Raw genomic sequence first — 144,179 nt, 5'->3', positions numbered from 1 at the left:
ACATAGATTTTTACATGTGAGCTCCTTGAGAAAAGTGACTGTCTTTGTCTTTCTTTGTATTCCCAGAGTTTAGCAGAGTACCTGGAACATCGAACGTACTTAATAAATGCTTATTGAAAGCTGGGGTATATAATTGTAATGGAATATTATTGTGCTATAAGAAATGACAAGCAGGATGATTTCTAGAAAGACTTACATGAACTGATGCAAAGTGAATTGAACAGAACTAGGAGAATGTTATACACAGTAACGGCAATATTGTTTGATGAAGAACTGCGAATGACTTACACAATGATCCAAGACAGTCATTCTCAAGGACTAACAATGAAGCAGACTATCCACCTCCAGAGAAAGAACTGATATTGACTGAATACAGACTGCAACATACTATTTTTCACTTTCATTTATTTCCCTTTTGAGTCTTCTTAAACAAAATGACTAACATGGAAATGTTTTACATAATTGCACATGTATAACTGATATCTGATTGCTTACTGCCTCAAGGAGGGGAGAGGAGAAGAAGGGAGAGAGGGATAGAATTTGGAACTCAAAATTAAAAAAAAATGTTTAATAATAAGTTTCAGTGATAACACAAAGCATAAAAAAATGCTTGTTGACTGACTGACTGACTGAACTCCTTCACTAGATTGAGTGGAAAGCCAGATGACTTTACCAAGGTTGCTGTAGAGAGAGTTACTGTTCAGGTCCCAGTGGCCCTCAGTAACCTCTGAGTTCCAACTCTGAGCTTTGTGTTTCTGGGATTTTGATCATAAGACAAAAGAAGCTGTTCTAGGCAGCACACAGTGGAACCTAATGGAGTCAAAATTGCGTTGAGTTAAATGTCCACAGGTAGTACAGGAAGCAGAGAGGAAAAATAAGGTGGCACTTGAGTTTATAAGCCTCACAATTTGGGGGATTTCCATAAGTGGCCTGGGGAGGGGGGGCTTTAGATTTGGAAACCTATGCATTTTTTTAGGTTTTGTTTTTCTGTTGATAGAATCTCCCCCTTTAATGTACTAGTCATTTCTCCAAGAGTGCATAGGAGAAGTAACTGGGGTTAGCAAAAATTACCTTTTCTGTTATGATGAATGGAAGGAGAGACACCAGCTGGGTCTGTTTTTCAGCTTGCAGTCAGGCTTTGGAATTTTCAGCTAAGGATATGGGAGGGGGGGGATGGAAATTAACCCACCTCCACTCGCTGATGTCCCATGGAAATGCCAGCCTCCCTGGTTTTGAAAGCTTCATTCAAACTGGCATAAAATTCATTTTAGCTCCTCACACTGCTTGCACCTGGGAATTGACAACACAATAAAAGCTCATTATTTCTATGGCACTTTAAAGTTTAAAGTACACATCAATACAACCCTCAAGAGTAGGCAGTGGGAATGTAATAGGGACACAGTAGGTTGAGCTGAAAGGAAAACTCCTGCCTTCCTTAGGTGCAGTCCAAAGAGAACCACATATGGAGTTTGAGGGCCCGGGTTTAAATCCCAACCCTTCTGCTTTATTTCCTGTGTGACCTTAGGCAAGTGACTTAACCTTGCTGGGCCTCCTTTTCTTCTTCTATTTAAATAGAAGGCATCTCAGGGTTGCCTCGATATTTTCACTTTCTTTGCAACTCCCTATTTCTATTTTATTTCCTTGTTTGCATCTATTCCATATAACCCCGAGCTAGGCACAAGACCACACAGGGGATCCTGCCATCCTAGAGGATCCCCAGGGAGCAGAAGCTCTCTGGCCTGTGATCAGAGACTCTGAGCTGTGTGGGGACCAATTTTTAATTGGGGAGTGCTAGCTAAGCCGCTTGCCGCAATATTGGGGCAAGGAAGGAAACCGGCAGCCTCCCTCAAAACAGAACAAGATTTATTTTAACAAGAACGAACTTAAAAAAAAAAAAACACAAACAGGATCAGTAGGATCAAGGGAAAGGAAATAAAATGGGAAAAGGGAAATTATAATACCTGAAAAAATACCACCACCCAGGAATCAGCTGAAAATACGCAGAAGAACGCCTGTCGCTTTCCAGCTTCCACCTAGAATGTCCAATTCTCCTCCCCCAAACCTAGAAACACCCCACATAGCCCCAGCCAATGGGATGGCCACTCTGACAGTCAAATGACTGCCCTCACTAGGTTTCCAATCATTATAATTTTGCCAGGCCCATGTAGGCGTAGGTGAGTGGTGATGACGTAGGGTGCCAGAGCCCTGGCAATGGCTACAACCAGTGGGTGGAGCACTGTGCGGTTTGCGGAGCCCCAGGCCAGTGCACACTGAGGCATAAAAACCTCAAATAACAATTAATTCTTTACAGCTGGAAGGGACCTCAGAGATCATTTAGTCCCAATTGCTTTGGGTAGAGAGCTGAAGTAGGGTAGTTTGTCTTGGGAGGCAATATAATGAATGAGCCTGAGATGCCGGTGCTACTGCCTGCCCCTACCATTTTTGGGTTCCAGAGACTTTGGAGGACAAGAACCCAGAGCCAGTGCCAAGACGCTGAAGTAGATCTCCCTGCTGGTCACTGAGTGTGCTAAGAGGACACAGAGGAATAACTGGCAGTTTCATCACCTTGCAGGAATGATAGTTTCTTATTCCCAAGTAAATTTTTTTTCCTGAAAATGTTTTACCCATGGGAGGTAGAAGACTGTGTGCCCATTTGTGTATAGTGGCAAAGAATGATTCTCTCTTGTTATTTGTATTGTTTTTAATGTTTTCATTAAAAGCCTTAATATTAGATTTGTTGCCCTTTCATGGTCTGTGAATAGAGTGTTGCACCAATGGGGGCCTAGCCATGATTCTCATAATTGACTACCCAAAACAGGTCATAAATAAACCTGGAAAAAGTATAAAAGTATTCCAGAGTCAGAGTATGGGGCTAGCTCATTGTTGTAGAATTACTATTCTCATCCCCATTTTTCTAAGACCCTTAGAAGTTAAGTGACTTGGGGGGCAGCTAGATGGCGAAGTGGTTAAAGCACCGGCCCTGGATTCAGGAGTACCTGAGTTCAAATCTGGCCTCAGACACTTGACACTTACTAGCTGTGTGACCCTGAGCAAGTCACTTAACCTTCATGGCCATGCCAAAAAAAAAAAAAAAGATTCAAACCCAAGTCTCCTGACTGAAGTTGAGTAGCACTCCTAGTATAAAGCATGCTGCCTACTGCTGCTCTGCTGAAGAAGAGGTGTAAGAGATTTTTTTTTTAATCTCAGTGACTCAGCAATATTAAGAAATACTTAAAATTTGAGGCAGTGTGATATACTGGAAAGAACACTCATCTTGGAGTCTCAGCTCCTAAGTTCCCTTATTGGATCTATTGCTTAGCCATGTGACCCTGTATCTTTTAACTTCTCAGACCCTCAGTTTCTCTTTCTGTAACATGGGAATGATAATACTTGCACTATGTACTTGAACAGAAGCTGCAAGGAAAAGATTTCATAAACTTCAAAGTCCTATATGAATGTAAGTTCCTTTTATTATGAAACATAAATACAAGAAAGCTGTGGTTTTACCAACCTAGGGGAACTCCCAGCATGAGAATTCCCTCCTCTAACAAATTGCAAACCTGCCTACAACTGTGTAGTCTTTAGGATTTATATGTTCACAGACTTTAGAGGGATATTACTCGATTAGGGTTGTTCCTGTAGCTAGTTAACATCAGAGGCAAAAAATAATGTCTTCCTAACCACATTATATTGTTTCTGTGTTAATATACTTTTCTATCAGTATTCACAGAAAGAATGAGAGTGACATCCTTTACAAACACCTCTGATTTATCTATACTTCAGTCAACCAGTCAGTAATTGATACTGAAAGAAAGAAAAGAAAGAAAGGAAGGAAAGAAGGAAGGAAGGAAGGAAGAAGGAAAGAAAGAAGGAAAGAAAGAAGGAAAGAAAGAAAGAAAGAAAGAAAGAAAGAAAGAAAGAAAGAAAGAAAGAAAGAAGGAAGGAAGGAAAGAAAGAAAGGAAGGAAGGAAAGAAAGAAAGGAAAGAAAGAAAGAAAAGGAAAGAAAGAAAGAAAGAAAGAAAGAAAGAAAGGAAGGAAGGAAGGAAGGAAGGAAGGAAGGAAGGAAGGAAGGAAGGAAGGAAGGAAGGAAGGAAGGAAGGAAGGAAGGAAGGAAGGAAGGAAGGAAGGAAGGAAGGAAGGAAGGAAGGAAGGAAGGAAGAAAGAAAGAAGCTACCCCTTACCATTGAAGAGTTTATTGTACTGGGGTTGAGCTCACAATAGTGCACTTGTTTGCCAGCAGGAACCAGACCTGGGAGTTCTGTTAGAGAAGAGAAAGGGCTGGTTAGTGAAGTGAGTCAGAGGTCAAGTTCAGAAAGGTTAGTTAAGGACCACAAATGAAGATAGGAAAGGGCTTGAGTTTAGGAAATTGAGTTAAGAAAACCAAGACCTTGTAAACACTGAATATGTTCTGGGAACCTACCTAAGAAGTGATCTGTCACCTCTTTAGGAAGGAATTCCTTTCAGTATCTGGGAGGCCTCAACATGGGGTTCAGAAAGACCCCAAACAGGAATTCCTCCTAATTCACAGAGGATCTCAGTTGGAAGGACCTTGGGGGCCATCTATGACAGGGGCAGCTGGGTGGCACAGTGGATAGAGCACCAGCCCTGGAGTCAGGAGGACCTGAGTTCAAATCCGGCCTCAGACACTTAACACTTACTAGCTGTGTGACCCTGGGCAAGTCACTTAACCCCAATTGCCTCACTAAAAAAACAACAACAACAACAACTCTATGACAGAGAAACCTTTCTCTGCCGGAAAGGTCATCTAGCCTATGTTTAAAGATTTCTGGTAGGAGGATAGTTTCTAATGTGAGAATAGGCTCTGGACTTCTCTCAAAAAGGAAAAGGTTTAAGTTTAGAGACGAGCTTGGGTAAAGTTTAACTTCCCCAAGATAATGTCAGGATGGGTAGCATAAAACAATCCCAGTGGAGGAGGATTTAGATGAAAGGAGGATATGCAAAACCAATGGATTAAGAAATACTCTAAATTGATTGGATGTTAAGACATTGAATAATTATGTAACTAGGGTTTCTAAATGCGCCCTTTGTTTAGCCCTTTGATTTCAGGGTCAGATTGGAACTCTCTAGTAACTAGCCAATGGCTAACGAACAAGGGATTTAAAGTGCATTAGGGAAATAGGACAGAAGCTCCTACTCTTTGCACTCACTTGCTGCGGCACTGAATCACTGCTCGTGCTGGGTGCCCTTTCTCAAGAGAAAGAAATAAAAGAGCCTTTGACACTTTGCTGCTGAGTTCTGGAAAATTATTGAGCAGGGATTGTTTTCCTCTTATCTAATCATCATCACTGGCATTAAGGTTTGCAAAGTGATTTACATATATTAACTCATTTGACCCTTATGACAACCCTGTTTGGTTTTTACAGATGGGCAAACAAAGCATAGAGAGGCTAATCAACTTGCCCAGAGTCACACAGCTAAGTGTCTGAGGCAGGATTCAAAGGCAACACTTTGTTGATTCTTTATCCTCTGTATCTCTTCCGTGGCTAGCTCTACCTCCCTGAATGGCCCATCCCATTTTGGGGTTGTAGGGTTGATTTTTCTTTACACTGATACTAAACTTCTTTTTGTGAAACTCTTACCACCCATTGCTCCTAGTTCTATTCTCCAGGACCACCCAAAACAAATCTAATCTTTCTACCACAAAACATCCCTTCAGCTATTTAAAGACAGCTATGGCATGCTCTAACCACACCCCCCCCCAACCCCCTGCCAGTCTTCTAGAAGCTAATGATCCCAATTTCCTTTAATCAGTCTTCACATTCGTGGTTTAACGTCTCTTCAATGTGCCGTTGTTTTTCTGAATGTTCCTTCCCAAAATGTGGCAGCCAGAACTGAGCAAAATATCCAGAGATGGTCTGCCTACGGCAGGGTACATACAACAGCCTATTTCAGAACACAAAGCTTCTCTGAATGCTACCCAAGATCATATTACTGTTTTATGAGAAAAGAGCACTGAATTCTGGGAAGTCAAGAAACCTGACCAGGAAACCAACTTCAGACACTTCCTGCCTACTATGGGATGATGAGCAAGTGATTTAACCTCTCAAGAGCCTTGTTTTCTTCATCTGTAAAATGGGGGTAATATTAATAAGTTATATTACACATTTCACAGGGTTATTGTGAAGAAAACACCATAAAACTTAAAGTACCATATAATTGTGAGTTTGGGGATACCCCCACCTTGCCGTTTGTCATGGTATACTACTAACTCATACTTTACTCACTAAAAACCCTAGATATTTTTCAAACAAAATGCTTTTCAGCACTACCTCTCCCATTTTGCAGGAAGTCCTGAGTTCAAATCTGGCCTCAGACACATATTGAGTTGTAAGTTGGGAAAGTCACTTAACCGCTGTCTCAGTTCCCTCATCTCTAAATTGAGGATAACACCTACCTCACAGAGCTTTTTTATCAAATGAGATAATGTTTGTAAAATGTATAGTGCCTGGTGCATAGTAGGTACTCTCTCTCTCTCTCTCTCTCTCTCTCTCTCTCTCTCTCTCTCTCTCTCTCTCTCTCTCTCTCTCTCTCTCTCTCTCTCTATATATATATATATATATATATATATATATATGCTTCTTCCCTTCCCTTATCTTAATTCCTCAATATATTTCTTCTCCCTTCCTGATTCAGAGAGTCATCCCTTGGAATAATACAGAATAAAAAGGGAGGAGAAAATCAAATTCAAGTCTATTGGAAATAATTACTATAGACACTAGTTTTTGATAAGCTTATATAAATTTATCAATATTATACCAATAAGCAATTGATCACCTGTGGTAGAGGAGGCAGAGAGAGAACTTCAGCATGCCAGTTAGCATGAGCAGGAGAAAAGCCCCCCCACCCCCCAAAGCACATGTGGTTCCCCAGAGAGACAGCCATGTAGTCCCAAGGAGACCCGAGAAAGATCATAAGAGAGACCACATGGCTACCTTTCCAGGTTTTTTATCCCTTTTGATAAGAGGTGGGTCATTATATATCAATAAAATCTAATTGGTTAACAGGACTTGAAGGTGGGCTATGTTATAATGAAGTCTAAGGATGACATCAAAGAAAGGAATGCAAGACCCCCTCCCCCTCAAGTTGGTCAGGGCAAAATCCCTTCATCTAGGTGTGGTTTAAGTTCATAAGTAAGTTCTCGGACTATCTAGACAAAAGAATCTACCTCCACCCAAAGCTCCTTTTGTTCCCTTGGGTTTGTCCCAGATGAGATTTGGTGGCAAACTCTCAAGGACATGGACTTTCAGGAGTGGGGGTGAAGAGAAAGGATTGATCCCTGGGTCCCCCAAGAAATTTATTTTTGATAATTATTTTCTCACAATGTTCAGAGTTGCACATCCATACTCTCTTCTCTCTCTCCCTCTCCCCAACAAAAACAAAGGGAGATGTATCTTTATAACTCTTCTTTAGGATTAGACAGCTAGGTGGCATAGTGGCTAGTGCTATGAACTAGGGACTCAGGAAGACCTGAGTTCAAATCTGGATTCAGTCAATTACTAGCCATGTGATTTTGGGCAAGTCATTTAACCTCTATCTGCCTCAGTTTCCTCATTTGTCAAATGGGAATAATAATAGTATCTAATAAGATATTTGTAAAGTGCTTTGCAAACCTAAAAGAACCATATAAATGTCAATAATTATTTAGTTTTGTCTTTATAATCACAGTGTCTAGTTTTGATATAAGTTGGTGTTGCTATTATTTTCTTGGATTCTTTTGCTTTGCATTCATTCATCTGAATCTTCCTATTTCTCCCTGTATTCTTTATAATCTTTGTTTCTTGCTAATATTCCTTAACATCCATGTATCACAACTTGTTGAGCCAATCTCCCCTCCAATTTTTTTTGCAACCACAAAAAGTGTTACTATAAATATTTTTGCTGTATAGAATATATTTCTTTTTATTATTGACCCCCCCACCCTCCACTTTGGGCATCTGCCAAGCATTTCTTCCTGATCTTTTTCCAAACTTGCTTAACAACACCTCAACAATCTTCTGCCACTTCCTTTGGTCCTCCAGAATGTTAGTTCATCTGGGCCCTGTGACAACTCCTGAAGAGCAGGTAGACATGCCCTTGCCCTGGGTAGAAACTTTCTATGAGCTTTTTTTGTTCTCTTTCTATCCCAGTCCTCCAAAATTATTCTCTTTGGCATAGAAAACAGGAGCAAAATACGAGTTGAACATTTGTCTTCCTCCTGCCTTCTGTTACCACGGTCCCATTTCTCTCTCAGTAGGAGTCCTAGAAAAGTCAAGGGGCTCTCCTATTGGTTTTCCTTAGCTATCCTCACTAATTCCAATTCATTCTTAGAGGTAGAAACTATTTGTATTGAAAAGTTTACACTCTCATCCTGGATATACAGCCCTGAATGCATCTAGCTATTTACATGCGTCTTCCCCATTAGAACACAAGGTGTTTGAAAGAGGGGACTTTTTTTTTTTGGCCTCCTTTTGCATCCCTAGTGCTTAGCACAGACTGAGTTTATCCTTTCCTTTCTTCTTCCCCATAAGCCATCCTTTATAACTAAGAATTTTTTAAGGGGCAGCTAGGTGGCATAGTGGATAAAGCACCAGCCCTGGATTCAGGAGGATCTGAGTTCAAATCCAGTCTCAGACACTTGACACTTAACTAGCTGTGTGACCCTGGCCAAGTCACTTAACCCTCATTGCCCTGTCCCCCCCCAATTAAGAAGTGTAATGAGAAAAAAAAATCAGCAGAACTAATGTATACAATTAATAAATCTGATGTCCTATGCACTATATCCACACCCATAGTTCTCTGCCTCTGCAAAGGAGGGAGGGAAGATGTCTATTGTCACACCACATCTGCTCTTTTAAGATGTTTATTCCTTTTGAAAAAGATCTAATGGTCCAGAGACACATTCTAGTTATGGCCTGCATCTTTTGAAATGTCATTAATAACTATGAGGTCAAACTTCTCAATTTGCAATCATTTTGGTATCCTTTGTTTTTCATTTTCATTTATTTATTTGTTTGCTTTATTCATACATTGAACATTTGTGGATATCTGAGGGCATGGGCTTATTGTGACTGACCCTATCTTGGATTTTGTCTCTTGTGAATTCTGGGGTATCACTACTACTTTTCTTCTTTCTACATTTTAGATACCCTTTGGTATATATTTGGCAAATTCTTTCATTCCCCTCCCTTCTGATTTCAATTTGTTAAGGATCCAGACAAATGTATTTTTACCAGCTCTCATAAGGTTTACTCTCTCTCTGCCCAGGAATACATAATTCCTATACTTTATGCTTAAATTAAAACATAGATTAAAATGCCATTTTCCCTTTAACCATCTTTTAAACCAGCTGCTTTCTTCCCAAATCTTTCTTCTGAAGCCCTTAGATCATCAGCAGCAATGTAAGCACCACCTGTGTCAGGAAGGTCTTCAGTTTCTTGCCCAGGATTTCTTCTCCTTTGGCAATCCTTTTAAAGGTCTTCTTGTCATTTGTTTCCACATGAATCACCAGAAAAGGGTGATAATCATGTAGTTTGACAGTTATTGGGGAGGTTGTCCATCATCTCTTGGACACATGCACAATAGAGAATAATCTTCTCTGTTGTTAATGTCAGATAGACAAATACAGTTATGGGCAAATTAAATCATTAAACAAAGTGAAATCATTAAACTTTTTGGATATACAATAAAATTGCAACTGTTTACATCTAAAAACACTCTTAATTTGCAATATATTTATGATTAATATGGTAATGTTTTAAATAATTGCACATATATAACCTATAACTGATTGCTTACCTCCTCAGGGAGGAGGGAAAGGAGGGAGGCATAGAATTTGGATCTCAAAACTTTAAATGAAAATATTTATCATTTTTAAAAAATGCAATTTATTTTTTAACGGCAATCATTTGTTCTATATGATCAGACATTGATTCACAAGATTTTGATACTTATGTATATATTAATTCATTAAGAAACCACACTTAGAAGATTAGATGCTGAACATACATTTAATAAATACTCCATCTCAATTTGATTAGGCCCTCATAGCTTTTCATTTGTTTTTTTGTGGGGCAATGAGGATTAAGTGACTTGCCCAGGGCCCCAAATTAGTAAGTGTCAAGTGTCTGAGGCTGGATTTGAACTCAGGTCCTCTTGAATCCAGGACCAGTGCTTTAACCACTATACCATCTAGCTGCCCCCCCCCTCCCCGCCCCAAAGCTTTTCAATGGAGTTTTACATCAGGAAACTGTACAGGCCATTTAAGCATATTTATCTTCATCTTTTGGATAAATCTTTTAACTTTTTGTGGTGTATAGTATAATGCAAGGTTGTTTTGCAGTATTCTATCTCCATTTTGAGAGCAGAATAACTGCTTCTCAGCATATCAGTGAATTTTTAAGAGTTCATCAATACCTCAATGAGATAAGCCTACAGGCCCACTGGAAATGAAAAATCTCCAAAGCATTTATGGGATGGGGTGGATGTTTTACAGTATAATGAAGATGTCCAGATGGTTATAGCTCATTTAGATTTCTTCTGATAATGGTTTTGGTAGAGCTTTGAATAAAAAAAGTAAGTTTGTTTTTTAGGTTTCACAGCAATAATTTGTCATTTTTTGGGGGGTGGTGTTTTTTTGAAATTTTTTATTTCACTTTCCTTTGTGCTTCTGTGAAACTGATCCTATTTCATTACGTGCTTTAATGATCTATGAGAAATGACTTCTTTCTATCAACAACCACTGCAATATCTCTAATGGTCATTGAATTATGCTCAGTAATCAGTTAGCTTATCAGTTCAATTTCGTTTCATTTAATCATGGCTAGATGTCCTGAGTCAATCTAGTGTTAGTAAGAGCACACATATGCACACAACCCCCCCCCCCCCTCCACACGGCTATTACTGTCACAAAATAAAATAATATGGGGGCAGCTAGGTGGCACAGTGGATAAAGCAGTGGCCCTGGATTCAGGAGGACCTGAGTTCAAATCTGGCCTCAGACACTTGACACTTACTAGCTGTGTGACCCTGGGCAAAACACTTAACCCTCATTGCCCCTAAAAAACCCAAAACAAAACAAAACAAACCCCCCCCCAAAACAAACCAATATCAAAACTATTATTTGTTTCAAGTACTTCACACACAGCTAGAGCTACATTGATATCCTTTGGTTGGGAGTCGGCAATTGATACTAATTGCCTATTCTTCATCTAATCCTTCCTGGTAATTTGTCCTCTGATGGAACCTGTTATCATTAATTGGAGTATAAGCAACTGCTTCCTCCCAGGAGAGTCAGCTTCTTTCCTCTATTGGAATAGCATCATACCTATTATTAACTTTCAGATGCTCAATCCTCCTTAATCTTAGTTCCTTCATTCTGAGTTTATCCTGACTTTATCCTGTTTATCTTGTTTGTACATAGTAGTTTTTCATGTTATATCTTCCATTAGATTGTGAGCTCCTTGAAAGCAGAGACTTTTTTGGGGGGTGGGGTGGGGCAATGAAGGTTAAGTGACTTACCCAGGGTCACACAGCTAGTAAGTGTCAAGTGTCTGAGGTCGGATTTGAACTCAGATCCTCCTGAATCTAGGGCCAGTGCTTTATCCACTGTGCCACCTAGCTGCCCTTTTGCTTTTCTTTATATCATCGAGACTTAGCATAGTGTATGGCAAAAATGAGATGCTTAATAAATGTGAATGCGATCCTTCTTCCCTTTCTTCTCTGAGTCATGTTCTTCCCCCTTCTAACATACTGATAAGTCAACATTCCCTTTTATCTTTCTGTCAAGGGAAGTTAGGGAATGTTTGGTGTTTACTATTTCTTTTGTGTGTAGGTAATAAGTACCTGTCCCATGCTTTATTTATGTTATCTATTTAGTACCTTTCCATCCCCCTTTTTGAGGAAACTCTACATCTTAACCCAAACCTAATTCTTACCCAGTTTTTCCCAGTGGTAAGAAAAGGAGTCTGATCATTCTTTACATGGTCAGACTCCCTCAGGACCAAATCCTATCCAGATTATGTACTAGAAAAGAAGGGACCCTTATAGCAGAAGGGAGAGGGGGAGGTGGCCCAGGCCCCTGGCTCCAGTTGTAGATCTTAATATTAGACAGATAACAGGCGCAGTCTAACAGTGCATTTGTCAACCACTTTACATATGTTTCTTCTCTGTTCTCTAGTGATGATTAGTTTGTGGAAGTTTTTAGACGCTTCCTCCTGTCCTCCAAACACTCTGCTTCTCCTCAATTTATTTCCCAATCTCCTTCTCTCCCTCTGTTTTTTTTTTTTAAGTTCCATAGCAAAGGCCTTGGATTTAGTCCCATCTCTGACCATTACCAGCTTTGTGATCAGAGCAAGTCACTTAATTTGAGTCCCAGTTTCCTCACCTGTAATATGAGAACACTAACATCTACTATACCCACCTCACAGGTTGTTGTGAGGATCTAATGAGTTTCAATATGTAAAGTATCAGATGATGGATTGCTGTTATCCATTTGTTTTGAAAGTGAAGAAGAATGTAGATGAAGGTGAAAAACCTAAGCATATTCCCTATGTGTGGGGGTCAGAGGACATTATAAACAATGGGATTCATGTGGCAAGTTACATTTGCATAGCTGAGAAATAGCATTCCACAGACCCTTCAGAATCCTAATAGGCCCATCTGTCATGTGCAGTTGAGAATAACCTTTTTATTTGATAGATTGAATTTAGCTGAGAATACAAATGAAAAACTTGGATTTCACCTGGAGCAAAGGGTAACTTAGGTGTTGCCACTTATTCTGTTATCTGGGGTTTTCCTGGCAAAGTGGGAAGACTAGGTAGGAAGAAGGTTTTCATGACCATGGGCAACATACTTAGTTTCTCTGAGCCTGTTTTCTCATCCATAAGATAGGGATCATAATAAGACCTGTACAACATACCAGGGGGAGGAGCTGGTATGGATCCAAAGATAGAATGCATGTTGAAGTTGATGTGTAAATGTTAGCTATTTATTTTCTACTTCTCTTGTAGGGTTATTGTGAAGAATGGCTTTATAAACCTCAAAGGACTTTAAAAAACATGACTTATTCATTCCGCTTAGTCATTCCCTAAAATTCTGCCAGAATAGATTGTCTTGGTTAAAAAGCCAACTCCTTTAAAATATAAATAGAGCAGGGGGGTTGACTACATGACCTATAAGGTCCTTTTTCAAAGTCAGATTCTATGAATCAGGCATTGTATTCCCCTGATAATATCTTTGGCTGTCAATCTGTACTGATGACTGAATATTTTAATTCGATCACCTTTTTCTAACACTTACTTGAGAGGTGTCTCACTAATTCATTCATTCATTCAATAAGAATTTATTTTTTTATTGTGGGTAGAGGGGGTGGGTGAAGTTGATTGGGAGAATAGGTTTTAATGAATTGCTGAACTGTAGGGTTTAGGAGATCATGAAGGCATTCAGGGATTAGTTGAAAAGATAGCAATAAAAAATGGGAGAGGGTAAAGGAAAGGGGGTGGGAGGACGCCAAAGAAAAACATGTGCTAAAGACAAATGCTGCCTTCTTCACAATTTTATTGAAGGTCACTAGCTGCTCAGTTAAAACTTCTACATTCATATGTTATTTGGATAGTAAGTAATATGCAGTCTTCCTGAAAACCTTTGAATAGTCCACCTCTCTGTAATAGATACATTTGATTCTTAGCGGAGGGTTAAGAATCTAGCCCACAATACTATTCTGCACATTTACAAACTTCTGTGCAAACTGGTATAAGTGTAACTGAGGTAATTATCAAGTCTTTTCTATTGCTTGGAGTGTGAAACAGATAACTATGGTCTTGATCCATATAAATTAATTCTAAAATTTATTGCATCCTCAGACATCTCAATCTGCTGACTACCCAGGTTAGCTAGGTGCGGAGTCAGAAGTTCCTGAATTTAAATTAGGCCTCAGACACTTACTTAACTGTGTGATCCTTGGCAAGTCATTTAACCTCTGTTTGCCTCAGTTTCCTCATCCCTAAAATGGGTATAATAATAGCACCTGTCTCCCAGGGTTGTTGCAAGGATCAATCGAGATAATAATTGTAAAGTGCTTAGCACAGTGCCAGGCATATTTGTCCAGTTTTATCAGATGTGTCTGACTCTTCATGACCCCTTTTGGGGTTTTCTTTGCAAAGATACTGGAGTGATTTGCCATTTCCTCTCCAGCTCAATTTACAAAATGAATTTATAAAAAAAAAATCAATGTACGAAATGGCAAACTACTCTTTGCCAAGAAAACCCCAAATGGGGTCATGAAGAGTAAGACATGACAGAACAACAACAAACTTTCTGCCTCACTTTTTTCACCTGTAAAAATGGAAATATTAATACCAGTTCTCCTCATCTCATTGTGGGGGTGGCAGAGGGAGAGGGGGCACTTGTGTATTTGTAAGGTTGAAATAAGAGAGCAGATGAGGCAAAAACAAAGCTAGGATGCTCAAACACCCGACTTGCCACTGATGTTCTGGCCTTTCCAGTCCCTTACATAACAGATGACATTACATCTGCTCCTGCAGGGGCTCTGATGTAACTGTTCTTAATCCAGCCATTCTTTTTTTTCCCCATTTGGTCTGTACCATGTTGTCCATCAGCCTCTGAAGCCCCACTCCCTTCCATGTGCCTGAAAGCCCAGCAGTCTGCGACTCCCTGACCCCTGCCACCCAGGAGAGAGCACCTGTCCTCCTTCCTTCTAGTGTATGGTGACTCAATGAATATCTTTTTTTTTTTTTGCTTTTTTATATATAAAAAGAAAAGGTTGAAATGTGTCAAATCTCAAACTCTGCTTCAGCATATCTATTTAGAGAGGCATGAAAGCAAGCTCTTAGCAACTTCCAAAAAAGTGAAACTATGGAATCTTTGGAGACTTGAGCCTAATGTCACTCATGAACACTCCTGCAGCCTCAAATAACTCACCTTTCTTCTTAGAGGGACTTATCAAATCCTGAAATACACCCACATATACCACACAAATGCCCCCTCATGACCACCTCCCCCTTTCATCTCAGGAAGTGCCAGATCCAATTTCCTCCTGGGGTTAAATTCCTTTAGAAAGTACAGTTTCCAGCTAATCAGTGAGCAATATCTAGGTATATGATTAAGCTTCCCTGGGGCAGCTAGGTGGCACAGTGGATAGAGCACCGACCCTGGAGTCAGGAGTACCTGAGTTCAAATCCGGCCTCAGACATTGAACACTTACTAGCTGTGTGACCCTGGGCAAGTCACTTAACCCCAATTGCCTCACTTAAAAAAAAAAAAGATTAAGGTTCCCTGATTCACAGGGAATGTGGCTATGTAAGAAATTAGAAAGACTGGGAGAATACAAAGACGAGACAAACTGTGTACACCGCCTGATTATGTCATCTTCAATTCCTCTTCCTTTGCATTACAGACTACTGTTTACTCTGTATCTCCTAAACTCATGTCCATTATTCTATTTCAATACTTTAAAAAACCCAAACTATCAGTCAAGAGCATTTGTAAGCACCTGTTATATGCTAGACACTGTGTTGGGGTACTGGGGATACAAAGCATCCATGGCATGTTCATCCATGCCAAAGAAGTCCTAACCCTCTACATTCTAACATTTATTGGGTGAGTTTTCATTAAAATAGCAATGTGAAAAGCACAACTCTCCCAGCATAAACTCTAGCAGAGAAGTGAAAAGGGCCCCAGAAAGACCAATGATAACAAAATCTGAAAAGGGGCAGAAATCGAATAAAGAATTGCACAGAAAGATGACCAGAAATCTTTAGAGATAGAAGTAACTCAACAGGGAAACCACTACAACAGCAGTTAAAATGGCAGCCAGGAAGCTGAGGAGAGATATTAATCTAGAGAACCCAGCCAACTCCCATAAATGGATTTGCTCTGAGCAAGGGCATTCTCAACAAGGTTTGCTCCACCAATCTGTACATGAAGTCAGATCCTGGCTCAGGCCTGAGAGAATGAAAGGGAGGGTGGCATAAGCAGCCTCTATAAATTACTGCATGGGGAAGCAGTGCCTTTCTATGCTCTCAAAAAAACAAAAAAAAAAACCCCAAACCAATGGGAAACACATTAAGAAATCTTAGCACTTTAATTAATTTGCTTAATTAAGCTTAGCACTTTTTCATCAGTGCCTGGATGGTTGTGTAGAAAGCCTGTCAAGGATGTGATCTCTGTCATCCTACTAGAGGCTGTTGGGGTCACAGCAGAGAACAGAAATTACTCCCAAATGAAGATAGTGCATAGAGAAGGCAAAAGACCAAAACCCACCATAGACTAACCACCAAGAGACTAAGACAGAAGACCCCATCCAGATTAGCAGTAGAAGTTTATCAGAACTAAGGAGAACACAAGCCAACCCAACCCATTCAAGATTGTTGGAGGGGTGTAGCCTACCCAAGCACAAAATCCCAAACTAAGAACTGAGTCTAAAAATATCACTAGACAGAATAAAATGCTGAAAAAATACTGTAGATTAAGAGAAGTCCAAGAAACGAACCCAGAAAATAAAAGTAACCTCACAGCAATCACAAATAGAACCTTAGTAGGGGGGAAGGTGGCTTGGTCACAAGTACCCCAAGGATGGCTGGGAGAAACAAATCTAGAAATTTAAAAAAGGAAATGAAATTTTGGGAAGAAAAAATTGAAAGGAGAATAAATAACTTAGGACAGAAGACAGAAAACCTTACCCAAGTAGTATGTCCCCTTAAAGAGAATGAAGCAATCAGAATTCAATAGTTATATGAGATAACAAAACATATTAGAAAAAAGTCAAAAGAATGAAAAAGTTAAAAGAAAATATAAGGCATCTACTATCAGAAACAACTGAATTCAAAAAACGAATCAAGGAATTATTATTTAAGAATCATTTGACTTCCTGAAAGCCAGTCTCTCCCTATCTAGTTGTTCCTTCTCTGCTGCCTACAAATGTGCCTCTCTTCCGTCCAAAAAAACAACTCCTACCATCCCTGTTAACTATCATCCTATGTCACTCCACCCTTTCTTAGACAAATTCATTAAAATTCATTGAAAAAGCTATCTTTACTCGGTGCTCCACTTCCTCTCATGTCATTCTTCCGAAACCCTCTTCAATCTGGCTTCCAACTTCTCAACTGAAACATCTCTCTCCACAGTTACCAGTAATCTCTAATGATCTCTTTCCAATCTTCATCCTTTTTGAATCACTTTCTGAAGCATTTGACACTGTTGATCACCCTCTTCTGGTTATTCTCTCTTCTCTTGGTTTTATGACATTGCTCGTCCAACCTTTCCTTCTTAGTGACTTTTGCTGAATACATACCCCCTCATTGTAGATATGTGCCAAATCTCTGTCCTGGAGCCTATTCTCTTTTCTTTCTACACTCTCCCTTGGTGACCTCACCATGTCACATAGGTTCAATGATCACCTTTATGTAAATTATATATATATATATATATATGTCCAACCCTAGTTTCTCTCTTAAGATCCAGTCCTGTATCATCAACTGCCAACTGGACATTTCAAAATGAATGTCCCGTAGGAATCTTAAACTCAACAAATCCAAAACAGAATTCATTGTATTTCTCCTCAAATCACTCCTCTTTCAAACTTCCCTTACTATAAGGGCACTGCCATCTTTCCAATGCCCAGGTTTGTAACCTCAGTGTCATTCCTGATTCTTCACTCTTCCTTATCCCATAGATCCAATAGGTCACTTTATTTTTATTCTTGTTGTTGTTCAGTCATTTCAGTTGTGTCTGACTCTTCATGACCTTATTTTGTGGTTTTCTTGGCAAAGATACTGGAGTAGTTTGCTATTTCCTTCTCCAGTTCTCTTTACAGATAAGGAAACTGAGGCAAACAGGATTAAATGACTTGCCCAGGGATACACAGCTAGTAGGTGTCTGAGCCCAGATTTGAATTCAGGAAGACAAGTCTTCCTGACTCCAGACCTGGCACTCTATCCACTGTGCCACCTTCATCATTTCTTCCTACACAACACCTCTTGTATATGTTTTCTTCTTTCTACTTGCACTGCCACCCTATATAATTCAGGACTTCATCAGCTCTTGCCTGGGTTATTGTTGCATTAGCTTCCTAATCTTTCTGCTTCAGATCTCTTCTCACTCGGATCCATCCTTTTCGTAGTCACCAAAGTAATTTTCTTCAAGTGCAGGTTTGACCATATCAACCTACTGCTCAGTAAACTCCAGTGACTTTCTATTTCCTCTAGAATCAAATACAAATTCCTCTATTTGGCATTTACATCTCTTCCCAACCTGACCCTTCCTACCTTTCTGGGTTTCTCACATATTACTTCCTTCCACACATCTACACTCTTGTCATACTGATTATCCTCCATGTCTGGCATTCTCCCCTTCCTCATCTCTTAATGCCTCATTTTTTGTTCTTGTATTCCCAAGACCCAGAAGAGTGTTTGGCACATAGTAGATGCTTAATAAGAGCCTGCTGATTGATTGACACAGGGTAAGACGAGTGCCCAATAAATGTGGTGGAGATTTAGATGAATTGACTGTGACACATGTATCTTTTCCAAAGTGTGTAGGATGCCAATAGCCCAGCTTGACAGTGTGACTCAGTGTGCATAGAAAGTAGTGCCAACTGGCAATACTGTTTCCCCCCTCCCCTCTTTTCTTTTGAATTTTATTCAATTGTATGTATGGTTTAATTTCATTACATTTTATTTTGGTGAAGGACTGTTGTTTAGAGCTTTGGGACAAGATGATGGCATTTAAGCATCTAAGCATCCAGTATCCCTGAAGGTTACTGGTCTCCAAGAATCCATTTTGGTCAATGAAATTAAAATCAAGCATATTAAGATTGGATATTTCAGGATGTATTCATTGGATATATTCAGTCAAGATATAGTCAGGATTCATTCATTCAACAAACACTTATTTAGTACCCACTGTGTGCAGATCACTGTGAGAGGCACTGGGGGAAATAGAGAATTTAGATGGATCATATTTATGACTGTCAAGAAGCAGCTTACCATACACAAGAACAATTCTCTAAGACTATACATTACATTTCAGATGAAGATCTGTCTGTATTGGTAAATGGGAGTTACTCAAAGGGAGTTTCTTAAACCAGTGGAATCACAGACCTGGCCCCATATCAAAAAAACCCCCAACAAATCAGAACTGAACAGGGAGAACATAGCAGGGATAGGGAACACACTGTGAGCAATGACACAGAGAAGGGAGAACGAAGACCAAGAATGGGGTCAAAGATATCAGTTTGTCTGGAGGGTGGGATCATAGAATTTAGAGCTATAAATAACCTGAGAGATCACCTAGTCCAACCTTCTTATTTTATAGTTGAGGAAACCAGGGCCTAGAGAGGTTTTTGTGACTTGCCCAAGGTCACACAGGTAGGAGAATATGTGGAGGAAATATGTGAAAAAAAGAGTTAGAAAGGTAAAGTGGGGACATATTTTTTGGGGAAAATGTAAGAGAAAGAGACACAGAAAGAGACAGAAAGGAAGGAAGGAAGAGAGAGACAGAGAAAGGGAGGGAAGGAGAGACAGAGAGACAAAGAAAAATGATAAAGGAGAGAAAAGGGAGATATAGAGGAGAGAGAGAGAGAGAGAGAGAGAGAGAGAGAGAGAGAGAGAGAGAGAGAGAGAGAGAGAGAAAGAGAGAGAGAGGAGAGAGGAGAGAGGAGAGAGGAGAGAGGAGAGAGGAGAGAGGAGAGAGGAGAGAGGAGAGAGGAGAGAGGAGAGAGAGATCCCTGGTGACAGCTGTAAGACAGTATTCACCGTGTCAGAAATGAGACCCATTCCATGAATCAGTTCCAATTTATTCTTTTTAAATTCCCCAGCTGGCTGCAGACTTGGAAGGAAAGATATGCCTGTCATTTGTGTCTTTTCTCGGAAGTGCTGTCACTCAGGGTCCAGAATAAGTTTAATAGTGGTGAAATGATAGTCTCAGCTGATACAGCATGAACAGTCAGAGAGTCAGATGGTCTGTCCTCAGCTTCCCTTTCCACATTTCTTGATAGCTTCTTCTTTTTTTTTTTTTTGGTGAGGCAATTGGGGTTAAGTGACTTGCCCAGGGTCACACAGCTAGTAAGTGTCAATGTTCTAAGGTGGGATTTGAACTCAGGTACTCCTGACTCCAGGGCTGGTGTTCTATCCACTGCGCCACCTAGCTGCCCCTCTTGATAGCTTCTTAATATTCAAGGATGCTTTAAGATGAAAGGTACCCAGCTTGATCATTACTGACCAATAAAGACCTTTGGACAACCCTCTGTGGGGTCTCATTAGCACGACAGCCTCATAAGACACTGTTGAACTTTTCTCTCTTGAGGTCAGTGGTGGGTGCTGGGTTTAGTTTCACACACCTACATCTGTTCATCACACTGCACTCCCCCTGTACATACAGGATTGAGTAAGCTTTAAGGACATTGGTTCTTATCCCAGGTTATCACATAGGGCACCGAGGCACTGTCATGAAGGATTTCTTCCTGGATACAGGCATAGTATCTTCTCTGGGCCACTTCTTTAGAGGATAAATTGTACTTCAAGATTCAAGGGTACCTCCTGAGTGGCTACCCACTAAGCCCCCAAAAGTATGCTTCCTGCTGACAGTCAGGCAGTAGACAAAGTTCATAGTAAAAAGCATTTACTAGTAAGAACAGTAGCTACAAAAATATCCTTCCTCTCCCCCCTCCAAAAAAACCCCACAAAACACTTGATTCACATTCTTTCTCTAATACAGTCAGTGCTCATGGGAAGAGTGACCATAACTTTAGAGTATAATAGTAGTAATGCACTTGTATTGGGAATACATGTGGCCAGGGCTCCTCACTCCTGTAGCACCTCAAAGTTCTTTCTTTCTTTCTTTCTTTTTTGGTGAGGCAGTTGGGGTTAAGTGACTTGCCCAGGTCACACAGCTAGTAAGTGCCAAGTGTCTGAGGCTGGATTTGAACTCAGGTCCTCTTGAATCCAGGGCCAGTGCTCTATCCACTGCATCACCTAGCAGCCCCAAAGTTCTTTCTTTCTTTGTAGAATTCTCTCTTCAGCTCACTTTCATTTGTTAGGGTTAGTTCTCTCTTGAATTCATAGCTGGCTCTGCTTGAAGTTTCTTTTAGCCTCAGTGGCTGCCTCTCTGAATCTATGTCTAGTGCATGTCTCTGTACCATCATCTGTGTCTTGAACTTTTGAACTGACTCTCCAATAGCTCTTCCTGGGTGAATAGCTCAACTGCTAGGCAACATGGATGATGGTGTAAAGAGAGAGAAATCTCTTCCTCTCCCTTCTCCCAATGGTCTTCTTCACAAGGAACCCCAGGTTCCTTAGCATTTCCTTAGTAGAATTACGAAACAAATATTCCTTTCAGACTCATGCTGCTGGGCTAAAGCACTTAAAGGTAAACTTTGAACAGGATGCTCAGATCGTCCTAGAAGTTGGGATATTTTCCCCTAGGTGTACAACAACTTGGTGACATGCACGAGGTCTCAGGAATACTGAGAGACAATTCTTTCCATTCAAGGCAAGATGTACCCTATTTTGATGACCAGGGATGAAGGATAGAATTTTGTCACACAAAACAATGGCAAAATCATCTACTTTTCCTGTCCTGAAACATTTAAAAATAACTTGAGCAAGCAAGTCTGTGGAGCAGGGGCTTGCTGGGAATCAGTTACAGGCACATACGGTAAATGCTCTGAGAACAGATGGTGGGGACTTCAAAGCAAAGAGTCACCTTCAAAGAAAGTGCAGCAGGGGGTGGAGGATGTGGGGGGCGTGATTTTTATATGCTTATGACAATAAGGAAGCAGGAGAGACAAAAGAAATTATCCAGGTTGGCAGGCAAGATAATAGAACTGAGAGACAGCTTTGCTGTAGCTTACATTAGAAGAGGCCAAGCTTGTTTTCCTGTCTAGCATAAAATAGCAGCAATCAATAGCCTGAGATGACATGCAGACCCTTTTCTAAGGCTCCTGCTCCTCTTGTCTATCTTTTTTATTTAGTGGAATGAACGCCATTCATTAGAAAAAAATGGCTTGGTAATGAACAACTTCTTTTATGTGTGGTGGCTGTAGAGAAAGCATTTCAGATAATTCTCAATTTCTTCCTCTAGCTGCCACTCTTTGGGGACATATGTAAAAGAGTAGATTTGCTGTCAGAATTCAAGGTTTTATTACATGGGGAAATGGATGGTGCCAATTGAGTAAATTGCTGCTAGGAGATGGACGCAGTAACACCTCAGGTCCACCAAGGTTTAAAAGAATGTGTCCAAGGGAAATTTGTGGTTTTCAAATTTCAGTGGGTAATGCCTGTACCTTTGGCCATCTGTCAGTGAGTCTGTCTGACCTTATGCCCTTTATGTAAACACAATTCCCAGATATTAGTCCCTGGCTTGAATTTCCTTTCCTGTTTTCTGTCCTTTTATGGAATGTTGAATGCACAAACACTCCGAATCTGTCACTGGGAAGACAGAAGTTCTGATGTGAGTGCTCCAATTAATTAAGCATATCAATTAATTAATATATTAAGCACCTACTATGTGCCAGGCATTGTGTTGGATGCTGGGGATAGAAAGACAAAAAAAAAGTCTCTTCCCTCAAGGAGTTTTCATTCTGGTGGGGGAAGACAACTTATACCTGTATAAATTTATTCAGAATAAATACAAAATGCATGTGAAGTAGCTAGGAGGGTAGGAATCAGGAAAGCCCTCCAGGTACAAGCTAGCACTTGAACTGTGTTTTGAAGGAGATGAAGGATTCTATGAGGTTGTTGTTTGTCCTTCATTCTCAAAGAGGACCATGACTTGATGTCATGTCTTGCACTGAATTGGATTTAAGTGAGAGAGGGCTGTGCAAAGTCACCAGCCTCACTCTCTCCTCCAGAGTCATATGGGTCCAGTGGCAAGTATATATCAGGACAACTGGAGATGGCCCTGGATATTTGAGGTAATTGGGGTTGTGATTTGCTCAGGGTCACACAGTTGAGGGGAGATTTGAACTTAGATCCTCCCAACTACAGGGCCTGTGCTCTATCCTCTTTGCCACCTAGCTATCTCTCTATGGGGTGGAAGTGAGGAGGAAGGGCATTTGGGGCATAGGGACAGTCAAGACAAAGGCAGAGAGAGAGAAAGGAGATGGAACTTTGGGCATGAGAAGCAGAATGCAGACTAGTCTCTGCATGAATTGTAAATTGCAGGAAGGGGATTCATGAGCACCCTGCTTTGCAGGGTGTCCTGGAGCCCAGGCTGAGAAGGATCTCAAATGCCAAAGAACTGACTCTGCAATTCATTTTAGAGGCACCAAGTGATATTTCTCTTGCCTTGCTCTTCTTCCTTCCATATATTCAAGTGATTCTGTAGATCTGAATGTTCTCTGACAGGGAAACTTTTAAGGCGGGGGCACAAAGGCAAATTGTAGGGATATCCAGTCGAGCCTTGAGGATGAACTACAGAGCCATCCTTGAGTCTCTTCCTATGTCAGGGACAGCAGCTTATGTCAGATTTAGAACCAGTTAGAGTTTATCTCCAGTGCTTATTGGTGTGTGACTATGGACAAGGACAAATAACTTGCTTAATTCTTTCAAGCCTCAGTTTCCTCATCTGTAAAATGAAGATTATAATATTTTATGGTACATTTATAATAAAAAAAAAACCAAACAACCTTTTTGTACATTTTAAAGTGCTACCCAAATGTGAGTACTTAGTATTTAAGTTTTTTTTTTTCTTTCTGTTCTAGGTCTCTGTGTTCTCCCTTATACTTCAGATAATCTGTGCTGGGTCCTGGTGGGGCAAATCTGTGGCACAAGGGTCATCAGTGCTTCTTCACAGTTTCATTATGTATTTGATTTAATTCAACAAGTACTTATTAAGTATTTACTATGTGTCAGAGACTGTGCTAGGTGCTAGGATTCAGAGACAAAAAAGAAAGTCCCTTACATTCTATGGAAGTGGGTTGGGGAGGAAACAATGTATACTCAGCTAGGTAAATAGGTCAAAAATATATGACCCTAAAAAGAAGCATGAAGACAAAATGAACAGTATTCTGCTATTAGGAATTGTACTAATGCTGTGAAGAAAAAACATTCCTTCATTGGAAAAATATTATGATGTAGGTAAAATAATAAATAAATATTTTCAGATTTTAGCATAACTAGGTATTAGATTTTTTTTGGGGGGGGATATTATTGCTGCTCTTTGTTTAGGCATCTTAGTATCCATCAAGGCATGCTAATATGTAACATGAGAGACAAAATGAGGGGCAGCTAGGTGGCACAGTAGATAAAGCACTGGCCCTGCATTCAGGAGTACCTGAGTTCAAATTCGACCTCAGACACTTGACACTGTCTAGCTGTGTGACCCTGGGCAAGTCACTTAACCCCCATTGCCCCCCCGCCGAGAGAGAGAGAGAGAATATGATGTATGAGTGTATGAACAATAGCCAGAGTGACCTTGGTTAAAACTCCCCACCCTTGATACGTACTGACTGGAACCTGTGATTTATTTGGGATAGGGAAATCCTGGATAAAGAAACTCCCTACTCCAGTAGAGATCAACATCTTCTTTGCAATTTGTAATCTTAGAAAGTTACCTAGAACACAGAGATTAAACAATCTGTTCTGGGTCAAAAATTAAGTACTTTTTAAAAGGCAGTACATGAATATAGGTCTGTCTTCTTGGCTTTAACCTTGACTTTCTATCCAATATTCCACAATGTATTTTTGTTTTGTTTTGTTTTGTTTTTTGTTTTTTTTTGCAGGGCAATGGGGGTTAAGTGACTTGCCCAGGGTCACACAGCTAGTTAAGTGTCAAGTGTCTGAGGCCGGATTTGAACTCAGGTACTCCTGAATCCAGGGCCTGTGCTTTATCCACTGTGCCACCTAGCTGCCCCCCACAATGTATTTTTTATGTTGAGAAAATATCATAAAGGAGGGAAAGCCAAAAGACTGTGCTACCTACAGTCCAGTCCATTTAGTAACCTGTCATCTTTCCTAAACAACTGAGCTCTCGGTCAAGCAGTAGTTTTTGGCATTTGAGAGAAAATGAGGGAATCAAACACAAGGAATGGTTATTCAATCCAGGAAAGGAAACAAGAGGGAAAACATTGTTTATATTGCTGCTCTTTGGCAATAATATTGGTCATTTCCAGTTCCTAACCCTGATCAGTTTGATGACTGAAACTTTTAGGGTAGGTACTCTCTATATAATCAAATGGATGAATAATTAATATTTGCACTAGACTCCCCTTCAGATGTGTAGACTCTAACTCACTCTTTTTGGGAGGCAGTTGGGGTTGTGACATGCCCAGAGTCACATGGCTAATAAGTATTGGACGCTAGATTTGAACTCATATCTTCCTGACTCCAGGGCTCGTGCCCTATCCACGTTGCCATCTAGCTGCCCTCCAACTCATTTTGATGGGCCATTGCATTGGGGGAAAGACAAAAGTGCAGTAACAGTTTCAGTATTAGTGTGTTATTAGAGTTTACTATAGTAGCAAATTTTATCAGCCTGGATAGTTTTCTCCTTATTTGTGTAGCTAGAGATCTTAAATCTCGTTTCATGGTAATACAGAGTAGGTATGCAAAGTTGGCTTATTTATTTTTTTTGCTGGGCAATGAGGGTTAAGTGACTTGCTCAGGGTCACACAGATAGTAAGTGCCAAGTGTCTGAGGCTGAATTTGAACTCAGGTCCTCCTGAAACCAGGGCCAGTGCTTTATGCACTGTACCACCTAGCTGCCCCAAATTGGCTTATTTTTGCTGAATGATTTCAAAGGGAGATATTAATTCACATGAAATATGTCAGATACACAGTGTGCACTTGCACATAAGTGTGTGTTTGCATGTGCAGACTCTGAAAATCAAACCTATCCACTGAGTGCTTCAATGCCCAGAAGACTGAGAATTCCTGCCTTAGGCTGTGCTCTCAATAGAATGTAAGATCCTTGTAGCCAGAGGCAGTTTCATTTTTTGTTTCCCCACTATAGTCCTTGGCACAGAGAAGGTGCTTAATAAATGTTTATCAGTAGAACTGTTAACAATCAGTGAATGGCTTAAGTATGGGCAGAAGACAAGAGGAGGGGAGATGGACTTGCATAGTTTGCAAATTATCATCATCAATTTGGTCAAAAGGAATGAGGAACAAAGTCACAAAGAAGAAAGGTCTTTTGACTTAAGAAACACAAAGGACCAACAACGGCTCCTTGGAGATATTACTGCAAAATAGAACACTCTTATTTGACACTAAACCCTTATGTTTTAATCCCAATTAGTCCCAAACTGACCTTTCTTCTCTTCTGAAGTGGTAACCAAAGGAGAATGAAGTCCACCTATAAGCCTTTAAAATCATTCCAGCCCAGAGAACTCTAGTCACCCCTAAGTGCTCAAAGGGGCCCTGGTGGTCTTCTCTGTTTCATCCCAATGAAGATTCAGTGAACTACCCCCCCCAAAATGGGCTGTTCTGGCTGTGCCTGTGCCTATATTCTCACCCACAGATACACATTTTCCTTTGCTCCATGTGGGTCTGTCAAAGGCTCTAAAAAAAGAAAGCAAGGCTGGAAGCTTGCTTCCACACTTTGAAGCCAGCAGCTGGATGCCTGTGGAAACGCAGTACTATTTCAGGATTTCATTTTAAAGACCTTTTGAAAAACTGAATCAAACACTTAGATTGAATTTCTTATTAGGGCTGATCTCCCTAGTGTGCGCTTTAAGGGGCAGCACAAAATGAGAGGAGCGTCAGCTTCCTTCCACATCATCTCTGGGCAGGAGATTGTTTTAAATTAGAACCAGGCTTGTTCCTGAGAATTGTATCTCTTCTTTTGTATTCTGAAGTTGAGATGAGGACTTGCCTCACAGCGGCTGTGTATGGAGAATGTTCCAGCAAGGCAACCAACAAATGAATTAAATTATCTTTATCCCTATAAGCTGTCTCCAAAATGGAAATGTTTGGGGAACAGAGACGGTTGGACTCGATTTGGATCAGCAGATTAATGTTGAAACTTCTGGAATTTCTACTCGAGAACAAGGCCAACACATCAGTCAATCTTGCACAGATGACATATTTGCCCCCTTCCCCTAACTAGCTTCCACACCATTCAGTCTGATTAGCTGATTTGCAACTGATTTGTGCTAGGTGCTTTAGACATGGACCGTCCTTGACCTCAGAAAGCTTACGTTCTTTCTCAAATCCAGTGCTTTCTTTGCACCTGTAACTAACTCCCTCAACTCCAAGGACAGGGGTAGAGTTGGTGGTTGGGATAAGGGTAGAAAAGCAGCTCAGTTGGCTGCTGATCAGTAGACAAAGGGATATATCTGGTTCCTGGGGAGGCAGAAGGAAAGGAGAAATTCAAAGACAAAAAACCGGCAGTAATGGTACAGAGTCTTGATCCGAGTTGGGTCTGCCTGTACCTATATCCCATCGCTCCCCTGTTGAGAAATGAGGCAGAGGAATGGCTGGTCATTCCAAGTGATGGACATCAAATAGGAAGCAGCTGGCAGGGGAAGGTGGGAGATCTGGCAGAAGTATGAATGAAAAAACATGACACTGATGCCTCCCCATCCTGATCTTGTCACCGATCCCTGGGAGGCTATGAGTTGAATGGCATTTTGGAACCGTGTTGCATTCTATATTCTTTGGCCCAAGAATGATTGCTGCCATGGTGGGGCAGTGGCCTAATTGCATCTTTACTGGTTTTATGTGCCTATATATTTGTTGGGGTCTGGGTTTAAGACAAGCTGTGGACATGCAGTTCATTTCACTGAAGTCTATGCAATGAAGCTACAGCATTCCATGGCAAGCACACCCATCTCCTCATGAGGTGGCCTGACTCTGTCACATACGATTGTGTCACTAGGATTCAGTGAAACCCAAAAGACGTTCAGGGAGGATGCAAGGTTTCCAGTAGGTAGGAAATGAAAAAAACCCATAGCTCTAAGAACTGAAAGGGGCCTCAGAAATCTGCTTAGTTCAACTCCCTTATTTTATAATAGATGAGGAAAGTGAGACCCAGTCTAGTTAAGTGATTTGCCTAAAGTTGCACAGAGAGGATCTGAACCCTGGCCCTTTGACTTCATAGCCAGTGATCTTTTCCCTTACACTGTTCTAAATCCATATTAACTATATCCCTTAGATTAACAGGATGACTTTAGGATAGTCACCCAGGAAAATGTGCATTTATTCTCCTCCTCCTGGTGGGGTTTTTATCCTTCCATGCATTATGGACTCAAAAGACAGTCTGGAGAAGCCTATAGATGGCACTGTGTGGTGGCAAATGTTTAAACAGCCCCCTGGAAAAAAATGTATGTACAACACACTTATGAGTTCAATCTGCATTAACATTTTCGCCATCAATTTCTTAGGTCTAGACAATCAACAAAACAATAAATCAAGACCTTATTTGCAGGACTTGTCTTTTCCCAAGCAGTAAATGCTTATCTTGGAAATTTAACAATCAGATCATTAAAGTGGGTTTAAGTTAGCTCCAGCACGTTCTTTCCTATGGCAGCCCTTCCTAGAATAATAGTTTTGTTTTTGTTTGAATTTATAAAACACATAGGATTACAAAGGAAATCAATCTTAATGAAATGTAATCATCAATATACTTAAAAGTTTCATGGATGCCAGGCTGAGAACCCATTTTAGAGTTTGGATGACTGCTTAAGTTAGTAGAAAATCTCTCAGGATATGGTCTTCATGACCAGAATCAGGCTAGTGGCTGATAACACTGCCACTAGCACTTGTTGACAATCTCTCCTGTAGACTAGGTAGGTGGATAGACAGTAGACATGTGACAGGTGACAGGTGACAGATGACAGATGATAGATGATAGGTGGATAAAGATGCAATCATTCCACTTACTATGTGCCAAGCTGGATACATATACATATATATATGTAATATACATGTATATATCTATATAATACATACACACAAATGATCAAGACAGTCCCCATCCTTAAGCTTACATTCAAATGGAGGAAGACAACCAACACATGAAGGGGAGAGGAAGGATGGGGGAACAGCTCAATGTGGAGAAATTCAGGAAGTGGTTCTGGGCAAGATAAAGGGCAACCCAAAGGTTCCATCGAAGCCTGTGGTGGGAGCACAGGCCACAAGGTGAGATACTCAGTTTCATGTGATAGTTCTTTAGGCATTTACACTCTTTGCCAGAAGGTCCTGGATGATGGGTGCTATTTCCTTTGCCCCAAGGCCTGGTGCAGTGCACAGCACACAGCAAGCTCCGAATCACTCCACCATGGGACCTTGGAACAAACAGTCCCTCCACTATGCCACTCCTTTGTGTGTAGGGAGAAATCTATGCAGTTTCCAGTTGAAGTATGCATTTGCCAGCCTGGGAAGCCAAGGAAAGATGGGCAAAATGCTAGTTATGTCCAAGCATTATCTGATCATGATGAAATAAGGAGTGCTGAACCTGGAGGAAGACCTGAATTAAAATCTGGCTTCAGATAGTTCCTAGTTGCATAATCTTGGGCAAGCCACTTCACTGGTTTTCTCAGTTTCCTCATCTGTAAAATGATCTGAACCTCAGCACTGAAACTTGAAGCTTCAATAAAAAATACCATGGTTCTAAAAGAATGAAAAAGGCATTGAGAAAGATTTGCTTGTGCCAATGGTGTCCATGTGCCATTAACTAAAAATAAGTGTGTAAATAATATTGTATGGATTTTTCTCTTTTGGTAAACTAAAAAGGCAGTGGGTAATTAGATACTAAGGACCCTTTAAATAGGAAGGTTAAAGTAAACTATCATTAATTAACACACTGGATCGTAGATTCTTCATTTACTGTTTTGTAGAGTTACTTCTTCCTTATGTTCACTAGGGAGTTATTGATAAAATTAGAGAGTCTTAGAACACGGAGGATCTTGGAAACCAGCCTGTATCTTCTCCTTACTTTATAAAAGAAAAAAAAAAGAGGTCCTGCCAAAAGATCCTAGAACTGACTGCTTGATGACAGAACTGGGCCTCAAACCCAGCTCTTCGATTCTGACCGAGCTCCTTTGAGCACTATTTTTGGGTCTTCCGAGGAGTGGGGACTCCCTGTATGGCAACTCCCTTTACCAAATGCTCTTGGAGAATTGTCCAGGGAACGCTGAGAGGAGAGGTTAAGGGCCTGGAACTATTTATTACAGCTCCCTTTCCTTCCCTCTCTCCCCAACACTGTCTTTCACTAGTTGAATGAGACTTAGAGAATATTAGCCTTAAGGTACTTAGCAATTGTGTGGTTATTCTACAATCACTTTATTGCTTAGTCCCTGACAATGACTTTGAAGGTTCCTATTACAAATTGCCTCTGTTCCTCTAAATCATTATCTATAACAAGATTTATCTAATAACATTAGGATGAAAGAAAATCTCAGAGAAGTTTTCAAGTCCCATGCCTGGTACTATTTATAAGGCAAGGTATTGTTTTCCCTTGGGAACACACCACTAATTTTCATCTGCATCTGATGAGTCATACCCATTACGCCCCAGGCTCCCTCAAAAGAGCAAGGAAAAGATATCCACTGCCTTGCTGGGATGTGCTAACACGGTTCCAAAGAGAAGGCCAGGACATTCCACTTTCATCTCTGGGCAGACAAGATGTCAGAAAGCATCTTCAGGGAGATAGTAGCTGCCTATGTGTTCTATAGGGTATGCGGTCCTGTACATTTTTAAATGAATTAAACTATACATATGCCCATCTCTTCTCCAAAGACTTGATCTTCACCTTCCCTGTTTTCTCCAGGGGTAAGAAAATGAAGCATTTTTGAGAAAATAAGAGAAAACCTCTTGGTTGAAAGAATGCCAAGATGAGAATTACACCACCCTCCCAATCACAAACACAAACACAAACTTCTTAATTTTGGCAACAGACAAATTTCACTGAATTCTGAAAATAAGATAACTGGATCACATGGAGTCCCTACAATAAAATGGCCAGAGGTCAAGGAAGAAAAGTCAAGCCATACAAAAGTCAAGTTTCATAAAAAGATGTACTTGTTATATTTTGGGGAAAAAATAAAGTTCAGTGCACAGATACACTGAGCTTGAATGTTAAATCTATTTTTTTTCTACTTAGCCAAGGGGCACATAGATGCTGCTCTTTTCCATCTTGCGGATGCATTTATACCTCGCAGAATCTATTTCTGTGCCTCTTCTAGAGAAGCAGCTTAGACTAGATTCTCATTTACTTTGTACTCAAAAGAAAGACATTTCCAATTCTCCCTCACTACCAGTGAGACCAGATATCCCAAGATCTACAACCCTAGAAAAGTGACCTTTGAAAATGACACTAGAGAGTGACTCGGGAAAGCAGAGTTCTCATCATTTTTTATGGGACTTGTACACACACGGGGTATGTATGTGACAAGGTCAGATTCCAGTGTCTTTTGGGCTAATGTTTTCTGATGGACTATCATTTGGAAGCAGCAGCACAGAGAGATCCAGGGATCCAGGAAAAGCAGTGTGTCTTCAGGGTGAGGCCCGGGGCAGATCAGAAGCATGACAGCTTGGTGTGTGGGGGGGAAGCCTCACTGCATCAGGCACCCTGTGTTGGGGAGTGACTCCTGCAAGTACGTGGCGACTGCTTTGGTCAGGTAAGTCATCGTGCCATAGGCTCCACTTGGGGCACTGTCATAGAAAAGGTGGCACATTCCTGTGGCTGGGTCTTGTTCCAGGGTGTCCGTGACCCCCAGGGATGTCTGTGGGAGAGAGCAAAGAAGGCAGTGGGGAGATGAGTGATAAAGGCGTGAGAGATAAACATCTAATTTCCTACTTAATTCCCTACATTAGAAAAGGCCAGCAAGTGAAAGAGAGTAGGGGAAATCATACCAATACTGACACCCAAAATACCCAAACTGCCTTGAGTTTAGGAGTATTTAGAAAACCTCAATGAATTTTCACATACTTATCTTTAGGACTTTAAAAAAAAATTAATTTCAGGGCAGCTAGATGGTGCAGTGGATAAAGCACCAGCCCTGGAGTCAGGAGTACCTGAGTTCAAATCTGGCCTCAGACACTTGACACGTACTACCAGTGTGACCCTGGGCAAGTCACTTAACCCTCATTACCCCACCAAAAAAAAAATTAATTTCTTTCTCCATAAATAAATATATATTTTTTCTTTCTACTATGCTATCTTTTGTCCTAATATTAAGTTTTTATTATTTATATGTTATGTATATTTTTCTTATATACTTATACAATTTATTCCATAAATCACAGAAATATAATTTTCTAAGTCATATGACCAACTTCCTATCTTAGGAGAAGGCAATCACTTCTATTATTTGAGCATGCTCTCTCTTACCAGGGGCAGGGTCTATAACTAACTTTCAAATCCTATATCCCATCTCTGGTTACATCAACTCCTTTTAGGGCATCGCTCCACAAACCTGTTCCTTTAGGAAGAATTCATTGGCCATCTTCACTATCTGGTCTATGTGGATGATACCTCCGATGCTATTCAACTCTGTGTCTGAGAGGAGCGTAAGGACAAGGATGGCTTCTACCAGCAGCTGTCTGTATTCTGGCTGAGGTACACGGTTCAACACAGATTCCACGTGGACAGCAAACTTGATTTCCTGAGGGGTCATCTGCCAGAGATGAGGGAGGGCAGGATAAGAGGGAAACATAAAACATATCCTGTCATGTTCATGTGAACAAACCATCATGTTCTAAGATGCACACTCTCAAAAGGAAACAACTTGAACTATATTATTTAGGAAATAACATGTTGGTTTGCTGTCATGGTTCACTGCACAGGTGGGTGACCTGTTTAGAACAATGAGAAAAGACACACTAACATTCAGTGGAATCTCACACAGAGATAAGCCATCTGTCCTAGATGGTTAAACATTCACCAGCCTAAGGACAGTGGGAAAACCACAGGATTTAAACCCTTTCCAGAACTTTTCTGATTCTATAATAAACGTCAAAACCAGAAAGAGAATTGAGTGGATTTTCCCCTCATGTATATTTGGAGCCATGATACCTAACTTTTAAGATCTGTTCTCCAAGCAGTGAAATGACTTGTACTTTCCCAATTCTGTTAGGCTTACTTTTATCTCCCCTCTTCCACAGCATGTCCTAGCTCTTAACTGGACTCAAGTAGTTGGAGGGCATTAAAGGAAAGTGATAGCGACTTAAGTCTCTGCTAATGTGCAGATTGGAAGGAGGAATAAGATGTTCATAGTGAGGTGTTTATATTTTTTGTTACATGTTTTACATTAGTGTTTATAGTTTATGTAAACCAACCCAGGGAACAATAGTGTATGTTTGAAAACTGGGAGTACGCATTCAGAAAGAGCAAGTCTGGCTGCAATAATGCAAAACCAATATAGATGACAGTAGTCAGCTGAGAAGGGTCAGGAGAGGCTTTACTTATGGTTCTGCCTAGTGAACAAGAGAAATAAGAGAAAGACTAAGGATACAATTCTGCCTTTCCTCCAACATTAGTTTTCATGGGAATATGTGCTGATGGAGTAAAATCCTCTGTATTATTGTTAGAGATGTTTGTGCATTGATGGGTTGGGGAGAATAAAGAAAGCTGCGAATGGTTAAAGGAAGGGGAGGATCATAAATATGAAAGGAGGACTACACAAAATTAGTGGGTCAATATTCTGTTTTCAAGGCTGCTTGAAAAAAACAAAGTTGACTTTTAAAAGGTGAAAGGAGGTACTAACCACATAAAAACAAAGCACTTCTAAAATAATGGAGGAATACTAGCAATACTAACAATACTTTACCTCTCTTGTGGTTGAAGATGGGAGAACATAGCCATCAATAGACAGACCATGGCACTAGGAAAAAAAACAAACAAAAATAATTTTGGTATAAAGTATAGAGGGTGTCAAATACACACACATACCCACACAGAGCTATATACTCACCTTTGTACTACCTATAAAACCTGCAAGACATGTGAAGTATTTTTAAGGGAGGAATGTTCTCACTACCCACAGCAATCATCTTGATGGAACAGTTCTCAGTGGACCAACAGGCATCTTTCATTTCTCACAAGAACAAATGGTCCCCAGGGAGCAGGTGATTGTTCCTTTATGGAAGCTCCCAATCTAACTCAGCAACAGATGACTGACAGGGCTGAGTGGCTCCCCTTGGTGCCGTACAAAGGGAGATTTTCATCAGTCTGGTCTGTGAGGTGACGGTTCTGTGCATTTGTAATCATCTATTTCTGAGACTTCTAAAATGAGCACCAATCTCACAAAGAACTAGTGTATGCACAGATGCTGTGTATATAAATATCAAGCCCTGAATGAACAAAAAGCTGCTTCTTAAGGATAGAAAGAACCTTTTATCAAGCCAGTGAAAATCCAAATGGAAATGCACATTATTGAAGGAAGCACAACCAGGTTTCTCTAAGGGTGCAGTGGTCCTCCTCTTTCTTAGGCCTCTGGCCTTCCTGCTCTGTAGGGGCCTGGGACTACAGGAACCCTTTGCTGATCAGACATCCACCACTCTGAAGTCTAACAGAACACACAAAAGAGAGGAAGAGGAATCTTCTGCATGGGTTCTCTCCTACATGGCTGTTTCAGGGAGTGGACAGAGATCTTAGACTTCCCAGGAAATAATCTTCCCTATGTGCTGTGGAAATCCTGGTATTCTACTGCTGGTACTGTTTTTCTTTTACTTCTATTGTGAAATGGAAAAAAATTAGGGGAAAAAATCTGTCAGACAGTTAATTCCTGGTAGGTTACAGAGATTTTACATGAGGAAAGCTAAAGAGAACATATCTGCTTCTTTTAAGCAAAAACAAAAATAAGCTTTTATGTCAATCTGAAGAAGAGTGAGAAGGTCCATGAAGTGAGATCTTTCTATTCCCCTCCTTTTTTGTGTTCTCTAGACAAACGTGAGAAATTATTCTCCTCCAAACCCACAGCAGAGTTAGGGCAGTGCTGTAAGAGCTTGGGCCCTCGGATTTAAAGGGGAAGAAACAACATCAGAAACTGGCTCAAAATGATAAAGAACTGCCTAACAGTTAGCTATCCCTCTCATCTCCCACACCATTTAGAAGGCAGAGATCCTCTCTGTCCTTCTCATATGCCTTCTTTATCATCCAGAACGAAGTATTAAAAGTCATTTAATAAAACTTGTAGCTAAAGGCTGGACAGTAAACTAGCAAGCTTATAACTGTACTAAGGTTTTGGGGACACCCAGGTTAAGGTATCTTCATCATAATATTTATATTTATAAAGTGCTTAAAGTTTAACATAGTACTTTCCATACAATATGTCATTTGGTCCCAAACCTTGTGAAAGAGGTATTCCAGATATTATCATCTTCCAATTTTAAAAACAAGACTGAGGCCTAGACAGATTGAAATTCTGAGGAAATAAACAAAAACAGTTCCAAAGATGAAAAAGAGGAAAGCTGTCAAAAGAGACTATTAAGTCAGATTATAAAAAAAACACGTATAAAAGACAGAAGTAAAGAGCAGACAATATAAAATGTCAGGAAAAGACTAGAAGGTGAGAGAAAGCTCGGAATCAGCCAAGGCTGGCAACATATGCTAAAGACAATGAGAGGTTGAAGCTATACAGAGAGAAAAAGGAGCAGGGAAAGGAGAAGATGAATTCTCAGGGTTTTCATAATAATAGCTAACATTTAAATGGTGCTTTAAGATTCACAAAGGGCTGATCTCATTTGAGGGGAGATAGAATCATAATGGATAATGGCGAAAGAACAAAACTACTTAACTTATTTTGCTTATGTTTACTCTACCAGGGACAAAACAAAAATTGTTCAGAGGAAGTGAAAACACAAAAGTTAAGGAGATACTAAAAGATTCCCTGCCTTGCCTTAATGTGTTCAAGACATCTGGCCCAGATCAACATCAAAGAGCACCCAAAGAACTGGCAGATGTGCTTGCTGAGCTCCCAGTGATCTGTCATAAAGGTAACATAGTCCTGGAGGAGGACAAATGTTAATTTGATTTAAAAAAGAAGAAGAAAGGGCAGAGATTCTACAAGCCAGTGAATGTCTACAAACAAAGCCAAAGAAAGTTACATTTCATCAAGGGAGATACGTGCATATAAAGCACATATATATACATATATACACACATACATATTATCTATGTATTGTACAAATATAAAGTTAATAATATGTTTATACATGTTTTCACCTCTGATAGAATGTAAGCTCCTTTAGGGTAGGCATTATTTCATTTTTTATATTTGTAGCTCCAGCAACTAGCACAGCGTCTGGCTCATAGTAAGCACTTAAATGTTTGTTGATTCATTGACTAATATATGGCATCCTTATCAAATCTGCAGAGGATACAAAGCTGGGAACAGTTATAACGGATGATAGAATGTAAAAAAGATCTCAGCCAACTAGAATGTGGGCTATGTCTATAGGAGAATTTAATATAAAGTAGGAAATCTTCAAGTTGGGTTCAAAAAGATCAAATGAGCAAATACAAGAAGGGGAAGGCACAGTTCAAGCATGTGCTGATGGCTAGTGACAGGAGAGGGTTAGTGATGTGCAACATCTCTTGGGTAGGCCCCTTCTTTCCTCCATCATGGCAGTCGCCTGCGGGTGGCTCTGCCAGCCTCAAGTCTCTCACCACTCCGATCCAGCCCACCACCTGATAATCTTCACTGGCCCCCTATGGCCTCCAGGAGCAAATTCAAAATGCTGTCTGGCATTCAAATCCCTTCACAGCCCTTCCCCTCCACCTTTACAGTCTTCTTACACCTCATTCCCCTTCCATATACTCTCTAGCCCGGTGACACTGGCCTCTGGGCCGTCCATGTCTCAGCTTCCGGCGTTACTCTGACTTCCCCTCCTTGGCTGGAATGCCCTCCCTCCTTACCTTCAACTGCTGGCTTCCTTTCAAGTCCTACTGCATTCTACCTTCCCTCTTTTAATTATTTATAAGTAGCTTGTTTATACCTATTTCTTTGCTTATCGCATCCCTCATTAGATTGTGAGCTCCCTGAAGGCAGGGCCTGTCCTTTGCCTTTTTGTATCCCTGGAACTCAGCATAGTGCCTGGGTGCTATTTAATAAATGTTTACTGACAGAGCACCAAATCACCGAGTCCACATGCAACAGGCACTTGAAAAGCAGCCTCAGCAGTGCGTGAGATCTTTGAGCACTTGGAGGTGGTATAGATAGACTACTGAGCCAAGGACAGGTAGAGCTTGGTGGCCTTTAAGATCCCTTCTCACTCTTTTTTCCGTCACGATTCTCTCTTGATTCCAAGGTCAGCACTGTGCTTCCTCTGAGAAGTGAAGTACCCAGGAAGTGACTGAGGGCTGAGTCCCGGGAGCTTCTTGCTCATGATTACCTCACCCCACAATCTAAATGGAGCCTGACCTTTCTTCCCTTACTCCCTGCTCACCTTCTGAAGAATCTTCCACACTTTCTGGTAGAAGCCCACCGGAACTCTGTTAATGGCACCATCCAGCCTTCTCCTGCGCAGCCACTGGCCCTGGCGCTCTCCCCAGCCGAGATGATGACCCCCAGAGTCGGAAGATGACACCGTGCCCGTGGGAGAAGAAGGAGTACTGCACCTCTGAAGTAAAGAAGATAAGCAGCCTTCAGACCTTCCAGGAATGCTGGCACATTGACAAGTTAAGCCAATTCCTGTACCAAAAACTGCAGCATTTAGCAATTATTACACCACCATCTCACTTTAGTGTGCTTGCTAGGATGAGTATCTGATGAAGGTCTGGATTTTTTTTTTTCCATCTTAAAGACTGTTTTTGTTAATAATTGAAAGACAGCAGGATGCAGATTTTCCCCAGAACCTAAAGGATTTCTAATACTTTTCTGACCATGCTATTTCTATTCAAAAAACCTTCAGGAGCTCTCTGATGGTCTCCAAATAATTTCCTTTTCACTTTCATTCAAGGCCTTCCAGAATCTGGCTCCAACTCACCTTTTGAATTGTAACTACTCTCCTTCATATGACCTCTGTATTTTACAAAAATGAAATACTCCTTTTTCTCCATTCTTGTCTAGCCTTTTCTTGTCTTTATGTCTTTGTTGAAGCCATGCTCCCATTCGTAGAATGGGCTTCCCTTCCACCCTTCTCCAGTCCCTTTCCATGTTCAAGGCCCAACTCATATTCTACCTCCCCACTAAGCATTCCCTGATCTCTTCCCTTCAAAAAGGAAAGTGATTTCTTCTTCTAATTCCTCACATCACTATTCTTGGATCTCTCTCTTGTGTAACAGTTATTTGTGCACATGCCTGTTTCCTCATTAGCTACTGGAGAGGAGGCTCTCTATCCCTAATACCTACAACAGTGTCTTGTCCTCAGCAGGCACTTAATAAATATTTCTTGAATTCCCCAATTATACTTGAGGTATATTTGGAAGCTGCATTTAATGCTATTAATTCAGGTGTTGTTTAATTAGCTACTCTTACAGGTGTTAATATGAATTATGGATCACTTGGATTTGAAGGAGGCACTTTATAATCCAAGGGGAGTTTTATGAAACCCTGGATTAATAGGAACAAAATGTCCTTCGACTGAACTCCAAACTGAACCCAGATAGCTAGCAGATAAAAGGCCCTACCTGGTGACTTCTTTCCTCAGGATAGTGAGCTGCTATCTTATAGGGAAATCTGGGTGTCTTCATCCTTGCCAAACCCTTTTTTGGAATCCTGTAATCTTATGATGCTTCTGTATTTCTTTCACACTTGTTGTAACTGAAATTGTTAAACTGATTTTGCTTCTGGGTTGATTCACATTATTGAAACTGATAACACTTTGTAACCAATGGACAAAAAACCACCTCATATACCCTCAGAAAGAAGGAGTCTTACTTGACACTTACTAGCTGTGTGCCCCTGGGCAAGTCACTTAACCCCAATTGCCTCACCAAAAAAAAGAAAAAAAAGAAAAAAAAGAAAAAAAAGAAAGAGGGAGTCTTTGAGCTCCCTTTGGAAGGATCGCCACATGATCATGGTTCTTTCTTCTTGAGACAAAATAAATTGGTATGTTTTCCTGTCTATCTCTGATCTGGTTCATTTTGTAGGAGACACGTTCCCTGATCTGGTTTTTAGTAGACAAGTTCTCTGATCTGTTTTTTTTTTTTTTGGGTAAGAGGACAGGTATGGAAACAAATTGTAGGAGATATACAAGATTAATTTCTCTCATCTGTTTATTATTTTTTTGTAGGAGACAGGCAAATTAAACATATATATATATATATAAATTTTCTACATAGGTAACAATACCTGACATTTACATAGCACACTACTGCATCTGAACCACATGACAATCCTTAAATGGGTGAGTGACTAGCTTGGAGTCACCATAGTTAATAAGACTTAGAGGTAGGATCTTAACCAACATCTTCCTAACTCCAAGTTTAACAGTTTAGCTATTATGCCATGTAACCTTCTACTGATACAAATGAATTGCTGTAATTTCCAAATGGCTCCAAACTTAGATGGAATAAATTACTTCATATCAAGACTACTTCTAAAAGAATTATGCTTTCACAGTTTTCAGACATCATGAATAATCTGCGGATTGAAATGTAGATCATATGATTGCCCAAAAGGTCTCCTTTTATGTAATTTTAAGCCTATACAACCTTTTATTTTCAGGGTTCTGGAATAAATGCATTAACCAGGGAGCTGAAAATAACATTGGATATTTATTTACTAGAATTAAAAATACTAAAATTTGCCAGTTCTACAAATTACCAAATTGAAAGGTCAATCATTTACTCCCTAAAGGCTGCTCCCACAAAGAGTTCAATGGGTAATAAAAGGGAAAATGATAAATCTAAGATTGAAAGCTGGAAGATTGGAATCCATATTAGTATCACTGACCATACACGGTCTCTTTTAGAGAACACATGGAACCTTCACCCCTTTTAAATCTTTCTTTCTCACCTCAGTCATCCCAACCCACTCTTTTTTTTTGGGGGGGGCAGGGCAATGAGGGTTAAGTGACTTGCCCAAGGTCACACAGCTAGTGAGTGTCAAGTGTCTGAGGCCGGATTTGAACTCAGGTCCTCCTGAATCCAGGGTCAGTGCTTTATCCACTGTGCCACCTAGCTCCCTCCTCAACACACTCCTTCCTTTCTCTGTCCTCTTCACCAGAAGGTGTTTATCCTCATTCTTTCTCTTTATTACATTTAATTCCTCCCTCTTCACCAGGAACACATGTTCCTGTAATGAAGAGGGAGAGAAGAGCTGCTTTTACCTCTTTCCTTCTCCTAAAAGGATGCTTATTTCTTTCAGAGAGAATAACTGTCCCATGATGAGTGGTTCGGCTACTATAGCTTCCTGTCCCCATATTAACAGCACTGCTTTAAAACTAACATAGAAAAGTCTCTTAGTGAGTCTTCAAGGGAAGCATCCCAATGTATCTTCCAGTCAATTAAACTCCTTGAGGCAGGGACTATTTTCATTTTTGTCTTTATACCTCCAGCATTTAGCACTAAAGCCTGGCACTGAGGAGGTATTTAACTAATGCTTGCTGAATTGACTTGACCTCTGAGGGCTACTCAATTTAGGGAACTAGGAAACAAACTGGGCATTGGTCACACCTCCAAACTTGTGTGGGGAGTTTGGGGAGGGAGAAAAGAGAATAAGATCTCTTCTCTAGAAGAAGCTCATGGAAGTTTCCTCTTCAGAGGAAAAAACATATAAATCTCTGACCTCCAAACTGAAGGAGGAGACTTATTCATACTTAGAATTTTCACAGCTATTCTGATTCTGGTATCCTCTTATACTTTTAGTTCTAAAACACATCTCCTTTTATAATTTTCTAATATACTTTAACTCTTAGATGTACTACCAGAAGTTAAGGCAGAAATCTCCTCACAAGTCTGTTTTTACTTCATGGGGTCTTATTTTAAAATAGTAGTTAGTCTAGGTTGTTTGGTTTGTCTCATTAAGACCCTTTAAATGAGGCGACAATTAGGCATGAATAAAAGCAATTACTGCTATGCTCATCAATGCCTCAGCTGATGTTCTATATCTAATTTAGATTCAGAAAAGCAAAGCAGCTATTTCTTCTTCCTTTTCCTGATCCCAGACCAAAGTAAAAGATCCCAGATCAAAGTAAAAGAATGAGAACAAATTTGTAATCACAGACTGGGAGAAATAATCTATGACTATCCCATAAAAAAATACTCTGAAATTAATTCCATTTCAATTAAACCAAAACTTAATTGGACAAAGGGATGGCCTCAGGGTTAACCTGTGTCAGACCACAGGAAAGTCAATTAAACTCAGTGCCTCAGATAGAAGAGTTGCTAACTTGCTTTGGTGGAAGAAATTTCTAATGCTGGGAATTCTATAAACTCATGGAATCACAGGTCTGGAGTAAGTGTCTACTATGTGCTAATCATTAGGGATACAAAGACAAAACAGAAACAGGCCTTCAAGAAGATTATAGTCTATTCAGGCACGGAGATAATAATACCATGAAGTTACTGGTAAATTTGTTAGGGATATGGTGGGGAGAGAGGGAGATGTCCAATGAGGTAATAGCCTTATACATCAGGAAATGCTATAAGTTAAAGGTTTTTTTTTTTTTTTTAACTCAAAACAAGTTTCCATTCTAGAACTTTTCAAGATTTCATGTCTGCCTCCGCAAAGTCACAGGCTGTATGTGGGATTCTGTCAGCTACCACACTAGTTACCTGTCACAGTACTTCTCCAAAGCCCCTAAAAGTCTTTCTCAAGTATCAGAAAGTTTTGGATAAGGTGGGAGGTAGGAGTAGAGGAAAGGTTACAAGAGGTTTCCAAGACTACAAATTAGAAGATGACAAAAACCATTAATGCAATATAGTCATAATGGATGGTTTACCATGGACTTGGAAGAATGAATGCTGCTGGACATGGAATGGCCCACAGAAAATAACTACAAAACAAAAAACAAATACCTCAATGACATACAATAACTTAATAAGAAAATTCAGAAAGGAGTTAAATGGGACAAAAAAATAGCAGAAGACATGGAATTATAAAAGTCTACCTTCATTAAAATAGAAAAAAAATTCATTTCCCCATAGACCCACCCTTTCCAAATCTAAAGGCTGTGTAATATTGATTTTAAGATTTATTTTAAGCACCAATTCATCCCTATCAATCATGGAGATGACCAAGTTAATAAGCAATTTGTTTCCTGGGTGGTGTCCAGGCCAACATCTATAATGTATGTTAGAATTTTGAAAGGTATACTTGGATTAGAAAAAAACCCCATCACTGTATTAGTTAAATTATCTTCAGTCAAATAAATGTGTCTAAATTGCTTGAGAAAACAGGAGCACGATTTATTTACATTATCTTTCCTAGTTAAAAAAGGAATGGTCTTAATAATCTGGGTAGAAATTAGGGCTGGAACTATTACTTAAAAAGAAAGTTTGAGCTGGTTAGTTTCTAAGATTGGTTACATGTCTCTTGTGAAATGTCTGTCTTTGTTTGAATGACCAAATAGAGAATTTTTCAATTGGTCAGGAAAAGTTAATTTAATCCCACTACCAATCAAGCAAACAAGGCATCTGAGGGTAGACAGAGACGTCTGAACATGGAGGACACGGACTTGGTGCCATCAAGTGGTTAGTCAAGGGAAAGCTAAAGAAAAATCTTTTTTTCTAAGTTATTTCTATTTGAACAACATCAGTGTGAACTGGAAGTTGGGGACAGACAACTACGTTTTGCTCTAGGGCTCACAAGTCAAGTTTGTGTTTATATAACCACAAGGTCAAATAACTATACCTGTAAAGAAATATAAATATTAAAATACTAAGAGACTGACTAGCTGGCCTACTTCCTGGTAGGCTACTGGGCACAAAGGGTCTCCTTTTTTTACTTTGTGTTGGGCATTTCTGGTAATGCTGGCAGTGCAGGAGAGATCCAAATGCTCTCTCTTCCGACAACATAAACTTGAATTTATACGGCACATTTTTCAAAGTACTTCATATTATTTGATCCTTACAACAAACCTCAGAGATAAGACAAGGCACAGATGAGTCCAGTTATATAGAGGAAGAAACAAAGTACTGTTACATCCTGAACCCAACATCTCCTGCCCCCCTTCTTGTGGTCTTTCTACTTCTCCATGATTCTGTGTTCTCAGTGTCAGAAAAAAGGATGGGAGGTCACGCACTACCTCCCACTTTACACTGACTTTCTCCCAACAACTTAATTTAGTTTTGTATCTATATGGTATCAGTCTTTAAGAACTATCTTTTTTCTCAAGTATAGAACATGATACTATTCCATATCCAGCCCAATAGGGAAGATTGAGAAATGGTGACCAACTGGACATGGCTGATCCAAAGGCAAAGACTGTCTCACTTTCTTTTGAATCTCCCTCCAGAGAGAGCTACTACATATCCCTAACCCCTATGCCGTATGAACTCCTCTAAGGGAAGGGAATGTATCTCTTTTTGCTTATATTTGTATCTCCTATGCTTAGCACAGTGCCCAGCAGAGTAAACACTTCAAAATAAATGTTTCTTTCCTTCCTTCTGAGAGAGAATTTGATAGGCAGAAATGTTCTAGGTACATTAAGATTTGTTAGTATAGATAGCTTCTCTTTTTTTTTTTTTTTTAAGATTTGAGCCAGAAAGGAAGAAAACCATGCATGAAAGATCCAAAGCCAGTCATGTTTCTTTCACCTGCTCATCAGCACTAAACCTCCTAGTCATCTGTAATTAAGAATAAATTAGGCAATAAACAAACTGGTTTTCAAATGAAATACTGTTAAGTACCCACTCCTACAGCAATGGTCTTCTAAACAGAACGAGAGTCACAACCCAGCCCAACCAACGAATTAAAAAAAGATTATACATTTGTAGGGAGGTTTTAGATAATAAAAGAATTAAGTATGAGTCATCAGCCTGTTTACTAATGAAAAGAAGAAAAGTTATATAGTACCTTTCTTGATATTTTTGGTCAAAATGAAAAAAAAGGGTTCATTGGTGTTATATAGAGTGAGATAAAGAATTAAAGAGAAACACAAGCAAGAAATAAACACCTCTTTAAGTGTGTGGGGAAAAAAATACAGATTATTTTTGAATTATTATGTTATTTTCTTCCCCTAACACTCCACTTGAAGGTCACAATAGAGTTAACTACAAACCTGCTTGTTCCAGACAAGTAAAACATATTTTATTGTTAGCTCAGTTTTAAGATTGCCATAGTCTAAGTGAAATATTTCCTAAAAATGTAGGAAATCAATGATAAGTGTTTACTAACAATTTCAAAAAGCAACAAAAATCAAAGCTTTTTATAGGGAAACCATGCTGCATCTGAAATCTACCTCATACACCCAATAAGGAAAGGGATCTAAAGCCATGAAAACTAAAGAACATTGAATTTCAATCATTTTGAGGGAAAAGAAAAAAAAAAAGATGGATTCTCCCTCTACATGAATCCCTGCAGAAGATTCCCTTACCTGTTTCATCTCACTTCTTAATCTATTAATACCACTCCTTTCTGTTTTGGTGACTCCAGTATGGCCCACCTCATGAATAGAGATAGCTGGGCTAGATGTAGAGGAGTGAATAGGCCGCACTAAAGGGGGAAAAAAAACAACATATTAAAGCCCTAGGTGAGGACAGTCTTCATTTCTCTCTTCTAAACCAGAACCTTACTTATAGGTCATAGGAAACAAAGCAATCCCCTTATGTTTTCTATTCCCCAAAACATTCTAATTGTAATTGAAGTAATTAAAATCTTGTTTTTTTAATAACAGAGCTAAATTACTTATGGACCATTTGTAAATTTCCACAATCAAGTCAAAGAAATAAGCTTTAGGTTGTTTTTGGCTTTGACTTGTTATAATGAATACGTTGAAATATATTAAAATAAACAATATTAAAACATGCATGACCACGGGCCAATCCTGGAATGTGCTTAGAAAGTTTGGGCCACATGCCCTGATCTTATCACTTCTGGACTTCTAGTACCAGAGATGCCATTTGCAAATTTGGTGACTTAGGCCTTCTGGCAAATAATTTTAGAAAACTCAAACGACTGTACTTTATTTTTATTCAGTTATTATTATTTATTATTATTAATAATTATTATTATTGGCATTTGGAACTCAGACAGCTGAGTCATTGGAATCCAAGGTATAATAAGATTAAAAAAGCAAAACAAAATCCTTCTATGTGTCTAAACATTCTCCCCTACAATATTTTGCGGGAGGAAGGGCCAGAATCAGTGAATACTTTTATACATACAGTATTTTCTCTACCGTGTCTTTTAATTTTTTTTTTTTAAGGCAATGGGGGTTAAGTGACTTGCCCAGGGTCACACAGCTAGTAAGTGTCAAGTGTCTGAGGCCGGATTTGAACTCAGGTACTCCTGAATCCAGGGCCGGTGCTTTAACCACTGCGCCATCTAGCTGCCCCCCGTGTCTTTTAATTAAGAAAACTCATGGTATTTTTTAGATGACATTCACAGTGACACAAGCACTTATATTTTATACTTAACAAGAGTTTAAACATTACTTGTCTTTTGTTTTTGTTTTTGCAATGAAAATGTATTTTATTTTTGTTTTTGTTTTTGAAATTAATAAAGTATTTTATTTTTTTCCGTTACATGTAAAGATAGTTCTCAACTTTTGTTTATACAAGCTTTACAATTTCAGATTTTTCTCCCTCCCCCCTCCCCTAGACAGCAGGTAATCTGATATAGGTTATATACACATAATAACATTAATCCTATTTCTGCATTAGTCATGTTATAAGAGAAAAAACCAGAGCAAAACATTACTTGTCTATATATAAAATCTTGTGCACTATTATGTTGAGAAACATAAATGTTTAACTTATATATGTATGCTTTAAGGACTGTCAATCTGAAATGTTCAAAATTCATTTTGGGGAAAGGCTTCTGAACACCCAATTCAGGAGTGGAAGAAAACAAAGCCCACCTGATTATCTGTTGTACAGTTTTTGTTTGCTATCTGGGTACACATTTGAGAAGAAAGAAAACACAAAGTACCTGAAGTACTCCTTATTATAACAAATCAAAGCCATGAACAACTCACAGCTTATTTCTTTACTTGATTACAGAAATTCATAAATGGTCCACAAATAATATGGCTCTATTATTAAAACAAATAAGAATAGCTTCAATTATAATTAGACTGTCTTTGGGAAAAGAAGACATAAATATCTGGAGGTTGCCATGTTTCCTAGGACCTGTGAGCAGGAATTCTGGTACTGTTCTAACCCTTGTCTAGATTAGTTTGCAATCTGTCTGTTCAACACTACAATTGATAGAAAAAGGATTTTGGGTTTCCAAGTTTTGTTACATAACAAAGATGCACAAAATCTTGATCACCACGTCGGGACACTCTACGGTGTTGACATTTGTGTGCATGTGTTACAACATTTTATGCTACTTTATTCCCCTTTGACAATTTTTGACCAACAGACTGAAGTAGCAGTAACTGTGATGGAAGATAAAATGCCCCAAATGAATTTTGGACATTTCAGACTGACAGTCCTTAAAGCATAAAAATCTAAGTTAAACATTTGTATTTCCCAACATAATAGTATACAAGGTTTGATATAGACAATTTAAAAATTCTTGTTGGGTATAAAATATAGGTGTTTGTGTAACTGTGAACATCACCTAAAAATACCATGAGTTTTCTTTGTCTGGTACAAAGAAGAATGGCCTGATGAGGGAGAATGAATTCTTAGTTGTTAAAAAGACTCCAAGTGAAGGTTGTATGACTCCTTGGAATTGTTGTGGAGGAGGTTCCCATTCAGTTATGAGATGGATTAGATAGGGGCTTCTTAACTTTTCCCACTCCTGACTCCTTTTCCCCTGAGAAATTTTTACTTGACCCCGAGTATAACTGTTGCCATTTTTTAAACCCCCACAATAAGTTACATGACCCCATATGGGTTGAGACCCCACAGTTTAAGAAGCTTTGGACTAGATGACCGGTGATTTTCCTTCTAGCTCTGAGAGATCACTCCTTCTCACTTCCCCTTCTCTCCTGGGTCCTGTCCATGCAGATCATTCAAAGAACTATATATCTAATCCTAATGTTTCTCCTGAGCTCAGTCCCACATCACTGTCTATTGTAGATCTCAAAATGGATGTCCCACAGGCATTTAAGACTTGGCATATTCAAACCAGAATTTACATTTCCCCCTAAACTCTCCCATCTTTTAATTTTTCTGTGGAGAGCACCATTATCCTTCTATCACTTACATTAGCGGCTTTGGAATCTTCCTCTGCTCCTCCTTCTCCCTCAATCCTTCAATCCAACCAAATGTTTATTCTATCTCTAGAACATATCTCATTCACACCCTTTCACCTTCTCTCCATTCCCATGGCCACCATCCTAGTTCTGAGCTTCATTAAGGTGGGTTTTTTTTTTGTTTTTTTTTTTTTTTTGCGTGGGGCAATGGGGGTTAAGTGACTTGCCCAGGGTCACACAGCTAGTAAGTGTCAAGTGTCTGAGTCTGGATTTGAACTCAGATACTCCTGAATCCAGGGCCGGTGCTTTATCCACTGCACCACCTAGCTGCCCCCTTCATTAAGTTTAATATTTACAGCTGGAATAGTTTCTAACTGGCTTTCCAGCCTCTAATCTCTTCCTTTTCAAACCCACCCTCCACAGTTGTCCCGCACTTGTATTTTTAAAGTACAAGTCTGACCATGCTGCTCTCCAGTTCAAGCAGCTCCAGCAACTCTTTCTTCCCTTTTTTGTATCATTGAGCCTTTTGGTAGTCTAGTGAAGCCTATGGACTCTCTCTCTGAATAATGTTTTTAAATGCATAAAACAAAAAAATGGGATTACAAAGGAAACCAATTATATTAAGGACATCACACACAGAGCTAATTTAGTTTTCAAAACATTTTTTAAAACAAGTCATAGACCCCAGATTAAGAATCCCTGCTCTAGTATAAAATACAAACCCCTCTAGCATTTCCAGTCCTTCACTACCCTGCCAGCTTTTAGTCTTCTTCACACAATTTCTTGCCAAACTGACCTACTTTCTTGCTGTTTGTCATATAGGACACTCTCTTTTCCACCTCTGTGCCTTAATTAGGCCTATGCCTAGAATGCACACTCTCTCTCCACCTCTTATTTGAAGAATCCCAGGCTTTCTGCAAGACTCACTTCACCTCCTATAGGAGGCTTAGCCTGATCATACCAATGGCTAGTACCATACACCAGAACTTTGTGTTTATTTTGTATATCCCTTGTATTGACTGAGCTGTGTGCAAGTTATTTCCTCTCAATACATTTTAAGCTCCCTTAGGGAAGGGACTGTTCTGTTTTTGTCTTTTTATCTCTAATGCTTAGCTCAGTTTTAAGCAAGTAGTAGGTTTTAATAAATGCTTATTCAATAAATAACTGAATGTGAGATGTGATTTCATCCCTCCATCTGACCTCCCAAAGAATTTAGTACCTCTTCCACACTTTCATACACTGAATACATTATCTTTTTATATATCATATTCCCCCTTAATGGTTAGAAGGTTCTTAGAATTTAGATTTTACTCAACTCTGAGGCCCCCTCAGCACCTGGTAAGTATTTACTCACAGAAATTGCTCCTTAAATTGAAATGAAAATAATGTGGTGGAGAGTACAGATGGATAAGAAGTTGAAAATGCTCTGCTAATGTGTCCTGGAAAACTCATAAGGGCATAATAACTGAAAAAAGCCACAAGAATTAGTTAAACTTGTTAAGAGAGAGTTTAATGCCACTACTTACATTATATTTGTATTCTTTAGAAGTTTAACTTGCATCAAATATGATGGTCAGGGACTCTATTCCTCATATATAATTGTACATATATTGTATTATATATTGAATATATATTACATATGTTTTCAAATTACTGTTTACTTACTGCTTCTTTCAACACCAAACTCTTTCCCACTTAGAATATGGTGTAATAGATTTTTCATATCAAAAGGACTAAGATTCATCAAACTTTCAGAGGCTTCTTCTCCTACAAAGAAACACATAAAGACATAGGACTGACCTCATATGTAGGAAGAACAGAGAGTTATATTGGTATAGATTTGAGGATCCCCAAAAGATGGCTCCTTGTGGCCAAATTTTTTCTATTGGCATTGTCTTTGTGCCTGAAATCTCCACATTAACAACTTCTTTGGGTTAAAGTGGTGAAAGCTGTACTGAAAATGAAAATGACTCAGTATTTATTCAGTAGTGTGTGTGTGACAGTGGGTAGTAAGCTAGCCTTGGGGTTAAGGCCTACTAGAGACTTCGAGTTGAGTCCCATTTCTGACACACTTTGGTTAAATGACCTTAGACTTAACCTCTCCGCTCCCAGAGACAACTGTTTAAGGCTATAGACCAGTTATAGACCAGTTGCGGGGTGGGGCTTTCCTTCAGCCAGAATTCCTTATACTGAGGCAGTCACAGCTCAAGACCCTTACCTTGATCCCAAAACAAATAAGGAATTACATGACTACAATATTAACAAGACTCTTTCAAAATGACACAGAAGTTTATGAATTGCAGCCATTCATACACTTGTTACAATTCAGAGAAACCTTGGGGAGTTACATTACAAACTAGATATTGCAATATGATACTTTGTGGGAACAGTAGAAGTAGATTTATTGTACCGTTTTTGTACAAAATAAAACTGAGCACCCAAAGCACTCTGATCAACATGCATGACCTAGAGGCTGGTCTCTTTTCTTGCTTATCCCAATGACATTCAAGAGAAGGAGTCCTTACCTGAGCAATTCAAACTCCGGGCCAGCTCAGTTGCCATCACCTGGATGATGAGACCAATCCGGAGCCTGAGCATCTCCACAAAGAGGCTGGGCTGGGACCTGACATACATTGCCAAGTAAACCACAATTTCCTGATGTGAACAAGGGCAAAAGGAGTATAGATATAATTGATGGTTTCAGCACAGGCCCTACCACCCACTTAAAAGAAGTATACAGCAAGTATGACTCCTCTTCAGGATCTTAACCTGTGTGAGGACTGCAATGCTGATATCCTGCCCACTGGCTTCATAGATAAGTCTGGTCAATTCTTCAGGGGGAAGAGGGCTAGGGAAGAGAATCAGATAGTAAAATGACACAATCAGTTTCAACATTCATTTCCGTGTATCTTTCTAGAATTCATATTTCAGCTGTAGACAGCAGCTGCTTTATAAGCCCCAAACTGACATTTAAATTGTGTAGTAAGGCGGGGCAGCTAGGTGGCACAGTGGATAAAGCACCGGCCCTGGATTCAGGAGTACCTGAGTTCAAATCCGGCCTCAGACACTTGACACTTACTAGCTGTGTGACCCGGGGCAAGTCACTTAACCCCCATTGCCCCACCAAAAAAAAAAAAAATTGTGTAGTAAGGTTTGGAAAACACATTCTTATTTTAGCCTCACTGCAGGTATTATTATTCCCATTTTACCATTGAGGAAACTGAAGTTCAGAAAGGTTAAGCGAATAACCCATGGCTAATAAATGCAGCTAATAAATAAGCAGACTTAGACCCCGGTTTTCCTGACTCCAAGGCCACTACTCTATCCTGTACTGCTCCCTTGAAACATGGAGACCATTAAGTCCTAGGTGATGAGCAGGTAGCTATTTCTGTTTCATCTAATTACTGGCAGGCCAGTTTAAGTGTATAGGCCCAAGGCTTAAGAACTTTGAGAGAGAACTTCGGCAGAGAGAGGACTTACGCAGAGATGGTCTTTTCCCGCGGTTCTGGGGGAAGGCCTACTGTGAGCTGCTTCTGGTGTGACAGCAGGTCTGTACATGCCTACATACATACCGAAAAGGAGGGGGAAGTTAAGAGAGCAATGCAAAAAGGAGTACTGCTTCATGACTTCATTATGTCAACATAGCAAAAATGCCAAATTTCTGACTCTTTGGAGGGTTTTTTTACACTGACGTTCTGGTGATGTCTTAGTTACCAGCTACTGAGAGGGAGGGCAAGAGAGTGGGAATGTAATGGCCTGGTTTGTCTGAGATCCTAGTTCTGGGACAATTGCCATAAACACCACAGGGAGGAAGGACAAAGAATGCGTGTGTTCTAAGCAAGGTCTGAAAAATACCATTATCTTCTCCTGGAGCCTGTGGAGCTTCAATATAACCTAAGTGACCAGATGTCACACTGTAAATACCTCCATGCTCCTCGAGAGTGGGGACAGTTTCACTGTTTTGTGTCCCTAGCACTGTTTCTGGCAGTGTGTAACTTTATGCCAAGGAGAGCATGTAGGAAAAGATAATATTAAAAAGAGTTTCTTGTGGTACCTCCACATCTGTCTCTCCCATACCTAGCCCTAACTCTGACATCACCTAAAGATCTGCTGATTTTCAAAACAATGAAACACTACTAACAATGTTGGCTGTAACATAATCCCTGTTAAGAGTGCTTCAGAAAACAGTACAGAAACCTTGGGGTTTAAATTATGATTATGGCGTGTGAAAGGCCCAGTTAATAAAGATGTCTCATTAGCAGAATGACAGGTAACTGAGAGTTGACTCTAAAACACTTTAATCTCATTCCTTCTTTAGCAGATCTGGCCCCAGAGCTGCTAAAACGGAACAAAATGAACTAACTTGAGCTTTCTTCCATCTCTTTAGCTCACTTTCTAATGGAAGCAAGGAGAAGAAAAGGGCCCTAATAATCTACAAATTAGACAACTGGCTGTTTCTACCAGGTTGATAACATGATGAGTTCTCCCAAAAGCAAGAATAGAAGAAACACAGAAGTGCTAAACTACCTCCATATGTCTTTGATGAGGTCATTTTTTCAGTTTTAGAAAACAGATTTCAAAACATGAAGGTTCTATGGTTTCACTGATTATGAACACTCCCTCCACAAAAGCAGAACACAACCCCTTCGTGGTTTGGTTGTGCCTGAAAAATTCATTAGTTTGTGGCCAGCCTAGAGATGTATCTCCCCAAACCCAGCAAAACTGGTCCTCAGACAAAAGACATATAACTCATTGCAAGGCTCATACAGTTTGGTGGGAACTGTCAGAGATTATGTGGTGTAGCCTGTGGCTACCTAGGATAACCTCTATTCCATAATGTGATACTGGGGGAAAATTTAAGTGTGTCTAATAACTCCAAGTATACATTACACACAATACATATACGGAGTGGAAGGAACAGAGAGACAGAGAGACAGACAGACAGAATATAATAATGAATCTATTTCTATTGAATCCCGGGTAAGCATAAATTCTCACTCCTGTTTCCTCCCTTCAAGGCTTAATCTTAGTTTGAAGAACAGTTTTGTCACATGAAAGCCAGGATAATAAAAATAAACAACCATGCTCCTCTCACACCTCTGCAAGGACTTCTACTTTTTTCTTCAGCAGACCTGAGATGTAACGAATCAGACCCCATTCTTTGTTCAAGCCTGCTTTTTGGTAGAGCTCACTAAGAAGACTGTGGACTGTGATACCATGCTGTCCAGAGAGATTTGTATCCCAGTCAGGGCCCCTGAAAGGGAAGAAGTAGAAACACTCATGTTAATGATTTGTCCAGAAATGAAGAAGTTCAGGGTTTAGAATCTACATTCCTTGTAACATAGCACAAACAGTCATGGAAAGCTAATCATTGTATGTCTTATTTAGCAAAGAGGAACATACTATAGAATAAAAAAAATTACAGAATGTCCCTCATGCTACATTGCCTTACAGACCTAAACTCATAAAACTGTGAAAAACTAGATTTCACTGTTCCTTTACAAGGTGCAGTAGTGCACCAATCTAGGAATGGCATTGCCTTTGTATGAATGAGGAGTTTTGTGTGTGAAAGATCTCGTGATGTGGTCTGGTTGGGAGTAATACTAAAGCTAAAGAAAATCTCTTGTCCCCTTGACCTTGCAGAGTTTTCATTCAGTTAACCATCATAACTGGGCAACTGCTACTATACATGAATGTTCTTCACTTCTACTCCCCAAATGCCAAATACTTGAAGATTAAATTTAAAACCTCGCTGCTGGATCTATAACTTGCCTTGTTAGCCTTCCTAGAGACCTCAGTATTACACAGTTATCCTTTCATTTACCTTTTATTAATGTTTTTGCACACTCCCAACAGGAGCCTCTTTTCAAGGCTCCAACTTCATCCTAACTTGTCTCTCTTAACAGATGATCTTGTTGATGACTTTACTGAGGACACTAAAACCACCAATGAATGATTGGCTTCTTTAACTCTTCTCCTCTTTTAAAACTCTCAGTTATTCTATCAGCCTCCCCTCCTGGATCACAGAAAGAGGATACCCCTTTTGCTTTCTAAAGTTGAGACTTCCAGTTAAAAACAAACAAAAAATAATGTATGCTCTATGGCCACTGTCTGTGCCAATGAAGAAAAACCTGGAAAATTTAATAAAAAGCAGATAATGGATCTCAAAATGTATAGTCTGAGGCCAAGCAGTATAATATTAACTATCCTAATATGTGTCAATAGCTGCGGGGGGGGTGGCAGCTAGGTGGCACAGTAGATAAAGCACTGCCCCTAGATTCAGGAGGACTTGAGTTCATATCCAGCCTCAGACACTTGACACTTACTAGCTGTGTGACCCTGGGCAAGTCACTTAACCCTCACTGCCCCCCCCCCAAGTTGCTCAGGACACTATTATGTCAGAGCACCATCATTTTAATCATAGTTACAGCTCTAAGTCAACAAAGGTTTACTAGTTTTATTTTAAGGTAGGAAAAGTACCATACATCTTAGAAAGTTTTCCATCCAAAATGGCTAAAATATAAAAAAGGTTTTGAATTTAAAGGGTAAGTTCAGGTGTCTGGACATCTCATTGATTACTTCTAAAGTCATCTTTTAAAGATATTCAACTTGCACATTCTGGTATTGAGCAGCCTTAATTCTTAATTATACAAACAATCTGGGATAATGGTAAATAATTAATAACAGTGTCTTGAGAGTATTTTTGGCTTTACATAGAATCATCATCACGATAAATGGCATTTATATAGAATCATAGATTCAGAGCTAAAAAGGCAGTTAAGAATTTATCCCATCTAACACCCACATTTTACAGATGATGAAACTGAGTTCCACTTAGATAAGGGTAAGTTAAATGACTCACCCAAGGTCATATATGTGGTAGACAACAGAGGTGAGTGGGCATGAACTCAGGTTTTCTGACTCCAGAGCCAATATTCTTTCCACTGTATCCTACTGCCTCAATGTAACACTTTAAGATTTGCAAAGCACTTGAAATACATAAACTCAATTGAAAATAAATGTGTCTGATAATGCTGGAAATTCAAAATACTTCCATTTCTTGCTCTCAGTGCTGTACCATTAGAGTCATCTTTGATTTTTCTCTCTTTCTCACCCCAAACATATAATCAATTACCATTCCTGAAATTACCACTTCCATAATATCTTTTGCATCTATCTCTAGCATGGTATGGTAGAAAGAGCCCTGGCTCTAGAATCAGAGGACCTGGGATCAAATGTTGCCTCTGACACCACCTCTGTGATGTTAGCTTTGGCTCTCAGTTTCCTCATCTATAAAATAAGGTCACTTATTTTATACGAGATGATCTCTGAGGTCTCTGCTACTTCTAGATTCCCACTGCAACCATTCTAGTTTACGCCTTCATCTAACTCTTTCTACTTTAGACTGTCGTCACACCCTCCTGCTTTTTGTTTGTTTGGTTTTTTGCTTCCACATTGTTCTTTCTCTAATACATTCATTATGCTATTAATTATCCTAATGCACTATGCAGATGATCACTCACCCCGACCCTCACTGTTCCCCACTGGCTACTAAAGAGAGTATTAAACCCTGAAACCTAGTCTAGAGGGACATGCAAGGCCCTCTACAAGTGGGTTCCAAACTACCTGCCTAGCTATATCGCATACTCTGTCTCTTTAGACATACCAGCCAAACCACTCTCTAGCCTGTGTGTCCATTTTCCTCTTTCCTGTTTCTATACCTTTGTTCACACTATTCTCTGGACTTAGAATAGATTTCTCCCTTTTCCCTGGAGAAATGCCTTTCTTTCTTAGAGGCCCAACTCACATCAAGTCACTTCTCTACAAAGCCTCCTTTACTCCATTATTACCCCTGGGCAAAGTGACTATTCCCTCCTCAGATTTCTCCTAGCACTTTTCCTGGAGATCTTCGTTGTATGGGAGCTGTGTACTTATTCCTCTCTCCATCAGATTTTAAGGTCCTTGAGAGCAGGGTGTAGGTATTATTTTTGTGTCCCTAATACCTAGTAAAGTATAGGCTTAAAAATGTTAAACTGAAGGTACACCACTAAAGGCCAATCTAGTGAATATCGGCCACTTACTTTATAACATAAAGAATGTATAATATATCTGCCTGGTCCTGCAGATTAGAGCACTCCTTCAGCTGCTCCACCAGCTTCTCACAGTCAGGGTCACCATGGGCATCTTTGGGCCAACGGACATCAGTTTCTGAAGACTGTTAAACCAAAGTAATGAAAGCTGAAAACACTGAGGTTAAACAAAACAAATCCCACCAGCGTGATAACTGGACTGCCGTTCTGTGTACCAGTTTCTGTAGAGCTGGTATAGAGTGCTTAGAGGCCTGGGCTGAGACCCATTTCTCACAGTTACTTGCAAAGTTCAAACAACACCCTAGGACTTATCTCCAAAGTTTTCCCCAAAGACATGTGGGGGTAAGCCCTAGAAAACTCTTGAGCCCCACAAAATGTTCTTGTGATCTAGAGGGAAGTAAAAGAGAATACAACTAGTCACCAGGATACAATGGCACCAAATTCTTGTTTCCTCCCCTCTCCTGAGTGCCAGAGTTCACTTACCAGTTCTTTGGTTCAAAGGACAAAATAGTTGGTACTTGGAAATTACTGGCAAAGCTCTCAATTTATTCTTCTCCCTGGAGTTCTCATATATGTTCTATTACTTAAAAAATAAGACAGCTAGGTGGCGCAGTGGATAGAGCACTGGCCCTGGATTCAGTAGTACTTGAGTTCAAACCCAGCCTCAGACACTTGACACTTACTAGCTGTGTGACCCTGGGCAAGTCACTTAACCCCAATTGTCTCACCCCCCCCCAAAAAAAGACAGGAGCACTAACATTTAACTTATATTGCTTTACTAGCTAGCTGACATTGAAAAAATAATAGAGGCTGTTTCTTATGCTAGTTTGGCTTCCTCAGCAGTATTAGTAGATTGTTTCTAAAAAGTAAATGTGGTGTCAAGAGCTTCCTATCTAATGTTCAGTATTTTATTTTAAATAAATGAACATGCTGAAGCAAATGATATACTTCCCATACAGAGAAAAGGGGAATAGTTAATGGAGACCAAAATCTTAGGGATTAAAAAAAAGAACATTTCTTTTTGCATTAGCCCTTTTTTGACTAACAAGAGAAAAGAAAAAAAAGGAAAAAAGAACTCTCAGAAATGTAACAGGGATATGTGTATTATTATTTTAGTCTAATGTTCCAAACATGTTACCTTGACTAGGAGAGGCTGTGGAGAATCAACAAGGTTCAATGATTTCCGATGGGCACTTAGAACCTTAGTTGGCAAGGACATAGAAACATCTGGAAAGCAACAACATTAAAATAAGTCTTCTTGAGGAAAGGTAATAATAATATTTTCCCTATAATCCTCTAGCAATCAGGTAATAAAAACTACCGTGTTCAGGATAAACTGAGTCCAGAAATGTCTATGACCTCATATCCTTGATCTAATTTGCACCTCCCACTAAGTGTAGCTTCCTTTGCTTTGTGGTCTATCTGTTGTAGTTGGATTTTAAGTTTGGTGCCACTCAAGGGGAATAAAGGAACTTTATTTTCTAAAGCAAGTGAGAAATCAGGGCAAGAGTTGCTCCATTTATGTTTCCCCACTTCAGAGATTCCACCTAGGGGGAAAGTGCTCCCTCTATAACTTAGGAGACAGTTTAACAAGTTGCGAAAAAGCCAAAAAGTACTTTGTCACTAGGTGGGGATGACTGAACCTTTGATGTCCTTTGATGACTGCCAGGTGGTCCTTTACCAGGGTCCCATATAAAGCTCTTTCAGGAGAACCAACACAGCTGCTCTGCTGCTCTAGCCCTGGGAAGCTCAAAGCCAATTCCACATTGTTATAAAACTTGAGAGTAGAACTTTTCTGGAAGACCAGCCATTATATAAAATGAAAATAGAGTGAAAACTATGACATTTATCTATGACACCAGAAGAGCCAGAACAACCACAACAAAAGATATTTGATCATTCAGGCCATCAGAAGGCCTGTAAAGGACCCTGCCCTGTGTGCTGGCTTTGCTGAACTGCACTAGCCTCTCATGGCACAAAGAAGGGGCTCCTGACTGAAGCCCTGTGGCTGCCCCCTTGACTAATATCTAGACATCAGAATGTCTAACCCCTGATTTTGGAGACTGAGGCTCTGGCGCCTCCTCATCCTCGGGTTCAGAGAGGTGCCGTGCTGTATTCTTCATGAATCTGTCATCTGTTTTCCTTCTGCCGTTGTATCCTGGTGCCTGGTTTTAGCCTTTGGTTCTCTTTTCCCTCTCTATGTCTATATCTCTCTTCCCTTTATATCACACAAGCGTTTTGTAGGGATCAGAGTTTTCTGGGGTTCATTCACAAGGAGGTAAAAAGAATAATGTGAAGAAAAAAGTATGAAGCACAAAGCATCTCTGAATAGATTCTGAGCCAGAGCTCTGGGAAAGAAAGGCTGACAACTATCATTTTCTAGGCAACTATACAAGTGTATATCACCAGTTTCCTGAATGATACACTACTGTGAATAAAGCAACAGTGGCTTGATAAGATTTTATTTTATATATGTGTGTATACGAATGTGTGTGTATGTGTATATATATATAAATACACACACAAATATATAAAAATGATTACCCCTTTTCTCAGCCTCTCTGTCAAATATCTTCTACTACCTCTGCCAGGCTAATTGTTAATAGCAAGAAAGGAGTAGCACTTATATGACCATTTCTGGGAGCCATATTTTTTAAATCTCTTCTTTGACTGGTTTCCTTTTGGACACAATGAAAACGAGAAGCTCTAGGTTCTGGATTTCAGTGACTTTAATCTAGATATGGTAAAATAATTATTTTTCTTCTATAAAACTTTCTTCTTAACTTTTACATTGAAAAAGCACTATAAAATCTTGGTGTCTGTTTGTGAATGGTACTATTCCAACAAATGATAAGTGCTTTTAAGTGGGGTAGGTTAATAATCCCTGTTTTATGGGGAAATTTGCCTTACAAGGGCAAGAAAAAATTTCAAAAACAAAAACTTAAATGATTCCACTCAGAGGGAGCATAGTGGAAAGAGGTTGTTACATGGTGTTGTGCAATGAGTACTAAATGTGTAGCCGGAAGTGAGTTTGAACCCCCCCCACCCCCCCGCCCCCCGCTTATATGTTCTTGGGAAAAGTCACTTAACATCTCTAGGGGTTAGTTTCCTCCACTGTAAAAGCAAAAATAAAAATGAAGGTTGTGTTGGATTAGATGATCTCTCAGGTCCTTTTAAAGTCTAAACTATAATTTTATGAGGAAAAAATGAGGAACTAAGAGATTAATTACAAAGAACTCACCAACCAACTTAAGATTTTAAAAATATATGTATAGAAGATGGAAGCAAAGAAAGATAACTGAGGGTGGATGCAGAGGAGAGATGCAGTCCTTTAATAACGTTAGGCATGCTGAAGAATGAAAAGAGCTGAGGCATACGATGAATGTGAATGATAAAAAAGAGCCTTTTTAATTGGGAGCAAAAGAAGATCAAAAAGAAAGAAGGGCTGCTTGCGGAGAGGGGATAATGATGGATAATGGAGAGCAGAAGAATTGCTTATTTATTTTTGTTTGTTTTTCCCTACTAAGGAAAATGATTTCCAGACTGGGCCACATAGAGCAAAAGGCTAAGTAGGAAAGCCCAGAATCAGTGAGACTTTAAGAGAATATCTAGGAACTCTCAATAAGTTGAAATTGCCAAGCCAACATGAACTACATCACAGGGTACTGAAAGGATGTGATTACTAAGTGATGTGTCTGTGATTTTTGAAAACTTTTGGTACATGGGAGAAGTGATGCGGAACCAACAAGTAATGAAAACCAATAGTGATTTTTTTTTTAAAAAGGGAAGACAAGTTCTTCAAGTTATAGGTTGCTGAATTTGGGAGAATTCTAGACTAGATTACCAAAGGATAGTTTCTATATATTTTGAAAGATGAGATTATCATTATAATTGAGCACAAGTTAATTTAGAAAAAGTCATTCCAGATTAATCTAATTTTCTTTTCTTAATAAAATCACCAGATTGACAGGTCAAATAGACATGGATATCGTGTACCTGAATTTCAGCAAGCAGACTGACAAAAATTTCTTACAAAAATATTCTTATAGACAACCATGTGGAGATGTGAGATGGCTGACCATCCAATTTAGGTATATTCAGAAATGGCTGAAAGGCCAGACTAAAAGTCAGATGATTAATGGAATCATGTTAACTCGGAAAGTTGTGAGATCTACACGCCTATCCTTATTCTCTTAATCTCTCTCTTTTTTAATCAATGATCTGGATTAAGACTCAGATAGCATGCTTCTAATACCTAGTATTGGATTATTAAACTGTGATCCGTAAGGATCTAGAGAGGGCAAGAAAAATGGGGCAAATCTAGTTAGATGAAACTTACCTGATATATGCATGTATATGTGTGTGTGTGTGTGTGTGTGTGTGTGTGTGTGTGTGTGTGTGTGTGTGTGTATAAAAGATCTTACATATGAATTTAAAAAATCAACTACAGAAAAGTAGAACTAAGAAGACAGGGCTACGGCCTGGGTCAGAGGGTTTTCTTGTGAAAAATACCTGAGTATTTAAGTAGGCCTAAAGTTTGGTATGACTCAACAGTGCAATTGTACATCCAGAAATGCTAACATGATCTTAGTCTGCATTGTCCTAGAACAAGGGAAGGCTATTGGTCCCTCTGTACTCTGTTGTGTTTAACATCTGGAGTACTGTGTTTAGTTTTGGACATCATGTTTTAGAAAGTATGCTGACAATTTGCAACATGTCCTGAAGAGGACACCCAGGATGGTGAGAAGACTGGATACCATGCTACCTGATGATGGGCTGAAGGGACTGGAGAGGGTTAACCTAGAAAACACAAGACTGGGGAGGAAAGGAACGTAACAGCTATCTTGAAGCATATCCATGACTAGAATGCAGAACAGGAATGAGGTTTGTTCTGCTTAGCTCCAGTGCAGAACCAGGAGCAAAGGGTCAAAGTTGCAAAGAGGCAGGTTTTGGTATGATGTGAATGGGCTACCTCAGAAGGGAGTGGGTCCCCCCCACAGGGAGTCTTCCAGCAGAGACTAGCATGTTATAGAGGAGATTCTAGGTCAGAATAGACTGGACTAGATGATTTTTAAGATCCTCAGAGATTCTAGGATTCTATGTTTTTCTAGGATTCTATGTTTTTCTAAATAATAAAGCTTGTATGTACATGTGCTTCTCTTTAAAGGGGATGAATGATTCAGTTCTAACCTGATCTATATAATAATTAGCTCTGTTATAAGGCTAATTAAAACAACATCTAATGCCTGTTATAGAACTGCTTGTGCTTGGAACTTTAGAAGACAAATAAGATATATTTTTGATACTCTCTCTCTCTCCTGTTTTATACTTGAATAGTTCAAATATACAGCACTTCATCAGGTGTACATGCTGCCTCCATACTACAGATCACAATACCTTCATGCCTTAAGAAACAGCCTTTGTGAGTTAGTAAGGTGAAAAAAAGATCACCACCTGGTGGATAATCCTCTATTCATGAGCCTCTGAATTTTGCTAGGCTGCACCTCAAATGACAGTGTAGTTAACTTAATAAAATGGACTATAAAGTTATTTGATTATAATTAATTTTGCCTCTTTTAAAGATTCTCAGGACAATTTAGTAGAACTTTCAATCTGAAAGGGATGTTAATGAATCCAATCCCTTCATTTTATAGACAACAAAACTGAAATAAACAGAGGTAAAATGGTTTTCTCATGGCAAAATATAAACTTAGGTCTCTTTATTCCAAGGCCAATGAGCTTTCTGATAAAAGTCATTAGTTTGAATTCTATCTTACATGGCCATAATAAATAAATATTATTTATAATATTTAATTTATCAGCAAACTAAATATCAAAGTCTCTTGGGAGGATATGATATACTTAGGACTGAAAAGTTGTACATAACATAGTATCTTCAGTTAGATAATGATAAGTGAGTAGCTTACAAGGGATTTCCAAACCCTTTTGCTTGGCCATCATAGAGAGGATATCCCGTGTAGAATGAATGGCACTGAAAACATGGCGGTCTTCAACAGTCTTGGAAAGTGTAGGGAGATAGCTCTTGAGAGACGTGCTTTGTAACAGGTGGTTGATGTACTGATCAAGCTCATCTTGGCTTTCTGTAATCAGATAATAAAGAAAATCCAATCAAAATAAGTTTCAGAAAACTTAGTTACTTCATATGACATACAATATAGAGTAGACAAAGTCAAACTAGAAAAACTACTTAAAACAGATTTATAAGGTAGGAAATGTTTGTATATCTCTATTCTTTGGTTCCTATTCTGGAAAAATTCTACTCTAGAGGGAAAAAAAGGTTAAAATGTAGCTATAGTCCAATATCTAAAACCAGAATAGTTATAAGCAAATTTAACAAAAAAGTAGGAGTGGCTCTAACAATTTACCTTTACTGCCAATAACTAAATTTAGTATCAGGTAGGAAAAACTTAAGAGTTAACACCCAGTTTTGGGGTGGGGGCTCACAGGGAGAGCAAGAATACATTACCTGTTCATTCTACTTATTACTATGAAAACAGTCATTATTGAACTTCCACTTCAAATACTTACATTTAGGCTGGCACTAGGACATTTTAAATTATAAACCTATACAATCTGTGGAATACTTGCTCAGAATTTTAATACCCAAATCTAGTCAAAGCTATATGTCATTGTATTATTCATTTCAGCCAAAATAAAGGGTATAGTTTTTTGAGGATTATTATTTTCAGAATTTGGAGATTTGAGTCTGTGCTTTTAAATTTGTTCTTACACAGGGCAATTATTCTTTGAGTGTGTGTCTTATTGTAATTTTTACTGTAAAACCACAATTTTATATGCTTCGCAAAACACATAAAATTATTTCAGAAAGTACCTTGATTATAGATATCTTCTGAATATCTATCCAGATCATATTCACTATTAGGACTGTAGCTTCCATTGCTGGAATCATCAAATAACTTCTCATCGCCATCTGGATCCAGAAAGGTCAAATCTGTATAGAATGATGTAGTAAGGAATTCTGAAAGATTCCCTAATTTTACTCTGTAAAGAGGAAACAATGACAGAAATAAAAAGCAGGCTTTTCATTTGTTTTCAGCATTCAAGGAGACTTATTCATGTCTAGGGGGAACTTTTACCAGTATCATCACATTATATAAACTGCATTCTATGCTGGACCACATGGCAATATTAATCTACACAAAGCAGCAAGCCAAACAGTCTAAAGTAGAATGGAACCTGAACCAATCAATTCACTGAACCATGACCAGAACCAAAAGATTTATTATCTTTAAAGTCATTTTAATAGAAAAGCAACATTTCATTAAGTAAAAAAAAAAGTATCCTTTGGAAAAAAAGCAATAAGGTCTATTAGAATTAGACTCTCACTACGGCCAGCAGTAGAAAATTTCCCAGGAAGCTAATACTGGATTCTCTAGTTGCAACAGGCCTACCACCCTATGATGAAGAAAATTTATTTCTGCTTAAACCCATTTTGTTGTATTTGGGGGCAAAGGGGAAGTAGGAATAGATGTATGATCATTTAAAAAAAAACCTGTCTCTTTCAAATATCCAGTCATGATTCTTACAGCTAGTAAGAAAAGTATTTTTTGAGTAAATTTAAGCATTCGATTAGAAGTAGACTTAGAAGTTGGGCTTTTGAAAGATTTCTTATATACTCCATGGCAGTCTTCTTCCCACCTGGAGTGTTACATCACACAATTCTTTCAGTTTTGCAACAAAGTAAAGAAAATTGAAGGAGCTAAAGAAAATGCTCATTTATGTGGTAGTCCTAAGAGAGGTTAACACTGACTAAACTGGAACTCTACAGTTTTTCCCTGATGTAAAGGTTGAAGAAATTACAATTATTAGCTGTTTCCCAAATATCTGGCAGGATATGTATATATTCCCATAATGGCTTTTAATTCTTAAATAATATTCAAGGAGAAATAGAAGAATTTTTTGTACTCAAGAATGAAGAGAAAATGTTATATTAGCTTTTTACTGTTAATCAATGTTTAAGTGAGATTTGCTTTCTGGAAGACTACCTAATATATATTAATCACTAAGTAGTATCTAATTGTTAAAGACTGCACCTAAGTCTTTATATTTCTTCAAATCTTGTCCTAAATTGTACATTATACTTTTAAATATGAAGCCATGCTAATTAGTAAAGGTTATCTTTTCCTGTTTTAACAGAGGTTTTGTTTTTATAGAAAAAGTATAACAGACTAGAAATATGCACTATATTCCTATATATAAGAATATGCACTGTTAACCATAGCTAAGGAAATATAACTGTTTGGGCTTCAGAGGCTTAATCCAAGCATTAATTTGCTAACTGCTTGATTTTATAAGTGATAGTACATACTCAATTCCTCTTCAGAAGTAAGGTATAAATCTTAAATAATCAATAAATAAGTAAGGGGTCTAGGAAGAAGTGAACTGCTTCTGTAGCACTAACCTTGAAAATCCAAGCTTATAAAAGGTAGGCAAATGTCATACACATTCCCTATGCCTCCATTTAAAAGGTAAACAAATCAATTACAATCTCTTCAGTAGAGACACAAGCCAGCTGGTAAGCTTGTAATGACAGTATAGTTGAGAGTTTTGGGAGTTTCTTCAATGGTGGCAGAATTAGAAGCTGATTTGAAGAAGGGAGGATAATCTAATGTCCTTACACTTGTACGTCTTCCACTGATGATGACAAGAGATCTGGACTGACCTTTATTAGGGTGACCCCCAAACTAACCTCAGGTACTATAGCCATTTTTTAATCTATCCCCTATATAACATCATAGATCCATAACTTTTAGCAGCTTCACTATTAACTGTTCAGAGATTACTATGTCCTTGAACGTATGTCCTATGAATGAATGAAGAAAGGACAGTAAAAGAAAAACAAAAAACCCAATAGCCATTTGGCAAATCATGAGTTACCTTGCTCCTCCAAAATATCCATCCTCCAGTTTCCTAATTGTGGCAAGCACTGCTGAATCAATATCCGAGCCATCATTTGCTAAGGGGAAAAGATGGTGTTACTTTCCTGCCATAGAAACACATTTTTATAAGCCTCTAAAAATATCTTTTAATTAATTTTCTACAATAGAGTCTGATTTAAATGACTAATGAAAGTATTTCTAGTCTAAAACGCTAGACGTGACCAACAACAGGGAAGACACAGGGTTCTTATTCTGACAGTTACTTTGAAAAGGATCAGAACCAGTAGTTCAATTTTTAATGAGTAAGACAAAAGTAACATGAATTACTGAGCATTGTGTGAGTGATGGGGAAAGTGAGAGTAGGTCTTCCTGTCATTCTCCATCGGGAACAGAGGTAAGCCAATTCAATGCGAAGCATCTCTACGATCATCTCATTGTCTAGGGCCAAGTAGAAGTGGTGCTGATCAGTAAACTGTGGATCAGAAAACATTATGTACAAACCTAAGTTTCATTTCTTTTGACAAAAATCACACCTTGAATCAATAAATAATTTTTTTTATGAAAAGAGCTTCTCACAATTTTCCCCCCATATTGCTTTAAGACAAATTACACTATTAATAGGCTGCTATTTTGATCTGGGCTCTAAAGGGAAAAGGAACATTCCTAGATTTATTTTCAGCATTTCAGGAGGGCGTTTAAATTCCTTTTTCAACAAGTCTCTAAAAAGAAATCAATACCTAATTTCTACTTCTTCCAGGGCTGCTGGGTCCAGGGATTATATCAAAGTGACAAGCAGAAACAACAGAGTGAGGAATTTGAAATTTTGCTTTTTGATTTCTAGTAAGACTGAATGTGAAATAATATTTCATAAGTCAATGAAAGCCAAACTGCTCTCTTGGATACAAAATCCTTATGCACTTGTAGCTATAGTTAAATTAATTGGGCAGGGGGGGGGGAGGAATCTAAAGATACTTGGTTAAGTGTACAGTCTTCTGAGGAAAATTACTGTGTTGAGAAAGCACCGGCCCTGGATTTAGGAAGACCTGAGTTCAAATCCGGCCTCAGACACTTGACACTTACTAGCTGTAAGTCACTTAACTCTCAATGCCCCACAAAAAAAAGACTCAAGTATTCAAGACACTCAATGTTGTATATGAATCATCAAGAGCTGTAGTCTTAATACTTTATTCTTTTCTTTTTTATCCTCGTAAATGGATGGACAGGTAGCTCTGACCTTTCTCCAAAATACTTAATCTTCATTTCCAGTGGACTATTTTTCTTCTTTAAATATAATTTAAATATATTTATCCTTTAAATAGTAATTGTTGGAAATTATATAACTTTCCACAATTTACCAGACTTCACAAACATTATGTCAGATGATCATGTTACTTCAAAAATTAAGCTCTATTAAGGAAGAGAGGGACTGTAATTTGCAAATTACAACTGCTTTTTTGTTACAAAAAGTAAATGAAGGTGGTCATTGTGGTCTATACATGAAGACTTTCATCTTTTACAGAATATTAAAGCTACAGTTCTTGCAATTCAAGGAAATCTATTTAATAGGGCATATTTAAAAAAAATTTAAAAATAACACTGAGAAACAGAGAGAGAGAAAGAAGAGGATGAGAAGAAGAGGTAGAAAGAGGGAGAGAGAGAATATGAATTAGAATGTACATTAGCTATCTTTCTGGATCTAATTTTCTCTATTTTAAACAAGTCTGCTACACAGAACATAGAGACATTAATGTACAAAAGACAGTTTAACAATCAAGCAAGCGAATATTTATCGAGTACTCATTTTCCAAACAAAAGGAAATACCCTTGTTGCTGGCTTATTGTCCTCACCTGAGGGGTAAAAGTAAATATTTGATTTCTAATCACGTAGAGTTTGGAGGTCCCAAGAACACCAATGTGTCTATATGGTCGCCCACTTAGTTTCATGTTCTTATTCCGTCCTATTCACAAAACAAAGGCAAGAACCAAGCAAAGTGAAATGTGACTGTGATCAATCTTATGAACATTGGGAAAAAACCAGGTAATAAGAGTTAAAAAACCAAAACTCTTGATTTCTGTAACTTTAAACCTTCTTTGAATACATATAGCACTTTCTGTTCAAATTCATATATAAAGGCTTGTATTAGTTTTTATTTTTAACTAAGTTTTAGATTGAACATTTGGGATTATAATCCAATGCTATTTTTTTTTTAAAACCCATGTGAATAGTTGCAGTCCCTTCCCTTTTTCCTCACTTGAGAAACAGGTATTTTCTTAAAAAAAAGTAGAATCATCATCCATATCCACATTAGGTGACTCTGGTCAAGTCCTTAACTTCTAAGTACCTTCAGACAATTTTCTAACATTATAAATGGCAGAGCAGATGCCTAGCTATACTGGTAGAAGGAGTTTCTCTAGCAGAAGTTCCTTATACCAATGAAATCACAGGTCTCCCCTATCCCATCCCTAACTCTAAGTAATTACTTGTAATTTTCAATGTGGAGCTTATTAAATTGTATGGAAACAAGACATCTGCAATGATATGTTTATCTAGGCAGTGGCAAATGCCTATCTGGAAACCAGGTTAACACCAGCCTGAATGGAAGAATCATGGGTGTTTTCTCATAACAACTTTTACTTAGCAGTGAGAGCCTATTAAACAACGTTGTCTCTATTTCTTTGTACTTATACACAAGAGATACCCCTAGGAAATCAAACTCATACATTTTCTATCAAAACAATGGACAGAAGCTTTATAAACCTACCAAGCTTGGCGTATATATGGCTAAGAATTCGGGCTGGCTGTACTCGGATTGGATGGATGTCAGCAGTGCTCTGAACATTGAATCCATGCTTTCTTAGCAACTCCTTAATTTTGTTTGATTCTGCCAAAACGGTGACTGGGAAGAGAAAAAAAAATAGAGGACAGAGTATGGATTTGGATGATTGGTTTTTCATTTACATCAGTCACATATTTCTCACTGCTCTGTCAAAAATTATCATCACAATTCTTCTCCTGTATACAATAGCATACTTAGAACTCAAATGAGGCCATTCTCATTCAATCAATAAGCATTTTATTCAGCACTGATCATATGAATTGCTGTGTAGGAGATAAAAAAAAAATAAGGCATGATCTTTGACCTCAAGGAAATGACATTCTATTTAAGAAGATAAAACAAGCACAGAATTATCTATAATATAAGTTCGCATATACACCTTTTGACTGGTACAAAATGCTAGAGTAGTAAAGTGAAGGGAGAGATTACTTCTGTCTGGATGATCAGGGTTCACAGAAGAATTAACATTTGAACTGAACTTTGGAAAACTTTCAAGGGGTAGAGATGGAAGGAGAAAATGGAAGGAAAAGCACAGAGATCATAAAGCACAAGCCATTTTTGGGAAATAGCAAATAACCCAATTGGGCCAGAGCTGATGATATGTATAAAGAATAGTGGCAAGGGATGGAGCCAAAATGGCGGAGTAAAGGCAGGGACTCACCTGAGCTCTCCCAAATTACCAGCCAAACAACATTAAAATAATGCCTCAAAATTAATTCTGGACAGGCAGAACTAACAAAAGGATGGGATGAAATAATTTTCTAGCCCAAGACAACTTACAAAGTCAGCAGGAAAGGTCTGTCTCAGTGGGGTGAGAGTGGAACACAGTTCTGCAACAGGCAAGCCAGCAGCAGGCCTTGGGGGTAATTGAATTGCATCCAGAGCTCTCATCCCAGACTGTAAAGGGGTCAGACAACTGGTGAGAAGAACATTACAGCAGACCCTTTTCTGGCACTGGGAGCAAGACTCTGTTGCATTGCCCATATGTGGTTCTGGGTCATAGTCCCAGGATGAGGATGAGGAGCACTAATGGGAGTGGAGACCCTGGACATAGTTCCAACATTGAAAAGTATTTGAAACCAGATCACAGGCCAGGAGAGCAGTAGCCAATCTAACCACCTTGGAAGAATGGAAAACTTACAGACTGCCAGAACTAGTTCTGAAAACAGCAGCGCAAAAAAACCTGAAGCTTGGGACAGTGGCCCTCTATCCCAGGAGCAGAGCCTAACATGAAGCCTTTAACATGAAGTTAAAAAGTTAAGAAATAGCCCAGAAAAATGATCAAACAATAAAAAAGAACCTGACCACAGAGAGTTACTATAGAAACAACTATAAGAAAAGCCTCAAAGAAAAATGTGAATTGGATGTAAGCCCAAAAAGAATTCCTGGAAGAGCTCCAAAAGAATTTAAAAAATCAAATATGAGAGGTAGAAGAAAAATTGGAAAAAGAAATGAGAGTGATGCAAAAAAATAATGAAAAAATGAGTCAACAGCATTGTACAAGTGACACAAAAAATACTGAAGAAAATGACAGAATTGGCCAATAGTAAAAAAGACACAAAAATTCACTGGAGAGAAGAACTCCTTAAAATGAATTTGACAGGGGAAGCTAGGTGGTGTAGTGGATAAAGCACTGTCCTTGATTCAGGAGGACCTGAGTTCAAATCCAGCTTCAGACACCTGACACTTAGTAGCTGTGTGACCCTGGCTGGGCAAGTCACTTAACCCTTATTGTCCCGCAAAAAACCAAAAACCAACCAAACCAAAAAACCCCCTAAAGCCTAAAAAAGAGCTCCTTTACATTCATTTTTTAAAATTATTATTTTATTTTTTAAGAAATCAACTTTTTGTTTTGTTTTGTTTGTTTTTAATTTTTGCAGGGCAATGAGGGTTAAGTGACTTGCCCAGGGTCACACAACTGGTTAAACGTCAAGTGCCTGAGGCTGGATTTGAACTCGGGTACTCCTGAATCCAAGACCAGTGCTTTATCCACTGCACCACCTAGCTGCCCCCATAAGTAATAAACTTTTATGTATAGTTTTGAGTTCCAATTTTTATCCCTCCTTCCCTCCCTCCCAGGCAGTAAGCAATCAAATATGAGTTATACGTGTACGATTATGTAAAACATTACCATATCAATCGTTTTGTACAAGAAAATTCAAATAAAAGAAAAAAGTGAAAGTAAAAAATAGCATGCTTCAGTCTGTATTCAATCAATATCAGTTCTTTCTCTAGAGGTGAATAGTATGTTTTAGCAATAGTCCTTGGGATTGTCTTGGATCATTGTATTCTTATAGTTAAATCATTCAGTTCTTCATCAAACAATATTGCTTTCTCTATGCACAATGTTCCCTTGGTTTTGCTCACTTCACTATACATCAGTTCATACAAGTCTTTCTAGGCCTTTCTGAAGTCATCCTGCTTGTCATTTCTTATAGCACAATAATATTCCATCACCATTATATACCACAGCTTGTTTAGCCTTTCCCCAATTGATGGACATTCCTCTGATTTCCAATTACTAGCCATCACAAAAAAGAGCTTCTAGAAATATTTTTGTACAAATAGGTCTTTTTCTCTTTTGGGGGATGAAAAAGAGAGCTCTTCGAAAAGCAGAGTTGGCCAAATGGAAAAGATGGCACAAAAACTCAATTAAACTTAATAATAATAAAACTTAATTCCTTAAAAATTTAAATCAGGCAAGTGGAAGCTAATGACTCCATAAGATATCAAGAAACAATCAAAGTAAAAAAAATGGAATAAAAAAGAAAATGTTAAATATCTTCCTGGAAAAACTGACCAGGAAACCAGTTTGAGGAGAGATAATCCTAGAACCAGAGGGTGAAATAGAAGTTGAAAGAATCCACTAATTATCTCCTAAAAGAGATTCCAAAATGAAAACTCCCAGGAATATTACAGTCAAATTCCAGAGCTTCTGGGTCAAGGAGAAAATGTTGCAAGCAGCCAGAAAGAAATAATTCAAATATTGTGGAGCTGCAGTCAGGATCACACAAGATTCAACAGCTTCCACATTAAAGGATGAGAGAACTTGAAATATGTTATTCCTGAGGGAAAAAGAGCTAAACTGAGTATAATCCTTCAGGGAGGAAAATGGTTTTTTAGTGAAATAGAAGACTTTCAAGTATTCCTGATGAAAATACCAGAGCTGAATAGAAAATGTGACTTTCAAATACAAGACTCAAGAGAATCATAAAAAGGTAAACAGGAAGAGAAATCATAAGGCATCCAATAAGGTTAAACTGTTTACATTCCTACATGGAAACATGATACTTGTAACTCCCAAGAACTTTATCATTATTAAGGTAGTTAGAAGGTGTATACATAGAAGGTATGGGTGTGAGTAACTATGATGGGATGATAAACAAAACTATTAATAAGTGGTGAGAAAGAGGGATGCGCTGGGAGAAGGGGGAGGGGAGAGGTAGAGTTGGGTAAATAATCTCACATAAAAGAGTCACAGAAGAGCTTTTACAGTGGACGGGAAGATGGCAGTAGGGGTCTGCTGGGCAACACTTGAATTGTACTCTCATTGGAATTGTGTCAAAGAGGGAATAACATACACTCAGTTGGGTATAGAATTATATTTTACCCTACAAGGAAGTAGGAGAGAAAGGGTATGATAGAAACAGGTGAGGAGGCTGATAGAAGAAAGGGCAAATTGGGGGAGGTCAGAAGCAAAACACTTTTCAGGAGGGACAGAGTGAAAGGAGAGAAGGAGAAGGATAAAGACAGGGAAAAGTAGTATACACAGAAATACACAGTAATCATAACTGTGAATGGGATGAACACCCATAAAACAGAAGCAGATAGCAGAATGGATTACATGATTTAGACATAAAGGGTGATACCATAAGCAAATTAGTGGAGCATGGAAGAGTTTACCTGTCAAATGTATGGATAAAGGAAGGATGGAGGGGACAAGATGAAAAGTCTGCTTTAGACATGTCTATGAGTTGCTGGGAAAGAAAGGATAAAGAGCATTACAGGATATAAAATGGATAATTTTGATTTCATTAAATTAATAAGTTTTTGCACAAACAAAATCAATGCAGTCAAGATTAGAAGGAAAGCAGAAAATTGGGAAAAATTTTTACAGCAAGTTTCCCTGTTAAAGGCCAAATTTCTCAAATATATAGAGAACTGAATCAAATTTTTAAGAATACAAGTCATTCCCCAATTGATAAATGGTTAAAGGATATGAATAGGCAGTTTTCAGAAGATATCAAAGCTATTTATAGTCATGTGAAAAAATGTTCTAAATCACTTTCGATTACAGAAATGCAAATTAATACAACTACAAGGTGCCACCTCACATGTATTAGATTGACTAATGTGACAAAAGGAAAATAACAAATGGAGGAGATGTGGGAAAATTGGGACATGAAAGCACTGTTGGTGGAGTTGTGAACTGCTCTAACCATTCTAGAGAGCAATTTGAAAGAGCTATAAAACTATACATACCCTTTGACCCAGAAATACCTCCACCACTATTAGGTCTGTATCCCAGAGGTTTGAAAAAAAGGGAAAAGGACCTATATGTACAATAATATTTATAGTGGATCTTTTTGTGGTGGCAAAAATTGGAAATTGAGGGGATACCCATCAATTGAGGAATGGCTGAACAAGTTGTGGCATATGATTGTGATGGAATAGTAGTAGTAGTAAACCTCCACCAGTCACATACGACCATGGATCAGCGCCTTGAAGAGCCACAGGCCATAGTGTACCTGTGCAGTCCAAGATGGGAGCCGCACCTCCTGAGTGACTTATAACCGGTAACTGCCACATCCCATGGTTGTATCTACCCCATGAGGAATAGCTGGAGTATCCTCTCCAGGGCACTGGCCTGGGCAGATCAATATGGAAAACAAGCTGTTGCCCATGCAGCAGGTTTTCCCTCTCCTCGACATTGGTGGATCCAAAGGAGAGGCAGAGCCAATACAGTTTGGCACCAGTGCCGCCACAGGAGTTGCCAGAGGGATGTGATGTCCAACATCTAACTGCCTAAGGGACTCCGACTCCTGAATTTTCCTCAGGGTTAACTCCCAAAGCCTTTCCCATATATGGGTATAGCCGCAAGGCAGTGGAGGTTTAAAATCAGGGTTCCTTCCCCTAGGCGGGTTGCCTGCCAAGGCTAATGAGCCCCACCTGCCCGAAGTGACTGGTTTTAAGGCGCCAGTGACTCGCCTTCGCCCCTTCTCCTGTTAGTAGAAACAGTTTCACCACAAGAAGGCCAGGAGTTGGGCTTTGGTTGTTAGAGGCTATTTGAGATGCACACCATTGGAACATTTTATAGAGAGTGGGAGCTTATCCCCACTCCCACCCTGGCATGACAAACACTATTGTACTATAAGAAGTGAGGAGCAGAATGGTTTCAGAAAAGTCTGGGAAGACTTATATGAACTGATGCAAAGTGAAGTGAGCAGAATCAGAATATAGTACATATAGTAACAGCAATACTGTATGATGATCAAATCTTGTGAATGATTTAGCTATTCTCAGCAATACAAAGACAATTCCAAAGGACTTATGATGAAAAATGCTATTTATCTCCAGAAAAAGAACTGATGAGAGTCTGAATGCAAATAAAAGCATGCTTTTTAAAAAAACCCAACAACTTTATTTTTCATGGTTTTTGTTTTGTTTTTGGTCTGTGCCTTCTTTTACTTCATAACTAATATAGAAATATTTTTCATGACTGCATATATATACATGCATATATATAATATATATAAATACATATTTTATATATATATATATAACCTATATCAAATTGCTTCCCTTCTTTCTCAATGAGTGGGAGGAAAGGGAGGGAGGGAGGGAGAGTATTTGGAACTCAAAATTTTAAAAAATGAATGTAAAAATTGTTTTTACAAGTAATTGGAAAAAATAAAATTAATTTTTCTTAAAGGAAAAGAGAGAGTAGGCTGCAAAGAGGCAGGGGCCAATTTATGAAAGGTATGAATGCCAGGATTAAATTTGTACTTTAGCCTATGGGAAATGAAGAGCCATTGATAGTTGCTGAATTAGGAAGAAAAGTGAATAGAGCTATGCTTTAAGAAGGTTATTAATCCATAGGTTGTGTGTATGGATGTTAGAGTTGCAGAAGATATAAGGACCAGGAAACCAATACAAATGCTATTGCTAACAGTCCAGGTAAGACAGGAAGCTTGAGCTAATGTGGTGGTAATATTGGGGATAGAAAGAAAAATAGAGGTAGAATTGGTAAAACTGGAAATATCTAATGATTATTAGATTAGATGTAGAAAAAGAATAAAAGGTGGTTCTGGAAGATTCAAAAGGGGATGAGTAAGAGAACAATGGTACTATTAACAGAAAAAAGCCAGTTTGGGGGGCAAGATAAAAAGTCTATTTTAGACTATGAGCTGCTGGTAAAACATTTAGGTGAAAATATTCAATAGCCTTATTTTTAGGGAGTTCATGAACAAAAATCATAGAAAATGGACAGACATGGATGAGTTATAATTTGAAGAGTTTTAAGGAATATCCATGTCAATGAGACCACAGATTCACTAGAGTATTTAAATACATTATTTGCTACAAATTTTTTTTTTGCTTTTGGAAGATGCTAATTATCACATTAAACAGTTGTTTAATATAAAAGTACATACACTATTTCATTAAGAATCAAGGAAATAGAAATTAAAATAAATAACTTTTTTTAATCAAAAGTCAAATGTAAATAGCCAACACAACTACAAACCTTGTACTACAACATCAGGTTTGACTGCTGTTGAAAATCTTCTATTTAATGGATCAATTTCCCCAGTGGCTAGGAATCCCTACAGAAAAGAAGAAATGAAAAACATGGTTAATCTTTTTATTACTACTCTAAACATGCTGTGTAACTAAAACCTCACCCCAAACCTCATGTTTAGAAATAAAAATGTTTGCAACCTCAAAATATGTAGCATGGAATATTTAAGAGTACTTCCATTGCAACAATCCACTACAGAAAAATATGTCATTAGGATTCAAGGGGAGACCATCTGGTTTGTCCTTAGAATCCCTGGCCTCCTTCAAAACTTAGACTAAAACCCCCTCCCACATAAGCCCTGTCTGATTCCCTCAGCTGCCAGGGTTTCTTCTTCATAGCTCTATCTCTACATCACCTTGTTTTATTTTGTACCTACTTAAACATACACATTATTTCCTCTAGAGAATGAAAGCCCTTTGTGGGCAGTCAGCCTCATGGTTTTGTTTGTTTGTTTGTTTGTTTTGTTTTTTTTTGGTCTTTGTACCTCAAGCACTTAGCACAATGACTGATATATGGTAGCTATGTACTTAATGCTTGTTGACTGACTTAAGCATTTTAGTGTCAGTCTCTCCCACTCTTCACCACTTCACATCTGTTTGCTTTGCTCATTCAACATTACTTAGTAATATTAGCATAATTTTCATTTATTATCACTTTTACTTATTAATTTCAGTGGATGGCGTTAAGCTGTTTAAATAGAATTAACACAGTCAAGATTTTGACATCATCCACTCTACCACAGACCTTGCAGGAACATACTACATCTAAATGTACATGTTTTGGATAATTTTCACCATTCTGTCACCACAGCAGAGAAATATACAGCACCCCAGCCTATAGCTCTCCCCATTTGCTTGATTTTCTTGATTAACTATACTATTAAGACTGATCAATTCTCCATTTGAGTTCCAAATCACTCCACAGCTAGTCGTAAGTATTTTTAGAAATATTGGCTAAACAATGGTGGCAACTGGCGATATTTACTGAAATGTTGGGCTGTCTACACTACCAGCTTCATTCTTTGCCACATACTGAAACAATGCTAGACCAGGAGACGCCTGGCTCACGAATAGCTAGCTAGTTTCATGAACAGGCTGAAGAGGTGGTCTTCTGATGGTGTGCTTTTTTAGGGACCCTAGTAAGCCATCCATCACATTTACTTCAATATTGCTCACTGATGCTAGAAATTTCACCATTATTGAAACATTCCCGTGGATAAAGCATTGATGATTCCAAGTAAGCTTTGGGGGAAAAGCAAATAACTTTGGGAGGGGAGGAAATAGATCTCTGACAACTTAATGTCAAAAAGGTTATCAGATGCATGTTCTTCCATACAGAAGACAACCCATTCTGAAGCAACAGGTACTTAGAAAGGTAAGGAATGCTGAAAGTGGGGAAAAATACAAAAACAGGGGAGGCAGGGCATAGGGAAGGCAATCTCTACTATTTTGCCTGGGTTCAGTATCACACTGTCTTTTAAGGGCAGAATACATACAAATTTAATTGGATTTCTTATTCTCTAACACCACCAAAATTCCAGCAATATTAACAGAACTGACACTACATTGACATTGTGACATCAATTAACCAAGAAGTGGGTAGGACTAATCAGAAGTCTGACGGGAGTGAGAAGATAAAGAGGTGGTTCTAAAGTTGATTCCGAATAAGACCATCTCAAAGATATGTTCATTTAAGACACTTGACCAAGTAAGCAGCAATACCTCCAAAGAGGTGGGGAAAGTCCTACAAAATGGCTGGAAAGCCTGTCACAGATTAAGCAGCACTAGGAAGCCCCCACTGACAGAGCTACTAGAGTAGTGACTAGGTAAAGTCAATAGAAAGCAGTCTCTGGGGAGAGAAAAAAGCCACAAGAGTAACAAGAATAATTGAAAACTGAGGTTCTAGGTTTCACCAAGTATGGAGGCAGGCAAGAGGAATATCTTATTGACCTCATGAGTATTTATTGTTTGTGTTTCTGCCAACCACATCATAGTCATGCGATTTGTTTACACAATAAACAGAAGCTGGAGAAATGTCTATCCAAAGGTTAATTCAAGGTTTTGTGAAAGAATGGATGAAGTGCTTCAAAGCGAAAACAAAGAGGAAAAAACATTTAGAGGTGAATAACGGCTAAGGATCACAAATTCCTGGGGAAGAAATTGGAATCTTAAGTTGCATAACTGATGGCAGGGAGTTCAAAAGATTTCTGGATCATGGCTTAAAATAAATGAATAATAGACTCTTTACTAGGGATGGTATGAATCTGGGCACCAGTAAAAATAGATTTACTTGGAGGTTTGAAAAATCTAATGATTAAGAAGGTTTTAAAACAAAAAAATGGAAGGCCAGGGAGATAATTGCCCACATACATTAGGAAAAAAAGAGCCTTAGGAACCTGCATGGTTTTATTAATGTAAATGACATTAAGGATGCTGCAATGACATCTGCTTTTCTTCCTCACTCTTAGGACCACGGGACTTTTCCATCTTTCTGATTTAAAATTGAAACCTCTTTAGAATATAACAACTCATACCTTGAGGAAAGAGATTCTCTTGCTCTTCTATTTGTACCCAACTGTAGCACAGTTCTTTGCACACAGTAAGAGCTTAAAAGAGGCTTGTTCATTGATTCATTCAATTTCAATCAGAAGGGATAACTCTTGTAGAGTATATGGGCAGCAGAGAAAGCTAAAGCAACTCCATTTTCTCTGTAGTTGCTCTATCTTGCCTCTGACCCTGTTTGTATTGCAACCTTTGCTCCATCTGTGGCCTTAGGGCAGAAACACCAAGACAATCCTATATATCCAGGAGAGTTTACAAGAGATAGCTAACCTGTAGAAGAGCTTTTCCTGTTACTAAGAGGACACCACAATCTCAATTCCTACTCTGCGAGTCCTCAGCAGGGCAGCTAGGTGGTACAATGAAAAGAGTACCAGTTCTAGAATTAGGAAGACTCCTTGTTCTGAGTTCAAATCTGACCTCAGACACTTACTAGCTGTGTCACCCTGGGTAAGTCACTTAGCCCTGTTTACCTCAGTTCCTCATCAATAAAATGAGCTGGAGAAAGAAATAGAAAACCACTCTAGTATCTTTGCCAAGAAAACCCCAAATGGGGTCACAAAGAGTCAGACAAAACTGAACAACAACAACAGGGCCCCAGCAACAGCCTTGCTTAATCCTAAGGTACCTCAAACCTAATTCACCTCATGTCTAAATTGAAACCTATATAAGCTTTGTCTTTTTGTTCCTTTGGAGAATCTCTCTTGCTAGTGAACCTTCGCTGGTTCTGAAATTTATGGTACAGGTTTGGGTTATGATTTTCAGGGGTTTGGTCTGGTTTGCTGGGACACTAATAATTTGACTCACAAATGGAATACTATATTAGTATATCTATATTAGGCTCTGTTCTGAGTTCTAGCATATGTACACTTTGCACTGCCTCCCATGTCCTCCTGAGTCCCATTATGATGCCAATCCAACAAATAAATACTTATCACCTCATAAAGAATCATGGATAGCCTATCCACACACAAGAAATAGTGGCAGAAGACAAACCTAGGAACTCTATGAACACAACTGCAAAACACTTTTCACACAAATCAAATCAGATCTAAGTAATCGGAAAGATATCAATTGCTCATGGATAGGCCAAACTAATATAATAAAAATGACAATCCTACCTAAATTAATTTACTTATTCAGTGCCATACCAATCAGACTACCTGAAAATTATCTTATAGAGCTAGAAAAAATAATAACAAAATTCATCTGGAAAAACAAAAAGTCAAGAATATCAAGGGAAATAATGAAAAAAATGCATAGGAAGGTAGGTTAGCTGTTCCAAATCTGAAGCTCTACTATAAAGTGGCAGTCATCAAAACTATCTGGTACTGGCTAAGAAACAGAGTGGAGGATCAATGGAATAGGCTAGGCACAGGAGACACAGTAGTAAATGACATTAGTAATCTACTGTTTGATAAACCCAAAGACTCCAGCTTCTGGGATAGGAATTAAGTATTTGACAAAAACTGCTGGGAAAACTGGAAGATAGTACGGCAGAAATTAGGCATAGACCAACATCTTACACCTTATACTAAAATAAGGTCAAAATGGGTACATGATTTAGACATAAAAGGTGATACCACAGGTAAATTAGGAGAAGAAGGAATAGTCTACCTTTCAGATCTTTGGAAAGGAGAACAGTTTATGACCAAACAAGAGATAGAGAATATTATGAAATGCAAAATGGATGATTTTGATTACATTAAATTAAAAAGTTTTTGTACAAACAGAAGCAATGCATCCAAAATTAGAAGGGATGCAGAAAGCTGGGAAACAATCTTTGTGGCCAGTACTTCTGATAAAGACCTCATTTCTAAAATATGTAGGGAACTAAATCAAATTTATAAGAATCCAAGTCATTCCCCAATTGAGAAATGGTAAAAGGATATGAATAGGCAGTTTTCTGATGAAGAAATCAAAGCTATCTATTCCCATATGAAAAAATGCTCTAAATCACTATTGATTAGAGAGATACAAATTAAAACAACTCTGAGGTACCACCTGACACCTATCAGATTGGCTAATATGACAAAAAAAGAAAATTATAAATGTTGGAGAAGCTGTGGAAAAATTGGAACACTAATGCATTGTTGGTGGAGCTGTGAACTGATCCAACCATTGTGGAGAACAATTTGGAATTATGCCCAAAGGGCTATAAAGCTATGCATACCCTTTGACCCAGCAATACCACTTTTGGGTCTTTTCCCCAAAGAGATCATGGAAAAGGGAAAAGGACCCACACGTACAAAAATATTTATAGCTGCTCTTTTTGTGGTGGCAAGGAATTAGAAATTGAGGGGATGCCCATCAATTGGGGAATGGCTGAACAAGTTGTGGTATATGAATGTAATGGAATACTATTGTGCTGTAAGAAACGATGAGCAGGAGGAGTTCTGAGAAACCTGGAAGGACTTGCATGAGCTGATGATGAGTGAGATGAGCAGAACCAGAACATTGTACACAGTATCATCAACATTATGTGTTGATCAACTGTGATAGACTAGATTCTTCTCACCAATCCAACGGTACAAGAAAGTTCCAAAGGACTCATAATGGAAAAGGCTCTCCAAATCCAGGAAAAAAAAGGAACTGTGGAATATGGATGCTGATTGGACCATAGTATTTCTTTTGTTTTCGGTGCTGTTGGTTGTTTTTCTTTTTTGAGGTTTTTCCTTTTCGCTCTGATTCTTCTCATATAACATGACTAATACAGAAATATGTTTAATGTTATTATATATATAAATAAAACCTATATCAGATTACCTGCTGTCTAGGGGAGGGAGGAGGGAGGGGACAGAGGGAGAAAAATTTGAAATTGGAAATCTTATCTAAACAAATGTTGAAAACTAAAATAAATAAATTAATTAACAAAAAGAAATAGTGGCAGACTGAGAGTACAAGGGGTTAATATGAATTGAGGTGGGTTAATACAATGGGGGAGAGGCTTCCTGCCCTTTATGTCAGATTCCAGGAAAGTTTGCTGATTCAGATGTTTCAAGAGGACAGCCAGATCTGATCTCTTATGCTCAAGAAGCATTTGTTCCTTGCAATAATAGCAGTTGGCACCCTGCTTAAATACTGGGCCTGAATAGAGCTGTCCTCTCCCTGCTGCTGGAAGACTAGCCCCAGTAAATGACTGAGGTTTGTTTACTAGCTGCAAAACTTAGTCTAACCTCCCAATTCCTAAGTCTCCTTAAATCTCTTTACAACTTCAGCTTCAGAGATGAATTCATTTCATTATCCACGAGTGTTCTATTTCCTTTATCAAAAACTCTGACAGTCATCTATTTAATCATACCTTCCCATCATTCCATCTCTCTCTATGCCTCAATCCTAAACTTTTCTTTACCTTCATTATTACTTGGCAATCCCTCCACCCCTCAGTATTATCTGAGGCTATTCATCTCTAACTTCACTTTCCTCCATTTCAAATCTCAATCCTATGATTAGTCAACTCCTTTACTTTAAAATTGTTTTTTGTCTATGAAAATTCATCTTTAGACAAACCTTAGTTCCATAATACTAATAAGTGTTACAACCTACTCTTTTGCTCCTACTTCTATGCTGCTGAACATAGCTGGAGGAAATCACACAGCCATGCTGATTACATTATAAATTCATGTTATCCAACTTCAAATGGGCTCTCATTGCAACAAGGCAGTCTGTTATTCCTCCCTAATTGATTCTCTTTTTCCTCCCAGAAGCTTTCCCACAGAACCTTCTCTCTGCAAGTCTCCCAAATCACTCCTCTTTTTCCTAGTAGAAGACCTTACCTCCTGCTTTACTGAGAAAACTGAAGTCATTTGCCATGAATTCCCCCTCCCCTCTCTTAATCTTGAAACCTCCTGATATCATTACCCATTCTCTCCTCCTCCGTGACTTTGACAACAAAGTGGCTTTTCTCCTTGCCAAGGTCATTTGTTCTACAATGCAACTTCCAGTTTTCTCCAGCAGACTGCAACCTTGGTCATCCCTCCTCTCCTTATAATCTTCATCCATTATCTACCTACTGGTTCCTTCTCTGTTACCTTCAACTCAAACATGTCTAGATATCTACTATACTTAAAAAGTCTTCACTAGACTGTACTACTCACTCAATTATCATCTAATATCTCTCCCTTTCTCAAATTTCTAGAAGAAATTGTCTACACTTGTTGCCTTCAATTCTTTTGCTCTATCATTCACTCAGTTCTTTTTAAACTGGCTTCGGACATCATTACTCAATTGAATTGCTTTCTCCAAAGGTACCGATAATCTCTTAATTTCCAAATATAATGATCTTTTCTCAGTCCTCATTCTTCTTAGACTATCTGCTGCATTTGGCACTGCTGAACATACTCTCTGCCTGGATTTACTCTCTCCTCTCTTGGTTTTTGTAGCATCACAGATCGTAGGACATATAGATAAAGAACTTAGAGGCCATCGAGTCTAACCTCATTTTAGAGATGAGGAAACTGAGACACAAAGAAGTTAAGAGACCTGCTCAGGGTCACACAGCTCTATCTTGGCCTTCCTCTTCTCTTTATAATTTTTCTTTCTGAGCTCATGAGATTGAATTAAAATCTTTATATAGATGACTAACAGACACAGCCCCAGTTTCTCCCCAGAGATTTTATCTCATATCAACAAGTGTCTAGTGAAGATTTTGAACTAGATGTCCCAGAGACATCTCAAACTCAACAAGTCCAAAACCAGAACTCATTATCTTTCTCCTATTTCTTTTGGTGGTCACCACCATTCCTCTAATCTCTCAGTCATACTTGACTCCTCACTTCCCTTCATCTCACATATCTAATCAGCTGCCAAATCTTGCTATAATTTTTATCTCCACAACACCTCTCACATCTGACCCACTCAAACCAGCACCACCTGAACTAATCAGGCCTCTTACTTAGATTATTGCTATTGCTTCCTAATTGATCTCCCTGCCTTAAATCTCTCCGTTACCCAGCCCATCTGGCATACTGCTGCCAAAGTCATTTTCTTTTTTTTTTCCTTTTTTAATTTTTTTGTGAGGCAATTGGGGTTAAGTGACTTGCCCTAGGGTCACACAGCTAGTAAGTGTTAAGTGTCTGAGGCCAGATTTGAACTCAGGTCCTCCTGACTCCAGGGCTGGTGCTCTATCCACTGTGCCACCTAGCTGCCCCAAAAGTCATTTTCTTTAAAGCCCTGATTTGGCCATGTTACTTTCCTACTCAACAAACTCTATTGACCTCCTTATTGCCTGGGATGCCTGTAGGATAAAATACAAATTCCTCTGGTTAGCTTTGAAAACACTTTACAACCTGGCCCCAATCTATCTATCTTTCCCATGCCACTGGACATAACTATCCCTCACATATTATGGAATCCAGACAAACAGTCTTCTTTTCCTCATACATGACACTCCATTTCCTTTCTCCATGACTGTGCAGTGGCCATTCCTCATGCCTGGAATATCTTCTCTCTCTCACTGATTTCCCAAATTCCTTTGAGATTCAGCTCAAAGCACCATCTTTTTCTACATAAAGCTTTTCCTCACCTTCCCTCAACTTCCAAGTTCTCCTTTTTGTATTATCTGTATTTACTCTCTTTATATTTATCCCATACATCTGTACATGCACATGCACTTGTCTCTTCCTTTAGAATGTAGATTTTTTTGTGAACAGGGATTGTCTAATTACTTGTCTGTTTCCCTAGTGCCAAGTGCAGAGCCTGAGACACAGAAGGGGAATAATGCTTATTGTTTGATTGAAATGTTTGGAGGGATGAATGATTCTCTTGATGTTCAAATGCTGGTTTTTATAGTAATAGCAGCTAGCATTTATACAGTGCTTTGAAGTTTGCAAATCCAGCTTTCCAACAACCCCATCAAGCAAGGACTGTTATTATCTCCTTCTTACAGATGAGGAAACTGAGGCCGAGGTGAAGTTGTTACTTGCCCAGGATCACAAGAATGGTAAGTATCTGAGGCAAGATCTGAATTTGTATCTTTCTGACTTCAAGTCTAACTTTCTCTCCAATGCACCACCTAACTCCCTAGGATGTTATGACAGTGCATTTGCAATAAATAAGGTGAAACCAATTAAAAAGAATACCCACTTTATGTGATTAAGGTACTGGGAATGATGAAGACATTTTAGATATGTATGGTCAAAGTGGACAACGACAAGGTATCATTCCTGCTTCTATGCTTTACGTGGAGCTTTGGCTATGGAGTACTCCTCCTCTCAGACTATCTGGTCCTCTTCCACATCCATCAATTTGTGGGAGAATTACATGCAGGGACAGAGATTGGAAGAAGGTGGTGTAGCCTGTAAAACAGTGGCCTTCATGGTGATAATAGAGGCATAAGTCTTCCTGCAGGTTGAGACACACAGAAACGAAGATAAACCAGCTTTCTGGGTCATCAAATGTACCTGCCACTTCTGGTGACTCTCTGAAAGCCTAGGGATGCTTCAGGAGATCAAAGAGTTGTGCTATCAATACAGAGAACTCAGGAAGGAAGTGACAGGAGCATCCCAAAAGGTCACAGAACTCTAACCAGTCTTTAATAGAGATTGGCGCTCCCTACTGTAGCATATGTTAGCTGCCTGCTAACAGGGATATCACTGAGATAAAAGACCAGTCCTTAGTCGAGCAGATCCTGAAGCTTTTGAAAAAAAAATGCAGAGGCACTGGAAAACCCAAAGAGTCAAGCATGCATGCAGGCTGGACAAATTCTGTAAAATCACCTTCACAGTTAGGCTATACTGCATTTGCCCCATTTTTGACAATTTGATGAATAATACTCCACTGCAAATGGAATCATCTATTTTTTACTGTCAGAGATGACCTGTGAGGGCCTCTGTCCAGGAAGAAAAACAAATATGGTGGACTCTAGGTGATATATGGGGCTGATAACATGTTCTGCCTCAGCTAGATAGCTGGGGCCTTCAGTTATAAATGCACTTTACAACATTGCCAGGTCTGACACTGTTGCCACAGTTCCTCAGACTCCCACTGGGAGGCTTGCAGTTTGAGCAGCGGCTGGAATCAGACAATCTTGTTACATCCTGGCTCAGGCAAGGCCAGTGCCAGTGATCAGGGAAACCACTGGGAGGTGATAAGGGTAGCTCTCTCCTGGAAGAGAGCTAAGTAGGGTCCGAGTTGGGAGGTGAACAAACACAAACCAAAAATGTGGGTCAGGTTAGTACCTGCTTGTCTGTGGAACAAAACAATAGATCAAAAGATAAACAGAAAAGACTGATTGCTGAAATAGGAGAGATTCAGGTCCTCGATGCAAGGTATACTGGAAAACCAAACATTTATTTGCCTCAACCTGATTTCCCTAAACTTTAAACTAAATATAACAGGTGTCAATTCTATAGAGGTAACATACACTAACAGATTTCTAAAGACATAAACAGAGAGAAATAATTGATTTTGCATCCTAGGAAACTAGAGTAAGGGTGTCTCAGTTCTGTGAGCTTATTAAACCTCAAAAGTAGTTAATTCCAAGTTGTTAAAACACAAAAACTCTTACCTCTGCCAACAGGGAACTGAGGATATACAAAGACTGGCCCCACAAATGAGGTATCTTCCCAAGTGCAACTCTATCTACAGTGTGAGGATTCTTGTATTCTTCATCTACCTGGAGAAGGAGATTCAAAGAAGTAAAAAAATGGGTCAATCCAACTTAAACAGATATAAATGTAGCCTGGCCAGGGAAGGAAGCAGACTAGCCAGCACTGCGGTGCTGCTATTCCTTTAGTTTGCCACTAACTAGCTTGATCTTGAACACATCACTTATCTCACTTGGCCTCAGCTGTCTCATCTACAAAATGGAGGAGTTGAATCAGATCATGTCTAAAAGTTCTTATGTTTTAATGAATCCATTTCATATGGGTAGTACATGTGTGCATGAAAACATACATAAACGGAAAGATAAAGAATAGGAATCTTGGCTGTTCTTTGACTGTGCCTCTTATCTATCAGTCATAAGGAACTAGAATTAATGGACCTTAGAGATCACATAATTCAACTTCCTGATTTTATAGATATGGAAACTGAGGCATAGGGGTTGAGGCTGGAGGGGTGAAATGACATATCCAAGGGCACAGAATTAGTGAAAAATCTGGGACTAGAGCTCAGGTACTCTGATTTAAATGAAATGTTCTTTATGCTATACTATGGTCTTCAACTCAGCAATTAAAGACCTGCTATATGACTACTGTTTTATATAGTAAAACACTGTTTTAGCATAGCTCATCATAATATAGATTTGGATTTATCAGAGCTTAAACCATGATCTTTAAATCTAAACTCTGTAGGTGAAGCATGGTAGGCCTATAATAGTGGCATTAGTCATATTAGTCAAAACTGCGTTCCAAAATAAATATCCACTTTCAAAACAAGACCTGATCTACGATCAGATCACCACAAGGTGGTGCTATTTACTAGGGGAAAACTAATAAAATCTGGAAAAACTGAAACAAGGAGGGGTAAAATAATCCAATCTTGCTCTCAGAATTACAAAGGCCCTCAGAACCCTGACTGGTACCAAAAGAGGAATCTCCTGTTTGCCATATTCAAATAATGGCAACTCAGTCTTAATCTGAAGCCTATCAGTGAAATGGAAACACACTGCCTTCCCAGACAACCCATTAACTTTTTGACAGCCTTCATTAACACAACAGGAAATTTACTGACATGGGGCCAAAATCTACCTTTCTACAACTTCCACCCATTGCTTACCTTTCTTCCTTTTGGAGTTAACAGAACAAGGTCTAAATCCTCTCCCACATGCTGGCCCTTGCAATACTTAGAGATGGTTATAAGACTGCCCCCCTCCACCCACAAGTTAAGCATCTCTAGTATCTTCAAGTCATATATGGTATGGTCTTCTATCCCCCCTCACTATCCTGGTATATCCCCAATTTATTACTACCTCTCCTTAAACATGGCACCCATAATGAAAGACAATAATCTGGTTTGCTCAATACAGAATACAGATTAACTATCATCTCCTGTGTTCTGGATGCAATTCCTCTCAATGGAAATGAAGACTAATATTAGCCTTTTTGGTTGCCAAAGAGTATTGCAGACTAATTTTGAGCTTCCAGTACACTAATACTAAACCATCCCCACCCAAATCCTTTTTCTACCTTCATTTTTCCATTAATGACAATTCTTCGGGCTACATCCCTTGAGTCCTCTGACAACTCTTATGTCTACTATTTCTATAGTGCCCCAACTTTTTCGAGGAGTTTTTAAGCAGTGTCTGGTATATCACTTATCAGGTATGTTATAGTGGAGATTCCTTTCATGTACAGCTATTGAGATGTCTTCCACCTCTCAAATTTTATGATTCTGTGGCCACAGAAACATATGGGGACTACTAAAATTTTGTGTTTATGATTACATGAATGGGGACACAATCTGATCTATAGAATAACCAAATTCATTGTATAAAATTGCAGAGAAGGCACTGACCTGGACTGAGAGGGAGTTTCCATACCTAGGAATTCCCTATGCCAATGAAATCACAGATTTAGTCTCTATCTCCCTATTCCTATCTTAAAATCCAGCTTAGCCTCAAAGGTTGGTCACAGCTTCTGAAATGCTTCAGTTTTACAGATGAAACACATCTTTTCAACGTTTTACTTGTATGGTTTATATCATACATTTTTTTTTTTTTTTTAGTGAGGCGATTGGGGTTGAGGCAGTGGGGGTTAAGTGACTTGCCCAGGGTCACACAGCTAGTAAGTGTTAAGTGTTTGAGGCCAGATTTGAACTCAGGTACTCCTGACTCCAGGGCCGGTGCTCTATCCACTGCGCCACCTAGCTGCCCCTTATATCATACATTTATGCCAATCGACATATTAATTTTATCATATTTTTGTGGAAAATTATTTAAGGCATTTTACATGTATCTTAATTATCATGTTAAGATAATGAAGTATCTCTAGCTTTTGAAATTAAAAAAATAACAAACTATCTCAAATGTTAATTTTATAGTAAGCCATTCCCCTATCTTATGCATTCTATTCACTCTTTCCCCCCACCATCAAATTTGCATTTTAGGCATATCCAAATCTGGGACACTAGAGAAAGTACAATTTTCTTAAGGAATGTTCTTGGAATTGGATAATTTAATCTCACCCAAAGAAACTTCTAATTGCTCATTTAAATTCAAACTTCAAAAATATCTTAGAGAAAATATTCAGGTCAAAGAAAAGTCCTAAGGAAGTCATAGACATATTTATGGAGTTTGGGAATAATTTTCCATGAACATCTTTTAAAATGTCAGACAACAGACTGTGATATTTTTGAAAGCTACTAGGAAGCAGCAACAAAATTTAGGTTATTATTGGAGGCTCTCCTACATTTGCCTGAACATCTCTGATTTTTTTTAAGAAAAGTATTTGTGCCAAACATTAAACATGCTATGACAGCCCTACCCAAGGTCATTGTCCTCCTGAGCAAAAGTTATAGATATCTTAATCAACTAGTGAAGCCATCAAAAGGTTTTAGAAATAATTTCATCTGAGAAAAAAAGGATGCCTTAAGTCAAGAAAAGAAGAAAGAAATTACCAATAGATGATTCAATAATTGACAAACACCAGAGAGATGACAAGAAAAACCCAGATTCTGCAAGATCAACTGTACCTTGCCAGGAGGAATGGCATATAGTTCTGGCATTAGATGTATTCCATTCTTGCCTCTAATTAGTATTCCCTCCAACGCCTCTCGGTACTCTTGGACCTATAATTTGATGCCATTCCCATACAGGGGAAAAAAAAGACATTACCACTCATATTGGTGCTTTTAAATTGAAATGTAATGCAATATAGTCATCATCATATGAATTGCATACAATTTATCAAAGCAACTTAATGAAGGAAGGGGAGACAGAAAGTTCTAGATTTGGATTATAATCCTAACTTAAATTTACAAGTCATGTCAGTGCAGGCAAGCCAATTAACATTTCTATGCTTGAGTTGCCTCATCTATAAAATGTGTATAACAATGCTTTGTACTATATACCACTGGGTTGCTGTAAGGATTACAGAAGAAGGCATATAAATGGATTTATAAAATATTGTCAGCTATTATTATTATTATTGTTAAACCTAACAAGAACTTATAACTAGTATACATGACCATGAACTCTACACCAATGTTCTCATCTCGATGGATATGAAAGTAGGAGGTTGGGAATGTAGTAGTATATAAGGTCACAGTGTTGGAGAATCATTGATCCTCACTTGAGCAGGCAGAGCAGCTCATATCCAACTACTGAGACCTTACCAACCCAGTTCCTTTGTCTGAATGTCTGTAGTGGTTTAAGGGTTGCATGTTTGCAGGGATGCCTGATCAGTGTGGTTGGTTTATAGCCTTTGGGGTTAGGAGTGCTATCTTACGAAGAGTATGAGTATGCTCATCTGTGCCTTGAGAGAACCCAGACCACAGCTGGTTTTTAGTGAGTAATACAGAGCATGGATTCTAGTTGGAGGAATCACTTGCCTGTGCCTTGAACCCATAGGAACACAAATCTAGAGAAAGAAGTGCCATTGAGTGTACTGGTAATTTAAAGACTAGAAACTTAATTTCAGGGAGGTTAGATCACTCAGTCGGGATCACATAAGTAGTACTGGAAACAAGATTTGAACCTAGGTTCTCCACCTCTAGAGCCAAGCTTCCTTGTCCAAGAGATAGCAGTTCCTGCAAAAGCACAATGCAGAGGCAGACGCATCTGCCTGCTGAGCAAAGTCCCAGTCTCTAATAACCCATCTTGACATATTCATGTTCTCTCTGCAAGGCAAGCCCACTCTCCATGGGAAATTTTTTTCTGACTTAGACAAAGGCTCAAGTACTTCAACTTCAAGCTGGTCAGGCATATCACGATCAATTCTTTTTGTAATTAATAATGTGTGAGATGCTATGGGGTTCTCTTGAGCTATTATTTAGATCTCACATTGTTATTTAATGTCTCACATGGCTATTTTTTCTCCACAACTTGATTTTAAGTTCCTTTAGGACAGGGCCATCTCTTATAATTCTCTTCTTAATGGTAACTATTGTACATTGCTACATTCCTTGAATAAAGCATGTGCTCAAAAACATATGTATTGATTTGATATGAAAAAAAAAATCAGCACCATATCATCCAGCTAAGTAATTTCTACAGTGTGATATTTTGCATACTGAAAGGAACTGTTCCAGTTAAAAGCTGAAAAACTTAAACAAAAGAGAGAGAAAAAACTTTTTTTAAGAAGCTACATGGTCACACAAACAAAATTCCTTTTGTGGAGAGGCCAGTTTTGTCTGTCAGTCAAGCCTTTCATTGCATTGTTCTATCTGGGGGTGGGGTGGGAATAGGCAAGATTTTATTTGTTAAAAAAATTCTAACTATCAAAAGGTCACTTGTGGAAAGGTCCTAGCAACCTGATCTATTGCAGTACTGGAATGGGGAGGAAGGGAGTGTGTTGTATGTTTTATGATGACTAGAAATACACAGTGTTGCATATACACAGGCAGACCTGTGAATTAGTCCAAACATTCTGGAAAGCAATGTGGAATAATGCTAAGAAAGTGACTAAAATTTTCAGGACTTCTGACTCAGATGTGTGCTAGGCACACATTCTCAAGAAGGTCAAAGAACAAAAAGAAAGCCCCCCCCCCAAAAAAAAAACCCAAAACAAACCCCAAATATTTCTAGTGACATTTTTTTCCTCTGTAGAAGCAAAAAACTGCAAACAAAGTAGATATTGATGGATTGAGGAATGGCTAAACAAATTGTGTAAGTGGATGTAATGGAATATCACTGTAGTACAAAACACAACAGATATAATGAATACTGAGAAGCATGGGAGGGCGTGGAAGAACTGGGACAAAGTAAGCAGAACTAAGAAAACAATATCCACAATGACAACATTACAAATGATAACAACAACAAAGTGACAGAAACTGAATGCTCTGCAACAATACAATGACCACGTTTGGCCCTAAAGGAGAAATGAGAAGAAATCCCTCTCCCATCCTTTCCCCTTCCTCTTTGTAGAAATGGAGGGCCATGGGGCAGCTAGGTGTCGGAGTGGATAGAGCACTGGCCCTGGAGTCAGGAGTTCCTGAGTTCAAATCCAGCCTTAGACACTTAACACTTATTAGCTGTGTGACCCTGGGCAAGTCACTTAACCCCAATTGCCTCACTAAAAAAAAAAAAAAAAGAAAAAAAAAAGAAATGGAGGGCCATGGGTGTGGAACAGTACACAGAACCACAGGATTTTTTGAGGCTTTGGGTTTTTAAATATAAATACACACATGTAAACACAGTATTTATATATGTATATGTATATGTACATGTATCTGTATATGTGTACATACACAGAGATTAATTCTGCTGAACTTCCTTTTCCTTCCTCTTTTTTCTTCTTTATTATATGAGATAGATTTCTGGGATGGGGCAAGGAAGGAATACAATGAGAAATGTAAATGATAGAAAAGCAAAAGTTGTCATTAAAAATCTACTTTAAAAGTACAGAGTGTTTTATAGATTTCCAATTTTTCATTTTCTGAAAATTGTAAGGCAGTTCTGGGGAAAACGAGGGAGAAATATACAGGCCAAAATGGTCACTAGAACACAAGAACAAGAATCAAAATTCAAAAGAATTTTTGGCATGGTGGTATGGTAACTCTTGGAAGATAAAAATTTAAGATTTCAAATCCACTGGCAGTAGTGTAACTGCATTCCTGAGCAGTGACAGCACTCAAGAATAATAAGACATATTCTCTATCCCCATCCAAGAACATACTGAGTGGTGAAAGCATGGAAGGGAAAGGTGAGGAGCAGAAACGGCAAAAGTCATGAGAGACAGCAATGCCACTTGGTGTTCTTTTAAAAAGCACCAACATTCACCATGCATACAGGACAATTATTTTAAAAGTTAACCAGTCAAGACAATTTATTTTAATGGAAAAAACAAAAAATTTTGCATGGGAAATATTTCAGAGAACTTTTGGTGACTTTACTATGATAGGTTGTACTGAAGGAAATATGTTAACACGAAAGTCAAACAAATGTGGAGAATGAACTTAAAAATAGCATCTGCAAAGACAGTATTAAGAAGTTCTGGGTGACATTCAACATTCTGCATCTAGAATCAACACTTATGGATTTAGGAAGGAGATAACATGGTCCTAGTAGGGAGCATAGAACAAACGAGTTACTTCCTTCCATGCCTGCCACCGTTTTGCTCCTAGTACGCACTTAATGTCTGATGAATGTATGATACATGTAACCATGAAGCACTACATAAAGGCTAGTTATTATTACCTGTACTGCATCACCATTGAATACGCCATCTATTATGAAATATGTCCAGAACACTGGCCACTCACATTCTATGTTTTCAAAGAGTTTGAGTTCAGCAGGATCATAATGTAGTCGATTTGGGTCCTGGAAATTAAATATATATAGTTTTTCTAGGTTATGCATACCTATATAATATATTTTATGACTGTATTCATTTTAGTAGGGAGATTCGAATAAGACTGGACTGTCACTTGCCTGGATGCTGTTCAAGTATAGGCCAAACAGGATAGACTCTGAGGTCCTTTCCACATTTTAGACAGGGTATATGTGTAAATTTCTTTTTCTTTGTTTGGGGCAGGGAGGAGTAGGGTATGGTAGGGGGTAGTATAGTGAAAAGAACAGTGTACTCAGGATTTGAGTTGGAATCCTAGTTCTGCTATTATTACTCAGAAATTTAAACAAGTCACACCCTATTTAGACCCAAGTTTCCTCATCAATAAAGTAAAGAGGTTGCTTTGACAATCTAGAAGGAGCCTTCTAACTCTCTAAGTATTGTATGTGGTGTTGGGGTGTTTTCTTTGGGGGAAGGGGTAAGAAACTCCACACCTGTGGTTTCATCAGAGTGGGGAGCTTTGGAAGTCCCTTGTGACTTTCTGTCTTGGTCCCTCTAGCAATCAATCAACATTTATTAAGTGCCTGCTGTGTGCCAGACAAAATTAAAGGCAAAAGATGGTTTCTGCAAAGACCAAACTTCCCTCAACCACTGTAGAATGACAACTTATTTATATCTTGTTCTTAACCTGGGGTCCATGGACTTGGTTTAAAAAAAGATTATAACTATTTCACTATAATTGGCTTCCTTTGCAATCTTAAGCTTTTTATTTTATGCATTTAAAAACGTGCTTCTGAGAAGGAGTCCACAGACTTCATCAGACTGCCAAAGTGACCCATGGCACAAGAGTTTAAAAACCTCCATCTTAGAGAGTTGCCAGAGGCATCAGAGGCAAGACTTGAACTTTGTTGATCCAAAGACAAATCCTCTGTGCCATGCTGCCTCTCCTATGTATTCTATTACAAATACTATTTTTTTTTGCAGGGCAATTGGGGTTAAGTGACTTGCCCAGGGTCACATGGCTAATAAGTGTCAAGTGTCTGAGACCAGATTTGAACTCAGGTACTTATGAATCTAGGGTCTCCTATGTATTCTAGAAGATCTATATGAGTCACATATATACATATGTATTATATATTACACACAAAGATATAAACATGTAAAATAATTTGCATTTAGACAGTTACCATGTTGAATTTCTAAGTAATAGTCTGCTCCTGTCATAATTCACATGCTCATGCAATGAAGATTCTACCATAGACATAGAAACTCAATTTTGGGGGTAGTATTTAAGAAAGTAGATAAGCACTGAGTATGCCTTCTTTGTTACGTGTCCTGACAAATAACTTACAAATATCAAGAGTGCTAGAATAAAAATGTTCATTTTTTTAAAATGCTGGTTGAATGGATAAAATAGCTGAAAGAGGCAACTTGTATAGTATTTAGGGACTGAATTAGGGGTCAGGAAATCCTAGGTTCAATTCCACCTTAGACACTCACTAGATGTGTGACATTGGACAAGTTCATGTAACTTTTCTGTGCCTGTTTCCTCAAGTGTAAAATAAGGGCCCTGTATTCAATGGTCTTTAAGATATCTTCCAGCTTTAAATCTATGACTGAGCTGGTTCAAACTCTTCCCTCCAACCTCACCCCCTTTCCCCACCCCACAAAAAAGGGAAAAATATTCTTTCCAGGTGTATTGGCTATATTTCTCTACAAGATAGATCTCAACTTTGGGCTTGCTATTTACATAGTTTTCATATTCCAATGAATAACTTGTTGACTTAAAAATTGACACAACTCTCATCAAATGCTCCAGTCACATAAGTTAAATAAATTCAGCACAAAAGTGTAGTGAGGTAGATTCAGATCCTAAAATGCATCTTGTCAAATGCTTTTGAAATACAACCTCTCTTGGCGTTTTATAGCCATCTCGAAGGAATCGGCAGCATCCATAACGTCCCTGGTGGAGAAAAGAAGACATAGGAATAAATGATAATGCACCATTTTGAAAAGGAAATGCCAAACTTAGAATCATCATAAAGGCCAATCTTTGTCCCAAAGAGATGATGCACATCTCTCACTGTACATTTCAGATATGCTTTATCATGGGTCTTCTGAAGTTACTAGTTTGTTATTTTGATGAGAATTATAAATCCTTAAAAGTTCTTTTTCTATTTTGCATAACGGAATGTTTGTGTTTTCTGATGATTGTTAAGTTTATAATAAAAAATAAAATTTAATTAAAAAAAGAAATAATAAAACATTCTTTTCAGTAGAGAAGTTGGTAACTATGAGTGTAGATTATTGTATCTACTGTAAGACTTAATACATTGGTTGGGTTCAACTGTTTTATTACATAATGTTTTACATATTTTAATTTTTAGCATAACTGACTTATCCACCATGCCCTAGGACCCATTACAGGAAAACCCCACCATTCTACAAGATCTTATAATCTTGGTACCCACATTTCATCACAACTTATCTCTAAACTCCAAGACTCAAGATTTCAAGGAGGGGGTTCAGATGAGACATTTCCACATTCCCCACCTGACTTTACTACTTTGAGGCTTCTGACTTCAGCATGCCCGTACTGTGCCATTCCCTCCCCATGCTTTTCAATTCCTTTTTTTGTGTTGTCTTCTCCCATTGGATTGCAAGCTATTTAAGTGCATTAATTATTATTATTATTATTATTTTTAAAAAATTTCTATCCCTAGTGCTTAGCACAGTGCCTGGCATATAATAGGTGCTTAATAAACGTTTACTGACTAATGTAAGGTTGATTGGGTGGTAAAATTATATGCAGAGCACTTACTTTTTGAGCTAATAAAAAACATGAATAAAACCTTTAAAATAAATAAAATATATCCTTGTCAGGATGATATTTTAAGTGTCTGAGACCTAAATTTGTCTTATTAGTTTTCTTCCATGTTAGCCTCCTCACACTCGCCTTCATTTGACTATCCCCAGGATGACAGATATTCCACATGCCTTTCACTTATTTTTTTTATGTCATAATAGCAAAGTAAATTCAGGCTTAGTCAATACTTTTGAGGGGATCTCTAGTGGATAAGCCACTTTGTCTTCCAATTTACCAAACCATACAATAATTTATGCTAATGTTGAACATCTGAGAGAAATGAAGTAAAGTTTCCCTGCAGAAAAATGCTGTGATCTCAGAAAACAAGAAATAAGAAAGGGGGATGGCAGGAAGGGGCTTCAAGGCTAAAAGATAGTCTTGCAGGTGCCCAAAAGTAGATATAGAAGAGAACTTCAAGGCTAGTGGTTTAGCTAGTCCAAGTGTGCCAAAAGTTAAAGCTAGTTTGTACTGCACTTAATTAGCTTATGCATATTAACTGCCAACACCCCAAAGGTGGAGACTGCCACCATTTTCAAATATGCAATGTATATAATGGGAGGGGGGACATGCTAAGGGGAAATATGTAGAGGTGTTCTGGGAAGACTGTACACCTCTTAGTCCTCAGCCAATGAGGTGAAGAGGGGAGGGACCTTTGTGATAGGATTAGGGCTTAAAAAGAGTAGTTTGCTGTGGCAGAGTGGGCCACTATTCTAGAGTATATGCCCATTCTTGCAAGAATGTAATACAGCCTTCATATATTCACCAAAAAGGAAAGTCCAGTATTTTTATTTCTGATACTGACACAATATACTCTTTTCTGGCTGAGATGTGAAAATCCTAAGTACCTAAGGACCTTTAAGAATCAAAAAGTATTTTTCAGAGAGGCAAGGCAGGATAGCCAGAAGTCAGATTTCAGTTTGGGAAATCCCTTTTTTCCTTGCAAGTTAATTTAACAAACATTTATCCTGTCTACCTGTAGTTGGCACTTGGGAACATGCTTTAGATAAGGACTGGGTCCCTGCTCTGATAGAGCTAACAGTCTAGGAGGGGGGAATGACACAAAATATAGATAACAATAGGAAATAATAGTAATACATGATAGATTCACTAAAGGAGTGCAAAGGACTCTGTGAAGTCCTGGGAGCATACTGATACTGAGGGATTTGGGGAGGGGATCAAGAAAAACTTCATGAAGGATGTGACCCATTAGATTACCATTCATTTCCCATTCCTTTATTAACAGGGGTCCTGCCCAAGGATCTGTCCTGGGCTGTCTATACTTTCATCTTTGCTGAGTTCATCTGCCCAGATGATTCACAAATCTACATATTTATCCCTAATCTCTTCTGATATTTAGTCCCATATCCACAGGCACCTCAAACTCAACATATCCAGAATGAAACTCAATCTATCCTCCAATTCCTTATTTGTTAATATAGCTAAAATTAATATAGCAGTTTTGTAGCTAGAGGGAAAGAAATGTTCGGGGGAAAGGCTTTTTGTTGAATTGATCAGGTTTGAGGAAACCTGATCATGTTTGTAGACAGATGAGAATAGAGGAAGAGAAAGAGGGTACACAGTAAGGAGTGGATGAATGAAACAACAGGGCCCTGGAGAACAGAGAAGGTAATGGGATCAGAGGCACAGGCAGATGAATTAACCATAGTAAGGTATAGGGAAAATTCTTCTGTGACCATTGGCATGATTCAAAGATGTTTTTGAGAACTGAGGAAGGGAGCTGAAGGAATTTTAGGCTAGATGACCTCAATCACATAAACAAAGAAAAAGTCATCTGTTTATAAGCATGGGGATGAGCAAACTTGAGGTTAGGGGTTTGTAGAGTTAGGGGTTCATAGAGAAAAAAAGGTTTGGAAGAGTCAGTGGAGAATAAGAGCATCAGTAAGAGCAGAGTAAAAAGATTAACAAAAGCAGCACTGACAATCTAATTGAGGTTATGTACCATAAATCTGTAGTGGATAAAAAAAGCATAATTTTGTGAGTCTACCTGGGAGTTCCAATTGCTTCTAACTTTTGGTAGTATCCTCAGCTTGGTATACCATGCTGTGTAATAACTGCCCACTACTATACTTCACCTCGGGGTAACTGTGTTCCAACAGTGAATAAACTGATTCTTTCACATAGCAAAACCAAACAAAAAACAAACAAAAATCCACACTTAAGAGTAAAGGGCAATAGATGAGACAGTGTCAATTCATTATAGAGCAGAAAGGTATAAATTTAACAAAGTCTTACCTGGAGTTTGGCAATTATTTCGTTTTTGGTCTCATTCACAATATTCACATCTTCCACTGCAAATGCAGGGTAAGAAATTATGGAAAGAAGTCCAGCATCAATCTCTTTAGATGTGGATGCCCTTGGCAGCATTGACAACAGAATTGACTGTATGAAAAGTAATTCCAAAAATAGTTTTACCCAAGAAGTACTATAAATGATGATATCCATAAACAAATAACAAACCGAACTCATAAATTGTGGTACAGTAGATAGCACACTAGATTGGAAGTCAGGAGACAGGGATTTGACTCTTGAATCTGTTATTAACTAGCTTGTATAACTTTGGACAAATCATTTCACCTCTCTGGGACTCTCTCTGAACTAGTTAAATGGGAGGATTGGACTAAATGACCCTGCCCACCGCCCCAAGATCTTTTCAGTTATAAATGTTCTGTCGGTCTTTCAAAGACTGAAAAGTAGTTTACTGGATTTCAGTGTAGTTCACTGGAAATTATTATTAATTACTGTAATAATAATAACTATCAACTAAATAGTACTTTAAAGTTGGAAACGTGCTTTACATTTGTTATCTCATTTGATCAAAACTGGAAAGACCCACCAGATTTGGAGTCAGAGAACTTGGAGTAGGGTAGTGTCATTTCCTAGCACTGTTACTTACTACCTTGGGAAGTCACTTCTCTCCAGGCCTCAGTTTCCACTGAAGTCTGTTGTAGATCTAAATCTATGATTTTATAACCAGACACTTCATCAAATAGTGCACTAATTTTTCACTAGTAGTTAGGGTAGATGAGAGAACTTGAGAGAAGCTAAAATATGACTATACTAACAATCCTTCTACTCCTTTTTTCCTTTTATCCTCTACACAGACCCTGATGTACAGGAAAGGGACTGCAGGGCTCCCTGTGTATATTTGTTTACTGTATGTAACTGCCTGGGTTGTTGCTTGGCTAGGAAAATAGGCAGCAGAGGTCAGAAAAGAACATATCTATGGTGTTAATGTGTTAGAATCCAGAGATTCTTTGGAACATGTCCAACTGGGCAAACTCCCTGAGAAACTACTTGAGTCAAATGCAGTAGGTTCTACTTGAGCTTGAAAGCTGAATTAATTCCAGACTAGAAATAACAGGTCACTCATATTACTGGGGGCATTCTACAATAAGCTTGAGCCACAGAATTGACTTGATTTGCTCAGCCTGAAATCAAAAGAAGTTTGGGGCCACAAGGAGAAGTTTGAGGAGCAGGATTATAACCAATCAAGTTTGACAGTTCTGAACCACAAGCTCCAAAGTACCCATTGCCATCTGAGGACTGCTTGAAGGAAATGAGGGCAACTAGCCTAGAGAAGACTTAGGAGAGGTGAGCTTGGAATTCACTCCCTGCCCACCTTGGCCTTATATGCTCCCTCTTCCTTCTAGAACCACTCTGACAGGAAACCTTTCCTGACAGTCTTCCCCCTCCACTCTGCCCCAAACCCAGGCTCCAAACTCCAGTGCATCCTCTTCCTAATTTCCTTGGATTTAACTAAGATGTATTATCTTTCCATGTATTTTGTATATACTTATATGGACTGGTCTATCCTGTGAGAATGTAGGCTCCTGAAGAATAGGAACTGTCTGATTCTTGGTATTTATATCCCCAGCAACAATGGTTTCTGGCACAAGGGAGAAACTGAATAAATGCTGGTTGACTGAGTGACTGTCTTCAAGAAGTTGTGGAAATGGGATTAAATTTATTCTGTTTAGCTCAAGAAAGGTGGAAGTAGAAACAATGTGGAAATGGCAAAAAAGGCAAATTTAGTTTTGACATACAGAAACCTCCCCCCCAAGACACAGAGCTATTTCCAAAGTGCAAAGGGTTGCCCTGAGAGAGAATGTGGTCACCCTCACTAGTGGTCTTCAGGCAGAGGCTGGATGACCACTTGTCAGGTGTGTTGTAGCAGGTATCAGCAGTATATTCTAATGCTGGTATTCAACAGGACTATCTATAGGATATTACTACTACTAGCATTAACAATAGTAATAATAGCTAACATTTACACAGAGCTTTAAACCTAAAGAGTATATGTATCACTTACCCCTGTCCCTCTCACATATCCCTTTTCTTATCAGAACAAAACCTAAGAGCTGGTTACTGTGGGTACAAACTTCATATAAGTATGTGGGTGGCATATTGTAGTGGTCAAAGCGCTGAACCCAGAGTCAGGAAAATCTGAGTTTAAATCCTGCTGCTGACAATATTTTAGATGAACATGGACTGGTCAGATATCAGAGCCTGTTTTTTTATCTATAAAATGGGGATAATATCTGTATTATCTACTTTACCAGATGGTTATGAAGTTCAAATGAAATTACACACACATGTACACATACACATATATGTCACTTCACAGACAGTACAAGAGTATATAATAACAAGAGTCTGTTGTTATTATCTAATATGGCTTACCACACAGTTTTGGCTTGCATAGTTCCAACTTATTTCATCAATGGGTCAAGTATGATGCAGAGAAAAGATCATGGATTCTAGCTTTAGTTTTGCTATTCATCAGTGGTATAGCCTTAAGCAAGTGACTTAATTTCCCTAGGTCTAATATTCCCCTTCAGTGTTAGGAGTGTTGATCAAGGGAGGAAGCCCTGATTAATCTGATGAGTTCCCCAGTCAGTCTGAAGAGATAATAAATGAGGGACTTAGGTAGCATCAGAGGAAGGATCTCCCATGTTGTGTAGGCATGCCCATTATTATCTTTTGATTAGACACAGTGAACTCTTGATGAGTTTCTGTTAGATTCAGGGATAGATACTTCTCAGAGAAGTCATCTCTATTGTCTATAGCAAGCAAATAAACAACTTGTTTATATATGCTCTCCTGTTTTCTTTCATTCTTCCAACATTCCCTGATCCATCCATGTATGAAAAAAGGAAATAATATTTATTTATCATGCCTTTTAGAGTTTTGATGAACAGAATGGAGAGTGTATGTGGTATTCTTTTGAAAACTGTAAATGCTACGCAGATTAAAGATACTGCTAGGCTGTCCGCTTTATTCAATCCTAGTCCTTGGGGTTATTCAGTTATTTCTTGTTGGTTATCAGCTATAACCCCTCAATTTCCTCCAACTCCAAGTAACTGGAGTCAAGTAATGTTCTTTCTCCCATAATTCATCCCAGCAGTTTTTCACTAGCCCCTCTTCTACCTTGGAAAAAATTTGATTTTTAAAATATAACTGCAAGTCTTTTAATTGCCTTTCATTAGACAGATGTCTTCTTTTCTCTTCCAAATAGCCCTTCAACCTGGATTAAACCACTTTCTTTGACCCTCGCCCATATGTTACTCCTCTATCCTTTCTTTGTCTTGCTGTAGGTCAAATAGTTTTACACCAAAATCCTTCTCTGACTTCAAGTGCTGGTAAAATAAGCTGGTAGCAAAAAGAACTATTGGTACTGAAAAATATGTACATGACTATCTCGATTGTAAGAAAGCCCCTCAGAGACTTTGTGACTGCTCAGATCTGTATCTAAGAGTTGAGAATGAACAGGTGTAGGAGACCAACCTAACTCTCTAGGCTTGGTAATGTGTTCTGTGTCTTTTCCCCATCCACTCTTTTACATGAGAGAATGGAAGAGATTTAGTGTTTGGAAAAGAGTAAACAAAGAATCCCAGAGCATTTTGGTGGTTACTAGTAAATAACAATGACCCGGTTAATAGTCTAGCTTTCAAAGATAAAAATATTGAAAGGTATCAATGTTCACCATAAGCTGGGTCCCTGGACCAAGAGGAAGAATACAAAACATAGACTGTTTTTTAAAGTAAGAGGGCTTTTAAGTTAAAAAGCATGGAAACACCTGTTTCCTCGAGGAAGAGATGGGTAAAGATTTCAGTTGTTAAAAGCTTCAGGCATTGGTGATTATAGCCAAATTATGACAGAAACTACATGTCCAGCAGAGATGTGTCTGGTAACTAAGAATAAAAAAAAACAGTGGCAAGAAGGCAAAGGGGAAAAAGTGTGAGAACATCACAAGAAGATAGCTCTGCCGTGACCAAAACTGGTTTTTATATTCTATGTCCACTATATTCTGATTGGTGTTTGTCTATTTGTAGGAGAGTGCACCACATATTTATAGGGGAAGTTTTTTTTTCTTACTAGGGCACTTTATTAAATGTCTTTGCTTTGAACTATGTCCTCTGGCTATTAAAAGTGGGAGCTATGATTTTAGGGGATATAGACCAGAGAATACTTGGACCCTGGCCTAGCCTTTTCACAGGAACATGACAATTTTCAACTGGAGGTGCCCTCAGGTGCCACATGAAGAAGGGAGTACCTCATGATAACATATTCCAAATGCTACTAGTGCAGTCTTACCTGGCAATGCTCCACCTCATCAGGAAGGACGTGAATCACTGACTTCCTTCCTCCATGGGCTCCAAACAGATCTAATTCATCAATTGCTTCCAATGCTGCCTATAAACACAGGTCTAAAGGTTATTCCCCACCCCCTTACTTCATGCATTAATGCATTTTACAAGAACATTTTCCCCCAGGAAAAATTGAGCAATATTTCTAACTCCTACTTGATATTCCTGTAAATGCATGCTATCTTTATCTTCACAAAACAATGTTTTATTATACTTTGCAGTTCATAGTATAAGGGAAATAGAAATATATTTTATTTTATTTTTTAGAAATATATTTTAAAGAGTATTGTCTATATAATAAACAAATTATCTACAAGTTTACATATATTGAAATTCACATATCATTCTCTTTCATTTCTCATATGTTATCTTTGCGGGAAATTTTCTGCCACACTTTGTTAATTTGGGGATGGGGGAGAAGGCACATTTTGGATCAATTTTTCTCATTTGCGTTTTTTTTAAATTATGGCTTCTGGGTCTAAACTTTATTTAAAAAAATGTTTCTGCTAAGATAACCGAAAACAGAATTAGGAAAGTAATAGGAGAAAACCAAACTTGATCCCTACAGACTGAGAAGAGTATTCAGTCTTTTTTTATGGCTAGGACAAAACAGAACCTGCCATGAACACCATCTCAGACTTCTTGGGAGACAGAACACAAGGTAGTAGAAAGAACACCATTTTATGAATCAAAGAATCAAAGTTTCAGTCCTTGTTCTGACACTTTACTTGGCCTAAGCTCAGGCAAGTCACATGACTTATCTATTCTTCAGAAATAATATAGTGAAAAGGGAACTGGACATTAAGTAAGAAGAATTGAATGTGATTCTATAAAATAATATAGTGTAAAAACACTGAATGTCAAATCAGAAGTCCTGTGTTCAAATCACAGCTTTACCACTTACTACTTGATGGGTCTCGACTAGATGACCTTGGGGTCTCTGTTCCCTCTGGATCTATTAGGCTATTAGCCTAACTGGGACAATAAGGAAGTCAGGTCACTTCTCTGGACCTTGGGTTCTTTAACTGTCAAATGGTAGTAACACTTATATGTGCTTCTTAGTGGGTTTGCAGTGAGGCCAGCCTTTCCCAAGTCTAAAAGTGAAATTATTATTTCATCTACAAGATGGGGAAAATACTGCTGCCTCGTCTCACTTACAGTATTATTCCAAGGATGAATGAGGGAGGTGCACATGAAACTGTCTCTAGGTCATAAGATTTAGAACTAGGAGAGACCACAGGAATAAAGTGACCTCTAGACTCCAAATCATCACTTTACAGATTAATAAAGAGAAATCCAGACAGGATAACAGACTTATAGAAAGAAGGCAACTTAGAGATCATTAAGTCCAATGTCCTCATTTATAGATGAGGAAACTGAGGCACAGGAAAGTTAAGTGACCTGCCCAGGTTTTCACAGCTAGTAAGGAAAACTAATGTAATTTGAACTCAGATGTTCTGATCCCAAAGCCAATGACCTTTCCACTGTATTCCACTATTCTCTGAAAACTACAAAGAGACATACAAATGTAAAACATTATTTTATCAAACAGTTTCAAGAACTGACACACATGAGCAAACAAACACTGCAAAGAGTAAGGGTCAATGTTGTGTACTGTAGATACTTCCTACCCATCCCCAAAGCAGATCTCTCATGATTCACTCCTGAGAAAGTTATAAAATATATATATATATATATATATATATATATATATATATATATATATATATATATATATATATAATCAGAACTCAGTAAAGTGAATTGAGCCAAAACAAGGAGGTAGGGACAAAGCAAAGGAAAAGGATAAATAGAAACAATCTCACTTTGGCCATTCCTACAGAGCTTGCATTCAGTTCAGGTATGCCCTGGTTCGTCTTATCTCCCCGTTCCCACATTCCATAATCCTATAGGGAGAGAAAAGAAAGGCAGCAATCAAAAGCACAGGAGGAATAGGCAAGTAAAAAGTAAAACATGATTTGTTCATGTTACTATAACTATAGCAAAATATTAATATATTCTTCTTTGGTGATCACATATCCAAAGAACTTTACATTTCATTCAAGTTCTGTATAAAACTTAAAAAGCAAAATTTTTATCAAAGACAAATGAATAAAGGAAAAATAACCCTAAAGTTCCTACTCTTAGAAGTGATTACTGTGTGGTAAGAAATTCTTGGTTTGCAGAGAATATATACACACACATATGCACATACGGCAAATATATATGTGTGTATGTGTATGAGTGTATACACACATACATACACACATACATACATATGGCAAAAAATGACAAACAGGATTAGCTGAATGAATCTAAATCAGATTTATTTTAGTTCATCTCAGTCTTTTAAATTGTTACATTCAAATGTGTACTGAGGGTAGAAAACAGGAAGGAAGGGAAACATATATATATATATATATATATATATGTATACACACACACACACACACACACACACACACACACACACACATATATATATATACACACACACACACACACACACACATACTCTATAGAGTATAACCAGATAAAGCTAAAGCCAGCAAGATAATTTCCTATCTATTTTTAATTCTATTTCTTGGAGAAACGTTAAACAAATTAAAACTACAGCTTAACTTCCAAAGCCAAAAGTGGTACACATATGCTACATTGTAAATAAGTAATGTGAACCAACTAAGTATTTTTCAATCACAAGAGTAAGCTAACATATTTGGGGGGAGATGGCTGAGTTACAAATTTTATAGTTTATACTACATGGCATACTCTAATTTTTCTAATTCCTTGAATCTATTTAAAGAAACACTGGTATTTAGTAATATTAAGGTTTGGAGAAGTGATATCCCAGATATAACTGAAAGGCCACTGAATTGAGAATAAGAACTAGTTGAAGTCTTGCTCTGTGTCACCCTGGGCAATTAATTTCTCAGATTTTTAGTCCATTCATCTTTAAAAAGAAGATAACACTTGCTCTCCCACTTCAAGACTGCTTTGAAGTTAAGTGTTATGGAAAACTATGAGCTATTATTATTTTTCTTTTAAAACAATGCAAATCACTAAATGAATGAACTATGAAATGAAGATGGTCCAACAAGAACAGGACCAGGCATCTTCAAAGTGTTAATATTAGCCTCTTTTTAAAAAAAGACAAAGATGATAAATATCAAAATGTGTAAAAGATTACAAAGAAATTCTTGTTTTTAAGAGAAACCAAACCCTAAAGCAAACAAACTGTAGCATAGTGTTGAGTCAACCCAAGGAGGCCAACCACTGAGAAAAGGACTCACTATATGACAAAGGTTACTAGGAAAGTTGGAAAGCAATATGGCCTAAATTAAGTTTAGAATAACATTCACACCAAATACCACAGTAATTCCTGGATATACTAGGTCATATCATAAATGAATCAGAGTCACATATAAAGAGAAACATCAATAAATATTTAAAAGAATGAAGCAAACCAAAAAGGAATACAGATGATAACACAAAAGGGACAATTCTGTTATTGTCATGTCAAATTCAGTATAACTTTTTAAAAAACTGCATTAGAAGTTCACAACTTCATCTAGAATTCTTGCTTTGGTTCCTTTTGTTCATCTCTATCTTTTACATTTTTACACTGTTTGTTGGTGATTGAGTAAATAATAAAGGTGGAAAAAATGAGAGTTGAGCTTGATGATCTTTAATGTACTTTTAAGTTCCAATTTCTATGACCATATGAACTTTATACAGAGCAGAGAGCATTTTTCTTCCTATTTCTTCTCTAACTATATACAAAAATATATGAGGCAGAACACAGTTATACAATTTATGCTTTATTAAACAAGTTAATTTTGTCCCTACTACTGAGGTAACTGAAAAGACCACCAAGACTTATACTTACAGCAACTTTGTATGCAGCCTCGATGTAGAAAACAAGATTCTGTATGAAGGCCACCTCATCGAGGGTAAAAATAATACGTAAGCCTAGTGAAAGAAAATAAACACTGAAGGGACTATAAAAAAAAAGGTATCTGACAGCTATAATTCAACTGAGCCCACATTTCCCATGTGCCTTCCATGTGTAAGATAATGTTCAAACTGCTGGGGATACACTGAGAAAAATGACAAAATGGTCCCTTATCTCAAGATCTTACATTTTCCTATAAGAGGGAGGAAACACGTAGACATGCAAGGAAACTTGAGTGGAAATGCATTAACAAGTGGGACCATGAGGGAAGGCTTCACAGAAGAAGCAGCACCTGAGTGAAGTCTTAAAAGATGATAAAGATTCTAAAAGGAAGAGAGTTAGGCAACAACTTATGGAAATGCAGAGAGGTGGGAGAATGTTGAGTTCAGGGAGTATCTTATTGGTTCAGTTTATTTGGAACAGAGTATGGGAAAGGGAAAAATGTGAAGGAAAAAAGGCTTGGAAGAATGGTTTTGGTTTTCTTGATAAGTACAAAAAGAGATCTTCTGGGGGTGGAGAGTAGAGAGACAGTGGTACAGAAAACTTGTGGAGAAAAATGCTTTAGAACTCAAAGCCAATCAGAGAAAAATAACAGGATTGCCATTTGGCAGGAGATCCAACTGAAATCAGATAACATGAATTTGAAGATAAGATCTGTGATTCCCTCAGCTATGTTCATAAGCTCTAAAGTAGGAGCAGAGAACATAGATGGTGGTGGTGGTATAGGGTTGAATTATTTTTTTAATTATATTTTTTTGTATTGAATTTTTAAAAAGATAAGGGATAGGGGATTCAAGGGCAGAAGACAATGTATAGCTAACTGATCAACTATAAGATGAAGACTACAAACAGGGAAATGTGGGCCCAGAACAGGAGTGACAGACTGGGAGAATAGAGTGGAATGTAATGACTGGAAATCACAGAAAGGTTGAAGAATAAGTTTAGGAAGAATGGGACAGAAGAAGGGATGGAAGACAGAAACCACCATTTATGTCACTTAGACCTGGAAGGCTCCTTTTATTGCCTGGTATATAGCAGGTGGTTAATAAATGCATGTTGATCGATTTTACTTTAATTTTCACTTCTCTCAAACTATCTAAAATACACTGAAGGCTCTTAAAACCCATCCAACCCGTTTAAATTCTTATACCATCCAATTCCTTCTAATTTTAAATCTCTTTCAGGCAATATGGTGTAAGTAAATAGAGCAAATCCTACCATAGATACTTACTTAATAGCTGTGTGCTTTTGGGCTAGTCATTTAGTTTTTCTGACCCTAAGTTTTCTTATCTATAAGTTGAAGGGGTTGGACTCCAGGACCATTAAAAGTCCCTTCTAGTTCTAAATTTATGAGCCTAGGAAAAAAAATCTACATTCATTTCCAAAAAAGGTCAGAAATTGTTGCAATGAATTCAAATGTGGGCTCTGCTGGTGATTGGTGAGTTCAATCACAGAAGACAGTCCTAGGCTCTAGAACTAGCCTCCCAGTCTAAGGATTCCTAACACTGGACTTATCCAATAAGCAACCTAAAAGATTTCTCAGTTTAAAACAGCAATGGACTGGTTACAGGCTAAGTCAAGAAGTTTAATCAGGTAGCTTCACTAAAATGGCACTGTATAAAAATGGAAAGATGGTCTCACAGACCTGCTCTATTTAAAAGTAAGGGGTACATTCACTCAGCTTAGGTTATTTTTAGAGCACTCTAACTTTAGAGGGCTCTAACTTTTAAATACAATCACATCTTTTAACTAGGATAGTTTATTTATTAAACTGGTTCAAGATGTATAGAAAACACACACTAATTGAATTAACAGAAATAAATGTAAAATTGACATATTGAACGGTAAGTTTGGCCTTAATCTCTGCAAAATTTCTATCAATTACTTGGATGAAAATATGGCTTGCTTATCAAATGCTCAGGTTACAGGAAGTAAAGAGGGATAAGGCAGTATGATGGATGACAGATATAAGATTCAAAATGATTCTGGACAGGCTGGAATGATAGGCCAAAAGGCAGGTGAAATTTAATATAAAAATAGCATAAAATCCACAGGCAAAGCAATGAAACCTAATAACTCAAAGAAGTTGGAGAGCTGTGGCTTGAAATTAGCTCATGTAAAATTAATCTAGGTATCTTAAAGTAACCATCAGCTAGACATGTCAATAGTTTGACACCAGGGTTAGAATTGTGGTCTGTGTCCAAAATAACTGAGGTTAAGAGTTTTGAATTCCAAATTGGTCAGAGCACATCTATTTGTATTTGTTCTTTTTACATTTTTTCTGCATACAATTACATATATACACTTATATCCTAACAGATGAGACAATAAGTTCCTTGTAAGGAAGAAATCACCTTCTAGAGCTACGCGTTGGGAAAGAGCTCATAATCAAATAATAGACAGAAAGGCTCTGAGAAGAGAAATTGGACAATTCTGATCACATAAAATTTAAAAGTTATTATACAACAAAATCAATGCAGTTAAAATTAGAAGAAAAACCGGTAACCTGGGGGGGAAATCTCTGAAGCAAGTTTCTCTCTCTTTATCTATATATATGAAACTGATTAAAATTCATAAGACTAATTTATAGCTATTGCTCAAGAGATAAAATGGTCATAGGACACAAAAAGGCAGCTTTCAAAAGAAGAAATCCAAGCTACGAATAGCTACATAAAATTGCTCCAAATTACTAAAAAGTAGACAGACAAATGCAAATTAAAGCAACTTGAGGTTCTACCCCAAGCCTATCAGACTAGCAAAGATGACAAATGTTGAAAAGGTTTAGAAAACAGCACACTACAGGTAACAAGTTACCAAACCTAGTTATACTACTAATAGGCTTATAACTCAAAAAGATCAGAGGAAAAGGACCAAATGTACTAAAATATATATAGTAGTTATTTTTGTAGTAGTAAAAAACTAGAAACTAATGTGGTACTATTGGGGAATAGTTAAACAAATTATGGTATATGAATGTAAAGGAGAATTACCATAAGATATGAAATGGACAGTTGTTGAGGCAACTGGGAAGACCTTTGTGATTGAACGCAAGATGAAGTAAGAACAAGGAGAATTACTTAAACGATGACAATGGCATCATAAATAACAAACAACTCTGAAAGACTTTAAAACTTTCATCAATGCAATGTTAAACCACTAGTCTAGAGGACTAAACATGAAATATGCTATCTTCTTCCTGCCAGTGACTTGATGGACTTAAAATTCAGAACAAGACATATATTTTTCTTTCTTTTTTTAATTTTAAGTGAGGCAATTGGGGTTAAGTGACCTGCCCAGGGTCACACGGCTAGCAAGTATTAAGTATCTGAGGCTGGATTTGAACTCAGGTACTCCTGACTCCAGGGCCGGCGCTCTATCCACTGCGCCACCTAGCTGCCCCAAGACATATATTTTTCAACATGGCTAATGTGTGAAGTTGTTTTGCGGGACTATGTAATTGGGGAGGGGGTGTGCGGGGCAATGAGGGTTAAGCGACTTGCCCAGGGTCACAAAGCTAGTAAGTGTCAAGTGTCTGAGGCCTAATTTGAACTCAGGTCCTCCTGAATCCAGGGCCAGTGCTTAATCCACTGTACCACCTAGCTGCCCCCTATGCAATTTATTTTAAGAGTTTAAAAAAAATTATTATTCAACTAAAGGAAGAGTTAATGGTAAAAAGAGACAGATGCATTTAAATATATTTTAAAAAATAGAAGCAAATGTTAAAAATCAAATTAAATTCTCTGATGGTACAGATTGTTTCAATCTTTGTATTTGTATCCTCAGGACACAGTGCCTGGTACTTCATGAGTGCTTTATAAATACTTATTGCTTGTTATTTAAAACATCATGGTCAATGTTGGAATGGAGGTGAGAAAATTGGCATTGTTGGTGGAGTTGTGAACTGATCCAACCATTCTGGAGAGCAATTTGGAACTATGCCCAAAGGGCTATCAAACTACATACCTTTTGATCTAGGAATACCGTTGTTAGGTTTATAGCCTAAAAGCATCCAAAAAAGAAAAAAAGACCTATTTGTACAAAAATATTTATAGCAGCTCTTTTTGGGGTGGCTAAGAATCGGAAATCAAAGGAATTCCATCAATTGGGGAATGACTAAACAAGCTGTGGTATATGATTGTAATGGAATATTATTGTGCCATAAGAAATGACAAACAGAATGATTTCAGAAAGGCCTGGAAAGACCTGAATGAACTGATGTATAGTGAAGTGAGCAGAACCAGGAGAACAATGTGCACAGTGACAGCAATATTATTTGACGAAGAACTGTCAATGACTTAACTATGCTCAGCAATACAATAATCCAAGACAATCCCAAAGGACTAATGATGTAGTATACTATCCACTTCAAAATTAAGAACTGATAATGACTGAACACAGACTGAATAGTGTTTTTTTTTAACTTTCTTTCTTCCATTTTTCATTCAAGTTTTCTTGTACAAAATGATTAATATTGTAATGTTTTACATAATTGCACATGTATAACATATCTAATTGCTTACTACCTTAGGGAAGGTGTAGGAAATGGAGAGGAGGGATAAAATTTGGAACTAAAAATTTTAAATAAAAATGTTTATTATAAAAAAATCATGGTCAGTTCTGGATATTTTTAAAAGTATTCCGATAAATCAGAGAGTCCAGAGAAAGGCAAATAGGTTAAAATAATAGACAAAATTTAGTTAAATTATTTCTAATAGGGATAATAAATGTAAAGTTCTACATTTTGCTTCCAAAAAAAATCATTCACCCAAATAAAAATAGGGAAGAAATAAAGCTTGACAACAGTTTATATGGAACAGGTATCTGATTTCAATGGACTTCAAGTTTAAGCTAATTAATATTTCATTGCTATGATATGTTAGGCAACCCCCCCAAAACTAAACAAAATAAAACAAAACATGCAGTCTTAGATTATATTAAGAGAAAGATTGTTTCCAGAACAAAAAAGTGAAAGTTGCTTTATGGTTTGTTCTAGTCACATCACACTACTGTATTGTGTTCAGCTGTGGGAACCACATTTTTTAAGAAGGACATAGCTAAGATGAAGCACATCTAGAGAAAGGCAATCAGAATGGTAAGGAGGCTAAGAATTATTTAAGAGAAGGATTAAAGGAATTGGGTATGTTTATACTGCCCAAACCAGGCAGTTTAGAAGGACTTTGTGATACCATCTTCAAGGAAGGATTATATTTCATTTTTCTGGATTCAAGGGCAAAACTAGGTAGAAATGGCAAAGAGGCAGATTTGAACTCTATATAAAGAAGCATCTTTCAACCAACTGGGCTGTACAAAAATGAAATGTGTTGCCTGAGAACTAAGTCTCTTCTTCCTGGAGATCTTTATAGGGGATATTAACGGACAAAGACATTGTAGGATTATAGATTTGGAGCTGAAAGGTCTGTGGGTTAGAAGCCACTGTCCTCATTTTCCACATGAAGAAGATGAGGCATAGAAAGTTTAAAAGACTTTTCCAAGGTCACACAAGAGCAGACTGAATTTAAATGCAGCTCCTAAATCAAAATCCAGAGCTCTGGAGTACTACTCATCTTTAGATTGGATTTAACCAATCTCCAAGACTATCTTAAATCTTAGACTAAAGTAATTTTTAGATTGGATTTAATCAATCTAACTAAGACTCCTTAAGTCTGTGAGTAGCAAGGATAGGATTCTAGGAACCATACCATATTAGACATAGTTGAAGGGGGCAGCTAGGTGGCGCAGTGGATAAAGCACCAGCCCTGGATTCAGGAGGACCTGAGTTCAACTCTGGCCTCAGACCCTTGACACGTACAAGCTGTGTGACCCTGGGCAAGTCACTTAACCCTCATTGCCCCACACACAAAAAAACCAAAACAGAAATAGTTGAAGGAACTGGGAAACTTAAGTCTGAAAGAGGTGACAAAGTAGGGAATTGATTTATTCTATGTTTTTCCATTAGGTAAAAACTACAACGAAAAGATGGAAGCTATAAGGTAGACTTCAGTTTAAAATGAGGAATGTTTGGTAACAAAAGGATGCAAATTAAGGCAGAATGGATAGAGTAGACTCATCTTCCTGAGTTCAGATATGGCCTTAGACACTTACTAGCTGTGTGACCCTGGGCAAGTCATTTAACCTTGCTTGCCTCAGTTTATTTATCTGTTTAATGAACTGGAGAAGGAAATGGCAAACTACTCCAGGATCTCTGCCAAGAAAACTCTAGATGGTGTGCAAAGAGTTGGACACAATTGAAAATGACTTTACAACAAGAACAAAAGGTCATAAAAAATTTACACAAGCTAGATGATGTCAGGCATATTGTGGAAGGAATTTCTGAACTGAATAGGAAGTTCCCTTGTGCCTCTAAGATTCTGTGATTCTATGATTTAATAAGTCCCAATTTAGTTAAAGTATTACTTGTTCTTTCCTGCGGCATGTATAATTCTATAAGCTTTACTTACCTGAGGCAGTCATCTGTGCTAGAAATAATAAAAATAAGGAAGTAGCATCGACTTGTAAATGTCCCCACTGGTCATCACCAACCACAGTGCCACAGGTGGCAGTATTGTACTTGGCATGCAAGCTGTCTTTGGTGCTCTGAGTGTTTTTAAACTTCTCAACTTTATCCACCTAAAAAAGATGAAGTGTAGCTCAAAGTTAATCACTTCCCAAAATCCAAACAGAAGCAGGGAACTGACCCTCTATTTAATACCTTCTATTTAATGTGTTCTGGGGACCAAAGGTAGGGCATTTGACATTTAAGAGCAAACAGCATTGAATGAATTTCTTCATGGACGGGGGAATTGTTGTTGTTGTTCAGTTGTTTCAGTGGTGTCTAACTCTTTGTGACCCCATCTGAGGGTTTTCTAGGCAGAAATACTGGAGTAGATGGCTATTTCCTTCTCTAGCTCATTTTACAGATGAGGAACTTAGGCAAACAGGGCTAATGACTTGCTCAGGGGTCACATGGATAGTAAGTGTATGAGGTCAAATTTAAACCCAGGAAGAGGAATCTTCCTTACTCCAAACCTGGCACTCTATCCACTGAGCCACCTTTTTGCCCCAGAAGGAGAAATATGCCACAGATATTATTCTTGGACACTGATGAGAATTTTTCAAGTATATCACCAAATCCAGACACTGACTAATAACAAACACCAATTGGGTACTTACAGGAATATGGGAAAGATTTCATTAGCATAGGTAGAGAACATGGGGCATTTTTCATAAATAAAAGTTCTAGTGAGTTCTTCAAGATATCTATAGATATATCTATCTACCTATCTATATCTACATAGATATCTATAGATATCTCAAGGTCAAAAATTATTTGTCCAGGAGCAGCTAGGTGGCACAGTGGATAGAGCACCGGCCCTGGATTCAGGAGGACCTGAGTTCAAATCTGGCCTCAGACACTTAACACTTACTAGCTGTGTGACCCTGGGCAAGTCACTTAACCCCATTGCCTCACCAAATATATATATTTGTCCAATTTTCCACAACAACTAAGCATCAGAGGTAGAAACCAAAGCCAATGATTCTTGACTCTACACTCAGCATTCTATCTATTAGAATGTAGTTGCCTATGATTCAATATTTTATTTTCTATGAAGTCCGGAGTATTTTGGCTTCTTGTGCTAAGCCCATAAGCAAAAATAATCCAATTAACAATATATTTTATGCCTAGATATTAAGCTCTTTGAGGGCAGGAAAGGTAGCATATGTCTTCTTCATTCACACTTAGTGCCTATCCCAGGTGCCTCTTTGTGTGTGGGGGGAAGGGAGTCCAGACTTATGATTTCATAGAACTCCTTGACATGAAAACTCCTTTAGCTGATGCAGACTGTGAACTTTTCTAGGGCACTGAGAAGTTTAGTAACTTGTCCATGGTCACAGAGCTAGAACGTGTCAAAAGTACGACCCAGGTCTTCTTGATTGTAAGGCTAGTTCCTCTATCCAGTATGCCAAATTATCTTATACTTAATAAAATGTTTGCTGAGTGAATAAAAATTACATTTGCTGATATAACGAAAAATGTATAATAGATGGGCAGGAATCACTTTCCTTATATGAAGGACTTAGAAATGTTGTCTATCAAATAATAAAGTTTCTTCTTTGAGAGTCTACCTTAAAACAGCAATACAGGGTAGAAACAATATTCCAAAGGCTCAAGTTAAAACAACAACAACGATTTTACTTCAAGGTAAAAGAAATTACTTCCATATATTTATATTTAGCAAGCACTTACAGTATTTTCTTAGTTGTTTTGGGAATGACATTTTTAAAAAGCCTTACCAAAGTAAAATGATACACTTTCTCTTTTTAAAACTAAAACAACTTATTAATGAATCTTTTTACCTTAGAATATAGTTTGATTCTTGTGACGCCTGACTTTGATTCCCCCTCCTATATGCCTGATGCCATGGACATCTCAATCCTATGCATCTGACTCAGTTTCCCCTCAACATATTGCATTGGCTGTCTGTAGAGCCGCGAAGTTTGGCAATGCTCATTTCTCTTCCTTCTTAGTTCTTTTATGGTAACCCCATAATTATCTCAGATGTCAAGATGGATACAATTTTGAATTTGGCCTTGGCATCTGTTACCAGTTATATTAGATGCTTTACTTTCTCATAATGGCATGAGGATAAAACAAAGGATGAAACAAAGATAAAAAAAATATTTTCTTAATTGATATCACAATTGTCTTCTCAATTTATTCTCCACAGGGGGGTTTACAGTGATATTAAGTTTTTTAAAAAAGAATTCAATTTTTGTTTTTATTTTATCTCTAAAAGATTCTGAATTTCCTTAGACATGTTTTTGAGAACTCTCATTGTTTGATTTGGTTACTGGAAACGCTATTTAAAGTTGTTTTAAGATCAATTTTGTAGGAGACTTTCTAGCTGATCATCAGCATCCATGCCTGAAAGACTCTCACTCTACAACTACACCCAGAGGACATCCCAAGAATAATCTGAGAAAAGACTTCCAAAGACTTATATGGACAATTACTTGTTTTCCTTTTCCTCATTGCATACACTATTTGTAATGTCTACCTCCTAAAGGGGATTGCCTCCTTTAGTTTTTCTTTGATTGTAATGTCCACCTACTAAAGGGGAGTGAGTGCCCCCTTTAGTTTTTGTCAATGCATTACTCAGTTTCTTTTCTCTCTTTTCATTCCCTTTACATTGTTAGCTATAAGTATCTGTAAAGTTATTGCTTCATTTAAGGAAACCCTGTTTCTTTGTTTGTTTTTTGGTGAGGCAATGAGGGTTAAGTGACTTGCCCAGGGTCACACAGCTAGTAAGTGTTAAGTGTCTGAGGCTGGATTTGAACTCAGGTCCTCCTGAATCCAGGGCCAGTGCTTTATCTACTGTGCCACCTAGCTGCCCCCAAAACCCTGTTTCTTAATGAAGCAAGGGGGGAGTGTGAGAATATTATTACCAGGGCCCCCCTGCTGAGAGAGCATGGGTTGACCTTTCTAAGGTTGATTCAGTGTCTGGAAGTTATCTCACAAAACATGAGACCACCCTCAACCAATCAGCTTGAAGCAGTGTGTAAGGACTGCCTCTTCTGGGGGAGGCAGGAAGTGCTGTGTTATGTTTTTCAGTTGGTGGTTGGAATATCAAGGAGGTGGCAGAAGAACTAGGCCAGGTTGGACTCTGATCTCTCCTCTAGAGTAGATAGGTTTTCCTATTCTGTCAGAGACACTTGTTATCTTTTTGCTAACCTCTAATATACTTTAATAAATGGTAATGCCTAAACTGTTGCTGAAGCTTCTAATTTATAAGTAAATCTAGCTAGCTTTCCCCACACTGGGGACAGGAAAGGTGATCACGCACCTTTAGTTTTACTTGTCACAGTTTTTAACCAAAAAATATAGCATAGTTCTGTGAGGGTTTTTTCACAAAAAATACAGCATAAAAAGGTAAAAAAAAGTTTTACTTTTCTATAACCAATTATTAAGAAAGGCATCATGAAGAGCTGAAGAAAAATTCAAAATACCTTATTAAGTTTCAGCTCCTACTGATAACAATATAGAATTCCAGTTAAAGTGACTTATAAAAACAAACATATAAGTTTTCTAATTACCTGTCTCATCATACATTGAAGGAGACCCCGCATCAGTTTCACCACATTCTGAAAAAAAATCAGAAATAGGATCATATCAATCAATCAACACCTATTAAATACCTACTACGTATCAGGTCATTTCCTCTACTTTTTTTTTATTATAAAATGTCATCTTTTCAAACATTTATTCAGTCTCTCTTAAGATTATTTGACTAGTCATTCCCATTTATTTCCCCTCATATATTCATGTCAATTCATCAATCCACAATCATTTATTAGGTGCTCATTCTGTGCCAGATGTTTACAGTTCTGCTCTCAAGGAGTTTACATTCTATCAAGGAGACAACATACATACATAAACCTATACAAAGTAAAACAAAATAAATACAAGGTAATTTTGGAGAGGAAGTACTGAGGAGAGGGTAGGAATAATGAAAGTTAATGTTCTGGTCCTGGTTTTTTAGCTCTGCACTATTTCATAAAAATATTTTCAGATTTCTTCATACCTTTTTCATCTTAATGGAATTATAGTTATCCGTTACATTAGTGTGCTACAATTTATTTAATAAACAATTTGTATTGTTTGACAATTGGGTTACTTCCAGTATTTTGTAATTACAAATAACATTATGAAAAATTTTCAATCAATATTAATCTTCTTCCCACCCTCAAAAAGGCCAATATTTTTAAGGTAATTTTGCTTTGTGTAAATTCAACTTTACATAGAGAATTCTGAAAGAAATCCACATTCTACAAAAACCAACTATGTTAACATTACTCTCTGTTCCTGTCCCTTGGGCTTAGCAGTCCACAATCTCCCACTTCCCTCCTTTACCCTCAAATAAGACCCCCAAACCCCTCTAAGTGAAAACAGAAGAATGGATGCTACCATCATAATCTGGGGGGATTAGTTTAAGACCTCTGGCACCAAGAGAGGAGAACTTTGCCCCAACTCGACCCACCTGCTCATGTGTCTGGCCCCACTGTGTCTTTCTCCTATTTATTTGCACTCAGGTACCCAGTGTCTGTCTTTGGCCCCTGTGTGTTGGTCATCCTCTCCAATTTGTGTCCATGTTCAGTCCCAACATGTATGCACCCTGCATGACGTTCCTTTCAGTTCTGGCCAGGCCCTCATTCAGCTGACCTTGGCCCTGCTCTCACATCTCTGTCCCTGATCCCCTCATGTCCGTGAACCATGTGCTAGCTGGCCCCCTTCTGCCACAAGTGGTGGTCCTCTTCCTCCTTGCCTACCTCCTCTCCTTTCTCCACATCTACCAGCAAATTTGTATTATATAAAAACTGCTTTACACAAAAGTCTGCAGAATGGTCCACTTATGTAAAGTGAAAACTGTATATTGGATTATCTGGGCAGCTAAGTGGCATAATGGATAGAACACTGGATTTGGAATCACAAAGACTCATCTTCCAGACTTCAAATCTGGCCTCAGACACTCACTAGCTGTGTGACCTTGAGCAAGTCACTTAGCACGTTTGCCTCAGTTTTCTTATTTGTAAAAATGAGCTGGAGAAGGAATGGCAAACCTCAGTGTCCTTGCCATGAAAACCTGAAAATGGGGTAAAGAGTCAGACATGACTGAAAGAACTTGATAACAATTAGATTATCTGCTTCTTACAAAGATTTTTATATATGTCATGATGCCATTAGGCAATTATATACAAGTGTCCATAAAAAGAAACTGGTATACTTTAGTAGCCTACAATGTTCCTGAAAGGTCTTTATTCTTCCTTTTTTTTTTTTTTAAGTTAGGCAATTGGGGTTAAGTGACTTGCCCAGGGTCACACAGCTAGTACGTTAAGTGTCTGAGGCTGGATTTGAACTCAGGTACTCCTGACTCCAGGGCCAGTGCTCTATCCACTGCGCCACCTAGCTGCCCCTAAAAGGTCTTTATTATTAAACACACATGTATAGTAACTAATAGCTAGTAGTAATTGCTTGAATATGGTCCAAGCACAGATTATGTCTGTTGACCAGGGACCAGCCTATCTAAGTTTGGAAAGGCTCATCAAAAAAAAAAAAAAAAAGATCGTTCCCCCCCCCGACCCCCCACAGTGATAAATTTTCTAAGCCACAGAAACTCAGGAAGACTGCCTAAGGCACAGTTTCCTGACCTTTGTTATTAAAAGACCAAATGATACTGGACAAAATTATTGAACTTTTAAATATCTAGTGAACTATTCCTTTTTCCAAATGAGTTAAAGTGTCTTTTAGATGAGTTGAAAGTGATAAAAAGGGAAATAATGAGATTCTCTTATTAACATGAATAGGAAAAAATTCAATTATTCTATTGATACTACTTCCTCTATTTGGCTGCAATTGCCCTGTAAATGTTTTGTGATAAACTTCCACATCCATGAAAGAAAAACAGGCCATACACATAGACCTTATAGATCCTACCACGAGGTTTATTGATTGATAGAGGTCTCAGAAAGATTGAAGATGAGATGGGACACTCATCAGATCTTTTTCAAGATTTGTCTCTAGCAGCTATGTAAGCAGTATCAAGGTGGGGAAAGAGGAGATGGATGAAGGAAGTGGCAGTCCCCCAAATGGCTAGTTGGCAATTCCCAGGAGTCTCAGGAGTGTTGTGACACCAGAGGTGCTTTTCTACAGCTAGCTAAGAACCACAAAGGCCCAAAACCTCAAATCAGTTGGAAAGAGAAGGAAGAGTGGAGGGTGAGGAAGGTGTCATGTATCAGTATCACTGCAGGATGCGGGGGGGTGGGGAGGGGGGGGCAGGTGGCAGTTTGCCCCTCAAAGACTTCTCACAAGTTTTTCTCAATTTTTGAACTGTAACGATTGGAATGACGCCACCTGCTGGAGACTTACTGTAGAAGAGTTCTGCCCATGAAGCGAAGGTCTTTGAGGGCAAGACCAGGAGTCTTTTCTTTGGCGTCAGGAAGTGACACGGGCTAGTGGGAGGAGGAAGGAAGAGACTGGCGCTTGGTCTCACTCTCTTTCCTTTGGACTCTGGTGGAGAGCGGAGCTAGAAATGTGCTCTCCCTTTAATAGATAGGAATCTAGGCCTTTTTCTCTCTCTTTACCAAGTTCTTATTCTCCTTAATAAATGCTTAAAAGTCTAACTCTTGCTAAAGCTTATAATTTATTGGTGACCACTCATTAGATATTTTAGACAGTTTAGCTAGAATTTTAGCCCTTAACAGAACAAAAAAGTCAAATATTTGGCATAAACATTAGAGATTTTTCAATTTTCTAGTTCTCCAGGACTAGAACAAAACTAAAATTAAAAACTAGAACTAGGACTAAACACAGGATTCGAAGACTCATTCTTTATTTAGGACTCAGAATTCTGCTATCTACAGGAACAGAAGTGCTACAAAATAACTACTCCAGTTGGACCTAGATGAACATTATCACAAGTGTGGAAATTGGGGGAAACTTCCCAACGGTTATTGGAGAAGGCAAAATTATGAATTATAATAAATTACATAAACAAGCAGGAAACTGTATTAAGGAAATTTCTCTCAACTAGCTTTTCCATAGCCAAAGGGACTTGCCTTACAGCTTGCTCTCTGGGGAAGAACAGAAGAGCCTTTGCTTTAAGGAATTATGACTTTCTCTTGATACAGCAATTCCTAGCAAAAAATAAATATTCATTCTCTAGAATAACATTTGTAGTTTTAAAAGTCCTAAAAAACAGACATGTCCTTGTACACATTATGACCCAGGTCATAGAACAACCAAAAACAGACATTATGGAATGATTAAGCCAATCCAAGTTTTCTCGGGCTCTCCCTTAGTGAGTAATAACATTCATGAAGTAGGAAGATGCAACCTTAAGTTGAGCTGTCCTAATTTTTAACTGCTGGCTTTATTTAAATGATCATAATGCTTCATGGAAAAGGACAAATATAAAAGTGTTATAGAGTCAGACTTGACAGGATATGGGAGAGAGTAAATCAGATGGAGTGAAGAGTCAAGGATAATACCAAGTTAATAAACCAAGGGGACTGAATGGTTGATGTACCCTCAACAAAAATAGGGATACTTTGAAAAGAGGTGGGATTAAGTGAGAAGATAGTCTATTTTGTTTTGGATATGTAACAAAAAAATGGAGATATCCAGCAGGTAAGTTAGCAATTTGGAATTACAGCTGGGAAAAGAAAATGGGACTTGGGAAGGAGATAAAGATAACTGAACCTATGTGAGGTGAAGAGAATGCCAAGGGAGACAGTTTCAAGAGAAAAGAGGGACCAGGTCAGAGCCTTAGGAGACTAAAGTTTCAGGAGATTGATGATAATCTGAAAAGGAGGTAGAAGAATAGTCAGGCTTATAGAAGAAGAATCAGAAGAGTGTTACAGAAGCCAATGAAAGAAAGAGTCTCCAAAAGGAAGGGGTGCTCAATAGGGTTTGTATGAATGATGGGGCAAGCTACAGAAAAATACAGAAAGGGTTGAATCAAGGACACAAGTAGAGGAGCTAGTCTTGACAAGAACTACCTCTTTTTCAGAGGTTGCAGTAAAGATGCACAGCTTTATAGCCCTTTGGGCATAATTCCAAATTGCTCGATCCAGAATGGCTGGATCAGTTCACAGCTCCACCAACAATGCATTAGTGTTCCAATTTTTCCACAGCTTCTCCAACATTTATTGTTTTCCTTTTTTGTCAGATCATCCATTTTGCGTTTCATAATATTCTCTATCACTTGTTTGGTCATAAACTGTTCTCCTTTCCATAAATCTGAGAGGTAAACTATTCCTTCCTCTCCTAATTGTCTAAATCATGTACCTATTTTGACCTTATTTTAGTATAAGGTGTAAAATGTTGGTCTGTGCCTAGTTTCTGGTTGCAGCAAAGATGAAGGAGTTGTGTAGTAGGGAAAACAAAAAACTTCACAATTGGTTAATTTTCTCTGTGAAATAGAAGGCAAGAGGAACAGGTGAGGTGGTATAAAGAACTGAGGAAAGAAAAAGTTTGGAACTATAAATGCAGGGAATCTGATAGGGATCTAATAAGAGAAGAATAAAAGCAATGAGGGCCCATTTGAAATTAGATAACACGAATTTGTTGTGGACCCTGTTGTAATGATTGCGTAATTTTCTCTAGTGGTGTTCAGAAGTTTGGAAGCAAGGTCAGAGATGGAAAATAGAGGGTTCTGACCCAAAGGGGCAAATAGCAAAGAATAATTCTCTCTAAAACAAGAGAAGGATTCAATGATGAGGGATAGTGCATAGTTGAAAAGATCAACTATTATGTCAAGAATATGAAGGCAAGAAAGTAAAGCCGTAACAGGGGTGATGAACTGGGAGGGGGGAGGGAAGGATTGAAGGACTAAAGGTCATCATGAAGAAGAAGAGTTAAGTTTAGGAGGAGAAAGGCAAAAGTACATATAGAAAAGGATGGTATTATGATTACAGAAGAGAACTAGAACTTTCCAAAACGAGAAATAATTCTCACAGGAGGCTGTAGGTTCCCTCCCTATCAATGGAAACCTTCAAATGGAAGATGCATGACCGCTGAGTGTTAGGGAGGGGATTCCTGTTCAGGTACAAATTGTAGCAGATGACTTCTTGGGTCCTTTCAAACTTAGATTCTATAAGATATGATCTAGTGTTTTGGATGCATGGTTTACATGAGATTACTCTCCTGTTTATTATTCTCAGTTTATTTTTACCATACTTCTTCACATATATATAAGTAAGTTCTGGCACTTTTTAAAAATTGGTCTTTATTAGGTAGATATTTGGGAAATTTGTTTCCACATTTTGTTTGAGGTTTTAGATGCACTGTGAAAAAGAATCTCCAAAAGAGAAAATCAAGAAGGTTGGAACTTCCTAAGTGCTGGCCAAAGGAGAAGTGTGGTAGAGAATGGGGCAAGGAGGAATTGGGGGGAGGAGAAATTTGAGGAAATCATACAAACCAAAAACTATTTAAAATGATTATTTCGTTGAAGATTTTCAGTGTAAAAATCAATTACTGTGTTAACATAAAGTCTTAGCCCAAATCTAATTCTAGGTTCACAGTAACTACCATCAATCATTACCTGTTCTAATTCATATGCCTTGGCCTTATCTTCATCCCGATCTGCATTCTTCCGATATGCCATTCCCAGGCCCCACACTGCCAGGATGCTGTATATGTTGTCTCTAACCCAGGCATCTTTTTGTTCATGGCTGGCTGAAAGTAGTCCTGTTACTGGACTCTAGAAAAAGAGAGGAGCAGAACACCACTTTATTAAACTGCAATTCACTTTATTCCCAAATGTGATATTTCAGTGTGTCTTATATACAGACAAGATATAATAGTTGCTTGTGAGACAAAATAAAGCCCATAAAGGAGATGCCACTAGAAGCCACCTGGTAGATATAAAACATGAAAACTACAACATACCAATTCTAATCTTGGGACTGACTGAGAAACTTTCCTTATATTAAGCCTAGATTAACATCTTTAGACTTTAACTCACTGCTCCTAGTTCTGATCTAGGGCCTCTTCTAAATGACAGCCTTTCAAATATTTAAAGACCAACTTCATGTTCTTTCTCTAAGTTAAACATTCCAAGTCCCTTCAGCTCTTCCTTTTATGTAATGAAGAGGCTTCCAAATCATCTTAGTCATCATTCTCTAGATGGTCATTGATTCTCAATGTCCTAGAAGAGAACACAGTATACCATCTGTTGTGTGACCAGTACAAAGTACAGGGGGATTATCACATTCCTAATCTTAATGAAGGCTAAAATTGTATTAGAATTTTTGGCTTCTGACTCACACTAGTGACTTCACCCTGATTAATGAAGTCCACTAAACCCCCCAAATCCTTTTCAGATATACTTCTATTTGGTCATTGCTATTCTAGCTTAGACTACTTGTAAAGTCAATTTTTCGAATTCGTGTTAAAATACACCTACGCACATATTTTATTTGACCTGTGATTTCATTGGTACAGAGAACTCTCAGTAAGGATATGCTCTCTACCAATGCTAATCAATACTTGCTCTGCAATACATCATCTTAAAAGAATTGCTCTGGGCACTGAGAAGTTAAATGACTGGCCCAGACAACAAGGGACAAATGTAATTTTATTATTTTAGACTTATTCTATACGATTCTCTCCTTACTTGATGGTCTTTTTCTGTGTCCCTGCTTAACCTTCTAATCTCCTAATCTCTACCATCCACAACAACCACCCTAGACACAAACTATTCTCTCCTGATATACTAACTACAGCTTCATCCCTACCTTAGTCCTCATCTCTTTTTACACCTTGCCCCCCACAGCCACAAATTCATATCCTTGTCCTCCTGCTTCCTTCCTTCCACTGTGCCTTACACAACCTATACTATAAACAATACCGTCCTGCTCCCCTTCATCAAGTCTTTCATCACAGTAAAAAACCCTGCCTTCACTTGAGGACTCCAGATCCCTCATTACTCTAAGACGTCTTCTCTCATGCCTCCTATGAGAGAAAGCAAGAAGGAAATATTCTTAGCTTTCATCACTCAAATACTTCTCTGATTTTGAATGTACAGCCGATTATGCTCTATTTTCCCAATCCACTTGTTGCTGTTCAAGTCTTATACCTGTCTAGCTTATAGCTAAGTGAGGGATGACTATAGTCTGTAGTTGAGTGAGGAAGGAAGTCGCCAGCAAGCCCCTGACATTAAAAAAGGATGCTATCTTGGACTGATTACTTGAGAGAGACAGTCAATTGCCACCCTCATGCTTCTCCAATCTCCCTGGGGGTTTTGTGACCTTGCTCCATACAGACCTTTCCAACCCTCTCTTTCCCCAACCCACCCTTTGAAGCTTTAGCTCAAGGAATACATTTTCATGCGTGGCCTTCTGGGTTTGTTGCTGCTGTGGACTTGTGGTTCTGCCGTCAGAAGATTCTCCCAGGAACTCTCTTGAATCTTGGTATGGACACTGCACCTTTCCCTCTGGACTTATTTATTCCTTCTGGGGAACATGTTTGTCCCAGGGTATACTCGTTAGTGCCCCACAATTTAACAATCTCAAACACTCTTTCCCATATTCCTCAATGACTGACACCTGAATTATGCTCTTCCTCTCCATTTGGTACCGTCTCCATTCAGAGACTCATTAATAATGACGAGACTTCTGATGGCCTGGTCTTTTATATCCTTTCCTCTTCAACTCCTGTGAGCTACTCTATGCCAGTTCTATTTCAGCTAAACACCTGGATGGTCACATCTTAAACTTCACTGTTGTTTGAAACTGTTCTGCCTTTGAAATCCTAAACTCTGAAATTGCAGAGTGCCACTTTGGGCACAATCCCCTTCATCACCCACCTCCTCCACATCTTTTTTGAGCCTGACTTTTGCTCTTCTCTTGACCCCAAGTACCAGATCCCTACTTACTCACAGACACCTGACTTATTCACTGTTCCGGCTTTATTTCCTTTTCATCAATCTTTTACCTATAGTCAGCTATTTCAATCATGTATACTCTTCCACTTTCGAATTCCTTTCTCCCTTGACTTTCGTCGTCTTCTTCTTCTGATCCCCAAACCAGGATAAGCTCCACTATCTGCCTTTTACTATTCTGAAGCCATTATGGACGGAATGGCTGCCTGTGTTTTTAAAAATTAATGTTCCATGCAATGAAGAAGTGATTTCAATCTATTCCCAATCAGCTTCAGTATGCAGAAGACTCCCAAATCTATACCTTTATGTCTAATTGTTCCCCTCTAACTCCTGGCCAAGTCACTGTAGGTCTTCTTTATGTGGACATGGTCAGTCAACACCTCTATGTCAACAAATAAAAAATTGAACTCATCTCCCCAAAAGTATATTCTTCCTAATCTTCCAATTTCTGCTGAAGGCACAATCTTCTATTCTCCTAGTCAACCATTTTTAAAACTTCAGTCATCTGAGACTTGAACAACAAATATTTAACAAATATTTACTGTTTTCAGAGCAATGTATTAAACACTGAGAGAGACAAGAACTTTAGATAAATTCCTTAATGAACTTACCTCAAAAAGCAGGTAAGTTTCTCATTACTGTTCTGAAAAGCATAAGAAATAAATTCTAGCTCACTCTACCACTGACTAGCTCTGTCACTTTGCTAAATAAATGAATCTTAGCTGACTCATCTGCAAAAATGAGAATGACAACTTACCTAATTTCAGATCAAGATAATGGACCAGGTAATTTCTAAAAATACTACTTCTACTACCAATATTAAAACTTATGAGGGGCAGCTAGATGGCGCAGTAGATAGAGCACTGGCCCTGGAGTCAGGAGTACTTGAGTTCAAATCCGGCCTCAGACATTTGACACCTACTAGCTGCGTGACCCTTGGCAAGTCACTTAACCCCAATTGCCTCACCAAAACCAAAAACCAAAAACCAAAACAAACAAAAAACTTATGACACTTGAAAAGACAACCAAGTCATGAATAAATCTATATAAATCATGACAAACAATGCTAGAAGGGTGGGGGTGGGAAGCAAGAATTGTTAATCAGGAAAAAAAAACAAACAAAATAAGTAGCCTCTGTTGATTTAATGATTTTCTTGAAAAGAACAGGAACATGTCTTTGAGAACATGTATTTGAAAACTACAATGGTGCTATTTATTATCAGTGAGCAAAAAAGAAAATAACAAAAAGACTATGTACAATATTGTTTATGGTAAGGTCTTTAAAATATTTATTCAGTGCTTTGATGGATTCTGAATTACAGTTATTAGGTAAAAAACATTAAACCTACAGGAATATACATTTGGACTTTCAAAACTTCTGGAGCTAACCTACACTTATGCAAAAATGTTTTGATTTAATTGATTGTGGTGTCCTTAGGAGCACCAGTGTTTCTAAAAATGACCCCTTTCAATTTATTGACACAGTATAAAAGTCAACAAAGATGAGTTAGTAACCCAGAAGTCAAACTAGAAGTGACCTCTAGAGATCCTGCAAAGTTAAAAACAATGTTCAGGGGGGCAGCTAGGTGGTACAGTGGATAAAGCACTGGCCCTGGATTCAGGAGGACCTGAGTTCAAATCCAGCGTCAGACACATGACACTTACTAGCTGTGTGACCCTGGGCAAGTCACTTAACCCTCACTGCCCTGCCAAAAAACCCCAAAAAACACCATTGTTCAGTAAATTCAGTTAAAAACAGTAAACAGTTAAACTGAACAGCAAGTTCAATTAGAAACAATGTTCAATAAAGCACTATTTATTTATCATCCTAAAAGGCAAACACATATCACAATGAGTAAAAAATAAAAGTGTCAGTCTAAGATGTGTCTATTAATTATGGAACTAGATCACAAAGACTACTAGATGACAAAGGAAATGGGAATTCCAAAACAAGAACCTAAAGACCATGGCCAAGTTTTCCATACTATTGTCTAGGCCACTGGTTCCTAACCTGCGGGTCTTGGACCCACAGGGACTAAGAAGATAGTATAAGCTATCTGCAAATAATTGTGAATAGTAAGTATTTTCATTCTGAACTTTATTTAGGTAAAATGTGTTATTTTTAAAATGTATGTAATGCTGTGATTAGTAAAATTTAAAATCATTACAGAATTCAGTCTTTTTTGTCACTTATTTTCTCAATCAACAGATAGTTGTAGTATAACTACTATACATGCTTATAAAATGTTTTTATGTAAAAAATGATTAGATCATGTTACTCATAAAGGCCCCCAAATCAAATAGCTGTTACTATATTGCTTGCAGCACTGAGTGTGTTTTTGGCTACTAACTTTCACTGTTATATTAAAAGACAACTCTTCAAATTATGTCCCAGCCTATCATCATAGCATGGAAGTGACCAAGTTCTTTAAGACCATGCCAAAAAATAATGAACCCCAGCAGGCCCTGTAAATGAATGCAAAAGCATTTATTCATAATGTATTTACTACCTACTAGGCACTATGCTAAGCACTGGGGATACAAATACAAGAAAATATGTTTCCTCAAGGAACTTATATTCTAAAGGGAAGACACATATAACAGAGAGAGATTATCTAGGAAGGGAGCTTGGTTCTGGAAGTCATAGGAAAAATGAGTTGATGAATACAGAGGGCAGCTAATTAACCCACCCTTTCCAAAAGCAATGATATTATCAATTTTATTATTGTCTCTGAGCAAGCGATAGATATGCGCCAGCAGCAGCTAGGTGAGCAACTGGATGGGGTGTGAATGTGAAACAAAACTGTAAAACCTTTGTAGTATGGACTCTAAGACAGAGTCTAGCATTTGAACAGCAACTTCCCCAACTCAGAAAAACTCAGCAGAGTTCTACCACTAAGATCAGAATGAATTTGGGGAGGTCATAGAAACTGAAGAAACTTTCTACTCAGATATGGATGGGGTTATGATCTCTGTCAGAATGTGAAATAAAGGAATTTTTTGTGATATTGAACATAAAACAACATTTTATTTCTTGGATTGAGCTTAATTTGAAAAATGTCACTCTATAGAATTATTTATCCTTTAAAGATGACTAAATATATTACAATTTCTTATGGGGAAAGTATTTCAGATGGATAGACAGAGCATTTATTCCATGCTTACAATGTGTCAGTCACTGTGAAAAGGACAGGGACACAAATACAAGTTTAAGTAAGATGGTCTCTACCCTCAAGAAGCATACATTCCAATGGTAGCAAATAATACACATAAGAGAAAGAAAAGTACAGGCAACCAAATCTGAAGCTATACTATAAAGCAGCAGTCATCCAAACTATTTGGTACCAGCCAAGAAATGTGGTGGATCAATGGAATAGGTTAGGCACAGGAGACAGAGTAGTAAATAACTATAGTAATCTATTGTTTGATAAACTCAAAGACTCCAGCTTCTGGGAAAGGAACTCAGTATTTGACAAAAACTGCTGGGAAAACTGGAAGACAGTATGGCAGAAAATAGGCATGGACCAACATCTTGTACTATATACCAAAATAAGGATAATACCATAGGTATATTAGGAGAGGAAGGAATAGTTTACCTCTCAGATATGGAGAGGAAAACAATTTATGAGCAAACAAGAGTTACAGAATATTATGAAATGCAAAGGGGATGATTTTGATTACATTAAATTAAAAAGGTTTTCTACAAACAGAAGTAATGCAGCCAAAATTAGAAAGGAAGCAGAAACTTGGGAGATAATTTTTACAGCCAGTGTTTCTGATAAAGGCCTCATTTCTAAAATATATCGAGAACTAAATCAAATTTATAAGAATGCAAGTCATTCCCCAATTGAGAAATGGTCAAAGGCAGTTTTCAGATGAAGAAATCAAAGCTATCTACTGCCATATGAAAAAATGGTCTAAATCACTATTAATTAGAGAAATGCAAATTAAAACAACTCTGAGATACTACCTGATACCTATCAGATTGGCTAACATGACAAAAAAGAAAAATAATAAATGTTGGAGAAGCTATGGAAAAATTGGAACACTAATGCATTGTTGGCAGAGTTGTAAACTGATCCAACCATTCTGGAGAGCAATTTGGAACTATGCCCAAAGGACTATGGGACTGTGCCTACCCTCTGACCCTGTAGTATGACTACTAGGTCTGTATCCCAAAGAGATCTGTAACGATTGGAATGACACCACCTGCTGGAAAGTGATTGTAGGAAAGCTCTGCCACGAGGAGAAGGCGTCTGAGGGCAAGTCATGTGGTCAGGTCCTTGGCGTCAGGAAGTGATGTTTGCTCATGGGTGCTGTCTATCAAAGCTGCCAGCCAATTAGCTTGGAGCTGTGTGTGTATGTGTGTGTGATATTACCAGCTTTAGAGGAGGCATTGGGTCCTTTTTGGTTCCTGACCTCACCATGGCAGGTCAGATGCTAGGGTCTCTTAGAAATAGTTAGATTTTTGCCTTTCTCTCTGATCATTAGATCCTAATGCTCTTTAATAAATACTTAAATACTCTTGCTAAAGCTTATAATTTATTGGCGACCACTCATTAGATATTTTAGAAAGACTAGCTAGGATTTTAGCCTCTTACAGATTATAGAAAAAGGAAAAAGACCCACATGTACAAAGATTTATAGCAGCTTTCTTTGTGGTGGCAAAGAATTGGAAATTGAGGGAATGCCCATCAATTGGGAAATGGCTGAACTGTGGTATATGAATGTAATGGAATACTATTGTGCTGTAAGAAATGATGAGCAGGCAGATTTCAGAAAAACCTGGAAAGACTTAAGTAGGCTGATGCTGAGTGAAGTAAGTAGAACCAGGAGAACACTGTACACAATAACAGCAACACTGTGTGATGATCAACTGTGATAGACTCAGCTCTTCTCAGCAGTGCAATGATCCAAGACAATTCCAAAAAACTCATGATAGAAAATGTTCTCCACATCCAGAAAAAAAGAACTGTGGATTGTTTCATCAAGGAATCACTCCGTGTTCCTCAAAGAAACAAAGGGGAAGATGTGTTAAGATCATGGAATTTGCTAGACGCCCAGGGGTCCTGTTGATTGACTTAGTAGTGTTTGAATAGGGTGCAACATCAACAGGAGACCACTCTCAGCCAATCAACTTGAAGAACCTCCCATTTCTGAAAGGAGGACAGGAAGTAGAAAGCAGACACTGGCAGAGGAGAGCTTCCTCTTTTGGTTCAAGACATCAGCTTGGTGGCAGGACTTCACGTGGGTGGTTAGGAAGGCTAGGATTTCCATGCTATAAGGAATCTGTTCTCAATCTTTCTCTCTCTTTACTACTTTATGTCTTTTAATAAACCCTTAAAAGTCTAAACTCTTGGTGAATTTATCAGTGATTTTAGTCAGTTTCTCCCAAAACTGGGGGAACAGATTAGAACCCACATTTAGATTTTTAAACAACACAGGATTCTGAATGTAGATTGAACCATACTGTTTCTACTTTTTGGCTTTTTAAAATTTTTTTTGAGGTTTTTCCCTTATGTTATGATTCTTCTTTCACAACATGACTAATTCAGAAATATGTTTAATGTGATTGCACATATATAACCTATATCAGATTGCTTTCTGTTTGGGGGGAGGAAGGAGGGAGAAAAATTTGGAACTAAAAGTCTTATGAAAACAAATGTTGAAAATTATCTTTACATGTAACTGGAAAATAATAAAATGTTTTGATAAAAAATTTTTAAAATGAGATGGACTGGTCACATGGTGATGAATAAGGCTGAGTCAACAAATAACAGAATGATGGTTTTAGAGAAGAAAGGGTCCAAACCCCTTATTTTACAGATCAGAAAATGGAAACCCAAAGAAGTAAAGGAACTTGCCCAATATCATACAGGTTTTAAAACCTACCATGCCTAGAATTCTCCAAGGATGGTACCTGAGGACTGCACTGTCACATGAAATATGTAACAAGAGCTATAGGAAGGCCTCCAGAATGTTGGGTGGGTCTTCTGGAATAAGAAAGGAAAAGACTGACTAAAAATAAGAAAGCATGCAGAGGTTGCAATCTACATGGATAGTAAAATAACTACATAAATGATATCAGACTCACTGAAATAGTGAAATCTTACCAAAAATGAGCAAAGGCCTTCTTTTTTAAACCAAACATGAATAAGCCTAGACGGGGGGCTACATAGATTCTTGGCTTCATTTTTTGTCTCTATAAGAGGACATGATAGGTGGAACTTTGGGTGTAGAGCAAGAATTCGAGGCATTGGAGACAGCTAGTGAAAAGGCAGAGAGATGGGAGATAGAGCTTCAGGTTAAAGGAACAGGAAGTAGGCCAGTGTACCTGAATCAGAGACTGTGTTGAGGAATGCAAACTGCAAGAAAACTGGAAAGACAGGAAAAAACCAGGCTATGAAAAGCATTAAAGGCCAAACAAGAGTTTATATTTGATCCTGGAGGTAAAAAGGAGGCACTGGAATTCGAGCAGGGAAGTAACAAGGTTAGATGGATGTTTTAGAAATGCACTACCACCACCACAGCAGCTAACTACATCTGGGCCAAGCAAGAGATGAGGAGGACCTGAACTAGGATTGTGGTTATGTGAGTGGAGAAAAGCGGACATTTATGAGAGATGTAATGAAGGCAGAAACAAGATTTGGTAATGGATTGGATATGTGGAACAAGTAAGAGTGAAGAATCAAGGTTAGAGACTGCAGATCTAGTTAACTGGGAAGATTCCCTTGACAATACTACAAAAGTTTGAACACGGGGAGCTTTGGGGAGGGGAAATATAAGTTCTACTTTGTTCATGCTTGTGCATGAGATGTCAATAGAACATCAACTCTGAGATGTCCAAAAAAGCAAGTGGTTACAGGACTGTGGTTCAGGAGAGAGACGGATATAAATATCTGGGAATGATATGTATAGAAATGAAACTGAATCTGAGACCTAATGAAATCACAGTGAGTATAGAGGGAAAAGAAAAAGAGGGTCTAAGACAGAGCCAAGATAGGTAGCTACAGTTAGTGGAAATGACATGAATGAAAAACCAGTAAAGGACACTTAGTGCAACATTGCTTTCATTTTTCCCCTCAACTGATCAATATTCTCTTACTACGACTAGATGCATGTAGCAAAGGAACAGTTAGCTTTGCAATCAATGGATCTAGATTCAAATCTCAGCAGGTAGCTCTGTTACTTTTATGGTCTACAGCAAATAATTTTTATTTTCTCCTTGGGCCTCAGTTTCCTCATCAGTAAATGAGGAAGTTGGACTAGGCAACTGTTCTGATCCCTTCCAGTTCTAAGTCTACAATCCTGTGATCTTGTGATCGATAAAAATTTTAAATGACCTGTCAAATTTACTCTAAACATTTGCAAATTATTTTCCTTTTGCCAATTTTGATAGAAATGAATCTAAAAACTAAAAGAAATGGCCAAAACAAACTCTTGTAATTATATTATTTTTGAAAGCAACCCCAACCCCAAAGTATTCATATGCAAAAATCAAATCCACATGTGGATCTGTCAACAAAGCCAGATCTTTCCCAGTTTGGCTTGAAAACTCAAACAACATTTAGCATATATTTGGAAGCTGAGTCATGGAAAAAATTTTCTCTCAAAAAGATGGGAATGAATCTGCATTGACATGTGAGCTGCTTTGGATGAACAACCTTTCAGAGCAACTTGAGAACCAACTGTTGTCTTGAAAAGTCTGATTTCTCTCAAATTGAAGGGAGACAGGTCAGTTCCTAGCACAGCAGAAAGAATTGTTAAATTGATTTTAAATTTTATTTTGTTAAGGTTAATATTTCCTTTTTCTTTAAATTTTTTTTTTAAGTGAGGCAATTGGGTCACACAGCTAGTAAGTGTTAAGTGTCTGAGGCCAGATTTGAACTCAGGTACTCCTGACTCCAGGCCGGTGCTCTCTCCACTGCGCCACCTAACTGCCCCTTTTAAGTTTTACTAAGGTCACTTGGGTCACAATTTTTTTTATCTTATAACTAGTACCTCCATCCTTGCATTATAATTTATATCTCTACCTTTTTTAGCTCTACCTCCAGTGTCCTGAAGTAGGGAGGACCTGAGCTCAAATCTCACCTCAGATACTTACTAGTTGTCTGACTCTGGGCAAGTCACTTAACCCCAGTTGCCTTAAACATTCAGGGACATCTCCAGTCATCCTGATATATATCTTTCCACTGGACCCAGATGGCTCTGGGGAGGGAGTGAGGTGATGACTTTGCACAGTCCTCCATCATTTAAATCCAATTCACTGCAAATCATGACATCACCTCCTGATGTCATGGTCCTCTTTGAGAAGGAAGGACAAACAACAACCTAAAGGTCAAGTTGATCCAATCAAAGCTGCTTTATACAAATTGTTTCACCAAAATGACCACTACCAACTCCAGAGAGCTAATCTCATCTCCCAAGGATGTTGCAATGGAGAGGAGCTGAGATGACACTTATCCCACCTCCTCACTGAAAAGTCTACCAGTTCAAGACGGTCTTACCTTCTCTTTTGTCCCAAATCACGTCTTGTTTGTGGTTAAGAGGGTTTTAGAGGGGGAGGGCCAAACAATTATAATATAAAACTTGTCAGAGGTTTGGTTTTTTTAAACTTTCTAGGTAATCTGAAGATGACATACCTATGTTGCATCAGATTCTGCTCTATCATTTAGTTAATTATCATAAAAGATCCTGCCCTCCCTCACTTGGAGTCTTTGACTACTGAGGAGTCATGAGCCCCATTCATTGGCTATTGTTAGCCTAGCTAATGAGTTGATCATGCTCGGATCTTTGCTGCCTCAGTCTGCCTTCATTTCCATAGTGACAGTTGGCAACCAAGAAGGGATTGAGGCAGGACACTGACCTTAGGGGCTATCTTTAGGGATGACTCCTAGAATGCTCTAGTGAAGAATTCTCACCACAGATTTTTTTCACAGAGGACTGGCTCAGGAACAGATTCCCCTCTTGACTTCCAACTCAAATTATCCAAGCTAGGTAAGTCTTGCTTTTCAATCTTTGTGAGCCCCAAGACCCCTGGGGAATAAATACACTCCCCACATTGTTGGAGATCAGTCAATGCAGCCTGGACCACCATTTAAGGGGAAATCAGTCAATTTCGCCACCATCCTTTTCTGACTACTGCCTGGGTAAGGGGAATCAGAACATCCTAGTATTTAGAACTACTGCACTAAAAAGAAATTTTTTTGAAGGGAAAAGTCTGACTTGGGAAGTTTTCTAAAAGGCCTTAAGAATTTTTGCTTCATATTTTGTGCACTTTGGCAAAGAGCCTAGAGTGTCAGAGCTCTAAAACAGCTCCCTCAGTTGGCATAGACTTCGCTTTCACTAACATAAGTGGAAGGTAGAAAGGAAGACTGTCAATAGGAGTGTGTGTGTGTGTGTGTGTGTGTGTGTGTGTGTGTGTGTGTGTAAACCCAAAAAAGAACTTAATCTATTGACAGCTACACCTTCACTGGGGAAGTATGACACTGTGAGTCAAGTTATTGAAAGTAAGGGTCAGCAGGGGAATCCTGAATCCTCCCAGGAAGGGACTCCCTATTAGGGTTTCCTGGGTTCCTACAGATCTATAAACTGATGAACTTGTGTTTTCTTGGTGTTAACTGTTAGTACAAGCAGCAGAGAATCAATCCATGCTTTGTTGCTTCTCAGTGTCAGAGGCTGCACTGAGTACACAATTATCTATGAACAAAAAAGTCATGCACCAACTCTCCCTCCACTTTAGTCTTTATCCTCACTCTGACGGCTGACCTTGACACCATTTTTGTCTTTTCTGAAGATATCTGACAACATTGTTGAAAACATAATGCTAAACAGCATGGGAGCAAGCACACACTCCGATGGGCTGGCCATGCTGTTTGAATACTAAATGTATATTTGCCTAAAACACTATTTTATGGAGAACTCACACAAGGCAAGCATTCATTTGGAGGTCAGAACAAGCAATACAGAGAAACTCTCAAGGTGTTTCTGAAGAACTTTGGAATCTGTGGCATGACATGGAAGACATTGACAAAGGACTGTACAGCATGGTACATGCACATCAAAGAAGGTGTTGTTCTCTATGAGCAAAGCAGAATTGCAGTAGCTCAAAAGAAATATGAGATATTCAAATTTAGAGACATCTCCACTCCAAATATTCACGTGGTCTATTTGTGCCTTACCTGTGGTAGAGCCTTTTAAGCTCATATTGGTCTGATCGGCCACAGCTAGACAAACTGTACTTGACACCAACATAATGATGTCATTTTGGTCCTCTTTGAGGAGGACAACAACCAACCACACCAAGGACTAGGTCTGTGACTAAGCTCCCAGAGGCACCCCACACCCATTAAGCCAGTCTGACTGAATTGAAGAGGCAAGAGCCAAGGGATTCAGCTGAACCACATAGCTTTTTGGACAGGAAACTGAGATTAGAGATAAGGGTTTTAGAGCTTTGCCACCAAGTGCTTCTGTTTGTTGATCTGTAGGGCTGCCTGTATGTCTTGTAATAGGGTACTTGAATCTAGACAAATCTTTTTTGCAATGTGAGATTCAAAATTGGATATAAGAGCATTAAACTCCCCTTTTTAACTTTTCCCATATATATATCTCCCAGACCACTAAGAAAAAGAAGCCTTTAATCTGTGAGGGATTAGTTTTTATTGCTTGGGAATTAATTAGACAACAAAAGGTGATCCCAATTAGGGAAATAGGGAAGTAGAAATACAAATGAATAAAAACTTCCTTTACCACAAATAATTTTTTACCACAGCAGTTAGAACAATAATCCCTCCTGCAATTAGGGGAATTCTTGTTGCAGACAGGGCAGCACCTCTTACAAACAGAGGTATCAGAACCATTTCTCCTACATCCAGGTAAAAATCATCCCACAACAGAACAAAAATCTCAAAGAAATAGGAAGATCTCTGCAGTAGGTGGAAAATGCCCTCTATAAATGGAAAAAACAGCTGGATTCCTAAGCCTGATCAGTTTTTTGTTTCAAAAAAACCCCTTTTTTAAAAAAAGAAAACTAAGCACGAGAAATTGTTTTCTGTGGTCTAGCAAGCCAAATAAAAAAGGAAACAAAAACTAGTATTAAAAATATTTCTGGGACAGCTAGGTGGCGCAGTGGATAGAGCACCGGCCCTGGAGTCAGGAGTACTTGAGTTCAAATCCGGCGTCAGACTCTTAACACCTACTAGCTGTGTGACCCTGGGCAAGTCACTTAACCCCAATTGCCTCACTAAAAAAACCAAAACAAACCAAAACAAACAAACAAAACTATTTCTAACAGTCTGCAGTTCAAAAATTTGTCCTGTCTCAAAGGAGTAAAATTCTAGGAGCAGGAAAAGCTCCCAGTACAGGCAGATATGTGTATGGGGTGGGCCAGAGTTGGAATGTGACCTTGAGTTTACAGAGATGTAAACTATCTAAAGTAAATATAAACAGCAAAAGAAGCTCCAACCATCCCATTAGAAAACACGTACATGACCTTGGGCCATCCTGGCACTATGCTGTCTTTGTTCTGTTTCTATATAACACCCGACCTGGGATTGTTGTGGGGATCCACAATGTTACTTTGTTCTGCTTTAGCCCAGAATGACAAGGATCTTATGAGTAAAATCTTCCAATTAACTTAATTAACCTTAAAACAACATATTAATAACCAAACTGGTATCTTTCCCTGATATCTCAGTATTCTTTCAGGGGGTAGGCCACCCTACAATTGGTATAATTAGGGCAGAACTGCCTGTCCCTTATATTTGGCATAGTTGGTAGGATTGCCTGCCTTTTACAGTATGATAAGGAAACGCACAATTAAATTTTGTGTGTTCTGCAAGAAATTCAACTGATAAATTATTCTGGCCCAACTTTTGTACTTTTTATTACTGCATACTATAGAAAATAAGAGTAGCTATTGAAAAATTTCACTCAAATCAAATGATCTATAGGGTTCTGTTGGGAGCCTCTGTCCAAAGAGTCTTTCCCACAGATCCTGAAGGGGCTCTCTTCTCTCTATCCTGGTCTGGCTTCTGCCTCTCCTGTGTCTCCATCCACTTACTCTCCTGCTATCCAGGGGGATTTAATCTCAAAAAATTGAGGGGCAACCTACTGGTATTTTCCCCCTCCAAGAAAGGGTAACTCTATTAGGCAGTATCAGCCTTTCAGTCTCTGACCTTTTCATATGGAGAGGAGAAACCCCTAAATTTGAAGACCCCACAGGTGTTAGAACCCAATTTCAAGACATATTTGGGGGTCATAACTCTACCTGGGGAGATGTGACAGGTTTAATGGAAACCTTACTCGCCCCAGGAGAAAGAATTGCCATCATCGAAGCTGGTGCAGCACCTTAAAGACAAGGGAGTCATCCAAATTGGCAGTTATGAGACTCATCCTAGGACCCTAAGAACCCTAGCCAATTTGAAGGGTAGAGACTAGCTACCTGGAGGAATGGAGGCTTGCACCATCCTTTCTAATAACTGGAGTAAGCTTCAAGGGATCTTTTTTGTTTTGTTTTGTTTTTGTTTTGGGGTTTTTTTTGCAGGGCAATGAGGGTTAAATGACTTGCCTAGGGTCACACAGCTAGTAAGTGTCAAGTGTCTGAGGCAGGATTTGAACTCAGGTCCTTCTGAATCCAAGGCCAGTGCTTTATCCACTGCACCACCTAGTTGCCCCCTTCAAGAGATCTTTTAAAGAAGAAAATGAAAACTGTGTAACACTTTTGTGACAAGCTGTGCAAAGGTACAAGACTGGATCCAATTAATCAAAAGGATGCTAGGATTCTTCATTTAGCCTTTATTAGCCAATCTATTCCTGAAGTACGGGATTATTTCCAAAAGAGTTGCCCAGGTTGTCATGAGAAGAATATCGGTGAGCTAAAAATATTGCTCAGCATGTTTATGAAGGGAGAGCCAAGCTAAAGGGTGATGATAAAGTGGAACCTGAGCAGACAGCTCAGGCACTCTGGGCTGTTGCTCCAATAGCTCTGTTTCCAGTTCCTTTAAACCAATCACAGAACCACAAACTGCCAAGGGCCACATGATTGCAGAGAACAGAAAAAGGAAGCTTTTGAACTCTAATAAGAGAGAGGCTCAGTGAAAAGCTACAGCATGAAGGTGCAGGGGAAGAGCAGGGACCAAAGCTCTCGGGAAAATCTTTCTGTTTGCCTTAGTCCTGAAGTCCTTGTCCCAGCCATTCCAGTCTTTGCCTCTTTCCACACCCAGGAACCAAAAGTTACTTTTAAAGTTGGGGATACATTTTATGACTGGTAGACACTGGACCTTCCCTTTCGATAGTAAATAAAAAGCCAGACCCAACTTGCAATCCTATTGGGTCTCACTTAATAATAAGAGTCTCTGGGGAAAAGTAGATCTTTTCCCAAACTGTCCCCTCAAAAGGTTACCCATAAGTCCACTCTGTCAAACAATCCTTTTTATGGATGCCTGATGCCACTGTTAATTTGCTAGGACGAGTTCTCTTTTGCAAATTGAAAGCTACTATTTCATGTCTTCCCAATGGTCCTCTGTCTTTACATCTCCCATAGAACTCTTTCTCCCTATTTTCTAAGCTGACAGAGATTCACAATAGTCAGAAGGTTGATTTCCCTACTTTTCAGGACAATTTTAAAGAATTGTTTCCCATCATCAACAAAGAGGATCTCCTCCCTATATAAAAAATTTAACAAGTTCTCAGAGGGCAGCTCAGCCATTCCATCTGATATTCCTGATTCTTTATGAGCCACTTTATCCTCAGATGGTGGCTTGTTAAAATCAGCTGTTCTTATCACTATAAAAAACTAAGGGAGGACCCTCACCATCTGTTCCTCAATACTTTGTCAAGAAAGGCTATTCACCTATTATTGACTCTCTCACAGAAAAGGGATTATTATTATCTCTTTGTAATACTCCTATTTTGCCTGTTAAAAAATAACTCTAAATTAGGACCCGATGGGAAACCTATTTATCTCTTTGTAGAAGATTTAGGAGGGCATCTAGATAGCACAGTAGATTGAGTGCTGGGTTTGAAGTCAGGAAGCTTTACTTTTGTGAGTTCAAATCTGGCCCAGACACTTTCTAGCTCTGTGACCCTGGGCAAGTCACTTAACCCTGTCTGCCTGTTTCCTCATCTGTAAAATGAGCTGGGGAAGGAAATGGCAAACCACCCCAGTAGTTTTGCCAAGAATACTCTGAATGGGGTCACAAAGACTTAGACAATATTGAAAAGAAATAAACAACAATAAGAACAATAAGATTTATGGTCTGTTAATACTTAATGTTATAACTAGGTACTCCATAGTACAAAATCCCGACACTATTGTTTCTTTGGTTCCTTGTAAGGCTACCTGCTTTATGGTGTTAGATTTGTGTTCAACTTTTTTTTTTTTAATATTCTCATTCATCCAGACTACTGTTTGCTCTTACCTAGGACACACACTGGGCTTGGACTCACCTCAAGGGTAGGTAGAAAGCCCTACCCTATTTGTTCAGATTCTAAGGCAAAACTTAGCTTCCATAACCTTCAGTGGCTCCACTTCAGTTCATTGAAGCTGCACCCAATGTTGAAATCTGCCAAGGTGACAGTTGCCATTTCCTTCTCCAACTAGATGTCAGGGGTCCCAAAGAATCCAGATAAAAGGTATAGCAGTGCTTCCCACAGGTCAAGTATTTTGATTTCATTTTGTCTAGGGGTTCTCACTGTTTCTCCTAAATGACTACAAACTCTTCCCCAGAAGACTAAGAAGAAACTCTGTGCCATTGTGGGAGCAGGAGGATGCTGTCATCATCTTTCAGTGAGATTACTAAACCCTTAGCCAAACAAAACTAACCAAAGCCTGTTCCAGAACCTTTGAAGTTTAACCTAGAACACCTAACTTGCTCTAGCAGACCTCAAGAGAGCATTGTTACTGGCTCTCATCTTGGGAATTCCAGACTACAGTAAGGGGGGTGGCCTCTGGGGTCTTCACTCAATCCCTTGGGCTGTCTCCTTGCCATGACATATTACTCTATCCAGTTTGCTGCTCTTTCAGCCAGCACTCCACCCTGCCTGTGGACTGTGGCTACCACTGCCGCTGAGTGGAAAAGGCATGTGATGTGGTATTTAGGAGCTCTGCCTGTGGTATAGTGCCCCATGAGGTTGAAGCTCTTTTGGTAAGACATAGTATGCAAGCCTTTTCAGATCAGAGACTAGGTAGGTATGAAGTGACTTTAAAGTGGTGCTCCATTCTTTTTTTTTTTTTTTTGCGGGGCAATGGGGGTTAAGTGACTTGCCCAGGGTCACACAGCTAGTAAGTGTCGTGTCTGAGGCTGGATTTGAACTCAGGTACTCCTGAATCCAGGGCCGGTGCTTTATCCACTGCCCAAGTGTGCCATCCTGCTAAAGGACAAAGGGCAACCATCTATATTAACACTATGCTTTTGAAGTCTGCCATCCTGTTGGGGTGATCTGGTTACAAAGGAATTTTCTGACATCTGACAGCAAGGTCCTTATTTAATGCTGATTACAACAAGAAACTTTCATCTGCCCTGCAACTTCCAAACTCACTTGCCATTGTTCCTTGCTCTGCCCATACCAAAAGAACCTATCCATTTCAAGAGGAAACAGCTGTTCTAATGCTGGCACTAAGCTGGCTGCTTTAGAAGGCCCTACAATACATGTGCTCCATCTTTTCTCTTCACCTAATGACCTTTCTCTCATCTGTAATGATGCTGAGATCAAAAAGTGGAAACGTTATAAGGCAAAATGAGTCTCTGAGTTCTGGGTGACTGTGGAAGGTAAGCTACTCCTCCCCCAGAGCTTCTATTCACCAGGTATGCCTTTTTGTTCATGGGGGGGGGCACTTTGGCATGCAGGGACTAATAAATACAAGTAATAAAGTATGTGAGTTGCCCCAAGCATCACCAAAGTTGTAGCTTGAATCTGTGCTACTCATTCAACTTGTCAAGCATTCAACCAACATACTTTTCAAGCCACAGCTTTTGATAGTTGCTCTCTAGCTTATGCCCATTTGAGTATTTACAAACTGCTTATATTACATTTGCCTAAAGCTGGCCACTATAAGGTATGTCTTGTTACTGTTGATAAACTTACTCAGTAGGTTGAGGCTTTCCCTGGTTTTAAAACCAAAGGAGCATTTGTTGTTCTTTAGCAACGGCAGACCTGCAGAACCACTTGGCCTCATAGCTGTTTCTGGGGGAGTCTGTGCTCTTACTAATCAATCCTGGTGTTCTTACATTAATAGGTCAGAGGAAATCGTTACAAATATTCATGAGCTTCAACATATTATAAATGACACCCAGCAAATTGTGAAAGAATCCCATGGATCACTTAATGATAGCTCCTGGTTTTCTTCAGTATTTTCCTGGCCAAGAGGAAGAGGCATACTAAGTACCGCAGTTAAATATACTTTCCTGGCCACAGGCCTTGTCATTATCTTTTGGCTTCATATGAACTGTTCTATTGCCTGTAGTACTAGGTTTTTCTCTAAAACTGACTCCTAGAGATCCATGGTATTGATGAACAAATAGCCTTGCAAGGATGAATTAAAGCCTTTTACCCACTGTTTGTTTTCTTCTGCAATCTTTGCTTCTGCTTTACTCATCATTACAGTATCATAGACACATATGATTTTTACTATACTTTGATCTATATATAACTTTAGTAACTAACTTTTGTAACTAAGTGATACAAGAGAGGCATGGCCTTCTAAGAATCAAAGGGGGGAATTGTGAAATTGAAAACTGACTTTTAATTCTATTTTGTTAAGATTTAATCAAGCTACATTTAGTATTCCCCTTTGCTATAAATTTTATACAGGTAACTTCTTATCTTGTAACTAGTACCTCCACCCCGAATCTCCCCCTTTTGTAGCTTTACCTATAACTAACATGCCAGTGTTTAACTTTAAGGTCAATTTTGTTCAATTAAAGCTGCTTCAGACTAATCCCCTCACCTAAGGACTACTCCCACTGCCTGAAAACTAATCTCATCTTCCAAGGATGTTATAATGGGGAGGAGCTGAGATGACACTATTCACACCTTCTCACTGAAAAAGTCTATTAACTTTGTCAACTGACCCCAATCATCTATTTTGTTTGTAGTTTAGGGAGTTTCAGAAGGGGAGGTCCAAACAACCATACTATCAAACTGAAACAGGGTGGTTTTTTTTTTTTTAATGTTTCTGGCCAATCGAAACAAGACACAGCTATGTTGCTTGAGACTTTGCCGTCATCCTGTTAATTACCATAAAAGCCTCTGCCCTGCCTCACTTATGGACTGAGGAATCACTGGCCCCATTTATTGACTACTGCTAGCCTTGCTAATAAACTGATCATACTTTTTTTGGTGGGTCAATGAGGGTTAAGTGACTTGCCCAAGGTCACACAGCTAGTAAGTGTCAAGTGTCTGAGGTCACATTTGAACTCAGGTCCTCCTGAAACCAGGGCCAGTGCTTTATCCACTACACCACCTAGCTGCCTCCAAAATTAATCATATTTGGAACTTTGATGCCTCGGCCAGCTTTTATTCGTGACAGAATACTAGTTCAGGGATCAGAAGATTTGGGTTAGAATCCCACTCTTGACTCTTACTACCTGTATGACCTTGGGCAAATCACTTAATGTCTCCATGTATCAGTTATCTCTCCTTTAAAATGAGGGAGCTGGGGGCAGCTAGGTGGTGAAGTGGATAAAGCACTGGCCCTAGATTCAGGAGTACCTGAGTTCAAATCCAGCCTCAGACACCTGACACTAGCTGTGTGACCCTGGGCAAGTCACTTAACTCTCATTGCCCAGCAATAATAATAATAATAATAATGGAGCTGGACTACATCAGTCTGGTGAGACCTATGGATCCCTTCTCCAAATACCATTTTAAAATTAAAATACAAAGGATTATAAAAGTAACTAATTCTATTGAAATATAGTTTGTAAATAAGAAGACTATGATCATGTGAGATCTAGTGGTGGGTAATTATAACTATAATAATTTTGAAGTAGTGATGACTGAATGATATTTTGAGTTCTACAATAAATGTAATGTGATATGCTAAATTTCAGTGAGATATTTATGACATTAAAGATAAAATTTCTTCTTATCCAATTTCCCAGATCCCCTGAAATCTATGGTCCCCTTGGGGGTCTGTGGACCCCACACCACGAACTTCTGGACTAGATGATTCTACAATTTTTTTTTGGCCTAAACTGCTTGTCTTGACCACATTCTCATTCTACAACACGTAAATGGTACATCATGAATTCAGCTTTTGTACTTTGTTTAGTCTTTCAGTTATACCTGATTCTTTGTGACCCCATTTGGTGTTCTCTTGGCAAACATACTGGAGTGGTTTGCCATTTCCCTTTCCAGCTCACTTTACAGATGAGGAAACTGAAGCAAACAAGGTTAAGTGACTTGCTCAGCTTCACAAGCTAGTAAGTGTCTGAGGCAGCATTTAAACTCAGATTTTAGATTCTAGACCCAGCACTCTATTCACTGTGCCACCTATCTGCCCCATGAATTCAACACCTGAGTCCATAAAGAAAAATGAGTCTCAATCTTTTCGAGGACACAGGTGACACAGAAAAATAATACATAAAAATATATTTCTGAGAGTAGCAAATCACTTCTAGAGCTGGACAGACACACTGGTATCATTGTATTTCAAAGAACAAGGCTTTAAATTTCATGAAGGTCAGTGTCCCCTAGTTAGAGGCTTTACCATCATCAAGGGCAGTGGCTAATTGTACAGACTGTAGACTGATAGATTTCCTAGCATAAAAGTGCTTTGATTATTTTTCAAGCAAGTTGGGGAAATTCTCATTTAATGGGGGTATCAGAGAAGAGAGAGAGGTAAGAAGGAAAGCCTGGAAAATTCCTACTAAATCCCTGAAAACAAACAAATGAAAAAGCCCAGATTTGTAAAAGTTTGCTGTTCAAATATTCTGAACAGAAAAAAATTCCAACAACAAAACTCACCCTCATTTGTTTTATGAGACCATGGATGTTAGGCCCATAAGATGTCTCAATTCTGGGAAACAAAATTAACAGGAATAACTAAGCATCAATCAATAAGTATTAACAATCTTGCATGTAGTCAACAATTGGGCTGATTTCTGCCCTCAAGGACCTAACTAGAGACAGAAAATTAACATTTGTGAAGCAATTAGAAAATGAGTGAGTAATGAACTGTGCAGTAATGACTAACTTAAGGGCAGAGAAAGTCAGGGAATGAAGAGAACACAAAGAATAGGAACTGAAATAGAAGTTTTAATACTATTTGTCTGGCAAAGATACTTTCTACTCACATTTAGACAATAACTTCTGGCTTATGTTTTTGGAGCACTAAGCAAACAATTTTAACATAATCCCACTCCCCATTCTCTTGCATTCCAAGCCACCTATGAGAAAACAGAAACTTAGAAAGTTAAAAAAACACAACAAAACACCACTTAGCCAAGCCAAGATCCTGAATAGCTAGTACTAGTTATCAGGAAAATGACCTAAATTCTTTTCTTTCAAGGCAGTCTCAAATTGCACACTTCTGTTTCTTAAGAGACTCCCACAATAACAGTTATGTTGATAAGAGGCACAGAGTGCTAAAACCACTGTGCTTCCCCACTAGAAGAATAACATTTCAACACAAAGACGATGCAATTACTTATGTACTCAGTTATTTTCACATTGTCTCTCCTATTAGGAATGTTACCATCCTTGTGACTGGCAACTTTTTTTGCACTTTAGGTGTATCCTTGGTGCTTGGCATACTGCCTGGAGCATAGTAATGGATTAATCAAAGTATGTTGGCTGACTAGTGGGGTGACTCCTATGATCACAAACTTACCAATCAATCATTCAACAATTACTTATCAGGCTCTGGTCACTGACCCACCAGTCAGTACTTCTGACTATGTGCCGGGTACTAGGTGCTGGGAATACAAGTACAAAGAATGAAAACAAGACTTGCTCCCAAGGAGGTGATATTCTAATGGGGGATGCATGTGTCTGTATATACAAAACAGCATAAATATAAAGTTAATAAGTACATACATACATATATGTATATACACATATATACACATATACACACATGTGTGTATGTGTATATGTATATCTATAAATACGGACAAAGGAGGAGGAGGGGGGAAAAGAGATGTCTGGAGGAAGGAAAAGGGGAGAGGGCAAGGGGAAAGAGGAGGGACAAGAGAGAGACTGGGAAACAGAAAGTGGGGGGATAGACTAGAGTAAAGGGGGAAGGGAGGGAGAGGAGATAGGACGGGGGAAAGGAAGGAAAAGGGGAGAGAGGGACAGAGACACTAGAGAAAGAGAGAAAAAGGTGTAAAGTGTGTGTTGGGGGGGAGAGTGCAGTGGAAAGGGGGAGAAAGGGAGAGAGGGAAGGGGAGACAAAAAAAGAGACAAAAGAGAAAAGGGAAAGTGAGAAGAGAGGAAGGGGAGACAACCAGAGAGAGCCCAAAGGGGGGTGGGGCATAGAACCGTTATCTACTGGGCTGAAAGCGCTCTTACACCCCCATAACCGAACGCCAGGAGTTCAGTGTCATACTACAGACCCCTCAGCCAGTCCGCTTGGCCCCGGCCCCTGAGGGCACAGTCACTTCCGGGAGTGAGGTTGGGGGTGCCCCCCAGCCTCGGCTTGGGCCGTACCCCAATGCTCTGCGGGGAGGGGAAGCAAACGCTCCCCCTTCGGGTCACAGACCTGGACGCCAGGGCCAGGCCCAGGCCCGAACGGGTTGGGGCGTGGAGGGGGTCTTCCCGGTGCCAGGCCAGCGCAGAGCTCGGCTCCCCTCCTGCTTCCCCCCGCCTCCTGGGTGGGCCTCCCCTAAACCCGAGCCGCGGCAGGCGAGCCTCCAGGGAAGCCGCCCAGCGGCGCCGCGGGGGGTGGGGTGGGGGTGGGGCGCGGCGGGTTCTGCACCCACCTGGTAACACAGAATAGTCTTTTGGACCAGCCGGGCGTACCCGTCCAAACGGACTCCCGAGTTGCTCCTGCTCCTCATCTCTGAGATCGCCCCCCACCCCCAGCCCTCGGGCTAGGAGAACGCCGGAGCACGCGCGCGCGCGCGAGGACCCGGGGGAGGGAGAGAGGGAGGAAGGACTTGCGCCGCCGCGCGTGCCCCAGGAGCCGGCGCTGCGCACGGGCGCGCGCGCGCGCCCCCGGCTCCATTCATACCTCGGGCTCGCGGCCCCGGCTGGGACTGGCTGCCTACTGTTACGGTTGGTTCCAACATAAAGAGCAGCTGTCAACCATCGAGCCATTGGCAAATTATTAAAAAAAATAATAATAATAATAACCCCCTTTTATATATGGGCAGGTGGTGGTGGTGGGTAATAATAACTAGCGTGTATATCATCTGCAGAACACTTTACCTGTGCGAGCTCATTTGCATCTCACCACAACCCTGTAAGGCGAGCATTGTCATCATCCCAATTTTACAGATGGGGAAACCGAGGCTTAGAGAGAATCAGACATTTAGTATATGCCTGAACGGAGATTTGAACTCGAGT

At 38.7% G+C, this 144,179-nt stretch overlaps 1 protein-coding gene across 4 annotated transcripts; it reads right to left on the bottom strand.

Annotated features, from left to right (window-relative positions):
* Window positions 1–30,835: 30,835 nt before the first annotated feature.
* On the bottom strand, window positions 30,836–143,768 carry PHKA2 (phosphorylase kinase regulatory subunit alpha 2). 4 transcript variants are annotated; one of them, XM_043993243.1, is made up of 33 exons: window positions 143,594–143,768; window positions 120,330–120,488; window positions 114,325–114,372; window positions 110,691–110,859; window positions 104,167–104,249; window positions 102,107–102,187; window positions 100,228–100,326; window positions 95,866–96,012; window positions 92,656–92,709; window positions 90,656–90,778; window positions 86,989–87,084; window positions 83,864–83,971; window positions 73,745–73,823; window positions 66,925–67,059; window positions 66,011–66,120; window positions 64,490–64,634; window positions 64,161–64,239; window positions 62,095–62,264; window positions 61,169–61,342; window positions 56,380–56,468; window positions 55,233–55,366; window positions 52,249–52,405; window positions 50,632–50,711; window positions 49,921–49,999; window positions 49,677–49,806; window positions 48,817–48,918; window positions 44,380–44,498; window positions 43,601–43,630; window positions 41,785–41,838; window positions 37,345–37,518; window positions 33,726–33,779; window positions 32,373–32,573; window positions 30,836–31,679 (listed from the first exon to the last, which is right to left on the bottom strand). In XM_043993243.1, exons 1-33 carry the CDS (start codon window positions 143,669–143,671, stop codon window positions 31,509–31,511), a joined length of 3,711 nt encoding a protein of 1,236 aa, XP_043849178.1. In that variant the 5' UTR covers window positions 143,672–143,768; the 3' UTR covers window positions 30,836–31,508. The 4 variants fall into 4 exon arrangements, with proteins under 4 accessions (XP_043849178.1, XP_043849179.1, XP_043849180.1 ...); XM_043993244.1 differs by lacking the exon at window positions 43,601–43,630; XM_043993245.1 differs by lacking the exons at window positions 41,785–41,838; window positions 43,601–43,630.
* Between the last annotated feature and the right edge of the window lie 411 nt (window positions 143,769–144,179).

The sequence above is a fragment of the Dromiciops gliroides genome, chromosome 3, assembly GCF_019393635.1.
Source record: "Dromiciops gliroides isolate mDroGli1 chromosome 3, mDroGli1.pri, whole genome shotgun sequence".
NCBI lineage: Eukaryota > Metazoa > Chordata > Mammalia > Microbiotheria > Microbiotheriidae > Dromiciops > Dromiciops gliroides.
Note: the sequence above shows the minus strand (reverse complement) of the source record. Positions and strands in the feature narration are given on the sequence as shown.

Bases quoted from the DNA above. Each gene is read 5' to 3' on its own strand.
- PHKA2 (XM_043993243.1), bottom strand. From the start codon at position 143,671: ATGAGGAGCAGGAGCAACTCGGGAGTCCGTTTGGACGGGTACGCCCGG. The intron at 83,972-86,988 runs GTACAGTTGATC...CTCCTTCTCCAG, and splicing joins ATGCCATTCCTCCTGGCAAG to GTAGATGAAGAATACAAGAA. The intron at 41,839-43,600 runs GTGAAAGAAACA...TTTGTTTTGTAG, and splicing joins GGTTTAGTGCTGATGAGCAG to TTATTTTCTGTGGGCCATTC.